Below are 137,836 nucleotides of genomic sequence, written 5' to 3'. Positions count from 1 at the left end.
TTTGATATTTTAACTTGTCTTCGAATCATTGCCACGGCAAATTGACAATAGTAATGCGTCAATACTTATATCAGTTTCCCCAACCCTACTTTGCAGAAACCTTAATCAACGAAACAGTGAGTGAGTGAGTGAGTGAGTGAGCGACTTTAGCTAAACGCCGCTTTGAACAGTATTTCAGTTACATCATGATGTATCACCTTCATGTTTGTTTGTTTGTTTGTTGTTTAACGCCGCACTCTGCAACAGGCGAGACTTTCTTCAAATAGTAGATGGGTACAATGTGTGAAGCCCATTTCCGTGATATTGCTGGAATATTGCTAAAAGCGGCGTAAAACCATACTCACTCACTCACTCACTCACTCAAATAGTAGAAAAATTAAAATCTGTAAAGAACAAATAACTGTAGTTTTCGGTAAACGTGTTTATCAAAGACATGTGCAAGACCGACGACACAAGCCTAACACTGCATCCCTGCAATACATTCAGGGGGCGGTCGGGTAGCCTTGTGGTTAAAGCGTTCGCTCGTCACGCCGAAGACACGGGTTCGATTCCCGACATAGATACAATGTGTGAAGCCCATTTCTAGTGTACCTGGCCGCGATATTTCTGTAATATCTCTAAAAACGGCGTAAAACCATACTCACTCACACAATACATTCAGATAACGTCTTGATATTAAATATTTTTCTTCTTGTTGTGCCCTATTTTTTAATAATAATCTGTAAACCAAAGTATGAATAATATCTGGCCTAACAGATACGTCTCAATACAACCCAGTCATTCCTCTCTCTATCTGGTCCACAACCGTTATTCAGCGCCACCACAAAGGCTCGAGACCGGATTAAGAACGCAGTACTCAACAGGGCTGCACTCAACAGTATTCAGTACCGTATATCATCCAATAGTCTCAGTTATCTTTCACCCATATTCATGACCCGACATTTATGACAGACCGTCCCTTATTCAAGATCCCATGCATTTGCACTAGCTCATTTCTCAGTAGCAATGTCAAACCGTAAGAGTTTGAATAAGGTCTCAAGTTGAGGCTGCCCTTTTAGGACTGGCTTTATCACGGCTTCCGATCGAGGATTTACGGTAACTACAAGTGCAGAGTCAAAGTCTAAATAAGTTTGATGGTGAAACGACCTGAATTACAATGGATTTAACACACATCTCAATGAAGTTCAACGCCTACTCATTCGGATGTACAAACTATTCAGAATGTGCTGACAATTATGGCACTGGTGTTTTACGAAGCATATATCAGTGTTACTCTACAGGCTGCATGACGCATAGCCCACCCCCAACGCTAGCAGCGTGCACCACTTATCACAGGGACATCTACAGTCCAAGGTGCTACGCTCACAGCCTGCAAACAGTTGACAAATGTTAACACAGTTATGCTGAAACGTGCTGAGTCATGCTGCAGATTATTCAGTTCGGTACGACCGCCTCTGTGGTGTGGATAGAGCAATGCCCGGAGAGTGGAAGGTCGGTGGCTCGATCATATCCAAAGACTTCAAAATATGGTACATGTTATTACCCTGGTTGGTGATCGGCATGAAGGGGATAAAACAAGGACTGGTCGGCTCGAAGTTAGTATACAATGTCGTGAGTGGAGTTTCCATGTTAAACTGCGGCATGGTATCTCAGTGGGCTAGCAATATGAAACCGGCATTAGTCCGGAAGAGCACACACACACACTCACACTCGCAGGCACGCGCGCGCATGCATGCACGTGGCTATATCAGGCAAATATATTGAAAACGACGTAAACCCCATTTCCCCTCACTTTGGTAGGTACTGGCAGACACTGAATGTCCCCAAGAACAGTGATCTCCCTTGTAGTCACATCGCCCCTATCCCATAATGCCTCTGTTCAACAGCTTTATGGCGACAGTCATGGCCGAACATGCTTGCCTTGAATCCGCTCTCATTTTCTATATAATTTAATTTTAGAGGTTTCAGCTTCATTCATTATCGTCCAAAGATAACGGTTAGCTCTATGGCAAGAAAGGGAATTTCAAAAATGTGTTAAGAACTTAATTGAATTCAGTTGTTCGAATGATGCAAGCGTATCGACGTACGACTTATAAATGATTATTTAGTGAATAACCTAGGTACGAGGAATTACAAAATAATTATCTCTTCCAAGTTAATTTGCCTTTGCGAAAAACATTCAACTTTAATTCATGAGGGAGAGATAATCTTTCATTCCGAGTTGCAAATACGTTATTGCGTTTAGTATTGCCCATAACATTTGTTTCTGATAAAAATATAGAAAAAAATGTGAGTCTCCTGAGTGCCGTTGTACAAAGTGATCGTAGCTCCTACACCTTAACACAGACTTACGACAACCGTAGCGCTGAAGTTGTTTTGTACAACGACCCTCCGGGTCGGTATTCACAGAGCTTTTTAGAATCTTTGTGAATACCCCCCCAGGTCTAAAGTGGAGATAAGAGCTCAGTCGGTCTATTGTTGGAGCGACGTAAAATAAACTCGATTGTGGCGTCATCTTCAAATATTTGCGACAATACGTTCACATGACGTCACGTTGCTATGGGAGTCCTCGCATCCAATGAAAACAATGGAAATAGTTACAATGCTCAGTGAGAATTACATTTCACCAATATCCTCGCCCTGGCGGGTAATAATACGTCGTCATAATGCATTGTTACCACAAGCGTAGCAGTATGACGTAATATTGCTTAAATTGACCAATGAACTTTGAGGATCATCAAATTGAAAAAATATTTATACTGGATCTTTTCAACTCGCATCAATCAAAATAAAAAACACTTTAGAGAGAGCCCACATGGACAGGGTACAGTCAAAGGGAGATAACTATGTGTGGACAAATCGCTTGGACACGCCCCCGATCCCAATCCACGCGAACTTGCTGACTATAATTAGCTTGTAGTATAAGACGCGAATCGGGCAGTTGCGATGAGTTGTCTCCCTTGAAAACGCGATAACCGATAACACGAACACATAGACAAAAACAGTGTGTAAATAGCGACGTCCTAAATCATCAGTGACTGCAACTACTTTCGTTCTGCCATCTTGGATGTTCGCAGCCAGTTACTTCTGGTTTCTAAAATCTTTTTCAAAAGGCAGATACATGAGGTTGATGACAACGTAGTTAGCTCACCTGGAAGATGGCGCTTTTTATAAGAAGAGCTACCTGTTTACAAGCAGGCCGGGCTTGTGCAGGATGTGTTCGTTTCAGATACACCACGGAAGCAGGCAAAGCAAAGGACGATTTCAAGTCTGCAAAACCATTCAATGACATCCCTTTTAAGAAAGGATACCCAGTTATAAACAATATGCTCGAATTTGCTGGAAAAGTTGGGAAGATGCATGAATTGATATGGTCTCGTCATCAACAGCATGGACCGATATTCCGAGAAAAGTTGGGTGTTTTGGACAGTGTAATGATTACCGATGTGGAGGCTATAGGCGATTTCCTGCGCCAAGAGGGGAAGTATCCAAAGCGGACCGAGGTACCTGTCTGGACTCAGTACAGAAAACAGGCTGGGGAGGCTGAGGGAATATTTATGGCGTACGTTTGGATATGTTATGACATCGAATGTTTTACACTACGACTTCTTTATTTTACATACGGGGCGGTCGGGTAGCCTAGTGGTTAAGGCGTTCGCTCGTGACTCTGAAGACCCGGGTTCGATTCTCAACATGGGTACGATGTGTGAAGCCCGTTTCTGGTGTCCCCCGCCGAGATATTGCTGGAATATTGCTCAAAGCGGCGTAAAACCAAACTCACTCACTCACTATTATACATACACAACGGTTCAGGGCTATTTCTTGCCCCTTCCTCGGTTGAAACTACGGTTAGTATTAAAAAGTTGGGTTCATTCTAACAGTGGGGTGTCTTTTTTAGAAACTGTATATTATCTCAAATATGGGTGGTTCGATCCCCGGCCGCACCATGGCAAAAACGTTAAAGACCCGTGAAGATTCCGGGGTAGAACAGGTCTTCAGTAACCCATGCATGCCGTAAAAGGCGACTATGCTTGTCGTGAAAGGCGACTAACGGGATCAGGTGGTCAGGCTTGCTGACTTGGTTGATGCATTTCATCGATCCCAAAAGCGTGGATCGATGCTCATGATGTCAGTCACTGGATTGTCTGGTCCAGACTCGATTATTTACAGACCGCCGTCATATAGCGGTAATATTGCTGAGTGCGGCGTTAAACAACAAACCAACAAAAACGTTAAAAGATGGTACTTGTTACTCTGTTAATTTCATAAATGTCAAATGTACATGGTAGATGTATCACGGGTGCTCGGTTAACGCTAAATACTAGAATTCAAATTATATGGGAGCATCAATCAATGACATTCTATACATTTTGTTTTGTTTGTCTCTTGTTTAACGCTGCACTCAGCAATATTTCATCTACATGACGACGGTCTGTAAATATTCGAGTCCGGACCCGACAATCCAGTGACTGACACCATGAGCATCGATCCACGCAAACAGGATACGATGATGTTCATCAACCAAGTCAGCGAGTTTGACCACCCGGTCCCGTTAGTCGCCTCTTACGACAAGCATAGAGCTGCCCACGGCTAGCATGGGTTGTTGAAGATAGATTCTAACACGGATCTTCACATGTCAATTCTATTCATAAGATACTAAATGAATTACCCTGATGGAAAGTGTCTTTCAGATATGGCGTATCATAAAATCAATTTTGATATTTTGTGTGAAGACTATGAAATATTCCAGGAACGCAATTCCAAATGAAATACATGAAAATTCCATTTTTCCAATATTAAAGTGTTCTTCTTCTACTATTTACCCTTGCTCCAATGCAGTACTGAAAGAAAAGTCCATTGATGTATAGTAATTCTATCCTTTAGGATATCTCGATAGGCGGACTTTACAAGGACGCAAGTTTTTTTTTTTTTATGGGGACAACTTGTTCTTATTATTTATATAATCTAGAAGTCATGTTTGAAACTATTAATTTGATTCGTGCTTTATAGACGTGTGCATGTCTTGTAACTTTGTTGTGACTAGGGATAACGAGGACTGGCAGCGCATGCGCAGTGTCGTAGACAAGCCGTTGATGAAGATCAAGACCGTTGAAAGTTACGCTGACATTGTCAACACTGTTACCACCGAGTTTCTTGACAGATTGGCGAGTGTCAGGGGCCCTGATGGGGTTGTGGAAAACATCGACGTGGAGCTCTTCAACTGGTCACTTGAAAGTATATATATCGGCATTACTTCGTTGCTTTTTTAGGTGAGGTGAAATGGGGCTTTTAAAACGTCGCGTCCAAGATTATTGCACTTACACAGCGACGTACATGTACGTGTATGCGTGGCTGCTTGTACTAGTCCAGACTGATGCCGATTTATAGTGCTAGCTCACTGAGATACCATGCCGCACTTTAACATGAATACCCCACAGTATACTGACTCCGAGCCGACCAGTCCTTGTTTTAGTCCCTTTATGCCGAGCGCCAGACAGGGTAACAACAAGTACCATCTTTTAACGTCTTTTGGTATGACGCGGCCGGGGATCGAACCCCGGACCTTCCGCTCTCCGGACGGACGCTCTACCACTAGATTCCGGAGGCGGTCCGTTGCTTTATACGAGATATTAAGATACATTCTCTAGTACCCTTTAAGAGCTGGTGTGGGTTGGCGTTTGTATTACAAGGGTCATTTTATACTGATGTAGTAGATGATGCTCTTTAGCAGTGTCTATTGTGTCTATTACTAAAATGTTAAATTTTTAGTTGCTAAGAATATTATGATAAGTGTAAACTATATAAATTAAAGTTTTTAGGTAGATCAATAAATTATTATTATTATTATTATTATTATTTCGACCCTATTAGCAAAATAATTCAAAATCAAAATTGTTCCAAGTCAGTTTCAATTTGGTTGTCAGTACGACTATCCACTTTATAATTCAGCGGTCTGTACCGTGCTATACAACAAACGGATGGGGTGCCTATCTGACAAGCGCTCTGGTGAAAGCGAAGAATTTGTGAAAGCTATCCGAGTGATGTTGGAGACGACGGTTGATATAGGAGTGTTCCCCCCAACACTGGCCAAGATCCTCCGGCCTTTCCGGTACAGGGCTTTCACCCAATCTACGGATACGCTGTTTCGTGTAGGTAGGTAAAAGGTGTAGTGAGTGAGTGATGGAGGTTTGAAGACGATATGAACAGTATTTCAGTCAGCCCTGAGTGTTTGATGTAGGCAGAAAGACCAACGTGGTTCACGTTTAAGAAGTTTTCGACTTCCGCGAAATCCGCGGTTATGGTGCCCACAACCAAGAATTGGGATCAAGGCCCATCTGGAATTCGAACCTACTGTCGTAGGATCCTCGCACGCCGAAGGGATGCAACTCTGAACAGCGAATTGCCTAGAACGTTCGTACTGTCTTGCACCTCAGTTATATACTACAAGTAATAGTTAAGTGCATGTATTAATGACGTTCTACATATTTGTTTTTTTCTCTTTTGGATTTATTGTTACTTTTATAATTATCACCTTCAGTTACATTTTTTGGGGACAAGCTTTTTAAATGTTCCATATTATACATATTTATATTCATATTTACCCACCTGCCCCCCGTCCACGAAATTGGGAACACCGGAAGTGGACGATAAACCCCCAATTGATGATGATATAACTATACGGAATCACTCATACATATACTTATAAAAAAAACGCATATTCGATATTGTTGGTAATATTTGGCAAAGTGTTCTCAAACAATCAAATTAAATCGTTCAGGATATTTAGGCATGAGCTAATCGTCGTTGTAGAGGTTCGAATTTCATGCGTGTCATGGTTCCCCGACGGCGTGGTCCTTTGCTCATAATATCAATCACTGGATTATCTCGTCTTGACTCGACTATTTACAGGCACCCGTCATATAGCATATATTGCGGCGTTAAAAAACAAACAAGCAAAACAAACGAGGGTATTGAATATGTTCCAGCCCGACAGTGTGTGGACGAAGCTATGGTTGAACTGAAGTCAAAGACCGTGGACGAGGAGGAGGTTGGCTTCCTGGAGTACCTGCTTCTGAAGGACACAATTTCCACTAAAGAAATCTACGCCAACGTCACGGAGTTAATGACTGCGGCAGTCGACACGGTCAGTTATCTCATTAGTTGTAGCTGATCCAAGAAACCAGAATTTTGCTGGTGTCTTGGATTTTCCTTATCTCGGAATATCGTTCACTGACGATACGAAAATAGTTTTCCAACACCACAATTAAATAAGAGCTGACCCGGTATGTGGAAAACAAAAGATCAAACCTCCCAGTATGGAATTTGAAAAGCTGTACATGTGTTCACTTTTCACATCTGAACCTGACCCGTGAACATACGGGTTAGAACAGGTCTCCAGCAACCCATGCTTGCTGTAAGGGGCTACTATGCTTTTCGTAAGATGGGGACTAACGGGATCGGGTGGTCAGGCTCGTTGACTTGGTTGATGCATGTCATCGTATCCCAATTGCGTGGATCGATGCTCATGAAGTCAATCACTGGATTGTCTGGTCCAGACTCGATTATTTACAGACCACCGTCTTATTGCTGAAATATTGCTGAGTGCGGCGTTAAACAACAAACAAACAAATATTATACCTGGTACCAAATTAATAACCAGATTAATTTGTTCCAATCATTGAATAATTTGTTTTGGAGTTATTATGTAACGTATGTTGGGTCCTTAACTTAACAATTGCGTGAATCGATGCTCATGACCGATCACTGGATTGTTTGGTCTAGACTCGATTATTTACAGTTAAACAACAAACAAACAAATCAGTCATCTGATTTATCATTTACAGACGTCAAACACCATGCAGTTCCTTCTATATGAGGTCGCCAAGAACCCGGATGTTCAAAAGAAGCTGAGGGAGGAGCTAGAGCTGTCGGTGCCCCCCGGGGAAATCGCCACCCCCAAACATCTCAGATCTATGCCCTACCTGAAGGCGGTCATTAAGGAAACTCTCAGGTAAGACACACCTGTGGTATAAGGCTGTTGGACGCAATGAAAGTTAATGAGGTCTTTCGTTCTGGTCGGCAGTGACCCATGAAGATTCCGAGGTAGAATAGGTCTTCAGCAACCCATGCTTGCCATAAAAGGCGACTATGCTTGTCGTAAGAGGCGACTAACGGGATCGGATGGTCAGGCTCGCTGACTTGGTTGATGTATGTCATCGATCCCAGTTGCGTGGATCGATGCTCATGACATCAGTCACTGGATTGTCTGGTCCAGACTCGATTATCTACTGACCGCCGTCATATAGCTGGAATATTGCTGAGTGCGGCGTAAAACAACAAACAAACAAACCAACTGGTCGGCAGTACATCAACCATAACAGACATATTCAGGCCCGTGCGGATTCCGGGTTGACTAGGTTCCCCACCTGTGCTGGCCGTAAGAGGCGAGTTAATGGATCAAGTAGCCAAACTCGGTGACTTGGTTGATTGCGTGTCATCGTACCCAGGCGGCGTGGATTGTTGCTCATAATATCAATCACTGGATTGTCTTGTCCAGACGCGAGTATTTACATGCAGCCGTCATATAGCTGGAACACTGCTGAGTACGCCGAACAAAGTACAAACAAACGAACAAATAATGCTTGTTTTTAAGTCGATCAATAATTATTGTGTTTTGTTCGTTTGATATCCGGTTATCATGACAAGTCTTAGCAATAATATGTTAATGCCCGGATTTAAACTGAGGGGATATAAGGACGAGTGTGCTCTGTTTCAACTGCCTTCTGAGAAAAAAATATTTCATAAAGTTTCTAATGTAAAACCATTTTTGTATTGCAATCTAAACAATAATAACGACTCTTCAACAAACAAACCATTGGCTGAGCATCGAAACCGATCATGGGAGCACGTCACAATAGCCCCGTCTCCAAAGGCTCACAAGTCAACAATTAGTTTGTCGTACAGACCCTGAAACAAATATATTAAGTACAGCCCATGCAAGTCTATAATGTTTAGCAAGTCTAGATTACTGCAGTATCTGAAAATGAAGAAAGTCTCCGTGCTCCTTTTTATTATATTTCATAGCTATATAAAACTGCTTTTATCTGTTAAATATGTTCTTTTCAGAGACTAGGTGTTAGTCCAGGCAACTAAGTGAACATTCCCATTTATACTGAAGTACACAGCACATATACCAGGTTTCACGGGATATGTTTCTGCAAGATATTTCTCCCATTAATTTTAGTGTGTGTTATCTTTTTTCCAGATTGTACCCAGTCGGGAGTTATGTAGGTCGAATCAACCAGCAAGATATCGTTATAATGGGATATCATGTGCCAAAAGGGGTATGTACTGTGGAGACAAGTCCAATATGTGTAAGACAGGCAAGAATAGGTCCATGAGTTAAAATACGCAGTTATGTGAATGAGTGAGTTTGAATTTACGCCGCTTATAGCAATACCTCAGCAATATCACAGCGGGGGCACCAGAAATGGGTCTCAGACATTGTACACATGTAGGAAATCGAACCAGGGCTTTCGGTGTGATGAGTGAACGCTTTAAACATTAGGCTACCCAACCCCTAACACACGCGGGCAGTATCACAATCATTGATGTAGAGCCAGACTTTTCAACATTATTAGGTGTGTGCGTGCGCTACGATTTTGTATGGAGATTAGATATTTTGTAACAATTAAAGCTACAAATCCAGATATTTTTTTGTATTTAAAACTAGCAGCCAATTTTTTTTGTTTTCACTACTCTGAAGCATTATTATTGTCTTCAAGAATTTTCGGGGACAATATATCTTTTTCGATAAAATCCCCAAAAGAGAATTGGCCTTCAGCAACCAATGCTTGTCGTCAGAGGCGACTAATGGGATCGGGTGGTCAGTCTGACTGACTTGATGCATGTCATCTTATCCCAATTGCATAGATCAGTGCTCATGATTGTCTGGTCCAGACTCAATTATTAACAGACCGCTGTCATATAGCTGGAATACTGCTGAGTGCGGCGTTAAACACCAACCAAACAAACAAATGAATTGAATTGTAAAAACCCTCTTCCATTTTTCAGAAAAATGTCGTTGTGTCGTTGCATGCGGTTGGGCGGCTGCCGTCACTGTATGACGAGCCAGGTACCTTCCGACCTGAACGCTGGTTGAGAGAGACGAGAAAAGCCCGTGAAAAACCAGTTGCATTTTCACATATTCCATTTGGCTTTGGGAAAAGGATGTGTGTCGGTGAGTTTAATGGGGATTCATGGGTAAAGCAAATTTCAAGAGGCCACTAACGGGATCGGGTGGTCAGACTCGCTGACTTGGTTAATGCATGTCATCGTATCCAAATGGCGTGGATCGATGCTCATGATATTAATAACTGGATTGTCTGGTCCAGACTCGATTATTTACAGACCGCCGTCATATAGCTGGAATATTGCTGAGTGCGGGGTTAAACACCAAACAAACAAACCAAATCATTCAAATATTTCAAAAATCAATGCGCTTGTCTGAACACAGTTGATATTAATTAATTCAAACTAGCAGTTGGGACATTATTCTGAATTTCGTATTTCTATTGAATTACCCATTTTTATCTTAAAGAGGGAACATTAATGAAAATTTATAAAATGTCAAGGACTTGCAATTGACGTAACGGGATCCATGTGTGACGTCATGAATATAAATGATGTACGGCTCATTCCCACTTGCCCAACTTGCTGAAGGGGTTATCTCCCGTAGAGCTCCAGATAAGCCTTTGGTGTTGTGAGTATTTTACTCATGCATTTTAAAATCATTGGGTATCAGTAATTCTATCTAGGTATTCAAATTTCTGTTACCCACTGGTTTTTACACATGTGGGTATTTAAGTTAAATATTTAAAAACACTTCTTCTAGTCCATGCAAACTGTTGTCGTGTGGGTTCGAGAGCTTTATAGGACTCAAAAATACCACGATACTTCCACAAGAGAGTGTATGGCAAATGATCGTGATGTAACTGTCATCGTGGAGTTTGGCAAGGTTGACGGAATGTACGTTTATAATTTCAAAATAAGTTTGATTTGCTAATCGAATACGCAGGGTTACTTCACAATATTTTGTTGATACGCACAAGTTTTATTTTTGTAGCGTATCTGTAATGTTCATTGCTTATTTGATACGCTTGAATTTTTTCTCACTGCGCATTTCTGCATTTCTGATGCGTATTTTACGCAGATACGCAGCTTATCTGGAGCTCTGCTCCCGTGACATATTTTGTACCTCTGAACAGCAGGAGTTGCGCAAGTGGGAAGACCCCTGATGTACAATATTGTTCTCAGTTGAGATTCACTTAAATAAATAGTATACACATATGTAAATAGCGGGAATTATCGTTCAGCCCTTAAAAGTATTAAAGGATAATGGTAGACTTGCATTGTGTGCCATTATGTAAGATAGTCATAGAAAGGCCCTACCTGACCTACCTAACACATATTAACATTGCTATTTAGGTCGACGTGTAGCTGAACTCGAAATTCAACTCTTGGTGGCACAGGTAAGAACTCTTCAGTACGATTTCTTATTTTCAAATCACACATTTCTTTTTTTTTGTTAATAATGCCTCCAAAATATTAGCCAAAGAGGAGAATGATTTTGGATTATTTGTTTGTTTGTTTGTTGTTTAACGTTGCCCCGAGCAGTATTCCAGCTATATAACATCTGAAGTACATTGTTATTCACCAAGAAATCGTTTACATGCATGCAAGTATACCAGTTCAATAGCTATGGACTCGCCCCATATCTCTGAGCCATATTAAAGTACAGGACATATTTTAACATCAATTCAAATATCTGAAAGAATGTGTTATTAGAAAGATCATTTTTTAATGTTGTAAAATTCCTGCATTACCAGTATGCAGATTCCAGGATAGCTTGCTTGAAAATGCCAATTTACACCTGTCAGAGGGGTACACAAAGTACGTGATCTAGACTACCAGTCGGACTTTCATTTTGTGGAAGCCTCGGTGGCTGAGTGGGTTAGACAGCTGACCTTGTGTGCGGGCTAGTTAATAGGTGCCTAGCTCTGACAGCCTGGGTTAGAATCCGGGATGGGACTCAACCCGCCCAAAACACTAGAATCTGTCCTTTACTAAGAAAGTGTTATCCCAAATATGACATTTGTTGAAGTGAACTGCTACCAAATTGGGATCAACTATTTTGAGAGGGATCTACACTACTTCAAATCTGTTTTCTATTTTGTCAGATGTTACAGAGATTTGACCTGAAGCCAAGTGGTCAGCCACCCCCGGACATTGTCCAGTTTGTGATCACCAGACCAAAGGATCCAGTCAGGGTCAAATTTGAGGATCGGCGATCTCTGTAGAGTTGGTTTAGTGGAATAAGCTGATGAATGAGAGATGGAATATCAGGCACGAATTGAAATGATTGCTCAGCTATAATGACAAAAATGCCTCAGTTACTTACAAAAGCAGCACATATAGATGGTGAATTCCAAAACCGACGTGGTAGGTTTCTGAGGCAGCATGCCATTGATCGTCTGGAACCAGTGGCAGATAAAGTTTATTCAGTTTCATGATTCACTGTTTTATAGTACCTACACACTTTGTTGATGTCACTTGCAAACTCAGGGTACATATGTACAGGAGAGAGTTGCACAAACTATAATGCTGTTTGCTGATAATGCTGATAAAAAAACTGTATGACAAAAAAGGAAAATACAATACAATGGAGTGTCCAAGGGACTGTTGAACTCTCTAGGTCATATATTTAATTACAGGGTCCACAAATATGCTGGTCCACCAGACAAATACAACTAGAGATTCGAACATGCGCTCGTAACTTGATGACGTCGTAAATTGGACGATGTTATTTTTGAGAGGGAAGTGTCTAGTGAATTGATCCCTGAAGATGTAGCTGGGCAACGTAGATAAAGGCAATGGCCGATCGCATTCAAATGTGGGAGAGATACGACAATCAGTACTGGGTAAAAAGTTACAGAAATTGACTTGAAATTTGTGAGAATATCAGGGAAATACAAATATAGCCTTTATCATTTTTATTATTATTATTGTTGTTTTTATTGTTATTATATGGATCGCTTGGCGCAGCACACATTGACACGTTCTACTCTCCTAGTGAGTGAGTAAGGTTTTACGCCGCTTTTAGCAATATTGCAGCAATATCACGGCGGGGGACACCAGAAATGGGCTTCACACATTGTATCCATGTCGGGAATCGAACCCGGGTCTTCGGCGTGACGAGCGAACGCTTTAACCACTAGGCTACCCGACCGCCCCTCTACTGTCTATACTTCGTGGACTTGTATTTCCACCATGAAGCTACACATACATCCCCCCTTGGAAGTGATGGCAATGCATCAACTAATGATTGCACTTCAAGAGAGCTGTAGTGAGGACAGGCCTGTTGGGTGTGTTTGTTGTGCACAATATCGCACACGGTGGCCTCGAAACCAGTGATTGATGTTATGAGCAGCAGTCCACGCTGCCGATGTACATTTACTCAAGCTATCAAACAAGTCTCCGAGTCTAACAACCCGTACGGCTGTAATTGGTTAGTGTGGACCAATTCTAACCAGTAATGGATGGAAAAAGTCATTGAGTGACGCCGTTTTTTCAGTGGCTCTGAAGTCATAATATCCCCACAGTATATATACATCATGTGTTGGTTGTATCGAGAAGTATGTGTACTGGTCAGTCAACGGAAATTTGTTGTTGTTGTAAATTTACATAAATACAAGTATAAGAGTGCATTTAGACTGGTCATTTATTATGGGTGGGTGGTGAATTGGTCTTAGGACTGTATCACGTGTGACTAGCACCCAACCCCCTCAAGGTTTCCGGTTTTGAGTTTATATTAAGAAAGTCCAATGTTCATGATGTTTTCTTTTCTTTAGAGCGGCGGTCGGGTAGCCTAGTGGTTAAAGCGTTCGCTCGTCACGCCGAAGACCCGGGTTCGATTCCCGACATAGGTACAATGTGTGAAGCCCATCTCTGGTGTCCCCCGCCGTGATATTGCTTGAATATTGATAAAAGCGTCGTAAAACCAAACTCACTCACTCTTTTCTTTAGAAAAAGTGAGAGAGTTTTTTTTCTCAATGTGTTAACAGCTTTCTTGTCAGGAGCTTACACACTCGCGGCTTGTTCTGTCGTAGGACCATCTGGTTTGAGAGTATTTCGCCCATGCGCACAAAATAGTGGGGTATCGTAGCAGACGAGGGACTCTTCTTTCTTCGCTTGCAAAGACACAGAAAGTCGATAGTAAGGTGTGTTTAACATTTTTTCTCGGTCAGTTAGTGTTTTGACATCGAACTGGATAAAACTTACCTAAACCATATGTTTTATATGAAAGATGAAGTACAGAAGATGTTTTTTTTGGTGAAATTTAAAGCATCACCTGGGGGATAAAAGTCTGGGGATGAGGGTGTTACATCTCATACAAATCCGAGGGAAAGTGTTTTATCAAATATACATTTGCGATTTAAGATGGTTTAAAAAGATGAATATCTGCGTACACATTTTCGTAAACGAAAACCAGTCGAAGACATGGGGCACGAGTTGCATGCACGGGTCGAGAGTTAACTTGTTTACATAATAGAAAATTTGACTCAATCGGCGCCTTGTCAATTTCGCACGTGCAATACGACCTTCTCGTGACAACACGTACTGGTTGGTTGGTTTGTTGTTTAACGCCGCACTCAGCGATATTCCATCTATAAGACGGCGGTCTGTAAATAATCGAGTCTGGACCAGGCAATCCAGTGATTAATATCATGAGCATCGTTCCACACAATTGGGATCGATGACATGCTTTAACCAAGTCAGCGAGCCTGACCACCCGATCCCGTTAGTCGCCTCTTATGACAAGCATAGACGCCTTTTATAGCAAACCTGGGTTGCTGAAGACCTCGGATCTAACTGGTATTGAGTTTTTGCTTTCAATGGGTTGCTTATGTGTCCGTGTTTGAATCGTTCTGATAATTTAGAAAATAACAACATACGGTATCATATACTGTCAGTAATAATTTATAATTCTCCAAAGTATAACTTTAAAATATTTTCCAACAGTTCATTAGGCCCCAGCGGCCAAAGTTGTAGCGAGTTTACAATCATTAGTGACAAGTCATTCAATGTGAAAGGGTTCGAACACCAGGAGCGGAACACATTTTTAGAAAGTTAATCAGAAGATAACATCCCCGATTATGATATTTTAATCCCCCTAAAGAACAAAAGTATGACGTCATAGGAGGTTTCAGACCATTTTTTTCATTAACAAAGACATAAACATATGTTTTCAGATCTTCATGTGTTATCGATAAATTGATGTCCGGACATTTCATTGAAACCGACGACGTCATCCAGAGGTTTCAAATGCCAACAATATAGAACTAATTCGTTTAAAGCGACCTACCTTTTATCCCAAATGATATATACAGTAATGCAAGACTTGTGTTCATGAAAGCACAAAATCCGATCGGTGATGGGGATTCCGGTCACGTTTTGCATTGCCTTGGCTATATAATGTGTTATGTCAGTGTATTCGTATACATGCCCTATTATCATCTGGGGCCGATATTCCCCGACACAGGCTGTCATCAGTATGGCTCTCTCATGCATGACACAGATACTGAAGTGTTTGTGATGGATGGACAGTTTGTTTCCTAACCAACCGATGGAAATAACTTTTACCAAGCAGCATACAACGACCTGGCCTGCCGCCATTTTGTTGTGAATTTTTGGTAGATATTTCTCATGAATATGGAAAGGGTTTTCTCGCTTTTATTTCGATGCTGACCAAGGCAGCTGGTGGGGAGGAGGTGAGCCGAATGATACACTCCCCTATACCTTGACGTGAATACAGGAGACGGGTGTTCAAGGTAAGTGGTTTGACTAGGGAACATCTACAGTATATCACTGTAGATGCATTAGTCAGCACTCGTCCCTTTCTGTACCCAGTGGGTAGAAGACCAATAAAAAGTATAAAATATATATTTTATCAATAATACATTTCTATATTTTTTTCTTCCTAATGCTTATGTAACGGCGTGGAGTCTTCACACAGATGACACCCTTGTCAGCTTGCTGAAGAGGGTTTCACCTCTTTGGTCACATGAACGAGGCGTCCGACCTCGGATCAGAAGGTCCCTGTGGTTCGAATCACATCACTTGACTCTGACAGTTTATGGCCGCTACACTTATTTCACAGGAATATAGCCAGTTCGACATTCCTACTGTTATCTAGACGGGGTTTATTTTACTAAACTAAATGCAGATATTCTGCAGTTCGTTGTTGGTTTGTTGTTTAACGCCGCACTCAGCAATATTCCAGCTACAAGGCGGCGGTCAATCCAGTGATTGAAATGAGCATTATTTTGTTCAAAATATAACTTTCGCAAATCCTGCCCAGGGATAAGGATATTTCGCTCTGTTTGACATTACTAGCTTTTGCCGAAATTTTGCGATATCCGAAGATTACCGTATATCAAAGGAGGCAAAATACAAAATCCATAATTTAAATCAATTACCTCAACAAGGAGTGTACAAGACATTTCGTGTTTGCCGACCGATATTTTAATCTGAAATAGGTTACATATGTAAAATGTCAATTTCATATTGTTTGGGAGCAGTGACACTCCAACTCAATATCCCAAGTTTACATGCATTGCTAATTACATTCATGTCGTTCATTTATATACATGTAAGGGATAGGAACCGAAAAGTGCTGCCAGCATCATCGTTATTGCACAGGTGCATGCTAATTATTATTTTTTGTAGGTCGCGTCACTTTGTCATTTTTATACACGTAAGCGATGGGAACAGATAACTGCTGTCATCAATGATATTGCACAGGTGCATGCCAGTCATTTGTAGTCGGTGTCACTTTGTCAGCTACTAACACGCCTATCTCGCGCCGACCTCTGACGTGGGTACGTTTCGACACACAACCGTTTCAAAGGTAAGTGTCCAGAAGAGTGCTGATGCTAAAGTGAGTGAGTGAGTATGGTTTAACGTCGCTTTTAGCAATATTCCAGCAACATCACGGCGGAAGACAACAGAAATGGACTTCACACATTGTACCCATGTGGGGAATCGAACCCAGGTCTTCTGCGTGACGAGCGAACGCTGTAACAACTAAGCTACTCCAGCGCTCCTGCGCACGCACGCACACGTCGCTATACAGTCCAGTGATTGACATGAGCATCGATCTACGCAATTGGGATACCAAGGCATGCATCAACCAAGACAGCTAGCCTGACCACCCGATCCCGTTAGCCGCCTTTTACGGCAAACATGGGCTGATGAAGACCTATTCTAACCCAGATCCTCACGGGTTACCTAAATAAGAAATACCGAAGATCTTGACGGTATAATATGTATTTATTGTTACTGGTTTTAAACCAGATCTGCACGATTTTGCGTCTATACAGATTTAATTATAAATGGATTTATAAAACGAAAATGGAGTACTATGGAATTGCGGATTGACAGTGAAGCGGGTACCGAATAATACCTTATACTCAGTAACAAAAGTTTAGCAACACCATATTTAAATGCACAAAATAAGAAAACTCAAAAGAGAAATGTCTTTTTTTTATTATCTTGACCATTGTGTTATTCAATGTGACATTCATGAATGTTCGACGCATTTGTGACAGCAATAGGAGAGATTAGGAAAAGTCACCCAAAGGACATGGGGGTTTGTTGACCATTTTCACACATGACTGTTACTATCCCTCAGTAGCGAGTGTGACGCCCACCGACCTGTTGTACCGCCACACAACGTTTACGCATTCCTCTAATGAGCTTCCTGATCTCACCAAGAGTGATGGTTGCCCATGCTTGTTGGAGGGCAAGGCCAAGGTCACGAATGTTGTTGACGTTAGGATGGTTCCTTCTGAAACGTCTCCCAAGGATATCCCAGGCGTGTTCAATGGGAGCAAGATCTGGAGATCTAGCCGGCTAATCGAGGACATCAATGTTGTGTTGTTGCAGCAGATTCTGAGTCAGTCGAGCTGTGTGGGGGCGCGCATTGTCTTGTTGGAAGGTGTGTCCAGGGTGAGCTCTCATGAACGGTAGAACCACTGGCGTTATCACCTGAGCGCAGTACCGTTGGGCAGTCAGAGTGTTGTTCAGCACAATGAGGTCTGTTTTCCCACCCCAGTGTATTCCTCCCCAAACCGTAACACTTCCTCCACCATATCGATCATGTTGAATGACGTTATTAGGGTCAAATCTCTCTCTACGTCGTCGCAATACGCGGGCTCTTCCATCCGTAAACCGAAGGCAGAAGCGGGATTCATCTGTCCATTGTGCATGGCGCCATCTTTGATGGATCCGTGTCCAGGCGACTCGGTCTTGGATGTGACGTGGCGTTAAGGGGATGCGTCGAAGTGGACGTCGAGCCCGCAAACCTGCTGAATGTAGGCGATTACGGATAAGCTGTGCATGTAAACGTGTTCCAGTTGCGCGATGAAGTGCTTGAGCAAGTTCTGGTGCACTGTTTAGTCAATTACGCCGTGATGACGTCACTATGTAGCAATCTTCCCTTGCTGTGGTTTTACGGGGTCTACCGCTGCGAGCTCGATCTTTCACGGTCCCAGTCTGTGCAACACGTGTCTGTAGACGGGAAATGGTGCTGTAAAGCACATAAAAGTGTCGCCCAACTTGTCTCAAGCTCATCCCTACCCTTAAAATGCCAATGGCTTCATGTCGGGCATTTTCAGGCATTCCTCTTCGTCGACCCATGATTTAAATCGTGTAGAGTCCAGTGTTTTCCTTTCAACAATGAGGTGCCAATAACGTTTCATCGAGGTTTTATAGCGATTCATGAGACCAGATTCACGGGAGTCCCGATGTGAATAAAATCACGTGAAATGCACGTGTAAATGAAGATGTCACTAAAAATCAGCGTAACTTGGTGTGTTGGTGCGATATGTTCTCTTCGTGAAGTCAGTGCATTAGTCCGTTTCTGATATTTTCTCATTTTCAAATAATGCTCAAGATTTGGGTGTTGCTAAACTTTTGTTACTGAGTATATATCTACCGAGTAATCCTATACAAATTATTTTTATTCCACTGGAGCGATCGTTTTTGCTCCACATGTCGCATCTTTGTGCATGTAAACGATGATTGCAAATGATAACTGCTATTCGCTATATACAAGTGATTATGTATGTATTGAAATATTTTCACTACATTACATATGATATGATTAAAATGATACATATGCTTTGCATAAATTGCCTGCACATACCGTGTGTCATTACGGACCTGTCACTGCGTTTGATGGCTACTTCAATTTATCATGAGTGTATGAAACTGTTAAATTGCCTTACAGTTAATGTTTAAACATAAAGTATCAACTGTAAACCTATTTCATCTGTACTACAATATACCCGTGAAGATTCCGGGTTAGAATAGGTCTTCAGCAACCCATGCTTGCCGTAAAAGGCGACTAACGGGATCGGGTGGTCAGGCTCGTTGACTTGGTTGATACATGTCATCGATCCCAATTGCGTGGATCGATGGTCATGATATAAGTCACTTGATTGTCTGGTCCAGACTCGATTATTTACAGACCGCCGTCATATAGCTGGAATATTGCTGAGTGCGGCGTTAAACATCAAACCAACCAATCAACCAACTGTACTACAATAAGTCACCAAGTATTAAATAACAAATAACATCTGGAGTGAGTAAATACGGTTTTACACCGCTTTTAGCAATATTCCAGCAATATCACACATTGTAACCATGTCGGGAATCGAACCCGGCTCTTCGGCGTGACGAGACAACGCTTTAACCACTAGGCTACCCGACCGCCCAATAACATCTGGAACCTGCTTATCTCTAGCTGTGGATCTCTCTCTCTCTCTCTCTCTCTCTCTCTCTCTCTCTCTCTCTCTCTCTCTCTCTCTCTCTCTGGGTCACTATAAGATTAAACACATGCAATGAAACCTATCTTTTTATGTCAATCTTAGAAAACATGTTATTATTTAGATTTTAGTAACTATTTAGATTTTGTCATCAGTATTATCTAGATCTTATTGAGGATGAATATCACTTCCTGTTCATATGCCGGAAATATGATAATCTAAGAAGTATCCATTTATGTAGACTCTCAAATATATCTTCAGTTATCATCAATGTTATACGTCATTTGTACATGTATCAGGATATAGTTATTCTCTCTCGCTTCTCGCCAATGTGCTGATGGATCAATAATGCTATGATCAACCACCTGAATCGAGCGATACACACAACTGTCCGTGTTTGTGAACATAGTGCACTCGCGTTACCTCGCTATAACGCAGTAAAGCTTCCACCCACTTAAATCTTCTGGAGCAACAGTCATTCTCCAACCTCAAATAATGTTTGACTGATACTACTGGTTTACACATCCATGTAATGTTTGTGAATGTAAACCTCGGTATAATAAACAACATACGGGAATTAGCTGTGTCGGTGTTGCCTCGAGTTGCGCAATCCAGGACTACACCCAGACAGCCATAACCTTGTCAATACTTTGTTGTGCCCTGGTCATACTAACTCGCTATACCGCCAATGGTTGACAGGAAGTTTTCATACTAAATATTGCATTACTTATGGTATAATGATAATTTACCAGTACTGTTTCCAGTATTATTATGTCAGAGATGTTAATGCACTTTAATATAGCGCAGGTACAGTTTGTGTAAAATATATGCAGCTACATCCAGTTAATCCAGTCCGTGCGTCTGTGGGAAGTCGGGGGAGTAGGTATTGTTACGGATTAACAGGGTATCCATTGGTACGGTCATATCATGGTGAAACAATGCCACTGTACTATCATTGTTAAAATGGCAGCCTGACTGTAAACTGTAATGGTAAACAGTGTGATCATCTAGGATGATACAGTTTTCCCCTGATTAACTATATGTATAGTATCATCCTAGTCTGTCTCTCAGTCCCTGAATCATATTCTTTTCCCTTCCGCCCAACCCTTACTGTAATGCTACAACTCGTAATGAAGCAAGTCTACATTTTCCACAGGTTCTGAATGTTCCATCTCACTAGGTCTTTCTTTTCAATTTAAATGGAGTCGTTTAAATTGTTTCTATCAAAATTGTGTATTTCAAAAGAATTAAGCGCTAGTCTAAGTATCATCCATATTTGCAGGGCTATATTGTGGTGGTTGTGTTTAATTATATTGTTTGATTGCGATGATCTACTGAAGCAAACCTAAAATCCTATGTCATGTCGCGTGGTCGGCCCAGCTGCTGCAGTATGTCACAACTTACCTGAAACCCTAAACTCATGTTTGCGCTTTTTTGTGATAGTGTATGTAGTGAGAGACGAAGCGATGCCGCAAATCACTGCACGGAGTTTAGAAACAACCGAAAACTCTTGTTTGCGCTTTATTGTGATAGTCTATGTATTGAGAACGAAGCGATGGCGCAAATCGCTGCATGGAGTTCATAACCGATCAATTAACGGCTTTCTTTAGATGTGTACGTCAGTGACTATTTATAGTCAAAGTAGTTGCCAGAGTGAGGCTCATGTGCTATTTATAGACGGGCTTGCACAACCGATAGAAACTTTCAACTGGTATATAAGGCTAGACATTTTCCATATTCAATTAACATTTACGTTTCCCGACTCGAAACGGGCTAGAACTCAACAAGATGGTGAAAAAGTCTGAAAAACACGGGGTTCGGTCAGGAAATACCCTGCGAGCTTCAAATACCCGCTTCAGTCGCAAATACCACACTGAAAGCTGTATAGTAAGGGAGAGCACTAACCTTAGCAGACGACAGCCAAATGACGAAGCAGACGACTCTCATCTTGACGCAGATGGAGTATTCTACTCTCTCAACAAAAAGGGAAGGTGGGCTTTGCCAAAACTGATCAAGGAGAATATAGATCATGACGAGCACGACGTTAGGGTGTCCATGTATCAAAGACACAAGCTCAAGCGCCAGTCAAACTGCGTGGAGTTTTCATGCAGTGAGGGACTAGTGAAATCGGTCGTATCGACTTCGGGTTACTTCAACGACAGAAGTGTACTTCCAAAAAATAAAGCAAAGGAAGGAAGGAGGAGAAGAAGGAAGGGACAAACAAAGACAGGTCAGTCTAATGAGGGGGCAGGGGATGAAGGCCAGTCTGACCCTGACCCCGATATAAGATATGACGTGTTCTATCCCTCACCCGCGACCAGCTCCCTCTCTCACAACCCTAAATACATGTGGTTACTCAATGATGGTGAGTTTAAGTCAACAGGGAAGGGTCGCAAAAAGAGGGAAAGAAGACACCCTTTTGTGAACTGTTACGAACCAAGCCTGGACTCAGAAGAGTACGATTCATTTGATGACCAACAGAGCGAAAATGAATCAGATTCTAAATGTGATGTTCCTGGGGAGGTTCAAACACCAGAGGTGATGTTGATTGATGTGTTAGAAGCAGCAGAACGAGCTAGGGGGTTGTGTACCGAGCAGACAAAAAGACGAAGAGTGAAGGCAAAGAAGAAGCCAAGCAGGTCTGAGGAAGACTGGGTCCTGGTGCCAGGTAGAGAGGACGAAAGTGACGAGGCATACTCCACCAGCGATGATGATAGCAACACCTCCGGGACTACGTTCACTAGGCTCCCTCCAACACCGAAGATGGAATCTGTGCGAATTATCCTTCAGTGTGACATAATACATCCACACCAACTGCAGGAGACATTTCAACATAGGTACATGGAAGCGCAGTGTAAGCCTCGTAAGTTCATCATAGACACAACAGAGGAGGTGTCTAATGCTGTTAGGAAATCCAAGCAAGCAAACATGGGGTTTCTAGGAGGACTGGATTTTTCGTCTTGTCTGGTATTTGTACGTGATGCAAGTTACGACACGGGACTAGATGTTTATGGAGTGCAGTTCAACATCAGCTGCAGTGTTGACACAGTTCGTCTTGAAACTTTGTTTGATCTGATGCCTACCACGGTACCTGAGGTAATCCAAGCAGCCGCCATGTTTGCTTCCACCCTGCCAGCCGAAAGCTTCCAGAAGAAGGAGATGGGTGAAATGGCGTCAGCTCATCAAAAGGTCATGATGTTACAACTGGTGACCTCTGTCAACAAGTGGAAGACACACAGCCTCCACCTTGACGACGTGAGCGCTGATAAAGGAGACGACTTTGTTCATGTTTCTGAAAATGAAGCACTCGCTGCCGCGCCAATGACAACAAGCCAGGACAACGAACGGAAACAACTACAATATTGTAACATCTGTTTCGATGAAATCAACCCTGAGCTGTTCGGCAGTACAACGTCAAGCTGTGTCCTGCAGTGTGGACACTGGTTCTGTGACGAATGTTGGAAGGAACATATTATGGAAAGAATTCACTCTGGTGCTTTAAAGGTAAAGTGTCCCGAGTACAAGTGTGACTCTGTCACTGACACAGCGATGCTTCTGTCTCTCGTCAGCATCAAGCACGTCCAGCTGCTGCAGAAACAGAGGGCGAATTTGGATGTAGAGAGTAGTCCAAATCTAAAATGGTGCCCGAATCCAAGATGTGGCCGGGTATTGAAGAGACGAAATGACGGAAAGGATTCGGTCACAGTTAGTTGTGAGTGTGGCAAGGTCGTCTGCTTCTCTTGCCTCAGAGACGCTCATTGGCCAGCTTCATGTGAGCAGACGATACATTATGCACAGAAATTAAAGAAACATGGCGATGACGTGCTAACAGATGTGCCGCCAATTGGAGTGCGGGGGAAAAAGTGCCCCAAATGTTTCCGCCACATCGTCAAGAATGGAGGATGTAAGTGCATGGTATGTCTTTGTGGATACACGTTCTGCTGGATCTGTTGTTCAGCATGGGAAAATGACCATTATTCCATGAAATGTCAAAGTGTCGGAACATTCAGAAAGACGATCAAACATGTCGATACTTCCAGTCGAGGTCAACAGAGCAGTTTGTACAAAATGGCGGTTGTCAACAGAAAACATCGACAAACACGAAGCGTGCGAGCTCTCAAGTCCACAACCGACTCGCTGAACAACCAGCTGCAGACTCTTCTGCTGAAGGGGGTTGATATCGGAGCATCGCATATCCAAAACGATTGCACGCCTGTGACTGCCAAGCACGTGCACGACTTCCTCGTGCAGATGATGCAGCTCAAGCTTGAGTTAAACCACATGATCGAGTACACGGCAGTGCTTTTAGACGCCCGAATGCTCAACAGGGGAACACGAAAGCTGACTCATATTTGTCACAGACTAGACTCGATCGCCACGTCTCTGGACGCAGACCTAGCCAGCAAGGGGAGACAAGAGCTGTTGAGGGTACTTAGTAGCCTTGGTTATCTCCGCTCCCTGGCTAGGCGGGGAGTTACCGCCCTTGTCAAACACCTCGCTTTGGTTGAACAGAGCGAAGAAGTTGACAATGAGTAAAGACTGTGGCACGTGACAGTGTTTCGCTAAACGTATTTGGTTTTGAGAGTGTGTTCAAACGTTTCCAAGCGTAATCTTTGAGCGAATGACATCATGAATATGTGTTTCTTGATATAAATGTATTTAAAATTTGTGTTTGTTTGTTTACACCATAGTAGAGTGGCAATGGGGAATCAAAGTGGCTGAAAGCGTCACCTCGCCATGCTGAAGACACAGGTTCGATTCCCCACATAGGTACAACGTGCGAAGCCCATTTTTGGTCTTCGGCGCCGTGATATTGAAGGAATATTTACTCAAACCACTAACCGCCTCCGTGGTCTAGTGGTAGAGCGTCTGCCCGGAGAGCCGAAGGTCAGGGGTTCGATCACCGGCCGCGTCATACCAAAAGACGTTAAAAGATGGTACTTGTTGTAACCCTGTCTGGTGCTCGGCATTAAGGGTCTCGAACAAGGACTGGTCGGCTCGGAGTCAGTATACTGTGTCTGAGTGGGATATTCTTGTTAAACTGCGACATGGTATCTCAGTGAGCTAGCACTATTAATCGGCATCAGTCCGGACTAGTACAAGCAGCCACACAAACACACACACGTACATGCACGTCGCTATATAAGTGCAATAATCTTCGACGCGACGTTAAACCCAATTTCACCTGACTACTCAAACCACTGTACACTACTCATAAAACACTTATATCTCACAATGCATCCGCTTATGTATAACTATGTTCCTGTCTAGAGACACAAGTTTGCCCGCTCACAACTCTATACTTTAACAAGCGGCATAAAGCAACATTCACTCATTCACGAAATTGAAAGATTCACTTTAAACGACAGTGAGTGAGACAACTGGTGAAATATCTGACGCATTCTCTGATGCCGGTCGATAATTTTGGAAATGTCTTGTATATACATAAATCAGTGAGCCACGTCAGGGTCAAGTGGATGAGGGTGTCTTTAAATCACGTGTAGCAAGAGTGTAGCCATGTTTTTGAGCTGGGGAACGATCAATGAGCGCGGGTGACCCAGTCGCCCAAGGCTGCACGACTGCCTGTGGAGAGTTACGTCCATAATAAGGCGTCCCAGGAACTTAAAAGCGTTGGTTCGAATCCCAGCTTTGCCCTGCTTATATTTCTAGGTTTGTCAGCACCATACGGTTGTTCCTGGGTTTCCCCGAAGAGGTAAACGTCGGAGACGTGCATCACTTCCGGTTTCCCCCACATCAAGCTGACACGCCCTAATATAACTGGAATATACTATTCAAAGCGTAATGCCATGCTTGCCGTAAATGGCGACTAAGCCTGTCGTAGGAGGTGACTAACGGGATAGGGTGGTCAGGTTCGCTGACTTGGTTGAAGCATGTCATCGATCCCAAATGCGTGGATCGATGCTCATGATATCAATCACTGGATTGTCTGGTCCAGACACGATTATTTACAGACAGCTGGAATAGAGCTGGAATATTGCTGAGTGCGGCATAAAACAACAAAGCAACCAACAAAATCGTAATGGTACAACCATTTCAGTAAATATTTCATTTGAGGATCTGTCTGAAGCGATCGGATTGTTGTCGTTATCGCGTGAGGTGAACGAATCCACTTGACCTATCAAACAAACCTTTCTCTGATTCAATGTAATTGCAGTTTACTTTAAATGCACATATTTATCATAAGAGTACACTATTATATGCTCCTGTGCAGATATGGGTTAGAATTCAGCAGCCCATATTGGTCGTAAGAGGCGACTAACGGGATCGGGTGGTCAGGCACGCTGAACTGGTTGATGTATGTCATCATATCCCAATAACGTAGATCAATGCTCATGATGTCAATCATTGGATTGTCTTGTCGCCGTCATACAGCTGGAATATTGCTGAATGCGGCGTTAAACAACAAACAACATTTTAATGTCGAAAAATAAGGTTGGAAGAAGAAATAAGAGGCTTCTGAAAATGATACCTTCTTGAGAAATACCTGCTGAGAAGAGAAGGTAAACCAAAAGCAGCTGGCGTATGTGAGAAAAGTTACCTTCTCAAAGATTTTATCACATCTACTTGTCATATCTAGCTTTTGGAACTACTGTTCCTTGAAGGTACTTCTCATATATTGAATGGCATGAAGCGCTGTTTGAGTTTTGTACTCGAATCTGCTGATACAGGTTGACACAACGCCGTCAGATTAATAGTTTGCACTGACAGTTCAAGGGAGATAACAGCTCTCGCCTTGATTTGTCGATCAGGCCGCGAGGAGCTGCACGTTTGCTGATAAGGCGTTAAGCAATAATCAGGTAATGATTACGTCACAGCTAGGCCAGTACGTATCAGATATATGTGAGAAGGATGTCCAAGTGACGCAGGCCATGAGCGCTTACTACTTTGACAAAGCTAACGAGTGCGTGACTTAACAATTTTCCAGTTATATCACGGTGGGTCATTGTAACGTGGGAGGATGCAGACGTTGACCACTTTGTTGAAACCCGATTTGCTGCTGACAAACCTAGAAACAGAATTTGGGTGAACTGGGATTCGAACCCACTATCATAGGTTTCTGTCGTTCCCAAGGGAAGCAACTCTGCACAGCGAATTGCGGCACCTTAGACATCTGGGCAACTCGTTAAATTACATAGCAATGAGACCGCCTCCGTGGTCTAGTGGTAGAGCGTCTGCCCGGAGAGCCGAAGGTCCTGAGTTCGATCACCGGCCGCGTCATACCAAAAGACGTTAAAAGATGGTACTTGTTGTTACCCTATCTGGCGCTCGGCATTAGGGGGCTAAAACAAGGACTGGTCGGCTTGGAGTCAGTATACTGTGTCTGAGTGGGGTACTCATGTTAAACTGCGGCATGGTATCTCAGTGGGCTAGCACTATAAATCGGCATCAGTCCGGACTAGTACAAGCAGCCACACTCACACACGTACATGCCCGTCGCTATATAAGTGCAATAATCTTGGACGCGACGTTAAACCCAATTTCACCTCACCTCACATAGCAATGAAGACAATATTACAAAACTGGTATTTCTAATTAGGTCAATGATTATAATTCGATAATAACCAACTTTAGTCCCTTGATTGTGTATTTAATAGAAAATAATTTAATTTATTGTAATTAAACAGGTGACATAATGATGATTTGCGGGCTATAAACCAACTAGAGAACAGCAGCTGGTGTGGTTGAATTGTGTGACTTACTTTTCCTGACTTTAAATTAAGCCTAAACATGCTCCAGTTTAATGGAAATACTATTTGTATGAAAACTTGTTTGATAGGCATTTCTTTTAAGTTAAAGGGTGACAAAGTAGACACAATTTATGGATAACAACTTTTTTATATTTTATTGTTTATTCATTTTCCATTCATTTTTTATGACTCCATCTCCAAGCAGCTAATTCTATAGCCCGTGTTTTAAAACTGTATACATGGTATTGTTATGCTCAAATTTGTTTCATTAATTGTTTTTAAATAATATTTGCATAAATGACTCAGTTGTGAATATATTAACTGATATATATATATATTGATATATTGATTTATCGTCACAACTCTATTTTGTATACAGCAACGTATATATGATATAAGTAAGAGAGAATGAGAGCAAGCAATATCTTTATCAATTTTAACTTTACCTTCTACAAAACATAAAGATTCATACATGTTTCGTCCCCCCAGGACTCATCAGTGCAGCTTGGATTTTCATTTAATAAGAAAAAACGCAGACATGTTGTTGTTTTTTTCAATGTATTTTTCTTTTCCAATGTTTTTTTTTTTTTAATATTCAAGAGCAGGAACTGTCACACTCACTACACATGGTACAATAACTGTACATATGAAAAGTTAGTCAAAAGGCAAAATAGAATTATTAAGGTTTACTAATGCACAACAAACTCTTGTAACGTTGTCAATAGTTGTCACCCCTTTTCCATCATTTACCAACGAGAAGTTGATAGGTATTGTGTGAGACAAGATGTTGTACGTTTGCCTTAACAGTCCAATCACACGTTCAACGTGAATTCTCAGGTGAGTGAGTCCTTGTGATTCTTCAAGCTCTATAACTGGTAGCTGTGATTTCCCCTTTGTGAAGGCAGGTACCTTGACAGTTGCAGCCATTAATCCTACACTGTCTCTGACATCAAATCCCCTGTCTCCAAGCACATCATCTCCTGGTAAGAGCTTCTCTAGAAAACCACAGTTCTCTGTGAGATGTTTGTCACTGACACATCCACCCCAGGCTCTTGACAAGAACAAAACTGTTCCTTGGGGGGCAATACCAATAAGAAATTTGACTGTGTTGTGGTGCTTGTAAGTTGACCAGGTTAGTGCTCTTGCCTCAAGGTTTGATGGAATTTCAAATAAATATTTCGAAACAGTCAATAGTTATACCCCTCCTCGAAAATTTTGCTAAATGCAGACCTGAAATGGTGAACTTTAGGCTATTCTGAGCACAAACAAAGTGCCTGGTTGAAATCTTTAAGTGTCTGTTTTTATGTGTGTATTTTGTAAAACTCATAGCCATATTCTTCATCCAGTCATTATTTATATATGACAAAATTATATTTTGTGTGTGAACATGTATTGACTGAACAATAACATGTAACCATCCTTTAAGATGAAAGTGTCATCAAAGTTTTAAACTCATCACATCAATTTCAGCCTGAACAATGCAAATTCAGCCTAACGATACTTCAATATCAGCCTGAACAATACATCAAATTCAGCCTAACGATACTTCAATTTCAGCCTGAACAACATCAAATTCAGCCTGAACAATACATTCCCTACATCAACCTATCTCACATGCTTCGGAAGTTAGCTGCAGTATCAACATAGTCAAAGTCAGCCACATCAGGACCATTGAAGGAAACCCTCAAGAGTTCATTTTAGTCTCCCTTCCCTAAGCCTATTTCGTGACTTTGTTTTAACGAGATTCTGGCGACTGAAGCCTCGTTCACGTGATGCAGAATTGAGCAGAACCACCATGAAGTATTCCATAAGAATAGCAAAGTCAGGGAATTCATCTTTATACTCTGTCAGTAGTTCCTTGGCAAACTCTGGAAGAGACTTCTGACTACCTCGACAGTGCAACTTTTTTAATGAATAAGTCATTCCTTGCACAGATAGGGGTGAACACCTGAGGATCAACACCCCCTGGCTGAGAAAGCCTCTCACAAATGTCTTGTAGGTCCTCATGTCCATACTGACCAACTTCAGCCTGAGGAACAGCTACGATCTTCTTGGGATTCAGCATATTGTTCCGTTTTCTCAGAACAGCCATGCCTGAAAAGAAAAATATTAAATGAGAAGTTGACATTTTACATTTAATGTCTGAGAATGATCAAATTAACCATCACTAATATAATGATCAATGTAACCACAATTGCCATATTTTGGAAATCACCTTTCAAGATTAGCCAAAAGCTTGTTTATGAAGAGATTCTTTGCAGTCTCAGTGTTGTGCTCTGCTTGACCTGTTTTCCTTATAGGGATCCCCATCCAGGTTATTTTGTTTTCTTGATCTGTGGGGTTTTGTTGCAGGTCATTGTAGCTAGTCAGGAGGGTGTTGTCTGTTATAAAAACCTCAAGTGTCGGTCTTGTCAGATGTAACATGCTCTCCATCTATTTAAAATGACAACATTTACTTTTGTAAAATGAAATATTTTGATCATCATTATCATGGAATATGAAAATTGACATTTACTTTACATATGTCAGGATGAATTCAAGTACATTATCTACATATTAGGTCAGTTGTACTGTGAATACATAGGTATTTTGAATTTATAATATATAGAGTCAAGTACCTTGTCAAAATCAAGAGAATGGTGCTGGAAAGTCTTTGACAGCTTTGTGAAGAGGGGGAGTACACCATCAAAAATGCAGGTATATGCCACGAAAGTGTAAGTCTCCACCTTTGATGATATTCTCCTGGCCACTGGATTGTGTGCAGCAGCATCAGCACCAAGACAAGCCACCAAGGCAGGCCAGCATTTACTGAGAGCCAGAATAGCCTCATGAAGGGACAGCCATCTCACACTGTGAGGCTCCTTCAGGGCAACAGTCACATCAATGAGGACCTGTTGAAGCTCCCTCTGTTTGTTGTACCTGTGAAATATGAACAGACATTGTAATCCATTTCCTTATTTTAACAGTTATTTCATTTTTATATATGGACACTTACTTAAAGCAATCATATATGAAATAATAACTGGTGGTTTCTTTACCATTACCATGGAAATGAATTAAGTTTAACAGCATTTACATATTGAAATATAAATTTAGTAAAAAAAATTAAACTTCAATTAAACTCTGAAAAAAAGATTATCAAATGGAGGCTTTTGTCAAGATCACTGATGTTCTGGGAAAATAAGGACAAGTTAAAACAGTCATAGATAAACATAATACTTTTACATGTTTAAATGTTCATGGCTGCTTTAATTGGCAATTCAGATGTGAAAAATTCCTGTTGTCCAAAAATACAAATATAATCTTCTTCAGTTTAGACAGTAAGATGAACAGCATTAATATGTTCAACAAATAATTACTTTCACTGGTGCAAACAATAATGAAAACCTCTAGTGATCATAAAGCATTTTGCATAATTTATTCATGATGTATAAAAAGAAACAAGGAACATAATTATACATCATGAATAAATTATGCAAAGTGCTTCATGGACACCTGTGATGAAATATAACCAGAATAAACAACAACAAAAATTCAAAAACGATCTGGACAACGTTTAAACGTGATCTACCTCATGGGTGAGTTGTTGAAATAATTGAATATGTGATTGACTGTTTCCTCGTAATGTTTGACAGCATCAACTGCATGTGCACTCTGTGACACAGCAAGAGCTAATCTATGCACACACCAGTGAACATGTAGAAGCAATGTGCATTCCCTTGATAACTGTACACCTGCAATTTAGGATGTATATATGAACCAATATTGTACAAAGCCTAAAGATCTTTTAGAGATTTACTCCATAATGTTCAGAAATGAAACTGACATAAGATTTTTGACATTAAATTAATGAAATGACAATGACAATTAATTGGACAAATACATTTCTACACTCAGATGATAGTCCCAGGTTATTTATATCAAACTGGAAAGAGTATGCTTTGAAATGACTATTATTCTAATGTATCAGCTCCATCAGGGGGTATGAACATGAAGGTGAACATGTATTTTCTACTACATTTTTTGTGTATACTAATTTACATAGACATACTTACCAAAACCATTGAGACGACCGGTCATCACTGCAGCAGCATCACTCCCCAAACCTGCAACCTTTGAGGGGGGATTCTTTTCTCCTGGAGGTAGTTGAGAATGGCACTGGTTACGGTGTCTGGCTTTCCATCAATAACATCAACATTTTTGCCCAAGTAGATTTTCACACACCCCTCCACAATAACTGTGATAAGAATCATCTGTTTCTTGAATACTGCAGCACCATCACTCCCCAAACCTGCAACCTTTGAGGGGGGATTCTTTTCTCCTGGAGGTAGTTGAGAATGGCACTGGTTATGGTGTCAGCCTTTCCATCAATAACATCAACATTTTTGCCCAAGTAGATTTTCACACACCCCTCCACAATAACTGTGATAAGAATCATCTGTTTCTTGAATACTGCAGCAGCATCACTCCCCAAACCTGCAACCTTTGAGGGGGGATTCTTTTCTCCTGGAGGTAGTTGAGAATGGCACTGGTTATGGTGTCTGCCTTTCCATCAATAACATCAACATTTTTGCCCAAGTAGATTTTCACACACCCCTCCACAATAACTGTGATATGAATCATCTGTTTCTTGAATACTGCAGCACCATCACTCCCCAAACCTGCAACCTTTGAGGGGGGATTCTTTTCTCCTGGAGGTAGTTGAGAATGGCACGGGTTATGGTGTCAGCCTTTCCATCAATAACATCAACATTTTTGCCCAAGTAGATTTTCACACACCCCTCCACAATAACTGTGATAAGAATCATCTGTTTCTTGAATACTGCCACATCAACACTTTCATCTGTTGTGACGCTGATGAATGTGGCCTCACTGATATGTTGGTCTACTGTCTTATCAACCATCTGAGATAGCGAAAGAAGCATCTCTTCAAACTGTTGATTAAAATTATGATTTAAATATAGTGACCCCAAAGACTGTGACATTTTAAATAATTAATGTCATGATCATCATGGTAAATGTTATTGTTATTATTATTATTACTACCAGTACTATTATTATTCATGAAATCTAGATTTTTTTGTTGTAAATATTCAATTTAGTATAACTTGGTATAGTATATAGATCTACATAGATTAAGCCTAAGTGTAAAACAATTTTAATGTGATTTACAACTGAAGCTCATGAGGTACTCAACATGCACAATGTACATTGGTTCTCATTATCAGCTGATTATCAATCTCATTAAAATCATATCCTAGTTTTCGCTACCGCTAAACAAAGATCTGAGGACATCCCATGACGGGTCACGTCAGAATGACCTTTCGCGAATTTTGACCGACCAATGAAATGAATCAACATTGGACAATCAGATGGCAGCTTTCTCGAGCTTTACGACACTAGTTTCAAACTGGCGACTACGCTTCGAAACATATTTTGACGTATTCTCGATTAAAAAGTACAAAACTGATAAGAGGAACATGCTGGAATAGCTTATAGATGGCCAAGATTGTAAGGATTTAATAATAAAACCCGTAACTGTCGTTCGGAATACCCCGTGTTAAATATATTGTGGTTGCATGATTAGAAAACACATTTCGAATGTCACTTTCATGATCTGGTCAGGGACGCTCTGATTGGTTGGATGAAAGGTCGTTCTGATGTGACCCGTAATGGGATGTCCTCATATCTTTGTTTAGCGATAGCGAGAACTAAGATCTGATTTTAATGAGATTGAGCTGATTATGGAAATGTAAAAAAATTAAGATTAGAAAATTAAAATATATCTACAGAACTAAGCTAATAAGAGCCAGTCTAAATTAATATGTGATTTCTAAGAATCTTACCTGTTCATGATGTTTATATAGACCTTTGAGATCGCCCCGTTCAACAGCTGCAGGTTTATCAGTTTGCTAAACTTGGTCAACGCCAAATTTTTTATGAAGATAAATTTGACAGTCCTCAGTTGAGGTACGAGTCCATCTTGTGCAACTTCATTTGTTTTTTGGATTCACTTAACAAGCAGTGCTGCCGAACGTGTTGTTGTCACCGCGCCCTTGTGACAGCTTTTTTCCTGGTGCCGTATCAAACTCGATCGTTGGAAATCGTTGCATCCAGATACAAAAGCATTTTTACGCTTTACCGAACGACAAACTCCACAAAACATCTTGGAATCTTCATAGATTAGCCATTTAAACATTGGCTCTTCAAGCCAACCTTCTCGAAACTATCTTTTCTTTTGACAAGGTTTCGGCGATGCCATTTTGACCTTAGTCCTTGACATTGACAACAAACTGTTAACAAGGTCTGCGATTGGCTTACGTTTCTAGTTCCGTTTTGGTAAGCAATCAGCAATGCCGTTACGGACACGATATGGAAGAGAAACGTCATCGGATACTTCAGTTTCCCGCGGGTGCACCGAATTGGCTGGCACCGGAACCAAGCGAATATTGGATACACAATATCACATTGGTTTTGGGAGCCAGAGAAACTCGAAACAAAACAACAATAAGTGATTCGTAAAGTAAACGTTTTTCAAAATGAAAAATGCGTAAGGGGACGCGTACAGGTTTGTTTTCCTTTTTTCAGTGCCTTTTTTATATATGGGACGCCGTAAACGCAAACACTGGTTACTGGATACATAGTTGTAAACCGTCTCCAAGATATAATAAGTTGGTAACCCTGTCAAGAAATTAACAAGTTCATTATTGTTCTATCATTCTATCAACCTATCATTCTATCAACCTGTCAAGAAATTAACAAGTTCATTATTGTTCTATCAATCTATCAATTTGTACTGTGACAACTGTTGTCGCAGATCAACATTCTCAACAGTTAAACGCTCCAATTCTTCCTCCATGGAAACAATCTCGGTACCAGTTAGCCAAGTTTAAGATTTGATGTTATTGTTCTCATCCACCATGTCCACTTCTTGATCAACACTGATGTCCTCAGTCTTATCAAGTGCAGCAATATGGTGAAGAGCAACAAGTGTGTTAGCTGCTTCCAGTTTCTTGCGGTTTTCTTGACAGACAACAGTTCTGTTCGAAACACTCTCTGGTCCAGACTTGAGCAAATAAAACTGATATCAAATCAATATTCACAAGGGCCCATTTCTATCACAAACTGTCCCCCTCCTTTTCCATTCTACAAACTTCAATATCTAGATACTCAAAACCACTTGTAATATTTATTTATATGTATAACAATATCTATAAATTTGCCTACTTCATATTTCCTAAATCTATGTCAATGAGAGACAATGATAGGACATCTGTATTATTTCCCAGATGTAAACAAAAACGACAAAAGCTAATGGTCGTGCATTTAATTCAACTAAGAAATAATTACGAAGACGAGAGAATAAATAACATGTTAAGTGAATAATAAATCTATTTAAATATTATTGCATTATTTGTCAATATAATGGATCCCCCACTGATCAAAAACCGAACAAAAGTGATAATCTCTCTTTGTCAGTTCAGTTTATCATATTCTTTTACTTTTATATATATTTTTTAGAATCAACTACAAGTGTATTATCGATTTACCTGTGATAAAATGACGGGAAAATATCCTAGTATACTTGCACTTGTGTTCACTCAAGTCAGCCCGACCAATGTTTTGTCAAGCCAAACTCTTCGACGCTCTGATGACAATTGGCGGGGGGGATCTGGTTTCCGCTGAGTTTTAAATGTCTTGACGCAAATTGCCACGTGATTTTCCGGAACCGAATGAAAAGTGACGGTATGAAGGTATGAGCCAGTACTAAATGCTACACCACGTTGTTTTTGTCGTAAAGTTGGTTCATGAGACCAAAATGCTGGTCCAGTGTCATCGGAAATGCCCCGAAAGGTAATCGTGACTGACATTTTGGCAGCGATGTTATTGTCGGTCCTTTCGAGAGTTATCTCCCTTACTTCATGGGTGCGCAAGCTCCTCACAGCGATATTCCGTTCGCGGAGCTCTCTATACTTCCGATAGTGTAACGAAGGTGTCACGCACTGGGGAGGAGCTTGATGGGTGCGTTGTTAACTCTCGCTGTCTGTTTCACTTTCAGGCTACAAGTATACCAACAAGCTCCTCCACAGCATCACAAACTGTCTATCCTACCTAGGTAACTAACATTACTCTTCACAGCGATATCCCGTTCCCCGGGCCATCTTGCATGTGCTGTGCGTCCTTTCTTCTTGAGTACGACCGATGGAGGTGTTGGTTTGTTGTTAACGCCGCATTCAGCAATATTCCAGCTATATGACGGCGGTCTGTAAATAATCGAGTCTGGACCAGACAATCCAATGATTGATATCATGTGCATCGATCTACGCAATTGGGATCGATGATCGTGCTTCAACCAAGTCAGCGAGCCTGACCATCCGATCCCGTTATATAATATAGTCACCTTTTACGACAAGTTTAGTCGCCTTTTACGGCAAACATGGGTTGCTGAAGACCTTTTCTACCCCGGATCTTTACGGGTCACCGATTGTGGGGCATTAGAGGAAGTAAGGTAAGGGTTCATGGCAACTGGAATTCCAAATTTATTTAGAATGATGGAGAGAATTAAAAAAAAAAGATCCCGTTTTAATTAGAATCTTGGCAATGATTCTAATTAAAACGGGGTATTTTTTTTTAATTCTCTCGATCATTCTAAATAAATTTGGAATTCCAGTTGCCACGGACCCTTTACCTATTAAAAGTACTAATGTCAAATACACGTGCTTGATGATAGTAAATATTAGAAAATATATGATATAAGATATTCTAGTTCACGTTGAAGACATGTGGAGGCTCGTGGGCTTATCGTGATTAAAGGTGATCACGATTTGGTCAGCCTTTGTCTCTTTGACCTATAACTTACAATCTCAAATCAGCATTTATAAAAGAGAAGTCTTGGAAATCGTGTTTGCAGTGCCAGGTGGGTCGTGATTTAAACATACGGAGGCCATAATGTCCCACGATTCCGAGCTTTGGATTGTCAGCAATATACACGTGCTCACATGTTTCCCCTACCTATCCCTCTTGACATACTGTTGAAACCTCATTTGCTTTATACATAACATCTGGATGCTCAGATACCTTATGAATGTTATTTTGTTGATGTTCTTCATAGTCTTATCGATATTGTTGCAAGCATACAACCAAAAAACCCATTTTCTTTGGAGATTTAGTGTGAGTGGTTTTACGCCGCTCAGCAATATTCCAACAATATCACGGGCTGGGACACCAGAAATGGGCTTCACACATTGTACCCATGCCGGGAATCGAACCCGGATCTTCGGGGTGACGAGCGAACGCTTTAACTAGGCTACCCGACCACCCCTTTGGAGATTTAAGGTTTACTAGTAGTGTATATCGCCGAAGAAGAACCTTATCGTCTTTCTAAAATAAAGTCTTTGAAATTAGAATTTAAGCATTTTAATTCCGCAGTTTCTATATAACACTATGTCTGTATATTGACATGTTTAGTTACTTGTAGCTCGTTCAGAAGGGACTAATTCGAGCAGATGGACGAAGAAGTTGGCCTCGCTCATGACGTCGTCAGACACCCAAGCAGCAGCCTTATCAATGACTACATAGCCGGTGCTATGGGAGGTAAGATCTCAGCTCATGTGCCAAGTGTTGATGATACCTCTCCACACATTGATGTGCAGAGTTATGCCCCTTAGTCGTGGTAGGAGCCGATGATAATAGTTACGAATCACAATTCGCCCGACTATGATCATTGGTCTGTTAGTCTCTCCGCGCCCCAGAACGAATATATTGATTGTGGCCTAGCTGATTTTCATAATCCTCACTACCGTGAAGATCCGAGTTAGACGTGATGGAGATAATAGGTGACAGGGTGTATAAAATAGCCACAATATAATCGGGATGCCTTTATCATCCATATTCGGAACTAGTCGTTTTAGTTCATTTTCGAGATACAGATGTTGGTCTGAATGTTTCGGTCACTGGACGCTGACAAGTAAGTTCACCTGACACGACCTCGTGGTAAAGTCTGAGATTAACATTCAATATCAGATGATAATGTTTGTTTGTTGTTTACTCAGGACCCGTGAAGATCCGGGGTAGAATAGGTCTCAGGTCACGGGATCGGCTGCTCAAACTCGCTGACTTGGTTGATGCATGTCATCTATCCCAACTGCGTTGATCGATGCTCATAATGTCAATCATTGGGTTGTGTGGTCCAGACTCGATTATTTAGAGACCGCCGTCATATAGCTGGAATATTGCAGAGTGCGGCGTTAAAGAACAAACAAACAAACAAAACTCTAGCCATGTGACGGCGGTCTGTAAAATATAGAGCCTGGACCAGACAATCAAGTGATTGACGTCATGATCATCGATCAATGCAATTGGGATACGATGTCATGTATCAACGAAGCCAGCGAGCCTGACCAACCGATCCTGTTCGTTGCCTCTAACGACAAGCATAGTCGCCTCTTACGGGTTGTTGAAGGCAGACCAGAGGCTGGCAGCGTGAACAACATGATACCACACTGTCAGTCACTTTCCAACTGATCGATCCTAGGTTGAGTCCGTTCTCCCTACAAGTAGGGAATAATGGTTTTATTTGCCTGTTAGCTGTTATGTTTCAACGGTTATACAGCTTACTCTCTCACTTCCTCACTGGGGAACCAGGAGAGCTCGAGTATATGTATACTTACCTCTTTCAGGTATGGTGGGGTTGGTGGTAGGGCACCCTTTCGACACAACTAAGGTAAGTGCGCTACTACGGCAGTACATGCAGTTAGGGTGCAGTAACTTACCTGAATAGACGCTAGCCCTAATAGTGATAATAACATATTAGAACACACACATACACGCACGCACGCACGCACGCACATAAGAAAACCCTGAAATTCCGCGAGCCATTTTGATACCTGAACATCAGATAAAGTGAATGGGCATTTCAGGCTTGGGATCATTTCAAACCTGGCCAATACTATATCGGCCCAACCAACATTTCGTAAGGATCTAGACCGCCTCCGTGGTCTAGTTGTAGAGCGTCCCCCCGGAGAGCGGAAGGTCCGGGGTTCGATACCCAACCGCGTCATACCAAAAGACGTTTAAAGATGGTATTTGTTGTTACCCTGTCTGGCGCTCGGCATTCAGGGGCTAAAACAAGGACTGGTCGGCTCGGAGTCAGTATACTGTGTCTGAGTCGGGTATTCATGTTAAACTGCGACATGGTATCTCAATGAGCTAGCACTATAAATCGGCATCAGTCCGGACTAAAGAAGAACCAGAACTGGGGACAGTCTATTTAAAGAGTGAGTGAATGAGTTGGGTTTAACGCCGCTTTAAACATTATTCCAGTTACATCACGGTGTGTCAGCTTAATGTGGGAGGAAAGCCAGAAGTGATGCAGGTGTCAGACGTTGACCACTTCGACGAAACCCACGAGCACGGGTATGGTGCTGACAAACCTAGAAACATAATCGGGGAGAACCGGGATTCGAACCAACAATCAAAGGTTTCTGGCGCGCCCAGTGGACGCAACTCTGCACAGCGAAACAAGGCGCTTAAGACGACTGGGCCACCCTATTTCAAAAGGATAAACATATGAGGATGGCAGGTGAGATATTTTTTTTAAAAAAGTATTATCGTTCGCAGGTACAGTTGCAGACGCAGACTACCAGAACCAAGTATCGCGGCACAATGGACGCTCTGAAGCATATACAGTCACAGGGACTAGTAAGTGTACGACTTTTACCACTGGTAATGCCTGACACAAGGACCCGGCAAATCCCTAGGCATTGCCCCCTGAAATGTTAAGAATGAACTCACTCGCGTCATGTTCTTATGATCTTTGTTAGAGATGAATATTTTTTGGCTTCTGCATGAAGACATACAGTTGTTTTCATTGAAACGGGAAGCCGAGCAATCATACTACTCAAACATAGTTTATATTACTTTAGTCACTCTGGCATGCCTGACGCTGCGTGACAGATTAACTATAGTAATATGAGTGAGGGAGTATGGTTTTACGCTGCTTTTAGCAATATTCCAGCAATATCACGGCGGGGGAAATGGGCTTCACACATTGTACCCATGTCAGGAATCGAACCCGGGTCTTCGGCGTGACGAGCGAACGCTTTAACCACAAGGCTACCCGACCGCCCCTATAGTAATATGAACGAATTTTTAAACATGACCAGGAAACAGCATTATTTTTGCCAGTATTTAATGGAAGAAATAATATTTTCAGAACATAACAAATGGTCGGGCCTTAAGTAATCTTATTCATTCAAGGAATGGTGCGTTGTTTATTTCTATTTTTATATTTAAAAAAGGTGTTTTAATGCTTTCCATTTCAACAAAAGATAAATGACTTAATACTCGTTTGCTTGCTTTTTAACGCCACAATCAGCAATATTCCAGCGAACTTAAAGCTACTGGTAAAGGAATGAGTCAAGACAATCGAGTGATTGATATTATGAGCATCCTCATAGGCCGTCGGGACAATCAAGCCTGACCACCCGATCATCCGATCTATTAAGCTTCTGTTTGTTTGTTTTTTATAACGTCGCACTCAGAAATATTCCAATTATATGACGGCGATCTGCAAATAATCGAGTCTGGCCCAGACAACCCAGTGATTGAAATCATGAGCATTGGTCTACGCAATTGGTATACGATGACATGCATCAACCAAGTCAGCGAGCCTGACCACCCAATCCCGTAAAGTGCCTTGTACCACAAGCATGGGTTACTCAAGGCCAATTCTAACTTTTCAATGAACAGATGAAATGAATACATCCATTTGCTCAATGAGACGTAGGTTAGTTGTAGTGTGTGAAGGGTCATCAAATTAGCAATATTACAGTTCCGGAAAACGTAGGTTATTCATATACGGTTTTGTCAATTGATCTTCTAGGCGAGAGGCTTCTTCCGAGGGATGTCATGGCCTCTTCTGTCTTATGGTGTTATCAATTCGGTATTCTTTGGAGTCTACGGAAACACCTTGCAGTTCATGCAACGTATGCGCAATGAACTTGATCGAGCGTCGTATGCCGATATATACGTTGCAGGGTGTGTCGGCGGGGCCGCCCAGTTGGTTATTGCCTGTCCCGTTGACCTCTGTAAGGTCATTTTACAGTCACAGATACCCCACGAGACCACTGCTGGGAACAAAGGTACCACTTGACCTTTAGTTGTTTGAGAATTTTGGTTGGATTGAAATAACATACCGTATTCGACGTCTAATAAGCGCCCACGGCGATATTTACTAATATATTGGCTCGTGAACAATCCCAATTTGCACCCTTTCCGATTGATCAATGTACACAATACTTATTTATTCGCCTATACTACGCACTCGTGTGTTATATTCACCCTTAATTATGGGCAATTAAATTCTGGAAAAATATATCTCTCGTATATAAACATTTCAGGCTGTCAGCATAAACCACGAAATTTATCTTTCAACTCTGATTTTTTTCGACAAAATAATATTCTAATGAGAGCCCCCTATTTCTAATTTTGAGAGCGCCCTAGGCGCTTATTACGTCGAATACGGTAACAATGTTTGGTCCAACACATGTTTTTAGACACTGTATTAGCTTATGGATAAGGGTGAAGAAAACACCTATCTTTAAACTTCAGTGTTGACAGGCACTTCGCTTACTCGGATAACGTTCAGGCACCAAACCTAATATTCAGCAATGTTTGGAATATACGAAAACGTGAATGAGTGAGTATGATGGTACACCTCTTTCAGTTGTATTCGAGCCATTAAGCTGACGACAAGAATAGTCTTCACAAATTTCATCCTTGTAAAGAATCAAACCAGTCTCATTAAAATCAGATCTTAGTGCTCGCTACGGCCACACAAAGATATGAGGACATCCCATTACAGGTCATGTCAGAACAACCTTTTATCCGACCAGTCAGAGCTTCGCTTACGAGATCGCAAAAGTGAAAGTCCCAATCTGCTTTCTGATCATGCAACCTTGAAATGGTGAACACGGGTCATTCCGAAGGACAGTTACGGCTGTACGATAAAGAGAGAAACTTTCCACGACCTCTGGGAATTACTGCCATGTATTACCATATCGGTCATTCCAGAATTTTCTTTTGAACCGTTTTTAAATTTTGAATCGAGGACTTTGTCAAGGTAGAATGGAAGCTTTCATTTTTTAATGCAATGCCGTAAAGCTCTAAAAATCTGCCTTCTGATTGTTTAATGTAGACTTCCTTCTTTGGTAGTTCAAAGTTCAAAGTTCAGACGTGACCTGTAATGAGATGTTTTCAGATCTGTATGTCGCGGTAGCAACTCTTAAGATCTGATTTTAAGGAGATTTGAAGACAAATAGTTTTTCGGCGATAACTTTTCGCATATATACGTAAGTTGCTTAAGGGTTCATTCTCTTCACAGAAGGTGTTTCTCAAGGCAACATGTTTCAAAAGCCTCCTCATTTGTCCCCCGGCATATAATGCAGGTGATATGGTCATCATCTGGTCTGTCTGTCTGTCCGCCGTCCGTATTTCGTTTCCGGAGCATTACTTGAAAATCGGACCCGTGAAGATCCGGGGTAGAATAGGTCTTCAGCAACCGATGCTTGCCGTAAAAGGCGACTAACGGGATCGGGTGGTCATGCTCGCTGACTTGGTTGGTGCATGTCATCGTATTCCAATTGCTTGGGTCGATGCTCATGATGTCAATCACTGGATTGTCTGGTCCAGACTCTATTATTTACAGACCGCCTTCATTTAGCTGGAATATTGCTGAGTGCGGCGTTAATCAACAAACAAAAAAAACTTGAAAACCGTGAAAGATTTTTCATCCAAACTTGGTACATGTAGTAACGGGGCGATCGGGTAGCCTAGTGGTTAAAGCGTTTGCTCGTCACGCCGAAGACCCGGGTTCGATTCCCGACATGGGTACAATGTGTGAAGCCCATTTCTGGTGTCCCCCGCCGTGATATTGCTGGAATATTGCTAAAAGCGGCGTAAAACCATACTCACTCACTCGCTCACATGTAGTAACAAGGAACTGAAGTGGTGCCTTTTTGTTATTGTGGGGGCCGGTGGGATTTGACATCTTCTGATGACTCTTGTTTCTTCTGATTTTTCTGTCATATGACGCTTATGTGTACAGTTTTTACAACAGTGGTTTCCAAGATACGTCATATTTTTATTAACCACGTATGCATTCTATTTGTATAAGGTCCAGCCAGAGTCGCCTCCCCCTACTTCAAAGGACCCTTGGAAGCTGTAATGGCGACCGTTCGCCAGAATGGTGTGTCTGGGTGTTATCGAGGTTTGACCGTCATGGCCTTCAGAGACGTCCCCAGCTACGGCATCTACTGTGCCATCTACGAATACCTCACCCACGTCATGCACGATCGTGGTCTTACGGACGATCAGGGTATATTTGCCAGTCTCATAGCTGGAGGTACTTCCGGAACAGTCACGTGGTTCTCAGTGATGCCGTTTGATGTCATCAAGAGCCGGTTGCAGGCGGATTTATCCGGAAGATATAACAGCATGGTAGATTGTTTGAAAAAAACAGTAAAGTCAGAGGGTCTCATGGCCTTGTATAAAGGTACTTTTGTAACATGTGCGAGAGCATTCCCTGTTAATGCGGCAACGTTTTTAACATATTCACAAACATTAAAATATCTAAGTTGAAAGTGTACATCGTGTCTTGTCATGCATCACTGTGGCCCATTGAAATAGTTACAGGGCGGAAGTAAATCAGGTTTTACGCTGCTTTGAAGATTATTTTAGTTAGCTCACGGCATGTGGGCTTAATGTTGGATGAAACCGAAGTGATGAAGACGATTACCACTTCGGTGAAACCAACGACGGGTTGGATGCTGACAAACCATGGATCGCAATCCGTGCTGATCTGGAATTCGAACCCACGATAATTGGATTCTGGACACGATCCACAAAGTGTTCTAAGGTCACCGAATGCACTGTGGATCCTGGCATGCCTACGGGACGTAACTCTACGCGTTCATTATAACACCTTATCGACTGAACTCACATGAGACTTATGGTATCCAAGCATTGCTCACATTACCGCCGAGAGATTTGCTTGTCTTGATTACCTGCAGGCCATCGTATTATTATCATGGTACCATCGATTGTGTGAAACACCATTTTCTTAATTAATCGGGGCGGTCGGGTAGCCCAGTGGTAAAAGCGTTCGCTCGTCACGCCGAAGACCCGGGTTCGATTCCCGACATGGGTACAATGTGTGAAGCCCATTTCTAGTGTCCCCCGTTGTTATATTGCTGGAATATTGCTAAAAGCGGCGTACATCCATACTCACTCACTTAATTAATCATAGACATTATTCTAGCCACGTCTTTGCATTGAGGGAGCAGGGGTGGCCAAGTCGTTTAAAGCGCCACCGCAATTCTCTGTGCCGAGTTGCGTTCCCTGGGGAGGCCAGGAACCTAGGATCCTGGGTTCGAAGCCCTGTTCGCCCCGACTATGTACCATACCCGTGTTCGTTGTAAACGCCTAAGACCTGCATCACCTCGGGATTTCCTCCCACCTCAAGTTGACACGCGGTAAAGTAACTGGAATATTGTTAAAACGGCGTTAAACCTCACTCACTCTTTACATTGAAATGTGCCGACACATTCAGCACACACAAAAAAGTTTATTACATATTGCAAGATGTGCATTTTCAGTTTCGGTTGCTGTCCTTCATATCACTTTATATTCGGACATAAATGAAAACAAGCCAATGACAACCAAAGATTCATTTTAGTGAGAACATTCACATGTGTGCCACATCTGGTCTGTTGGGGTATTGGAACCATGGCAACTGGACCATTCCCAGGTAACCTCGGGGTTGTCCCAACCCAACTTAGAGATTTGGTTGCCACTGTTTTCCAGATCAAAATGTACTTCATAGCCGTGAGTGTTACCGTGGCCGCTTCCCGGGGCTCCCTTCTGAGCACACCATTCCAGATTGGGGGCAACATCGGGGCAGTCGTTGGTGATCATAAACACGTGGCTCTGTCCTGCATGAGCACCAGTCCCGGCGCCAGGGATCGAACCGCCTATGTCAAATAATAGAATGTCAGCCTGGAGTATTTATAATCATAACCCAAAGGGAAACATGCTTCTTATCTATCATATTATGACTCGCGATATTGCCCAACTCATATTGCCCAACCACAAAGCGTTCCTAGTGCTACAGGTATGTAACCATTCAGTTCAAACAAACGTACGTCTCTCCTGGCGCTGGGAACTTTGTGGACCTCATCCTCGATAATCCAGTGCATTATATATTCACTATATCATGATAAATACCCTGGACCCATTCGCCACCATAGCTACGTTTTGAGTCATACAAAATTGCGGGCGCTAGGACAGCCGTCCAATCAAAAAACACTTATCAGCGAAAGAAATTCTGTGCGAAGTTGATAAAGAGACATGGATGTGGTGCCATGACACCGAAATGTATCTATTGAAGTGAATGGGTTCAGAGTATTTTACACAACAGAATGAAGATATCATACTCTGGATTATTGAGGACGTGTGGCCCGGGGGATTAAATTAAGCTATAAATGGATACCACATAAGTAGACTAAAATACAATAAGACATGAATATGAATCGGTTTTCATGTAATATTTTCTGCCGAGCATTTGCAGTTTTTGTACGTTTCGTTCCTAAAAGAGATGTACAGCTTTTTGAATTGGAAATTTTCCCATGTCTGACTTCACAATGGTTATGAATGTGGTGAGGAGACTGTTAAACATGTAAATCCCATCTTGTTAACTATTTTGGATTCATTTTCAGTTTTCAGAAAACCAATGCTCACAGTTACTTGTGACATGCGTATAATAAATGATACAGACGTAATAAAGTCATAGATGTCAGGACGTGCACCCCTATCACACACGTCCTGGGTCCAGTTCCACGAAGCGATCGTAGCGCTACGACAGTCGTTAGTCTATGTTAAAGTGTGCGAGCTACCTTAGCGCTACGGTCGCTTTGTGGAAAGACCCTCTGGACCCCATACTCAGTTGACTCACCAGTTGTCGTCAGCTTCACACACTTGCCGCAGCTGTCTCCACACCATGTACTTCCGGAATTACTGAACAGCTTCTGATTGGCTGCGGCAACATACTGGTTGTTGTTCCATGTGAAAGGTGTGTCATTTTGTCCACACCCACACGCCCCCTTGTGGCCGTCGTTGTAACGAGTAGTGGATGCGCAGTGCTTGCCGTTATACGTCCTAATGCCATTGTGCAGCTGACACTTCTGGTTTGCCCAGGCCGAAGCTGTTCAAAATGTAAGAAGTGTCTATAGTGCATTCGTAAGACATTCTAAGGCACAGGTTGCCCAGTCGCCAAAGGCGCTGCACATTCGTCACCACTCGCCCCTTTCCGTAACCTGCAAGAAGACTCGTCCCCCTATCCATGAATGTTATGTGCGAAAATCCGACAAACCAATCAGAATGCGCGTATGATTTCAAGTTCTTCGTCAAAGAATCCCACAGAAATAAGTTCTGTTTTTACATATGTCTTGCATCGAAAAATATACCCAAGACACAGTCAATCATACTGTATAATTCCGCATGTCCTGATGTGCTATAAATTGCATCTGAACTATAAATAATATATGGGGAAATATATGTGAACCTTTGCGCAACAAGTTGACAATTGTTTTAGGTATGCCCGTTTGCGCTAAGACGGAACCCGGTTGCAAAAAAGGCCACGAGAGGGGCACGAGTCGCTATTCGGCTTGTCCCGGAATAACACGAGTTGGTCAGTGCAGAGTGGCGTCCCTTTGACTCGCCAGAAATCTATGATTGTGGAGTCGAATACCGGTTCGCCCCTATTATGTTTCTAGGCATGTCTGTTGTGGGTTTCACCAAAGTATCACTTCCGGCATTCCTTCCACATTAAGCTAGCACTCCGTGATATAACTCGAATAACGTTAAAAGCGGCGTTATACCCAACATACTCTCGCTCACTTTAAGAGATTCTGTTAAAACGAAGTGTCTCCGTTTTTCACAGATCAAATATTCAGTCCATGTGAACATAAAAATATAAAATTATGAAAGAATGACTGGGTGAACGCCGTCTCAGTACACCAGACACACCAGGGCGACCTGAAACAAACGGGTATGTTTCTATCAGCACACACTGTTATTGCCCGACCGACATTAGTTAGCCGTTTGGGGTCGGCCATTTTATATTTTTGGGGCGGTATTGTTTTAGATCAGATTTATTTTTCGGAAAGTGCTTCAAGACGCATGTTGTTTCTCTCAAAGGAGAAGCCAAGAAACATCATATGTTCAACCCGGTACAGACTTGGGTCCCTTATGCCTATAAGAATGATTGTAGATTGAATGCCAGATTCGCCCTGATTATGAATCAAGTTATCAGCCTAATAGCCGTGCTCGTGGGTTTCATCAAAGTGGAAGACGTATCAGTCCTGCATCATTTCGGGCTTTCTCCCCACATCAAACTGACATGCCGTGATATAACCATCTTCCCGAGGCAAGAGAGTTAAGACAATAAAAAGTCCAGTTTCCACCCTTGCCGAACTCGGCTTGAATCCCTGGGCACGATCGTAGCATTACCTGTGTCCCTTCTATGCCTCTCATATGGACCAATCAGATGCCACCTCTCGTATCCCTTGCATTTGCTGCAAACAACATGGCGGCGCCCAGTCAAGACGATCTGATCGATGATCAATATCTATTTTGTGATAAAACGGGTCTTACATCGCAAAGTGCATCAAATCACGTGAGCACCTTCATTAAAAACATGAAAAGATTTGGAAAATATCTGTTAACAACGGGTTGGCGGTGCACATGCTTTACAAATCCTGCAATCGACCGAAATCTGCATGACAGTTTACGAACCAGATTTCGATTTCGTTGCGCGATTGTGATTGGACTATGCAATGACTCGTTAATCCAGCCAAAATGTAACTCCATAATATCAGTTCGGCAAGGGTGGAAACTGGACTTTTAAAGTCAGTTGACTCTCTTGCCTCGAGAAGATGTGATATAACTGGAATACTGTTCAAGAACCCATATGGTGAGGTTTTGGGATGATGTGATTTGCCTCACGTTCATGGTTCCGTTAAAGAAGTGCACGGCCCTTCTTGTTTGAATGGTAGATGATACACTATTTTGACGCAGTTTTGTGGTATATGACAAACTTTGGCTTAAGAGGAGTAAACGGGTATAGGGTAGCCCGGTGCTTTAACCTTTAGTCCGTCATACCAAAGACCCCAGTTTGATTCTGCACATAAAGTATTGGAAGCCAGTTTCTGGTGTCCCGTTGCCAAGAGTCGGCCCTAAGGCATATGGTACTTGGGGCTTATTATTTGATTTTGTGTTTAACGCCGCACTGAGAAATAGTCCAGCTATATGCCGACGGAGTGATCGAGTCTGAACCAGGCAATCCAGTGATTGACTTTATGAGGGTCGATCTACGCAATTATGTTGTAACCTATTGTGACACCCATCACATCCTAGGAAACAGTGATCAGACTCGCTGACTTGGATGATGCATGTCGTCGTGTCCCAATTGCGTGGTTCGATGCTCATGATGTCAATCACTGGATTGTCTGGTCCAGACTCGATTATGTACAGACCGCCGTCATATAGCTGGAATATTGCTGACTGCGGCATTAAACAACAAACAAACAAGCAAACAAACCTTAGAAACACACATGGAACATCCTATTAACAATATGACCGCCTCCGTGGTCTAGTGGTAGAGCGTCCGCCCGGAGAGCGGAAGGTTCGGGGTTCGATCCCCGGCCGCGTCATACCAAAAGACGTAAAAAGATGGTACTTGTTGTTACCCTGTCTGGCGCTCGGCATTAAGGGGCTAAAACAAGGACTGGTCGGCTCGGAGTCAGTATACTGTGTCTGAGTGGGGTATTCATGTTAAACTGCGGCATGGTATCTCAGTGGGCTAGCACTATAAATCGGCATCAGTCCGGACTAGTACAAGCAGCCACACAAACACACACACGTACCTGCACGTCGCTATATAAGTGCAATAATCTTGGACGCGACGTTAAACCCAATTTCACCTCACCTCACCTATTAACAATATAGTAAACAACCGCTCGTGAGAGTTGAAGCCACTTACCGGCGAACAACAAGAGAATACTAACTGCTGTCTTCATGATGGCTCGAATGATTGTCCCTTGTTCAAAATCACTACTTATGTGACCGAAAAGTTCTTATCTCTCATGCATGATCCGTGATTTAATAAATATGCCAAGCGTCTATGGCCTTGGCACCAATGGGCATTCCAAAAATAGATGCTATATTTGGATACTGGATCCCTGATAGGAACATTATCGATAGTCAGTGTTTAACCGAATTCCTGCTGTAGAGTCTATTTAGTTAATAAGCAGTTGGGCGGGAACATATAAACTGCCGTGCAAAAGAAAGAATGCATTTGACGAACAAATTACAAACGTTAACAAAACGTTACTAGCCTGAAAACAATCGCCGAAACACTGCAAAATTAGGCCCAAAACAGTAATGTTTTGACACCTGTACCAAATACACCTTGTAACGAAATAACCAGTCTTCTCGAGGCAAGTGAGTTAACTGATTATAATAGTCCAGTTTCCACCTTGCCGAACTTGGCTGGAATTCGGAGTTTCTATTTTGGAGAATACATAGCCCAATCAAAATCGCGTTACGAAATCGACATCCTGTTCCAAAAGAACATGGCGACTGCCGTCCAGATTTCGGTCGATTACAGGTTTTGCAAGGCATGTGTACCGTCAACGTCATAGGTTTCTGGCGTGCCCAAGGAACGCAACTCTGCACAGCGAATAGCGGCGCCTCAGACCCGTGCCCCCAGACACTTAGTATAGCGCATCTTCATACAGCTGCTGGATGGGTGTTGCACCTGCCTGCACACTTTGTCTCAGGCTGCTGAGGAGACGTAGCACCTCTTCTGACTCGGTTGATGGTTGTGTTCTAATGCCGTTATGATTAAATCGCCAACAGTGAAGCACCGACCTTTTGCTCAGTGAATGCACACACTTTCAGTATGTTGCGTTCTGACGTCGTACGTTGAGCCGGTATGGGTAAGCTCCATGGAACACTTGCAGACCGCCTGTCTTGGAGTAAGATACTCTGCTCGCTGAATATTTGCCATGATGTGATACTGTGACTTGCCGACATCTGGTTTCATACTTTTCAATGTGATGGGATAAAAATAAAGGCATTGATATACATTGACACATTTTTCTTAGTTTAATGTTTTAATTGCATTGATCTGTAAAAAATAAACAAACTTTATACAGTCATATGTATTTAATTTAACATATCTACTCGGATTAAGATCTGGCTTGTTTGAACAACATTTATGGTTTTAAACTTCAATTTAATTTATCTTCAAAATATCTAATTGATGTGATTGGTTATATAGTACCTTGTTGTTAGTGTTGATACATTAATCAGCATTTAATTCCTCTACTTAGTTTTATTTATCATGAATCTGCAACGAACACTGTCCTGAGGCTTATCGCTTATAAAAAATAAGTCAAACAATAATGGTTCAGTATTTACATAAAAAGAAGAAAGAGGTTAGCTGTGTATTTGACCATTTTGTTGTTTTAATCTGTACAATTGGGCAGAGGTAGTATATTTAAGTCTTATCTTAGGTACAGTTATTATAAACGGATTAAAACAAACACACACATGTACACGGGTACATGTGTATACGGTATGAAACAATACCTTTCTTCACATGACAGTTAAATATATCTGTTTAAAATATGCACGTATATAATTAAAATTCATCAAATCTGCAGTTGGAAGAACATAAATACATGACATTTTGTATGGATAGCAACTTGTCACGAACTTTCAGTGAGTGAGTGAGTGACTTGAGTTTAACAGTATTCAAGTTATATCACGGCGTGTCAGCTTAATGTGGGAGGAAAGCCCGAAGTGATGCAGGTCTCAGACGTTTACCACTTCGGTGAAACCCACGAGCACGGGTATGGTGCTGACAAACCCCAAAACCGGGATTCGAATCCACGATCATAGGTTTCTGGCGTGCCCAAGGGACGCAACTCTGTCCAGCGAATCGCGGCGCGTTATACGACTGGGCCACCCGTGCCCCTCACAACCTTTCAAAGCTATTTCTTGTTCCTTCATCAGGTGAATGCTGATTACGTTTGTTGTTTGTTGTTTAACGCCGCACTCAGCAATATTCCAGCTATATACAAATAAGAAAAACGTACCACTTTATGGACAACAACTTCTGGTTTATTACATATACCGACGTTTCTTGTAGGTTCTTACACCGTTATCAACTTCTAGAATGTCAATCAAACCGTTAGTGAATGTACAAAGATAACACTACTATACTGGACCGCAAAAGAAACGTCACCAGAAGTAACATTGCATGAAAAGTAGTCATTAAAATATCTGAGTAATTTTTGTCAAAGTTTCTCAAATTTAACATTACCTTGTCAGGAAAAATGAAATTTGATGATAAATAAACAAAGTAGATGACAATAAAAACGATCGCCCAAACGCATCATTGAAATGCACATTGAAATGCACATGCGTTCCCCCATTTCTTGCCCTATAAAAATCCACCCAGATCGAATAACGTTCATTCTTTTTTGAATGGCAACCACATGCCAAGCTGGAAAAAAAACGCCAGGCAGGTAGCCAATGCATTTCAAGTCCACGTAAGGACCATATAAAGGCTCCAGCAACGCTACCAGACCACCAACACCACAGATGACCGACCACGTAGTGGAAGATCAAGGGTCACCAACCGACGTCAGGATCGTCAGATTGTGCGGCAGCATTTCTAAGATCGCTTTGTTACTGCTGCGGACACACCACATTAGTGCGGACACCGTGTGTCGACGATTGACGAGCAGACACCTCCACTGTCACAGGCTACACCGAGGACCCATTCTGACACCACGTCATCGCCGGAACCGTCTTCAGTGGGCAAAACAGTACCAGCATTGACGCCACCAGCAGTGGAGTAGAGTCCTCTTCTCAGACGAGAACCGTTACTGTACCTCAACAGCAGATGGCAGAGCGAGAGAGAGTCTGGCGACGCCGTGGGAAACGTTATTCGGATGCATGCTTGTGTTGTTGAGAGAGACTGAGAGACTCGGAGGGGGGTCCGAGCATCAAGGTATGGGGTGGAATTGGTCTTGCACAGAGTGTCGGCCCTGTGGTCTTCCAGAACACCGGTCCAGGGAGAGGCAATGGTGTCACAGCAGCTCAGTACATTGATCAAGTCTTGAGACCACACGCCATACCTCATTTGGCACGTCGCCGCAAACACGAGTTTCAGCATGATAACGCCCGTGCCCACACTGCGAGAGCAACAAGAGACTTCCTCCAGCAGAATGTCGTCAGAACCATGCAGTGGCTTGCCCTCAGTCAGTGGATTTAAATCCAATTGAGCACCTGTTGGATGAGTTTCAAAGAAGGCTGAATGACGTCCGACCCAAGGCCGACAACTGCGTCAGGCGTTCCTCAGAGTGTGGGCTCAAGTGCCTATGGCCTTTATCAACCACCTCATCCCTTCCATGTATCGACGTTGCACGGCAGTCATCAATGCACATGGCGGACACATGAGATGCTGACTTGTGATGCCATTTTCTCAGAGACTAGTGTTGTGTTTCACTTTAAGAACAGTTGACCCTTTAATTTCAACCTTGATGATCAGTTTTGCAAAGTTTCATCTTTTTTATATGTCTCAAAGTATGTTTACAGTGTTTTGACGAATAAGGTTTCTCATATATCTATCCATGGTGACGTTTCTTTGCGGTTCAGTATATAATGACGCAGCAAATGAGATAGGATTAATGTAAATGAATATATTAATTTTGCTCAGCTGTAATTTGCATATTAATAATGGCCGTTGTGGTACTGATTCGGAAATTGGTGACTTGACATTCATTAAGACGGCGCTTTGACATAGTACCAAGGTCAGATTCCGCCCTCTTCTGCTTGTATGGTCCTTGTAGTCACGTGGCAACTCACCTGCCGATTCTCATGATGCACGTGAACCTTGTGACTACCGTTATGTATGGGGTGTAACCAAACTGGATTTTTGGGGGACAACTGACTTTCTGATGATACTTTGGACATGTTCAGCTCCTTTTTGTAGAATTGATAATTTCAAATATTGATAAAGCAATCTCAGTATTTACTGACAGTGTCTGTAATGCTAAGCAGTATAAAAATCTTGAAATCATTTATCAAAAAAATCCAAGCAGGTCTGGTTTGAATATTTTTTTAGCGAAACAAATAGTCTCTTATCTGTTCACAGGACCGATGATGATCCAGTTTCGTTTCAGAGATATGTGGAGGTTAGAAATAAGTATACACCACTGTTGAGAGATAAGAAATGCACTTTTAGCTCATGTGACACTTTGTCAGATAAGATATACCTGGAAATTAATTAAGCATCCCCTGTTTTTTCGACAACGTATGCCTAACAACATTGTTTCACTCGAGGTGTTATTTCATCTACAAGAGTGAAATGGACATCTTTTTTGCATGAGACACAGTTACTGAACGGCGATAGTAAACCGCTCGAACTTTGCACATTGCCCATGTGTAGCATGCCTTCTACATTAACACATCCGGGTTACTGGTATGTACCAATAAACCTCACAACCACATGGTGCATTGATCGGGTACAAAGAGTGAGTGAGTGAGTTATAATTTAACGTCGCATCGGCATTATTTCAGCCATATAGCGAGGTACAAAGAGTGAGTGAAATTGGTTTTACGCCGCTGATAGAAATAGACTTCACACACTGTATCCGTGTGTGGAATCGAACCCTGGTCGTCGGAGTGACAAGCGAACGCTTTAACCACTAGGCTTCCCGACCGCCACTCGTGTTCAAAGAAACAAATCTTCTGTACATGACAGAAGACCCGTGAAGATCTGGGTTATAATAGATCTCCAGCAACATATGCTTGCCGTAAAAGGCGACTATACTTGTAATAAAACTAACGGGATCGGGTTGTTAGACTCGATGACTTGGTTGATACCTGTCATCATATCCAAATTGCGAGGATCGATAATGTCAATCACTGGATTGTCTGGTCCAGACTTGATTATTTACTGACCGCCGTCATATAGCTGGAATATTACTGAGTGCGGCGTTAAACAACAAACAAACAAATAAACAGAACTAGTTCCAGGATGGGAACGCACGTCCTCACAGAGCTCGCTTTGCAATCGACAGTCTGAGGGAGCAAGGTGTCACAACATTGGTTTGGCCTGCGAAATCTCCAGACATGTCACAAATTGGACACCTTTGGGATGTTCTAGGCCGAAGGGTTCGCAACCGACCTCAGCGTCCCCAGAATTTGCAAGAGCAATGGCCCGGCCTTACGAGACGAATGGCGAAATATACCACAGGTTACAATCCGGCGTTTGATATGTAGTATGCCCAAAAGATGCCATGCCTACATTGATACTAATGGTGCAGGGACCAGATATTCACTTAGCGAACACCTGGTATCACCACTATTTGACAGTAATTCATAAACACATGCTCACATATTGTCGGAATCGTACAATCGACTCTACATTTGGCATTTGAAATTTCTTATGGATATCGAAACGGTTTTGTTGCTTTTATCTACTATAAAGATTCCACAACGTTATTTCTTTACATATCATTTCTGAATAAATTCGAGTGTTCCCTAAAATAGCATTCCTAGTATATCATGGAAAAATAAATGTCATTTGGAAGATTACGTTTTCCCTTAAAGAATACACAGAAAATGATGGCATGTTCAATATTTTAATTCCGTCAATAATACCGTTTCGACAGAAGCGTAAATGAGTCAAAAAGAGAACCACAATAACTGATCTGGACATTTGTATGATCAGGTATAAACGATCATTGCTGTCTGAGGTTTATATCAAGTCACATCAAGAGATGATTAGACTGTTTTTGTAATTGTTTTCCCACGGTCATTCTATAGCTCATACGGCCTTTGGTCTGCAGAAAGGAATATCAGATTGTAATCATTACCAATTAACTGGTTAATTTTAAGAATGGGGGGTATTTTTCTAGAAGTAAAAATGGTATTATGAAGAGAAATGTCTCGAGTGGATGTCATTCTATTAATATTTGGGTATAACGTTTAATTAAACATTATCCTGGGATGAGTACAATCCCTGTATCTGGAAATCGTCCATATTAGCTCCCCAGCCCGAGTCCGGGGCATCCGTAAGGAGATGACGTTCGGGAGGTTAGAAGGTCAGAGGAATTCCCAACATTATGGAATCTCGATGTGTCCACCAGTAGACTTTGAGACGAAGGTGGAGAGTCAAATGAACACGAAAGTCCAAGGTCCGATTTCAAAGGGAGTTGAACCAGAGGCTAAACTTCCGTCTTCCTCTTTAGTTCATGTCTCAAATAGATATCAGGTTTAAATCCACCATTTGCGCCAGGTCCGTGTTGATCAGCATGAGCGATTTGGTAAAACGATCCTCCCGGAGGACACATATATCCACTGCATATCAAACAATGTACTGTACCTGCACTGGCAACCTTTCCAGTTTGGATGAAGCAGGAAACGAGATAGGTTCTAGTCAGGTAAGGTAGATCATGTTCTGATGTAGTTGGGATCTGTCTTCATCGGCCGCTAGGAAATTGTCAAAGTACCCATGAAGACAAACCAGCTGCAGATGGGAAACAGAATTATGGGAACCGTTATCCTTGTGAACCCTGAAATGGATGATCATACTCATATCCGTGGAGTTCTTCTTCGGGACTAAGAATACCGGAGAGTGGGTGAGTGGGTTTAACGCCGCTTTTAACAGTATTCCAGTCATATCGCGGCGTGTCAGCTTAATGTGGGAGGAAAGCCCGAAGTGATGCAGGCCTCAGACGTTTACCACTTCGGTGAAACCCACGAGCATGGGTATGGTGCTGACACACCTAGAAACATAATCGGGGCGAATCAGGATTCGAACCCACAATCATAGGTTTCTGGCATGCCCAAGGGACGCAACTCTGCACAGTGATTCGTGGCGCCTTAGACGACTGGGCCACCCGTGCCCCCTAGGAAACAGTGAATGTTCATCAGTCAGTGACCATGTGGAACAAACCTGTAATGACCTTGACCTGCAAGAAACTACAAGAACACACACACCCCCCCCCCAAAAAAAAAAAGAAAAAAAAGTTGGGATACAAGGAGTGGATGAGTCCTGGAGAGCAACTTGTATCCTTGGGAAGTGACATCTAGACTCCAGTGGTTGGACGTAATTTGCTTCCTTTTGTATGGCGTATGACAACGATGCACTCTCATTTTACCCAGAGTCGACATTACGTTGAAATGTGGTAGATGTAGATCGAGGTCCGTAGACCAAAAAAAAGGTAATTAGGATATGTGACTGTAAGAGGAGTGCGGATAGAGTCGGCTGCTGTCCCCTGAACCTCTTCGACTGGATCCGCGTCGTTTGTAGTCTGTCTGAGGAAAATGATTCAGGAGGGTGCTGCGAATGGTCATTTCTGAGAGAAGCCCATTTCTGGTGTCCCCCGCCGTGATATTGCTGGAATATTGCTAAAAGCGGCGTAAAATCAAACTCACTCACTCATTTCTGAGAGAGACTGAAATGATTCCTTCTCTCCCTTCTCTTTCTTCCTGGTAGGTTGTGTCCTGCGAGTGTTCTCTTGGACGCATAGGAGGGACCGATGATCCACGAGCCTTGGCTGTAAATTGTAAAGTTGATTCCTGGGACTGTTCAGCCGTATCCTGCTTGACGTCTTCAATAATCTTCATAAGTTTGTCATTAGATATCTTGGGAGCCATTATGGGCTGGGTCATCATCATCTTCTTAGCTTAAGTGGAAACTGCTTTGGATCTGATCTGCGCTGAGAGTTGTTGTCGCATCCAAAGAAGCTGTGACGAAATCCAGACAGGCTATGGTGTCCAGTAAACTGTTGATAGGTCCGACCTGATCTCTGAGGAGAGTATTTCCGGGACAATGTCGTAAGAGGCTTGCAATGGAAGGATGGCTTGATGTATTCCAGCAACAAACCAATTGATATCTATATCCTTCTATATCCTTGGAATATCTGTTGGCCGTTAAAAAATCCTTGAGTTGACTAGCAGGTAAGGTAAGTTTCATATTCGGATTCTTAACCAACTTGAGGAAGTAGTCGTTTAGAACTTGAGAATCTGAGAATGAAGTTATGGGTTATGGGTATAACATCCTCTTAACTGTTGGGAGGGGAAGTCTATCGTCATGTCTTAGCTTTTGAAGAGTATCCTAGGCCTGGTTGATGACTTTGCATGTATAACTCAGCCATGGAAGCGTCTGGTGGACGTCTTAAGAAGCAACAGGGGCGTGGCAACCTGCATATTCCGGCGGAAGAAGTTTTTTTGCGGAAGAAGTTATTCCGTTTGGGGTTGAAGCGTAGGCATGAAGTGATAAATAGACTCAATCATATCCACGAAGGACAGTGAAGATCCGTATTCCTGCGAGGGTGAAGCACCCGATTGATAATATCCATCCACAAAAGCAGATTCTGAGTTCTTGGGATGTGAGAGATGCCTAGGCGGGAGGTATGGTGGTGTGGTGTATCCGTGAGTGTGTGGTGTATCCGTGAGTGTGTGGTGCAATCCGAATAGGACATGAAGACCATGCCGTTGACGTGGAGATGCCTGGCTGATCCCTAACAGGCGGCAAATCCGTGTATGCGCAGTACGGTGGTCGGGAGAGTGAGTGAGTGAGTTGGGTTTAACGCCGCTTTTAACAGTATTCCAGTTATATCACGGCGTGTCAGCTTAATGTGGGAGGAAAGCCCGAAGTGATGCAGGTCTCAGACGTTTAACACGGGCACGGGTATGGTGCTGAAAAACCTAGAAACATAATCGGGGCGAACCGGGATTCGAACCTACAATCATAGGTTTCTGGCGTGCCCAAGGGACGCAACTCTGCACAGCGAATCGCGGGGCCATAGACGACTGGGCCACACGTGCCCCCTTCTTGGAGAGGGTGGTGCACAGCTCGCAACACTCGAAATAGTGTGACTACATAACCAAGTGATAGTGAATGGAGCACTAGTGGGTGTTGAGTCTAACACACACAGGTAAGAATGATTTTCACGCCTTTGCGCACAGAAGAGCTGTATGCTTTTAGTGCTATTACGGGAACAACATATTGTATATATATTTTGTAGTTGACAGTGAAGAGGACTTCTGTTGCAAATCTGAAAATGGTGTGATTGCAGCCAAAAAACAGGATTTGTGGCAATGATGTAATCGAGGTAGAACATTCCTAAGAAGTATACATTTTACAAAAAGTATACCCTGTTGCTATAAACAATGACGAAGTACCTTTCTCTTAATCTCATGCTAAAGTCTGGACCTGAAAACCCCTAATTATCATTATGAGCATCGTGACTACTCGATTTATAAGGTCGCCTTTTAGGTCGCATGTGTTCCTTTAGACCAATGTTAACCTGGAATTCCCATGAGAACGATGATTGGTGCTAGTACGAGATGATGATGTATTTTTTCACTCCTTCAGCATTGACCCTGACTGAACATATCATCGAAGTTATAAATACTCACTTGTAATATATTCTTGTATTGTCTTTCATCTTGGTGAGCAATGTGGTAGCAATATGATGAATCGATCATATCAATCACATTGTAATATACTACTGACAACACAAAAAAGGGAAATAATGATTTGAATGTTACTATCGTTGAGGTGTATGTGTACAATGCCGTGGCTTTGCATCTGAATGAAATGAGCTTCACATGAAGCATGAAAAGCGCGTGGTGCACGTGCACACAGAAGCCCAAATCACTAATGCATTTGGGCTAAGCACACCCTTACAAATGCCCCCCGAGACAGTATCTCAAAGAATTGTGGGTACGACAGAGGTGGAGTGAGTCAGTGAGTATGGTTTTACGCCGCTTTTGGCAATATTCCAGCAATATCACGGCGGGGGACACCAGAAATGGGCTTCACACATTGTACCCATGTCGGGAATCGAACCCGGGTCTTCGGTAACTAATCTACCCGACCGCCCCCGACAGAGGTGGAGAAGTCAATATCCCAAGTTGCCCAAATGTTTGACAAATCACAAAGTGTACTGCCCCGACTGTGGGACAAGTACCGCCAAACGGGTGGGGTTGCAATAAGACCTGGGCGTGGCAGGCCTAAAACGATGACACCGAGACAGGGTCGTCTTATTACATTAATTGCACAACACAATAGATTCAAATTTGCTAATGTTATCAAAAGAGAATTCTGTACAAATAATAGGAAGGCGAATTTCAACATCTACCGTTGAAAACCGGCTCTTTGCAGCCCGCCTGAAAGCAAGCCGCCCTGTGCACAGCTAACCAACCATAAGCGGCAAAGATTTGAGAGGGCTAGGCGTTACATCATGTTTACAGACAAATCAAGGTTTTGCCTCCGATTCACAGATGGTAGAAAACATTGTTGGCGACGCAGCGGCGAGCGGTATGGCAGGGCAACAATTTTTGACCATGACGGGTATGGGAGTGGTAGGGTCTTGGTGTGGGGCTGTAATATATGTTGGTGAACTTTTGCGTCCGATCGTTGTTCCATCCGCTGGAATTATCGGCAAAAACTTTGAACTGCAAGATGACAATGCCAGACCACATCGTGCCAAGGTCGTCACCCATTATCTCCGATGGGAAGGCATACGGCAAGTCCCCAATGGAGCATCGGAAGGATATTTGTTCTTGGGCGGACAGTATACGCCAGAGACCAAGCACCTACAAACGTAGCCAAGATTAGGGTAGCTCTTACGGCGGTATGGCGGGCAATATTAAGGGCAATCATACGCAAGTTCATCAACTGTAATCTTCCAAGGTGAGGTGTATGTATCACCCAACATGGTGAACACACCAGATATTGATCTACACGCCCGCACTTAATTTTACAGACATTTAACGTCATTACACCTTCGCTATCATATAACAGCATGTAAAGGGAATCCTTTGCCCATGCACTTTATTCCAATGAAATCGTTATTTTAGTAACACAAATGTTATCAATGGCTATTAGATACGTTCTCAAAATGCGTATCAGTCTGCTTACACCAAACGCTCAAGAGAACCATAGGTAGATATCAATTTTTGTGCATGATTTGCGATTTTACTTTGGAAACAGCGATACAAGGCGAGTGTCTGACCTTGTGTATAGAACCGCGCATTTCTGAGACTCGTAACAGTAATTGATCTAGAAATATTCAAGCAGCGACACAAGGTCCTGTAGTTTGGACCAGACACATAAGAGAAACATCTGCTGTTTCCCAGGCTATAAATGAACATGGGAGAGCCAGGGTGGGATTGACTCTGATCTTTGAGCTGCAGATTATGTATGACGATTTCAGAGCACGTTTCTACATTCAAACATTACATAAGAATGTGGTCCTGACAAACAGTTTGTCTGTTCACACGTCTGGCAACACATAAGGAATCAGGGACTGTTCCAAGCATCCAAACCCTCAAACAGCTGGAATATTGCATTGCCCACTGCATCCATAGCTTACCCATTTCTTCATTTATCAAAGTAAAAAAGATCATATTGCTTTCATGTAGATAACATGGATGTTGCGGTTAAGTAAGATTTAACATCCCTTCAAAGTTATTGAAACTGTATAGCAAGACATGTATACGTCCAAGCCAGCGAGTCCTTTTAACCGGTTCATGCCGAGTGCCAGGCCCGGTAAAAAGTTCCTTTTCCCTGTAGATGGCCTAGCAACCAGAAGTGAGATGAAATGCAGTGTAACGCGTTCAAGGTTATTGTGCTCATATTACGACCTGCATGTATGCTGCGAGTGATTGTGAAATTAATGCCTATGGAAAAGTGCAAGCCCACAAGGATACCATGCAGCAGCTTAACATGAATACCCCCCACTGAGACTCTGTCCAGGACTCAGAGACGACCAGTCCTTGTTTTAGCCCCTTAATGCCGAGCACCAGGAAGAGTAACAAGTACCATCTTTTTATGCTGTGTGCTATGATGCAGCCAGGAACCAACCACAGACATTCTGCACTTCAGGCAGATGCTCTACCACAAGACCACGGAGGTGGTCAATGTTGCTATATGTTGATGAATAAACATCCCCAAAAGCTTGCAGTTATCTCTTCCAAGGTGTTTGTAAGTATTGTTTTGTGCTTACAAGTACTGCAGCATTAAGAACTTTCCCATGTAGGGAACGCAAAATTCTTTATAGCTGAACACAAGTTTGTAACAAAGAAAGTCCTTTTCAGAGTTGTTTCCAGATTAGATCTGGGTCGACAACTATGAACCATTTTTTCTTTAAAATTTGCCATGCAAGCCATGAGCTCTCCTGGGGTCCCCTCAATGGTCGTGATAGGCTTGGGACTTATTGAGGCGAGTTTAACAACTAAGCTTTGGACAAGATTACAGTTATATCACAGCTCAAACAAAAATCCATTCCAGGTTCTAGATTGTCTTGTTTTACAGAATATATCCTTCAAAGTTTCTCCAAAAAGAACATTCCACCATTTTATGATGATCCTGGTCTCTAATTCAGTTGCATATTTCATTGCTGTCTCCCAAAGAAAACAAACAACAGGAGTCTGGATGTGGTAAAGAGGTAAGACTTTTATTGGGCAGTATCTAATCAGTAGACATGAAGGTAGCGCGCGAAAGAGACTACATGTCAAGCTGGGGTGATATGTCACTGGTCAGCGGTCAGCAGTCCTTCCAATCACTACACTGACCACTCGACCAGTCTTAGCACAGGGTGCTAAATTTTGATTTCTGTTTCATGGTGTAATATCAAAATCTACAGATCAAGGTTGAAACTCGTGTTTTGATTACCGTAAACACCTTGCAGTGAGTAGATTAATGTATAAATCTGTATAAAGATTAGTAATATACTTGTTAATGACATGGCCCAGCTTATATGCAACAATGCATCTTTAAAATATATGGCTTGTGGCAATGTGTTATACAAAGTGTATCTATAAAGAAAATATTTTAAATCACATTTTATGAGAGTTATGCTTGGAAGATCACGAAGGAGCAAACAAAGACATGAATTATATTTGATAAATCTTATGAATACATCAAGAAGCTATGTCCAGATAGATGCACTGAACCTGTATTCGAGGTTACTCTGCAGGGTTATGATAAATACACGCATACCAGATATAAGCACTTCTCAGTCCCAACGTGAGAAATCAGTCATTTAGCACAGTATGCCAACCAAACATTAAATAATATCTATGTAACTAGATACAGCTCATGTTTAAAATATTACATCAACATCCCCACAAAGTGATGGGCTGGCAGACAGGAGGCCAAGTCCGCCAATAAAATCATCTGTCCAACAAGAAACCAGAAACTTGAAAATACTCTTACAGCAAACCGTACATATGGTGATGATGGACTTATTATACACATACTCACCCCCATCCCCACCCTCCCTGCCCCTCCCCCCGCTGGCATGGCAGTGTTATGTACGTACACTCACAAAATACTTGCTAGATCTAGGTCTATGTTGGTATTAATACCATACACAGCGGAACCGTCATGACACGGCTGCTTCACAGAACGCCAAACAAAGCCTCTACACCATCTCAACCTGTATATTGCCTCAGTAGTCATGCTCACAAAAATATCAGATGGGTATGCATAGCATTCAAGGTGATGTGTAAAAATTTCAGCTTTTTGTAAAAATATAAGCCATGTATCATCCAGGAAGCATTGTCAAATATGCAGCATAGACCAAGGCATGGGGACTACTTTGTGAAGTAGATAAGTTTATGTCCCATGATTACTGGCTACGTACTGGCGACCACGCTCACTTGCTCCGGTAGGAGACTACAGTTCGGGGCCTACAGCAGTGACCAGGAGCATGCAGAACAGAAGAGGGTCGGTCGGTCGGTTGGACGATGGCGTTAGTCGCAACTACAGTATAATTGATACTGATCACACAGAGACACTCCTCACATACAAATTAGGGTGGGCTAAACTGCACACCACTGCCTGGCTATGCTGCACACTCAGAGTAGTGTCCCCTGGTTGGCCTTGACCAACGTGTCTAGAGGTCGCTCTCTCCGTACAGGGCTGTGGAGAAGGACATGTAGTCGAGGGCGCCAGGCACGGCATCACGGCCGGTGTAGGGGGCCATACGCTGAATACAGTATTCAGCTTGATCAGGGGGGAGCTCCTGGCGCAGGATCTGAGCAGTGATGTACGGCTGGAAGACAAAAAACAGTTGTTAGCTTCAGGTACTCTTCATATTTATGGTTTACAGATTTATAATAACCAATTGGGTGAAAATAAAAATATAGACAAATTTCTGTAAATCAATATTTAACTACTACGGAAGAGAATTTATGGATGTCAACTTCTTTATCATGTGGAATGCAATGTCTCGGAGTATATACTTACTCCATCAGGTAAATAGACTACAACTATTACTAACATTATAACAAAGTTGTTTGGGCAGGTCGGTTTAATGTGGAGAAAAGAATGCTTTTCTGTTTAAGGTGAGGTGAAATTGGGTTTAACGTCGTATCCAAGATTATTGCACTTATATAGCGACGTGTGTGTGTGTGTGTGTGTGTGTGTGTGGTGTGTGCTTGACCGGACTGATGCCGATTTATAGTGCTAGCTCACTGAGATACCATGCCGCAGTTTAACATGAATACCCAACTCAGACACAGTATACGGACTCCGAGCCGACCAGTCCTTGGTTTAACCCTGAATGCCGAGCGCCAGACAGGGTAACAACAAGTACCATCTTTTAGCGTCTTTTGGTATGACTCGGCCGGGGATCGAACCCCCGGACCTACTGCTCTCCGGGCGGACGCTCTACCACTAGACCACGGAGGCGGTCCTTTTCTGTTTAAAGTATGGTTACTGTTTTTATTTCAGTCAGAGAAGGCTTTGCTCTCTTCATAAATTGTTTGCAGAGGCTGGATCGATCATTATCAAATAGTGAACAGATACCTTGTTGTCTAACCGGATCTTGATCAGACCAACCAATGACTGACATGCACTCAGCCAAGTCACAGAACCTGACCAGAAGATCCATTTTAGTGGACACATATTGACTAGCATGAAGTAACCAGAGGCCCTCAAGCCACACAGGGTTTGTCCGTGTGACTGGTGGCACTGAGTGGACTCACCTTGTCTCCTGCAAGGATCTTGAAGGACTGCATGACCTGCTCTGCAGTATCTGTGTCCGCTGTCTCACGAGTCATAAAGTCTAGGAAGGCATCAAAGGTGACGAATTTCGTTCCATTTGGATCAACAATTGACATTATCCTCTGGAAGTCAGCCTCGCCCTGGAATTACATAGACCATGTTTTAGGATACAAGAATGTCTTCAGGACTGATATATTCCTTACACAGCAGCAATATCCATGAATCATTCAAGCTGCATGAAATGCAAATAAATCAAGGGCTATATTTTACCAATTATTCCAAAGTTTCTATCTTTTAATATATTTTTTTATCCATCAGAATCAAGGGTTCAAATTTACCAAAAAAGTCAAGACATCCTTGTCATCACCCTGATGTCAAAACTGAAGGTTAAGGGGACCCTAGATTCAAATACAATGGTACCAAACCTCAAGGACCCTGGGATCCCTTATTTTCGACTTGCGGAATAACTCATGATTTCATCATGGAATTTTCTGTAATTCCTCTAGAATTTGCAGTTCAGGCTGAACTTGCTGTGAGGACATGCATCCTACCTGTCTATCATCTCTGATGTTGTATCCAAGACTGACAAGGCAAGCCTTGAATTCCTTAGCCTCCAGGCGGCGGTTACGACTCTTGTCGAAGTGGTTAAAGGAGGCACGGAACTCGTTCATCTGTTCTGCGCTGATGCCCTTAGAATCGCGGGTTAAGATCTAAAATGAAAAGAAATCAATATCTTAAATTTAGTCTTATGCCCTTATCTAGTCACAAGTCCATAAATTTCATAATGTGTACATTCAAAAACCCAAATCTTCATTTCTTATCATCTAAGATGCTCTCTGGGTCAGGAATAACCATTACTCAATACATAAAATCAATATTAGATTTAAAACTGCCTTGAACTTCACAACCAGTAAAATGCATCATTGATTTACTTCACGGTGACATGCCAAAATTGCATAGTAGAGTTTCAGTACAATGTCATTAACCTGAACCAGCACAATGCAGTGAATCAAATGGGTTCAACACCAAGTTGAACAGTATTTCAAGTGTATCACAGTGTGTCACCTAAGTGTCGTAGGAAAGTGAGTGAGTGAGTGAGTGAGTTGGGTTTATCGCCGCTTTTAACAGTATTCAAGTTATATCGCGGACTGTCAGCTTAATGTGGGAGGAAGGCCCGAAGTGATGCAGGTCTCAGACATTTACCACTTCGGTGAAACCCACAAGCACGGGTATGGTTCTGACAAGCCTAGAAACATAATCGGGGCGAACCGGGATTCGAACCCACAATCATAGGTTTCTCGCGTGCCCAAGGGACGCAACTCTGCACAGCGAATCGCGGTGCCTTAGACAACTGGGCCACCCGTGCCCCCCTCGTAAGAAAGATTCAGTGACCAGGTCAAAGGCCCATGTACACAAGAATGATGATAACAGCGAAAGGATCACACCAGGAACAAATCAGGGAATCAAAACGATAATCAGCACATATTTGCATGAGTAACAGACACAACACTGCACTATAGACAACTAGGTCAGACAGAGAGATTATCATACGAGCATCTGTCATACTGATATTACTTGAACAGTCTTTCAGTTATATCATAGTGTGTGTCTGGAATTAATACTGTAGAGATGAAGGTTCAGGACATATATTACTTTCGTGAAAGATTTGAACCCGTAATTGTTTGATTCTGGCAAGCCTAATCACTGCACATCAAATTGCAGCACTTTAGACGACTGGACCACCTGTGTCTCGTGGTGTGCTATAGCTCACCTGGTTCTCCACCTCGTTGCTGTTTCTTGCGATGGCTGTGAGAAGCTGTTCCCATCCTACCCGCAGAGTCTGAAAACAAATATCCAGCATTTGACAAGGCAGAGTTACAGCAGAGTCGTATATCTAACACATAAACTTGCATCTGTCACGGCAAGGAAACAATTGCCTACAAATATCGATTGGTTTGTATGGAATCGAACTTTTGGTCTTTGCATAATAGGACAACACACTATCCATTGGACTAGCCTAGAAGTGACAGAAACTGCAAATGTTTTTCGCTTTTGACTTATGCCAGTCAGCAATATTCCAGCAACATAATGCCCGCATGTATATCATGAAGTCTTGGACATATGCCCCACCTCATCAGAATATGATGTCACAAATTCAAAAGTCACCGAGCTTGACCACACCCAATCCATTCTTGTTGCCTCTTACAAGCATAGGTTACTGGAAACCAACTTTACCTGGAATCCCCAGGGGCACTAACAGTTGTTAAAGAATCATTAGTTGCTGGTATTTATGACATGAACAGGTATCCTGAAGCAACAACTCACCTCCATAGAGTACTGTGTGTATCGGTTCTCGAAAATCATGGCCTCTTGCACTTCCTGCAACATGAACCATACAACATGAACCATACAAACACAAGATTGTTACAACTGAGAAACACATTCCCTATTCTGTCCACATAAATGAATGAAGGCTTATTCACATAATCAACATCAGCCTTACAAATACATTATATATTTATAAACATTTCACTACTCAGTATCTAATTTTACCATTGTAGTGAGTGAGTGAGGTTTTACGCTGCTTTTAGCAATATTCCAGCAACATCACGGTGGGGAACACCAGAAATGGGCTTCACATATTGTACCCTTGTCGGGAATCAATCCGGGTTTTCGGCGTGACGAGCAAACGCTTTAACCACTAGGCTACCCGACCGCCCCTTTACCATTATAAGCAACAGATATAACATCTCAATGTTGGCTAAACTAATCAGCCAATTTCACCAGCATATAAAAATTAACACTCTGTGTCAAACATACTTTAGGTCTACACATATAAGCCAGTGGCAGTACACACCATATTGATTCTCTCCAGATCATCCATGTTAGTCTTGTAGGCCTGGACAGCGTTGTCAAACTGCCTCAGCTTCTTCAGTTGGTCCTCAAGGGACATCTTGGACTGAAGACCAATAGAGGCCACGGCATCCAGGTTGGTCTCGATCCACTGGCCCACCACATTGGCCTTCTGGCCGAACTCCCGACGCAGGCGCTCGTTACGTTGCTGCCTTGCCATCTCGTTCTGGAGGGTGGAGTCACGCTCGGGCACAAGGTGCTGGACTTCTGACCATTTGTTGGCGATGTCCTACAAACAAACCCTCAACAGTCAGAATGTCCCCTTGATAGTCAATGTTTGTCCTCATCTTAACATACTGCTACTGAGCAGATGACTACAGTATAATAACGTTCTGTCACAACTATCACTGACTTAGCGCTAAGGAGACTCATATTCAACTTTTGAAATGTTGTTCACCCCTTCATTCCTAATAAGGTAATAAATGTGAGATGTCAGAATTCAAAGAAGGGACCAATGTTCATCTGCTTCCTGTTAAAGACAGCAGCAAAAAATGTTCTCAATCCTACAACTGACTGGAGGAAATGTTAAGTTGAACAACCCTTTTGAAACTGAAACAATGAAACAATGGTACAATGAGGATGATGTCACAACGATTATGTTGACAATGATGGATGGTGATTAACAGTCAAGAGCTATGGCTTTCATTATGCACTGTAAGATGCATGCAATGTAACTATCAACTGCTTACTCCAAGTACTCAAGGATATTTCATACATTTTATCATACATATAACACTTAAACAGAACACAAAACAGCATGATTAAGTAATATAACAGAAATATCCATGCCCGGGACCACATATTTTTTCACGTTAGATTAAAACAAACAAAAAAAACACTCCAAACATTATTTTAACTTTGATGACGAATATATTGGCAATTTTTAATCAAGTTCATTTTAGAAAATCAGACAATGTTTATCATTTTAATAAAATTCAAATTACCATAAGTTAATTATCAGCTTGAGTAAACAGGTTGAGATTAATATTATTAGTCATTATAGAGATATATGACACCTAGAAGTACTTGGGATTCCTCACAGTGTCCGAAATAACTACCTGCCCGCCTGCCCGTGGCTGGTAACTTTCCTGTCGGGCTTTTCCTTCACCTGCCAGGCTATCTGGCAGGTAATTTTAAGAAAACTTATGTATTTAGTTTTATCGTAAGTCCTTGGCAATATTTCAATTAAATCAAGACATGATTTGTCTCTTAGTTTCTGCAATTTTTCAATCTTTATAATGCCTGAATGCGGGAAGGTTAATTTGAAGATGAGCAGGCAACACTTATGGGTCACCTGCCCAACTGTCTTGTTGGGTCTTAAAATTACTTCGAACACTGATTCCTCTACAAATAAGCTTATACTCAGACATATACTGAACTGTTATTTTCATAACCTTAAAGCACAAGAACTCAAAAAGCTATTGCTTTTTTTAGGAAAATTTAAGTGCACAAGGCAAAAGATATATTCAGTGAACAAAAGAGATGAAAATAAAAGACATGAAATTTGCTTTCAGACCATGCCTGTAACCAGATTTGACTTGACGAGTGACAGCTGATCATGCATGTGTTGCATGCGACATGAACCCTCCCCTTCGAGGGGACTGCCAAAAATATAGTCTTAGTATTTAGAGTGACTACATCTACACATAGTTATAGAGTACAGAGAGCTACAATTCCTGTCAACTACAATCAGAGCAGGCTGTCGTTCCACAAAGTGACCTTAGTTCTATGACTGTCATAAGTCAATTTTAAATATAGGAGCAACGATCATCCATTGGATAGCAACCCGCTTTGTTCAACTGGGCCTCCGGCCTGTTCCTAAAAGGGATCTTAGCGCTAAGAAGATCACAACTCCCCTACTTCAACATAGACTTAAAATACTCGTAGTGCTAAGATCGTTTTGTGGAACCTAGGTCTGCAGATAACAGAGTTCTGCACTCTGGCATTGCTAAATATTTGTCATTAAATCTAATAATATTTACAAGCATTGATGATACTATCGCTCATGCACTATACATTTAACATGCGGACAGAAAGATCAGATTACAACAAGTTTCTTTATTTGTTTGTTTGTCACTGAACTTAGTTGCAGTGATGTATTGACAACAGGAAATATTCATGAGGGATTAACCACAGTAGCTCTTGCATACACTGACAATTAGTTCCCATGACCTGAAGCTGTTAGTAAGTTGGTTAGCAAGTACATTGTTGTTATTGCCTGCCAGGAGAAATGTGACGTGTTAATAGGTGGTGACAGTGTGACGTGAAAGTTAAACAAAGTTATTTCCATTATGACACCATTTTCCGTGACACTGTGGCGCCAGTATTTCTCCTGTGATTCTCGAGTCTCACATATGGGTTGTTTATTTTGCAGAACAGTGAAACTATCTAAACAACAAAACACTAAACAATGTACATCTGTGTGACTGACTGCAAGCACCATGTTCCTGATAACGTAAGGTGGTGATTCCCCAACATTAGGTCTCAATGTCTACCATGTCACCTTCAGGAATTTGGTAGGACATGTTCTAGAAAACATTGGGAACAGTTACCAAAGTAACAATATGGATGAATACCCCCCAACAAATCAGTTTGAGACACTTACTATTTCAATATGGATTCCATATCTCATAAGTGATATCACCAGACATTGCTGACCTTCCTTCATACAGCTTTACAATTAAGACACCATGTCACGTTAAGAAACCCCAATAAAACCATTTGCTCACATATCAAAAGTGTTGAATTAAGTTTGCTGTAAATTCTCATAACATTTTGATACATTCCTGCCCAAATACACCTTCACCACATGCTAAAAGTTTATGTTCAATCAACATTTCATAAAAAACAAAACATTTTGTGATAAAAACAGCTACCCATGCCAGTTTCATTCACTTAAATATTTATGTTGCTATGCAACAGGGTTCAGTCATATCCCTTTGATCTACATTCCCTCCACACAGATGCACATAAAAGAATAACACGATAACAACAAAAAGCAAATGTAAGGTGACAGCGAAGTACAGCGACACCCTGTGTAGCTCTCCTTCGCCGTGGGAATTAAGTGTTAGCACCTTGCATGAAACATCGACATTACAAACAGTTGAATACAGAGGTTGAGTGGAGAAGCGATCACTCGCTGGCTCTCTCGTACCCAAGCCAGTGAGGGCTGCATATACTAACCTCCTACTCCCAGTCCAAGGCAAAAACAAATGTAAAGAAAGGGGACAAATGCTTTAAAATGGGTGCATCAACCTAGATGGTATGGGTTAGACATTGGCAATCATTCATTAACAAACCATACGGGTACTTGATGAGGTTAGGCAACGAGGAACAAGCATGACACGGATGAAAACACAACACACACCTTTACACATCTAATCTAACCTTTATAGTAATAGTTAACTGGGTTACAGTAATAGCTAGCTGCCTTATAGTAATAGCTAACTGATTTACAGTAATAGCTAACTGGTTTACAGTAATAGCTAACTGATTTACAGTAATAGCTAACTGGGTTACAGTAATAGCTAGCTGCCTTATAGTAATAGCTAACTGGTTTACAGTAATAGCTAACTGATTTACAGTAATAGCTAACTGGTTTACAGTCATAGCTAACTGGTTTACAGTAATAGCTAACTGATTTACAGTAATAGCTAACTGGTTTACAGTCATAGCTAACTGGTTTACAGTAATAGCTAACTGGTTTACAGTAATAGCTAACTGGTTTACAGTCATAGCTAACTGGTTTACAGTCATAGCTAACTGGTTTACAGTCATAGCTAGCTGCTTTGTTACAGCGATAGAAATTGGCACTAGTCCTATAGTCCTTACCAAACTGCCCAATAGTTAAGGTATCATGAGGACTTTGCCATTTTTCAGTGTTTTGCTATATGTTATCATTATAAGGAGTAGTGGACTAAAAATGTTAGTTTCTATCGCTGTATAGTAAGAGCTAGCTGCTACCATAACTTTCAGAGACAGTGGGAGTAATGACTCTTAAGTTAAAATCGTGAGAAAACATGAATATGCATTATCTTCAGAAATCAGACAAGATGGGACTCCACAAACATTTTACATTGAATAAATATCAGTGCATTTCCAAACACATATTAGTTTCATATACATAGTAGGTGCAACATTTATAATCATGTATAATAGGGATGACCTGTCTAAAGTTTAACTTTGGGAAACGTTATACAGTGATAATGGAGGGTTTGTGATATTAGCATGGTCCAGTATATTCATTACTATATCTGTAATTGTCAAGGTGCCTAGCATACCTCCATCGGACTTTCATCCTGCAAATTCAGTAGTTTGTGCAATAACATGGTGAAAAAAACTTGCAAAATATTTTAGGCACAGCACACTGCATGTCTAAAACGTAAATGGTAAATTGCGTGTGCATTCTGAGAAGCTCTCCGGAATTTAAGCTGAAGCTGAATGTAGTGGATATCATGTGGACTTTCACTAAACGAGTGATTAAGAGAAAACTTTATAAGAAAGCTGGCCCCTAGCTAAGGCCTGCTGTACTGGACACATTGGACTGGCTTTCACCTCATCTGACATAAAACTTGATGATGGACCTGATAGGATACATGCTTACAGAAAGAGAACAACTTTATGTTTACAGTCGGAATTAAAAAAATTACAATAATAAATATGCAACACTATTCCAGGGATGAAAACTGGTTAAAGGTGTCAGGGTTGGTTGAATTTTAATTTGTCGCGTGTCCTTACACGTTATCACAATTCAGGATGGGAATTGTTTCAGGTTAAGTTGTGTATCTGATAAAACCACATCAACCATCAAAATTTGGAGCAAGAATAAAAGATCATGAAGAGTAAAAATTTAATGTTGCAAAACTTTTCGACTTGAAAATAACCTCTTATTCACAAGAAACATAAAATGCTAAGTTCCACGACCAGTGCTTGTTGCAGCCACGACTATGTAAACTACAGCATGTATAGAGGGGAGGAAGTCCATGTACCTGAGCGTGCAGTGTAGAGTAGGGGTTGTCTGGGGGGGTCAGGTTGTACTGCTGGGCCAGGCGGTTCACTTCCTGCACCAGGGAGATGATCGTCTGGAACTCCTTGTCTGCCTCACCCAGAGTGGCCTTGAACTGCTCATGGGCGTCAATCAGACCCTGAAAACCGCCAAACTCACATTGAAGTCCACAGAACCATTCTACTGATAAGACTACCTGAGTTTAAAAGAATATTTGGGACCTTTATCAGTTGCACTATGATGCCATGTTAAAGATATATTACTCAACATTTGCTATGGATCACAATAGTCATCTTGAGTCAAAGGTGTGGTCCTTAGTAAATGTTGAGAAGTATATATTGCAAATGGATAACAACTTCCTTATTTACTGTCATCTATAAATTGTCTCTACTTTGTCATCTGTCAACTCCTATGTAATGCCTATCAAACAATTCAGTATATATTGCTTTCATATTCAAAGTTACATTTAGATATTTAGGTTATAAATTAATAATTGGTTTATTTTGGAAATATATCAGTTCAATATGCTCGACAACCACAGTGACTTTCTTCAGTATCAACACTAACAGTTAAATGTTTGCCAACAGTCCATATTGTTTACAATTTCAGACAGGAATTTGAAATTAAAATGAGTTATCTTTTGTTGTGAATGGCGTTCTTGCACTTGCCTGCACTTCTTCTGTTGTGTGCACAATGAACATATCCATCAGATCTTCCTTAGCTCCATCCATCCAGTTGTTGAATGGCTGCAAGGGGAAGGAAAGGACAAATTGTCAAAGTCGTCAGTTCTCACACATTCTACAACAAATCATTCAATTCATTTCATCCCTGTTTCCGATCACCTTTTATGATCAGTCACAACATTAGTGCTAATCAGTATCAGTGCTTCAGATTGACAGGTGGTGGGGTCACTGACCCAGGAACACACAAATGACCCTCAATGTTATAACATGGATCCCCTGGTCCCATGTATCTGTAGCCTGACCAATGTGGCTTAGGGTTACAAACAACCCATAAATATTGAAGTCAACCTGAAGCTGTAAAATTTAATGAAAAACCCTTACTGCAGCTCTCTTGGCAAACTCCAGATGAAGCTGGTCAATCTTCTCCAGAATCCTCTCAGCCTCCTACAAGACACACATACAGGTCACAACTATGACAGGTCTAACAGAAAAGCATTACTATTTCCTAACCTAGATTTTGTTAATTAAGATGAAACATGTCAATTTCATGGATGCAATTTACAGATCTTACTCTTAAAGAAATATCATTCTGACAATAATCATTACTTTCATTCATGATTGTGTACTACAACACTGATGTATCTCAAGCATATGTTAGTCCAACAGTCACTTTAGAGAATCAATCACTACCCTAAACCCCCAGTTCACAGCTGCCAACTTCCCCATTTACAATTAATACTTTGTTACGATCTGCTCATCTTGACACCAAAGCCCAACAATTTCCGAAACGATAATTTTATCACTTGGTTTCTATTTCGGCTTCAGCAACCTCCAATAATATGACACTATAATTCAATACTGTAATAAGATTCAAACCAGTTGTCTTTATTGGTGTCGAAAATTGTGCCCTTGTGACTTATTTTTGTATATTGGCGTATTATTTGAACGAATTAAAAAAGAAATCATATTTACATACTTAAGCTGCAAATTCATACAAATACAAAAAGTTTGCAGCTATGCCAGTATTGTAAATTGTCATTTGGGATATACATGGCAAACTACAGCCAACATGTCCATCTACAATTACAGTGTGAGTCAGAAATGGAAATGGTTTGGACACTAACTGTATCATAAACAGGGGAGACAACTTACATCCAGTCCTTCCCTCCTCTTCTGCGTCAACAGACCAAGACGGTCCCACTGATCACAGATATGCTGAAGAAAAAACACAGGGTCATATTTTGATTACTAATCATAGTTTGATAAAGCTTTGACAATATTTTCAGAAGAATTTACATCATACTTATGTTTACATACTTAGAAACAAAAGGTGGATAGGAAGATATGTGTAAGAAGACAGTAGTGGTTGTCTACCTGACATCTTGAATTGACTGATGCCACATCATGGTACTCCAGAGCACTGAAACATACATAATGTCACTGTCAGCCATACATTCAGGAAACAGCCTCATGAAGTAGCTCATCTTAACAAGTTCCATGTAACTTAATGAAAAACACTAAGTGAGTTGGGTTTATCTTAACAGTGTTCAAGTTCTATCAAAGCATGTCAGCTTAATGTGGGAGGCAAGCCCTAAGTGATGCAGGTCTCAGACGTTTACTACATTGGTGAAACCCACGAGCACCAGTATGGTGCTGCTCGACCTAGAAACATGACTCGGGTGAACTAGGATTCGAACATAGGTTCCTGGCAAGGAGCAAGGAATTATCTGAAATTGTCCTTGCGGTTTTGATGGTAAGGAGTGCACTCACTTCAACTCCTGTGCAATGGCTGCAATCTGCTCCACGCGGTCCTGGTGAGCAGCAAGGTCACTCTCGAAGGCCTCATGCTTCTTCTTCATCGCCTGGAAGTACAACAAAACACAGGTTAACCAGGCAGAGCACTTCACTGCATCCAAACATTTGTAAATGTACCCAAATGATTGACTCAAACTCTGCACTGGATCAGAGAGATACACAACAGAACAGATAGTGGCGGAAACTAGTAATATTTAAAGTGAGGCAGAATATTTGGTGTTCATGTTGGGAATATGGAGGCCAAAAAAGGAACATGATACTGAATACCATAGGCAGCAATGTTTTATTGCTGATGGCTTTTATCTAAATGCTGCTTGAGATGTCGATGAAAAATAGAAATAAAGCACACTGCCATGATAGCTGTGTAAAAGTTAGGAAACAGTGAGTGAGTGAGTTGGGTTTAATGCCGCTTTTAACAGTATTCAAGTTACTTCACGGCGTGTCATCTTAATGTGGGAGAAAGGCTCGTGGTGATGCAGGTCTCAAGACGTTTACCACTTCAGTGAAACCAACGAGCACAGGTATGGTGCTGACAAACCTAGAAACATAATCGGTGCGAACTGGGATTCAAACCATCAATCATAGGTTTCTGGCGTGCCCAAGTGACGAAACTCTGCACAGCGAATCGCGGCGCCTGAGACGTCTGGGCCACCCATGCCCCCTAGGAAACAGTGAATGTTCATCGGTCAGTGACCATGCGGAACAAACCTGTAATGACCTTGACCTACAAGAAACTACTGACCTTGAGTTCGTTCAGTCTGCACTGCTTGAAGTCTCTGCTCTGGAGCATGTCCTCCTTGCCGGTTGACCATTCCTCATGAATTTGACACTTGTGGCGGAATTTCTGCGCCAAATGATCAAGGCGCTCTAATCTGTAAATTGAGAGGACGATGTAACATTGAATCAGCAACCCTCAGAACAAAGTAATGTTAATATTTTCACAATCTCAGCATACCTCCTAGCATTATACACTTACTGTGCCTCGCAATAATTTATTTAAGTCTTACAAAATTTTCAACATTCCTGTTACATTAGTTTCCACACTGGTTGCAGCAATTCATCCAAGAGAGTAACAAAAGACCTTGATTCTGTCCCTAAATTCCCACTGGGGTTTTAAAAGTAAAGTTACCTACCTTTGAAGTTCTGAGAGGAGCCACTCCTCAAATCCTTTCTCTGCAGATTCCAGTCCCTTCCAGGCATTGGCAATATCCTGCAGCAGACAAAACATGCCCCATGATAGTTTCTGTCTGTACAGATAACAATCCTACAAATAACTGACAAGTCTTAAAGGTATCACACAATGTGCAGCGAGCCTGACCACCCGATCCAGTTAGCTGCCTTTTACTGCAAGCATGGGTTGCCAAGTCACAATGTGCATGATATGTAGAGGTGGTTACAGAGAACCTAACAATATTCTTTGGAAAATAGAGCTGTTTTTTTTTTTAAGTACTCTAAAATATGGAAAAAAAGACGGTAACTTATCAAATTAACACTTAACCACGTCCAAAGGTATTTATTATAAGAATGGCAACTTTTGGATAAGTCATGTGTATCTAAAGTATGAATGTAATCAGATATACATACCGAAACCATTTTGCCTTCTGTGGGAATATAGGCTGGTCTGTTGCTCAGTCTCAGCCTTGTCTGTAGAGTGTTAAAGCTGTTTTCCAGCTGAGCTTTATCGTTAAGTTTTGGCGGTTTGTGCAAGCGGCGGTAGTCACGGAACTCATCCAACTTGCGTCTGGTGCCGGGCAGGGTGTTGTCTGTCACACGGTTCTCCAGCCACGGGCGGGTCTTCCTGATCCACTCAAGAAGCTGCAAAAAACAAGGGGAGATCATAAGTTTTATGATGTAGACAGCAACATTACATCCTTACTCTGCTGCGGAAATCAAAACAACTACTTCGATTGAACCTTTCACACCTTTAAAGTTGAAACTGAAGTGTACCAAAGTATTACGATGATGAGTTCATCACCAAGCTGACAACTATTGCCTGTCTCAACCAATGTGTAAAACATTCAAAAATATCAAGATATCAAGTAAATATTGCTCAACTTGTTAATCACATTTCACATAACCTCAAACATAGCTACAAAAGTATGCAAAACAATTTCTTAAAAGTTAGACTTCAACAACTCTTCATTTTCAAGTCTTCCTTGCTGGTGAGTGAGTGAGTGAGTATGGTTTTACGTCGCTTTTAGTAATATCACGGCGCGGGACACCAGAAATGGGCTTCACACATTGTACCCAAGTCTGGAATTGAATCCAGGTCTTCAGGGTGACGAGCGAACGCTTTAACCACTAGGCTACCCGACAGCCCCTTCCATGCTGGCTATGTCTTCTTAACCGGTAAATTGAATTAGCAAAGGATTTTGACATGTAACATTGTGATAGGAATCTTGAATACGTAGTAGGAAACAAAACTAGATGTCTGTAATGCGGAATAGGAAGTCGGTAGACTCACATCACTGGCAAGACGCTCATACTCTTCCATGAGCCTCTCATTCTCCTGGTTCACCTTCAGCACCTTGCAGATACGGTTGGCGGCTGTCTCAGCCTGAAACATGCAGCAACATCGTAAACTATTGAGTCTGGGCCAGTCCAACCAGTGGTTGAGATAATCACACAGTCTTCAAAGTCTGACCACTGGATCCAAACAAATTGCTGCCTACTACAAGAAATAGGACGCTTGGACTAATTCCATCCCAGGTCCCCCACAGGAACTGTTACTATGATTCACTTTAATAAAGTGGTATTTAAAACATCATTTACTGCATTTGGCATGATTTGTTTCATATAATTCTACAATAAAAATTGTGACGAGTTAAAACTATCCAGAACATTAGCATTGCTGTACTGGATGAGTAAGTTTATTGTATTTGAAAATCCAGAGGGTGCTACACAGGACATTGTCTCGCACACGGCCAGAATACACAGTGATTCTCATCACCTGCTGAGCTCCTGAAAAGGCGTGGTAGTAGCAGGAGACGTATGCCATCACAGACCTCTCATCTGGTTTCACGGAGTTCACCATATCTGTATTTGTCAACAAAAAAATAAGGTCAGTCAAGAATGAAATTAAAACATTAACAGTTGCAAAGTAATCAAAGGAAATGAAAAATCTTGATTAAAAGATATTCTGAAATTGGTTGAATCCACACCCCTTTCAGTCCCAGCTATTCTCAAGACAGGGGACTCCAAGTATGGGTCTCAAACATTGTTCCACAAAGCAAAGCAAGCTTTGACGTGAGTAGTCAGTGTTTTAACACCATCACCCATTGTAAAGAGTGTACATTACACCCCTTAGGCCAGGCGTTTTATATTTTTTCGGATTATGGACCTGCCAACTTTAATTTTTGAGAAAACTATTAAAAAAAGTAAAAATCTGATTTCCATTTTTTCCCCCCGCTGATAGCCACGTAGTCAGTTATTTTATTTGTTATCATCACCTTTCAGTCAAAAACATATGAATTTACCATTGTAAACTAGTAAAGAGATACATAATTGATCTTTGTTGATCTCGAAGCCAAACATTGTTACAAGGGGCTTTATTGTCACAAATGGCGGCCTTTTGAGCACAGAATATGTTCATTAAGTATGCCAGACGCATTCTGCATTTAAAAAAATGTATCTGGGTGTTTTCCTTTTTTTTCCCCCTCCTCCAACCCTGGACTTTGGGCTGAAAAATATATCTGTAATCCTAAAAATAAAACAAGCCTGGCCTTAAGATGATATTATTTGACAGCCCTTTGTCAGAAAACATTATCAGGAGACTTTCCTCACCTTCAGGATCCAACATGCGAGGGATGTCTAAGTGCTGTTCAGCAACATCGAAGGCGGTGTTCAGGTTTTGAAGTGGGTTGTCCTGATATGGAAAACATACAAAGATCAGATACACACTCACAACAAGTCTTGTTACCTATATGAACTCATGCTGATATAGCAGCTTACACTGAAAGTATTAGTAAAGCCATTTCTATACAATCTATGATCAAAGCAAATGTTGAATCACTCCTGGAAGCTAAGGGTAGATAACTCCTCTTTGGAAATCTAAAGGGCAATAACTCCACTCGGCACTGCAGCTATTCCTACTAGGACTGTCCATATCTATGTTCCTCCAATTGGCAGATGTCAATCTTTGATTCATCATTATATTAGAAGCATTAAAACACAGCAGCTTATACTAAAGGTGTAGTCTATTTGACCTAATAGGTGCTTGGACATCACAACAAGGACAACTGTCATAGAACTATGACTTAAAATTTACATTCCACAAACTCAAACATTCAAGGTAAATCTTCCATACAAATATTCACAGAATTTTCTACCTGAATATTCACATATTCATTTTTAATAAAAAGGTGAAAGTCTATTTCTAATGGGACGTAGCACGCAACTAAATTCATGCACTACAGTTTGACATGCTCTATCCTCAATGGAAACGGGCAGTTATACAAACTTTAATTCACTTTTCTTGAGCATTGGTTCTATGAAACTATTCTACACTGAATCTACCACTGTTGATAGTCAAGCTAAAGAATAGCCTATGTAAAGGTGAAATGACAATGCTCAAGAAAAGTGATAAAAACATAAGTAGAATCACTGTAAAATAAAGTTTAATACATGCCCACATCATCATGTTGAAGTAAAATCTCACAAACAAATGTGTTTAATGAAATTAATCAACGCAAAACTTTCAAACTTGAAAATTGAGAGATTTGAATGGCTGCATGCTTTGTAAAGCTTGCTTGGCTTGTGACACGCATAGCAGTAGTGAGAGGGAGACACAATGGTGTATCCTCAATATAAAGTGACTGATAAATAAAAATGACATTTCTACCAAATGAAAATGCAAAAATAACAGAAAATGGAACTACATGACTAAAAAATAAACATTCTGTAATTTGCTGAATTAATGGTTCCTAAAAATTCAGATATACTCATAAAATTAATTTTCATTTTCCAGGTCATACATATTTCTTTTTCAATTGGACATACATAGAATATTCTCCACAACTGCAGATGAATGTGTCCAGCTCAAGCATTGTTCTCCCTACACCAGCGACTGACCAACCAATACACTGTGACGGCCACCATGCCCCTCCCATTCTACCACCCACACCCCACAGCACATGTTCAGCTAGCCAGCCTCTGATCTGGGACATAGGAATAGATAGATGAGCCATTCAGAGAAAGGTTCATGCAAATATTCTGTAAAGTTACCAATACTGATATCCTGATCTTCAAATTTCGCCTTTAACTGTTGAAGTCGATGAGAATTTCATCAGCATCCTGAAAGCACCTGCCACAACTGACCAATCTGACCATCACATGACAAGACTACCTTGACCAGACTGCAGACCACAATTCAACACATGGGCAGGTAGAGCTTCATCTCACATTTAGCACCATACGAGTAATATCAAAGACAGACCATTCCATAACAGGAATCAAACTTAATTCTTTGACATATAAGCAAACACTTTAACAACTAAGCTACCAGACAGCTCCTCAAAACACTGTTTCATTTTGATTTCAAAAAGGTCCTGTATCTTAATCAAAGCTTTTACAAAATTCAAAAGCACAATTCATTAGATCTCTCTTATATTTGTATCCCTCACATGGAAATAACAACCAGTATTAGACATAAAGAGAACTCTAAAAAAATTACAACATTCTATATATCACCATTTCAACAGATAGTATGTCTGACTACAGCTTCTGGCATTGCTATCTCGACTTCAGGGACAACTTAATTCTCCCTCAACCAAACATCTTCCAAAACACCATTGAACAGTATCCGAAATAACGAATGTATTTTTAGTCAATCCCATTTCAACTATTCAACACCGCGAATACACATTCAGTTCAAGAGACCTGAGAGCTATCCTGAGAACTTGCTGAAAACAGTGATTGTTCCCCGAACGACTTGCTGAAAACATTGATGTTCCGAGAATGACTTGCTGAAAACAGTGATGTTCCTAGAATGTCTTGCTGAAAACAGTGATGTTCCCAGAATGACTTGCTGAAAACAGTGATGTTCCGAGAATGACCTGCTGAAAACAGTGATGTTCCTAGAATGACTTGCTGAAAACAGTGATGTTCCTAGAATGACTTGCTGAAAACAGTGATGTTCCTAGAATGACTTGCTGAAAACAGTGAATGTTCCTAGAATGACTTGCTGAAAACAGTGATGTTCCTAGAATGACTTGCTGAAAACAGTGATGTTCCTAGAATGACTTGCTGAAAACAGTGAATGTTCCTAGAATGACTTGCTGAAAACAGTGAATGTTCCTAGAATAACTTGCTGAAAACAGTGATGTTCCTAGAATGACTGGCTGAAAAAAGTGATGCTCCTAGAAGAACATCACACTCACACATGAAACATTAAGAACAGGAAAATTTTCCAATTTGCCAACGAAAAAAGTAATTTCGAATGAACAATCTATGTTCGTCAACATGTAACCGGATTCATGAACCCCGAGGAACCACTGTGTCATAATCAGAAGAACAAAAAAACCAAACAACTGATGAAGCAAATTCCATAGACAGTCAGTCATGACAGGTGCTTGCTGGATGCCCTTGACCTCTGACCTAGCCCTATCTGACACCTCGTAACTCACCTTAGATAGTTTGCTGTAGTCAATAAGATCAGGTCGGTGCCTGTGTATGAGTGCACAGAATGCCAAACCATCTTTAAAGCTGAAGAAGAAATTAAAAGTAAGCACATGCGCAGGCTTAACGAAAGAAGGTAACGTGTTAGATGTTACGGCAGCATTCTCGTTGGGCGAGGGCGCCACCTATTACCCGTGATAACTTGTAATAGTCTATGAGTTCAGGGCGATGTCTGTGAATTAGGGCACAGAAGGCTAAACCATCCTTCCAGCTGGAAAAGCAGACAGTCACATTAACAACGTAAACATGGCAACATAGGAAAATTGGCAACTGAAACAGGGAGAGGATATTTTAAACATTTAACTATCAACTTGTCTATCTATGTATCTAATGCTATTCATTACAGAACTCAAGTTACCAGAAGTCTTTCAAACACCTATACTTGAGAATTTACTTTATAATGATTACATATAAATCATTTGGACTCATAACTTTATCTTTTACAGTCCACAAATCATTTCTTACCAGAAATATTTACCAGATATTTTACCATTTACAATATGCGACAGGATGATAGTAAACTTCTCACATAACACAATTCTAGTAATTGATATTTCAACATTTCTCTCCTGGTTACAATTGAAAACATAATGCAAGGTGCACATAGGTCGGTCACAGTTATCTCCCTTGCAACAGGTCTCACCTAAGGTGGAAGTTCTGTACATTGACATTTCTATATGGGGCAGTCTTCCTCTGGCACCAGAGGAGTAAACCTTCTTTTGCTGTCATTTCTGTAAATGCAAGAAAAAACATTTAAGAAAAATCAAGTATGTAAATTCTGAAAAAAGGCACTATTACTGTTTGGTGTAAGATTACTGTTTGACGTAGGATTACATGACTGTTTTCTAATTTACAATGATAATTACTTGAAAATCTAACTAAACTGCTTATTTCACAGATTTGTTAAAACATGATTTATATTTATACTCCCCAGGGAGCTGAGAATGAAAACCGAGTGCACACTGATCCAATGACCGAAGTAATGATGTTAGCACTTTGAGCATGCACTTAGTGGCACACAAAGGCTAGCGTTATACAAGTAAACACATTATTATTATTTTCATTCATATAGTGTCACAAAACTCACCTTCTACTGTAATGTCTTGAATAGCAAATCTTAAAATGATCGTCCAGATCATACCTAACGTCATTTTTACATTTCCATCTACAATTTCTGAAAACAGAAAGAAAAAGTATTTAGAAATAAACAAACGATACACACACTACATTTTAAACTTCTACAACTACAGAATCTGAACAACTACTGTGAAACTAACTGACGCCAAATCATATCTGGCCAATGAGCTAGTTAGACACAATACAGATAGAATGTAGAAGTCTAAAACATAATTATTATATAATAATGGAAGCTTAGCTCAATATAGATAATTGAAATTTGTGGTTTGGGTACATTTTCATTGCCAGGGGTCACATGGTGTCATATATGTATTTGAATAGTTTTATCAATTCATATCTTAGAAAAAAAAGGTCACTCAAACAGATCACTTGCATACATGTCAAGCAACATCAGCTTCTGAATTCACTGGAAATGTTCTTCTGGCAGAAAGTCATGCTTTGAACTACATACCAACATATATACTCAATCTCATTGAGTATAGGGTCTTAGTTCTCACTGCCGCTAAACAAACATCTGAGGCATCCCATGATGGGTCATGTCAGACCGACTGTTCGCAAACTCTGACCGACTAATGGAATTGATGACAAGAAGTCGACATTAGCCAATCAGAAGGCAGCTTTCTTGTGCTTTACGGCACTAATTTCAAATTGGCGACTACGCTTCAAAACATAATTTGACAAATACTCGTTTAAAAAATTGAAACCTGAACAAAAGAACATTCTCAAATGGCTAATAGATGGTCTAGATTGTTTAGATTCAGACCTTAAGCCCGTAACTATCGTTCGGAATACCCCCCTTTTAAAGTTTTCGAGGCTGCATGATGAGAAATCACATTCCGACTGTCACTTTCATGATCTGGTAAGCGACGTTCTGATTGGTCGGATGAAAGGTCGTTCTGACGTGACCCCTAATGAAATGTCCTCAGATCTTTGTTTAGCGGTAGCAAGAACTAAGATCTGATTTTAATGAGATTGCATATATACTTTAAAATACATTGTTCAAGATCAGTATACATATATAAGCAGGGATAGACACGACCACCAGTCTGTTAGTCCAAGACTAGTGAATATCTAGAGAGACCAGTTATAATCTCCCAAAATCTGTAATTTCACATAAAAAACTTGTCTGAAATGAGCTGTGGACTAATTAAGATGACAATTAGTGTCTCCCCCTTTAGAGGAGTTGAAACCTCTTCAATACTTTGAAACTTGCAATGGATGACATAAAATAAAGTCTAAGGTTTACATTGTCTCGCCATATGGTCATCTTATCTTTATCAATAAATTCTTTTCCACCTTCCAGAAACATCACACAGCCATGTTTTGTTGTGAAGTACAAACATTTAATACTAAGGGATTTTATTAGCATCACCCTAAAATAATCAAATTTCATCCCTTAAACAAATACTTTTCATATCTTTCTCCACCTATTTCTGTTAAAACTGTTTCATCTTTTCACTGAACGTTATCACTGCCCCTTCTCAGCAGGAGACTATAAAAAGAGTCCGGTCACCATACCCACTGGCCACTAATACTAGTATTGCTTTGCTGATGTCAATTAATAAATCTTTTCACAACTACATGAAAGACGATTATGTCTGGTTTCAGATTGATTTGAATGTCAAAAGTTTTTCATTTGTAGCTGCCAGTCAAAAACGCTAGCAAAAATCAATAATCATCAAAAATACATAGTTGTGTGGAAAATAGTATGACTCATTTTCAAACCCAGAATTAGAGATCCATATTTCTCCATCTTTCTTTCATCAAACATGTATTCATGAAAATGAACATTTTACTGAAATGGTCTTTCAGGGACAGAATGATTGAATTGGAAGAAACGGAAATTCATCAGCTTTTAAATCTGTTCTTCACACGCACCAACACCCGCAATCTGTGTCAATGTGACCTGGTTAGATCATCAATGGTGCACAATGGACAACAAAGCCTTGTTTAGCATCATCATCTTGTGTGTGCAGACAGGTATAGTGCACATATACCATATGAGTTACGTTCCACATTAGAAGTGTACCGGCCACACATTCAAAGGAGACAAGTCTACTTTTTACTAAATTTAGCCTACTTTCAGTAGGTTACACTTTTCAACTGGCTGCCATAATCTAATCTTTGTATGTGGGCTGGCTGAGAGGTATTGTTGATGTGAAACAGGGTGGAACGCAGGAGTCCGATCTGCCACAGCCTGCACACTGTCAGACAGACCTATTTATGTCACAGGACCAGGTGGAGATTGTGGACCATAGCTATCAACATTTCAAGTACCGTATTCGACGTAATAAGCACCCCACTGTAATAAACGCCCACGGCGATATTTGCTAATATATTGGCTAGTGAACAATCCCAATTAGCACCTCTTCCGATTGATTAATGTACACAAGACTTATTTATTCGCAAATAATACGCACTCGTGCTGTATATGCACACTTAATTATGGGCAATTAAATTTGGGAAATATATATCTGTTGTACATAAACATTTCAGGCTGCCAGCATAAACCACAAAATTTATCTTTCAACTCAACTTTTTTTTCACCAATATAATATTCTAATTTTGAGAGCACCCTGGGCGCTTATTATGTGGAATACGGTATTACCTTGTTAGGCTCACTATACCTTCACAAGGACAAAACACAACATACCTATCGTAATCATCTGCACAGAACCGAAGAACGCACCTGCTAGACTTCTACATTATAGGGAGTATTTGTGTTGGAGCAGTGTATGGTGGACAGTGCTTTCAATATAACCATCCCATGATATGTTTCAAATATTTCACATTTTCCTTGTTTGGTGTTTGAAATTACAGATGGATTGAAGCAATTTGAAATGCACATTTAACCACTGAATTATATCATCTTAGATTTGTGACTACTTATTGTAAATAGGCTGTTTTGAGATAACTTAAACCCTGAAAGCTGACACAACAATTGAGTACTGGTAATTAAACTATCAAGTCTTTACGTCTGCACACACATGTAAAGCAGACTAATGACAACAACCACAAATATACTGATAATTTCACCCCATTCGTGAAAACATATGCCAAAGCTCAAATTTAAAATACAAAACTAATCTTCCACCACTTGAGAAGGGTTACAACATTGGCTCCTCATACACAACTTTAAGCCCAACAGGAATACCAAACAGCAATCCATTTTTCTCCAGAGTGAACAAGGTTACCATTTTTTGTTGTTTGCAGTGGTAAAGTGATACCACATGGCAGTTGTTGTGCTGCTTGCTGAGTGCAGTCGGATTCTGCAGCTTCCAACGCAGTGTCTACCCCCTCATCTTGTACATATAATGGCAACCCACTCTAGTGCTTCAACGGCTGCATATGAGCAACTATTACTTTCTGGTTTTCATTCCAGGTGCAAGGATTAGGTGACAACACTGCCAACAGTCTTGTTTATTTATCATTAACACTGTCTTTGTTGATGCTAGGTTTGGTTTTGGAAAACAACAGTTCCTGAATTAAAGGTACCTACTAGGAGATAACAGGTTCCTACTGATTAAGTTATTCAGTGTTCAAAAATAAACATGCAAGTCAAGGGGCCCTTGTTATTACCCTAATGTTAAAAATGGAAAATGTAGGTCCCCAGATACAAATGCCAAAGGTTTTGGTTTGGTTTGTTGTTTAACGCCGCACTCAGCAATATTCAAGCTATATGACGGCGGTCTGTAAATAATCGAGTCTGGACCAGACAATCCAGTGATTGACATCATGAACATCAATCCACGCAATTGGAATCGATGACATGCATCAACCAAGTCAGCGAGCCTGACTACCCGATCCTGTTAGTCGCCTTTTACAACAAGCATAGTCGCCTTTTACGGCAAGCATGGGTTGCTGAAGACCTATTCTACCCTGGAATCTTCACGGGTCCAAATGCCAAAGGAGAAGATCTCACAGACTCAGATCCCATGTATAATTTCAATTACTGTATTAACAGCACTATTACGCAACACCCATGATTCATTAACCAGGAAATTTACCAACCCAGGTAACTATCCAGATAAACAAGGTTTCATTGCATAATGAGTCCATATAAGGTATGAAGACATTTTCTCTCCTGCATTGTGCTGATACATCAACATTAATATATCTTGTTACGTCCAAATGTAACATCATAATTTGATGATTACGGAAAGAGGAAATGTTTATTTATAAAATTTAAACCTCTTGTACCATGAGAAAGTGCTAGAAATTGATACTGTTATTACAAAACAAAATTGAGTAATATTTCCTCAACTTGTGTGAACTGAGATATGTATGTAATAACTCATTCGTGTAATTAATCAGTGTTCAAAGAGGCCTTATCAAGCTTCAGGGGTCCGAAGATTATAGTACAGTATTGTAGAAGAAACTGTCAACAAAGGGACCCCTTTCATTTCCATCACTTCACCATGCATTTAGCATAACACAAAATCTTGCACTGGTACGAACTGTGAGCCACACATATAGACAACACGATGATTGTTTCCATGACAAGGCAACAGAAGTCGAAAGACAAGGGCTTTGATAGCTTGATACTGCTACAATATGCAGACCTTTATTGATCTGAGTACTTCTTGAATACAGAGGTGTGAACTCTTAGCAGACCGGGGAAGATGGGGGCGGGAGAGGAGGGGGAGGAGGGGAGAAAAGGTCCCAGCAGCCTATCACAGATGAGTCATGGAGTCACGGAGCCATGGAGCCATTGTCCATGTTGTGTCATGGAGCTCTTCCTTTATTACCTCACCCACATTCACAGTGACTGTTCAGGAAGGAAAAAATATAGTGTTGGACCGAAATACACTGACCAGACAGGCCAATTAACAATGAACATTTTGAACAAGTAACATTAAGCTCTCATTCAGCGAAAGATCAGTAAAAACATTCTATCTGCACACAAATTAAAACATATTTGTGCTTGAAGACAGCATTGATTTTCAAACAAGACACAATTGTTCACTTGCAACCGCTAACACTTGTCAAGAAGTCCTGAGGAATGGGTCTTTCTTTGTGAGCAGTTTGCAGACACAACCACTACATGTAGTTTAAAAGGGTTTGGTACACCTACATTCAGACACACTTGGGCTACTTTAACAAGCTAGCAAGACTATTGTTTAATCGTTTCCAGACTGCTTGTGACTAAGAGCTAATGGGATTGAGACGGGACCTCCACACTGTCACACGTATAATACATTCCGGAGGGTTAGACCAGGCGTTCGACAGTAATGCAGATGTAGGTCAAGGCTGTCAACAACAGATCTTCAGTCTCAAGTGGCTCAATGATAACTTATGCAACACAATACAGACAATACACTTGAAGTACTTGCAAATTAAAGTATCATGAATATCCTTGCTGTAAGTGTACATTATGCCATAATGTACAAAATATAATCTCACAGTTACCTTATTCGACATAATAAGCGCCCACGGCGATATTTGCTGATATATTGGCTAATGAACAAGCCCAATTTGCATCACTTCCAATTGATCAATGTACACAAGACTTATTTATTCGGTATAATACGCACAAATGTGTTATATGCACCCTTATTTATGGGCAATTAAAATCTGGAAAATATATCTGTCGTACATAAACATTTCAGGCAGTCAGCATAAACAACGAAATTTATCTTTCAACTATGTTTTTCTTCACAAAAATAATATTCTAATAAGAGCCCCCTATTTCTAATTTTGAGAGCGCCCCGGGCACTTATTACGTCGAATACGGTACTTAACGACAGAGTTAGAAAGTAAATGTTTTAGTCCACTAGTCCTTATGATGATAACATGGAGCAAAACCCTCAATAATGCCCTATTTCTACTAGTCCTTGGGATACCTTAACTATTGGGCAGTTTGGCAAGGACGATAGGACTAGTGCCAATTTCTAAAATGACTTGATTTTCTTTCAATGTAGATACTACTTATACCAAAGTGACAACAAAAACATTGCTCAAAAGAAGATACTGATGCATAGGGTTAGAAACTAACAGGTTCAGCCCACTAGTCCTTAAAATGATAACACCACAAAACCATTAAAAAAGGACCAATATCTACTGATCCTTAGGATACCTTTACTATTGGGCAGTTTGGCAAGGACTATAGGACAAGTGCCAATTTTTAATGCTGGATGCAAGTTCTTATCAACAAATTTGTTTTGTATTTCATCAACCAACTTTCATGACATATTCCCTTGAAATAAAACAAGCATATACGCTGCTTGCACAAATTCATCACTGGCATTCCCACAGCTTCAATTTTGGTGCACGAAAGGTCACGCTAACAATGAGTTGAATGAAAACATCACTATTTCCTGGTTTCCCTGTTTTAAGCCTTCTCGCTTCCGCAGTGTTACTACAATATGTAACTGAAGTCTGTAAACAATACCCCAACTTGACCTGCGTGCGAGTTGCTGCAAGTACAACAGATGCTGGGTTAAGTGGTTTGATCGGAGCTGAGATCCTGTCAGTGTTGTACTTCCCCCATCAGTAACTTATGTAGAGGAGCCTTCATTTAGATCAACTATTTTTACATGTTTTGTTTTCAGATACACAAATCATTGATAGGCTATGGACAGCCGTATATGCCAAAATCTCAAGTCAACTAACACCAACTGGTATTTTGGCATTAATTCTAGTTGGTGTCAGTCTTAGACTTGGGCTTCAAACTTGAGGTTAAAGTTGCAGACTTGAAAAACCTAATTTACTGCACAGAAAGGATAGAGTCACACTTGAAAATAAGATTTCACCAGAATTATCCTTGCAAATCGTCACTAGTTTCAGGCCAACCAAATAACACAGCATTTGCACTACGCCTTTCTGCAATTTTCTTTTTGACAAATCTGGAATATATTTATTCTGAACCTCTACATTATTTAAAACACAGGTCCCCAACGACTACCTCACAAGGACAAAACATGATTAGGAAGGTGCTTTACAACATCGCACCATCTACACTACAAACCTTTTCCTTCCTGCATAATTTCCATTACAAACATAAAGGCTAATGATATTAAATGACTAATGAACATGAGCAAGAGAAGTAAAAATAGACTTCAGTTGAAGTGTGTCATTGTTTGCATATCTGTTACTGTGAAGGGTCACAAGCAGTTAGACTGCTTTCTTCCTAGTTCACACACTCAAAGAAAATGTCAACCACCATTATTCATAAAACAGGGAAGATAACAGAGAATATGCCAAACTATACAACAAACTAATTCCTTCCTGTCATCTACACAATTCCCATAGCCTCTGTCCACTGTACTCAAGAAGTTCGTCTTGCAGCAATTAGTTCCTCACTAAACAAGTGGTTGCCAGTGTCATTGATATTGAGAGTTCGATTATGGGGTCTTTCATTCTTATCCATCTCACAGTAAGCAATATCCTACCTCTATCCCTAAACTTCTCTCTACCTAACCCTACCCTATCCCAGCCCCATTGTACATCTATCCCTGTCTCTATCTCTAACCCTGTCCTACCTCTATCATTAACCTTATCCTTACCTCTATCCTGAACCCTACCCTACATCTATCCTTGCCTTATCAAAGCTGACTGTGAAATGTAATGAGGCTTTTAGCAAGTAAACTGAGGGTGAATTAGAGTGAGTGAGTGAGTTTGGTTTAACACCGCTTTTAACAGTATTCCAGTTATATCACAGCATGTTAGCTTAATGTGGGAGGAAAGCCTGAAGTGATGTAGGTCTCAGACATTTACCACTTAGGTGAAACCCACGAGCACGGGTATGGTGCTGACAAACCTAGAAACATTATCGGGGCGAACCGGGATTCGAACCAACAATCATGCCCAAGGGACGCATCTCTGCATAGGGAATTGCAGCGCCTTAGACGACTGGGCCACCCGTGTCCCCGAGGGTTAATTAGAGGATGCTGACGCACCAAATCTGCCGGAAGAGCTGTTCATGAGTCCAATCCAAGCTATGAAGCCATTGTGGCCGTCTGATCCCCATGTTCACCTTCTTCCTAGCAACTGTTCCCCAGAGCCAGGGTTGTGCGTCCAGTACTCACAAATGTAGAGAATGGATGCAGGAAAACAAAATATACAGCAACCTGAGGGACACACAATTATATCCATTGTACCTACTGCACAACGAGAGCAGTTATGGGTGTCATTTCATCCATCAATTATGCCCACTGCGCACATGTTCATTGATTCATTCCAGGCTCTAAAGTAATAACCTAAACGTACAGTACACTACTCCATTACATTACTTTACAGGACACTCATATTGCCTGCAAGACCCTTAAAAATAATTATTGGGGTCCCCTGGAATCCCACTTTTGGAAGGAAAGGTTAAACCCTCCGAGTTATTGTGGTTGAAGACTATACTGGGACAGGGTTCACTCTAGGACATGGGTCCTTTATTTGAAAATTTTATAATTTTCCAGAGGATCGCTCATACAGTACAATGTTAAAATGTCCCATTGCATTTGAAAATGAGGGCCTTCTTTCAAATTTTATAGGCCCCACCCTAGAATTATCCCTGTTGGGATCAGAGTGACTTGTGTGAACCTGGCCAGTCTTGTTTCAACATACCCAAATGGATCTGACCATTGCACATCGATATAAAACACTGGTTTACCGAGTTCCGACATATTCACATTAGGCTGCATGAATTAGGTGCTATATATGCTAACTACAGCATAAATCAAAATACACTGACTATGTGCAAACATTCATTAGCAGTCTATCCCAGCAACCCTACACTATTGCAAGTACTAAAACTATGCAATCAACTCCTTATCTATGATATATCAAATAAATCCTGGTGATATATATTATTGTCATACCACTGTATTATCTGAAGTACATGTTGACGAACTGATATGTGCTGTCGTACAAACATTGTCATGCAGATAACCATGACATGTGAACATTGCGGTACATTACTCATGTCGTTATCACAACCTGTTCTGATAAATGATACACAGATATAACTGTCTTCGCCTGTCTCTATCAAGACATCCCTAGTAAGTATTGTCCATTTGTTTAAATTTGTGCTATCTATATAAAATTTGGCAAACTAGATTATGAAAGATGACAAGAAATCAGCCCATCAGAGTGAAAATTGTAACCCAGTCAAGCCCTGTCCATACACTAGTGTGAGTTAGAGAAATGACTGGAACCTCATCTGTTTTAACCAGCGGTAAATGACCTTGACCCCTCACAATCTGAAGCACTGAAGGTGAAAGATACAGAGAGCCAAATATTTGAACAGAATCCCCAAAACAACAAAACACCTGGTGCAGTGTTCAAAATTATGGGATCGTGGGCTGCTTTATAACATTAATCTAGGATCTCTCAAATTTGAATTTTGACATTGGGGTTATGACCAGTGCCCCTTGAATTTCAAGTTTAATTTCCAACAATGTGGTTTATTTTGGCTAGGAAGGCACCATGATGATGTATGACAGTGGCGACATGCTTCGTTTCTATCTGGGTGACAGTTGAACCAACTTACCTTCAGCTCCTATTGAGACCAACTTAACACCTTTGCTGGCAATGTAGTCCAAAGCTTTGTTCACATTGGCTATTTTGTGGAATCTCATCTTTCCTCGGTCTGGTTTAGGTAACTGCTCCCCGGAGATTACTTCTAATAATAACATAAGTTTTAAACCATTTCGAAAGTCCTCCTCTATGTTTTCTATATTCGTTCCTGCTTTCCGCAAGTGGGAGTTGCACCATGCTGTGAAAGTCTGAAAAGAAAAAAAAATATTTCAGAATAATTCATCATGTTCATCATCATCATAGACAAACAATATTCATCAATCACATGTCCTTCTATATTCACACAATTCATAATAATTCATTATCATTATGGACAAAGAACAACATTCAATCATAAAACACTTAACTTCAAATAATTAACTTAAACTGACCTAAAGTCCCAACCATGAAACAATTGTAAACTATATAAAGATTAGCCATCTCAATTAGACTCAAATCATCCACAGGAACACATACAAAACACACACTTTACAAACATTTTCTTATCAAAGCTAATAACTTTAGAAGACCTTAACACTGTAAGAAATTGTCAGTCTACAGATAACCATATAAGATCTATTTCCCTTTATGACCTGGTTTCTTCATATTGAAGTATCTGTGTAGAGTTCACGCTGATATTCTACTGGAGCCAACATTATCTGACAAACATTTCCTGAGTTGTAATCCTATTAACATTCCTCCAACAGGACCTGCAGTCTAGTGAGCCTTGTAAGTGCCCCCAGCCTTGGCACAGTGTTCAACCCTGACAGTGCAGTAGCATGAGCATACATGACTTGCACAATCAGTCCATGCTGTATGAAACACATATATGGACCCTGTTCATCCCTGGCAGAATAGCAGAATGTTGCTGTGATTACAATGACTAGCAGAAACTTAACAAGTTTTTATTCTTTGTTTGTCGTTTAATGTCGCACTCTGTTATATTCCACCTATAACCATGATGAGTGAGTGAGTATGGTTTTACGCCGCTTTTAGCAATATTCCAGCAATATCACGGCAGGGGGGGACACCAGAAATGGGCTTCACACATTGTACCCATGTCGGGGATCGAGCCCGGGTCTTCGGCGTGACGAGCGAATGCTTTAACAACAAGGCTACCCGACCGCCCCCTTATAACCATGATGAGTGAGTGAGTGAGGGAGTATAGTTTTACGTTGCTTGTTTTTGCATCTTTACCTCTTCAAGAGTAATCTATCATTTTGTCATACCCAAATTCACTTTTAAGTTTATGAAGTCCTTAAACCGTCCTCTGTTTCATCAAAGCAACTTAGCTGCGAACTGTAAAATGTTCGTACCAGACACTATTTTGTTTTCTAGCAGACGAGTCAATATTTATTACGTGACAGGTCAAAACTGATCATGTGGCAAGTCAATTTTTTAGGTCAGCGTCAGTCACATAATTTCATGGTCTACATTGAAATGTATTGTTTCATCACGTGATACTGATTACCCAATGAAATTGAAAGATTCTTAATAGCGGTATAACAATTTGTAGTGATCATACACAACTTGGGTTAACACTGACTGGACCTATCACGCATTTTTTAATTTATACGGAACCTGTTGCTGACAAAGCGTTGGACCATGACACTACATCAAAACATCATGTATGAGATCATATGTGACTCACAGTTATCAAGAAGGGGATATACACCATATTTCATGTCAATAATAGCCACAACCTTGACATGGTCAATCTGACACAACATGGAATAAGAATTTCTGAAGATCATACATCACCTACAGTTATTGAGAAGGGGACATACGCCAAATTTCATGTCAGTAATGGTCGCAACCTTGACACGATCAATCTGACATCATGGAATCAGTATTTCTGAAGATCATACATGACTTATAGCCTACCATACTAAGAGATAGCATGTGGTATTACATGTCTGCATCATATAGCCAGCCTGGGGCATATTGATGAAAGCTCACATTAAGATGTTCTGTCTCACACATCAATCATGTTGACTAACAAGCTTGCAGTGTCCAGCAGCTGCCATCACTATTTACCTCTACTCATATGTCACTTACCAACCTGCCTACTCAAAAGGTTACAAGAAACTTAGAAGTCACTTGTTGGGAGTGGATGGGCTTAGTGTATTTACAAACAAGCTGGATAGAATCTGTGACATTTCTTTAAGAAAACAGTTTAAAAACCAACCCAAAGACCAGAACTCATATAGCCTAGACCATCATACAGAACTGTGACCTAACACCAAACAGTTTCAGCACTCATATATTAAAGCACAGAAGATACAACTGTCACAGCACTACAACTATATCTGATAAAGATCTGTGTCCTAGAAATAATCATAAAACGTAATAGCTTGATCATGTTGATTAATTTAAGAATGGTAACATCCAGTACAATCCATTAACAAAAACTGTTGTCTACATCGGTATGTAAACCCTCATTTTTAAGGGTTTCAAAATTATGATTAACATGTTTACTTATTTTTACATTTAACAAAATGCTAAATATCATCTAAATATGCCTGAGTATATCTGAAACGTGTCCGGTGCAACAACACATCACATTTGAGGGCAGTTGTAAGGATATTGATGTTAGTATCTGGTGTTTGACACATATGCCAATCAATTGTCTGTCTGTTATAAATATGCAACATCTGTCACCATCTCACATTGATTCTCGTTGATACTTGTCCCAGTTCTCTCCACTGTATGTTTTTAACATCAACACTACCTGTTGTTGCTCAATGAATACATGTTGGTATACGACACCTCAGCTGAGGTCATGCACATCAAGGACCAACATTTTTGGTAGCATAATAACATATATTTACCATGTCTTTATTAACCTAGTTTCCCCATGAAGATTCTGGGTTCAGAGCTCCAGATAAGCTGCGTATCTGCGTGAAATACGCATCAGAAATGCAGAAATACGCAGTAAAATATAATCCAAGCGTATCCAATACGCAACGAACATTACAGATACGCTACAAAAATAAAACTTGTGCGTATCATCAAAATATTGTGAAGTAACCCTGCGTATTTGATTAGCAAATGAGCAACTTATATTGAAATTATAAGTTGGCATTCCGTCAACCTTGCAAAAACTCATCATGATCATTTGCCATCACTCTTTCTTGTGGAAGTATGGTGGTATTTTTGAGTCCTATAAAGCTCTCGAACCCACACGACACCAGTTTGCAGGGACTAGATGAATAGTGTTTTTAGATATTTAACTTAAATACCCACATGTGTAAAAACTAGTGAGTAACAGAAATTTGAATACGCACCTAGAATTACTGATACCCAATGATTTTAAAACTCATGTGTAAAATACCCACAACACCAAAAGCTTATCTGGAGCTCTGGGGTTACAATTGGTCTTCAGCAACCCATCATTGTCACAAGAGGCGACTAAAGGGATCAGTTGGTCAGGCTCACTGACATGGTTGATGCATGTCATCGTATCCCAATTGTGTAGATCGATGCTCATGATGTTAATCACTGGACTGTCTGTTCCAGATTCAATTATTTACAGACCGCCTATAGCTGGAGTATTGCTGAGTGTGGCGTTAAACAAAAAACAAACAAACAAATATTAACCTAGTTCCATTTGTTAATATCAGCAGCAGGGTTAAACACTATGAACTTAATCCAGCTAGTCCACAACCCATTTCTGACCAAGGCCAGGTTAAACTGATTAACAGACTTGTATCCCTGCCTGCTGCACTACCAAACACCCTGCATCTAATCTTTTTAATGTTCCTCAGTGCCTTCAGACAGAAACAAATACATTAGGACTAATGAGTGAGTGAGTTTGATTCTAAGCCACTTTTAATATGTTTAGCAATATTCCAGCAATATCACGGTGGGGGACACCAGAAATGGGCTTCACACATTGTACCAATGTCGGGAATCAAACCCGGATCTTTGGCGTGATGAGCCAACGCTTTAACCACTAGGCTACCTGACCGCCCCTTAGGACTAATGAACTTGAAGCCATGTCAACCTCTTACAACCCTTGCCTCCATCGTCAAACCAGACAGGCAACCAGTGCCATTTGTTTATGATGTTTACACCCAGCATATTTCAGCATGTGCATCATATTCATGTATTCACACAACATTCATTCAACCTTCAACAGTCTTACAAATCCCATTTCTGCTGTCTACTTTCCTATTCCTTACAATGTGCTCTTCAGTGAGTATCTGAATGGTAGCTATACCATTTACTACAAATTTGAGAAAAAGCTTCGAGAAGAAATGAAAGAAAATCAACCCTAAATATAGGCTACTTGTTTCACTAGTTTTTCATCAAGCCACTAAAGATTTATAAACAATATTTACCGACAGCAGGTGCAATGCACTTAATACTCCCTAGGAAACACCTGCATAGAACCTTTGATCAGAGCCTTTGATCATCACCTGTTAATAATCAATACACTTCCCCAATTCATCTTCTGTTTCTCTCCCCTGACCTAATGTTTTAGTTTAATTCAAGCAAGCTAAATAATATCCAAGGTGAACATAACACTAACTCAAAATTCATTTCCTTAACCTAAAGCCACCATTACCTGATAACTATCTCCCTCCTGACTCTTATCCCAGTGATAGAGGTTTAATGTACCATCTTGTTTGTAAGGAGGTGAAAGCTTTCAAGGTGAGCTGGGCCAATGTGACTTGAAGACATTCCTGGTGCAGGCCAGCCCTGTGTACCTCCTCCAGGTAGTCGTGACAGATGCCTGCCTATCTCCCTACCTCACAGCCTATATATAGAGTCCTGCGGCAGGCAGGCAGGCACCCAGTAAAGCAGCAAGCCCCCATAAGTGTAAGGTAGGAAAGTGTTCACACAAACACCAGCGAGCGGGAAGCAAAGACTGCTGAAACAGCTCTTCAAGCCTTGTGTTGGACTACCATCTACATGGAGCATTGCACTCACTTCTGGCGATGCAGAACGGCTCCTTTAGACATGGAATGTGATATTCCATTCCCAAACACAGACTAACACGGAACTACTCTAATTGCTCCCGGGCCACCTCTACATCTGTTCTTGCCTCCTAGAACACGGCTCATCACTAGAGATTTTAGTGATACACCTACTGCCTCACTTGTTACATTTAAAAGCACATACATCTCGGCGTAAGGACGAATAGTTCTCTAACTTTTTAATGTGTCAGAACCCGTGAAGATCCGGGTTAAAATAGGTCTTCTGCAACCCCTGATTGCTGTAAAAGGCATCTATGCTTGTCGTAAGAGGTGACTAATGGGATCGGGTGGTCAGGCTTTCTGACTTGGTTGATGCATGTCATCGTGTCCCAATTGTGTAGAATGATGCTCATGATGTCAATCACTGGATTGTCTGGTCCAGACTCAGTAATTTACAGACGACGATCATAAAGCTGAAATATTGCTGAGTATAGCGTTTAACAACAACCTAACAAAATTATTGATGTGTCAGATAATAATTCAAATAATGTCAAATAATTCAGGTTTCCTTTCCAAAACCAAAACTCAGCACATTTCTGAACAAAAGCCTTAATGAAAAGGTATTGATAATTCAGTCAATAACTTCCTGCTGAGTCTTTATAGGAAACATTTGGACTTTTTCATTGAAACCGTTATGAGCAAGGTAGCTCATAAATAATTTGTATCGTAATAAACATAAGTAGTTGCACAACTTCTGTATTACATGTTCATGAAATGTAAAACAAGACATTCTTCATGGAGCTATTTTAAATGACCTGCAAGGAAAGTGAAAGTGTCTTGTAATCTGTCAGACTGCCTACCTAACATGCCTTAGATAACGCCCAATTCATTAAATTGTGAAGGAGTCAGTCATCAGATGGTCTTCATCTAACAAACATTGAATGAAAAAGTTCTTTTTCCGAAAATTCATCAATTACCCTCATCAACACTCCATTTTCTTCTTCATCGATACAACCAGAATCCAATATATCCCTTTGGCTCAAACAACTCTAATTGCAACAGCCTAATAAAAGTGTGATGGTGTGTAAATGCCATTATTTTCCAGCCATAATTGACACCTTCCTCATCTCCCAGCCCCCTAACAAAGCCAACCTGGCAACAAAACCATGCACTCCACAACACTGAGGCAACATCAACTCCCAACAGACTAGCAGCCAGTCTAAGCAGAGAGAGTCGCAGAGTTTCCAATTCTAATTGCATTGCATTCTGCATGTGTAGAGCCCTTCTTTGACAAACTGTCAAAGGTGCTGGTATCATGGGCTAAGCTGTTCTATCATGGTCAGGAAATCAGCCAGTCCATGCTAAAGGGATTGTGTGGTTGAGGCATTAGGACACTGACAGATGACAGTGTTGAGGCAATAATGCCGACATCCAGGATCAAACAAGGTTAAACTGACTTGCCACATTATCTCCATCGGATAACCATGAGTGAAGCTTACAGGAATAAGAACTACAGAATACCAATGTGGCTATTATTCATGACTTCATACGCCAAATGTTAATTTCTGATAAGCTGAGAGAAACATGAGAAAAAATCACCTACTCATAAGTTTAAACGGTGATGGTTTTGTTTTTGGGTCAAATATCGATCGACTATGGCTAACATTAAGAAATCCCATGAGACGTCAACTGGTATAATAAATGTATGAGATCTATTACACAAGTTACATGATGCATACCACATAGTTTTACTGGTGTATAAGAGTCATTAAGGCACGTCAAAATTCCTTTTGTAGGTCACTGCATACATTGTACTTCTATTTTGGTTTCACACATCATGGCAACAATAATAAAAAAAATAATTTCATTCTATCACTGTGTACAATAGCCATTTGCAATGACCAATTTAACAATTTGCAGCCCAAATGGACTGCATATTATTCAAAAATCAATATTAGATGGGATACCAGCTTCAGCAACTATAAAATTGATGTGGCTATTATACATCTTCACCTAAAAGTTAAGACTTTCATAACCTGCAATGATGTATCATGTATATATGATTGTTATCTTGACTTATGATATATATGTTTATATAGTTTATAGAATATTGTTTTTGCATTGAACTGCACAATGAATATCTTGTATCCATGAAGCTATAGGTACTACCAAATATCAAGATTTGCCAGTCTGTTGATCGTACTGTACATAAGGGCTAGGACGGGTAACTCGGGTATCAGGGTCGGGTGGGTACTGAGTAGGACCCGGACTACCCGGACCCGTGGTTAATCACGTGATATATTGTTTAATGACAAAAATGATCTAGAACTATATGTCACTAATGTTCGCATTTCTTTCTGACTATGCACACATTCCTTCTGATTTTTCATATGGTTGAATAAAGATATAACATAATTAAACTTCAGTGTATGAATGACCAGATTGTGTATTACGTGTATCTAAATACGATTTGCCTGGGCTATGCTAAAAATGTTCCCAATCGGACATTTTAAGACATCTCCTGAGACCTACAGTGGGTACGCGGGTAGGGTCGGGTAATAGGGGGCTGGGTACCCGGGTAGTAAATTTGGACTCATCCCAGCCCTACTGTACATTGTCAGCCTCTGGGGACAGAGTTTTAGTTGATACTATGCTGATACAGGGAACCCTATATGGGGGACCTGGGCCCCCTTGGGAGGGCCATGGGGCTAGGGCACCTACATGGCAAAGACAGGAATAAATATAGTGGTTGCAGACAAACACGGAAATCAATGTGTAAATTGATTGTGATGAGATAGCACACACACATAGGCATCCGTCCAGGCCAACAACACTTCACTGTCAACAGAGTAGTACCACAGCTAGCCCTGTTTGCTACAGGTGTTGACAGAGCTGTTAAGTAACCACCATTACTCCAATTGGAAGGACTAAAGCTACAGCATACCCTTGCTAGGAGACTATGTTTACTCCAATTGGAAGGACTAAAGCTGCATCATACCCTTGCTAGGAGACTATGTTTACTCCAATTGGAAGGACTAAAGCTACAGCATACCCTTGCTAGGAGACTGTTTACTCGAAATGGAAGGACTAAAGCTGCAGCATGCCCTTTCAGAGTAGAATATGCACTACTCCAAATGGCTCCATAATACCTCTGCTTGGAGCAATGGGAGTGAATGAGGAGCAAATGAACACATGGCTTTTAGCAATATCACATGAACACCATGCAAGCCACAAAAGAGGCTCCAAGATTGTACCTACTTAGGGAAGTGAACCACAATGACAGGCAACTGCTCCACTGGGCTACCACACCAAGCCCCCTGCTAGGAAATGTTTACTGCTGGGATTGTCCACTTCATTACCCATTATCGTTCCAAGGGCCTGAAGAATTACTGCACATTGGGCTGGGCAGATTAATAGCATTCAATGTTTACTGCAGTGTTGTGAGAATAACTCAGAATGATAACACCATGACAGTCAGTAAGTAGCAGCACAGCTACCTGAACCTGTGGAAAATCTAGACTTGCTTCATTGAGGTATATGACATTACAGTACGGTGAGTGAGTATGGTTTTACGCCGCTTTTAGCAATATTCCAGCAATATCACAGCGGGGGACACCAGAAATGGGCTTCACACATTGTACTCATGTTGGGAATCGAACCTGGGTCTTTGGCGTGACGAGCAAACGCTTTAACCACCAGGCTACACGACTGCTCCCATTACAGTAAGGGCTAGGTGGACAGGAAAATAATATGGTTTAGGGATGACCATGTTTTGATACAGCAAATAGCTGTGACATGTCTACACTATGGCAGTGTGTGTGAGTAGTACCACACATTGACAACCATGTTTTCGTACTCCAAACGGCTGTGGAATGGCTATGACATGGTAGCAAAACAGCTCTGGTACCATGTTTACTGCTGTATCTAGATGATATTACCTGAACGGATGCCCCCTGGCCTTGCCAAACTGACAGATATGCCTAGAAATGTTCAGCACAAACATCCTCACTCAAAATATCTCACTTGCAAGCAATTGATGATCCCATCTGGATCTTATAATACTTATATATGTATGTATCTGTATGAATGTTTCTGCAGTAAGTTTTTCTAGCTTTTATGATTCTGGCAAAATACATCGTCACCAGTTTTGTAGCTTTGCACTTTGACTTATACCCTACTTAATCATACCAACAAACCATAAAATATAAATGTACTCTCTACTTGATCTATCAGTCCAGTTACTTAGGTTAAAACATGAAATTGGACAACCAGAACACTTTATCTCAAAGTATCAATAAATCGAATTAATCTTAAGAACAGCTTACAAGGAACAAACCACTGAAAACAAACAAATAAGTGAAACTCCTCCATGTCTACTTTTCCTAAGCTATAAGAAAATCCTCTAAAACACATAAATCAAGCACAATGTCCTATATGAATTGGCCAAGCACACTATCTAAGTTAACCAGGCTCTAACAGCTGGATATCAACCCTGCACTTTAGGCTATCAAAAACCACCCTCTGGAACACTGAACTCTTAAACGCTGGCATAGATTGACCCGGGCAGAGGTATTTTGTGCACATTAAACTTTCATCAGCTGATCCTTCAAGCTACGTTGCCATACTGGGATCTTCTACACTTTGCTCAGTCTATAAACAAGTTAGGGAGAGGGATACGGAAAGCGTGTGTGTGTAACATCCTCATCAATATTGCATCGCATGGCTTCTGACACCAATGTTAGCGGGCCATCTGGTCACCGATCTGTTTGAACAATGCTGATGCAATGCCATACCTCACAGACTCTTCCTTAAGAATAGCTAATGAACAAATATCTGCACATTAACTCCACCATATCAAGTCTGCTGTACAAAACAGATCAACCATTCTCTGTGTGATCATTAATTTGGTTTGGATCAATGCTCTCGGGTATGTTTCATGGACCACTTTAACTGGATTGCCATTAAATCGTCAATAATGTATTGACATTACAGATTTGGAAGGTATTCGTTAGAGGAGACACACAAATGGCTTGAAGTACTGATACTGAAGGACAATACTGAGAGAAAAAGTACAGGAAAATTCAAACTTAGAAATATGTATAAATGTCTCTATACCACAAAGAATGCATTAAATCAAAACAGCTGCTTCCAAATCTGCATTGAGAATGAACATTAATCAGTGCATCGTGTACTTCAATGTATGATTGTGTTCCTAAGGGAAAAATAACTTGGCATTCAAAGATCTGAACTGCCAACTTGTAGTGTTCAAGATTCAGGTTCAAAAGTTAACGGACCTTAGAACTACAGGCATATCAATCTATGTATTCTGGGAGAAAGGTGTGGGCCAAGCCATATGGTCATAATGAAGAAACAGAAACTGTACCACATGCACAGGTTTCGGGCCGGGACTCCTTCCAACGCTACATGTCTAATTTTAGTCATAACCAAAAAACAGTCTTTGCACGTGTCTGAAACACCACATCCGGGGTAGTCAATATTAACAAAATCTACAAAATATGATACCAAAAGACTAGTTTGGGCTAACAGATACACACTAGCACATACAGTATAAGACAAGTCCTCAAATCAGCAACTAGATGACAGACAATGTATACAAAGCATGACAAATGATATCTAAACATGGAACCAAACAATACTCAGGGTTTCACTGACTTTCACATCACTTAATTTTCTTGGACACTTGACTGATTGTCATCCAGTATTATATATCTGTTATTAACGTAGAATGCTTTTTCAAAAGCTGACAAAATAAAAAATTCAAAACTGCTGAATTCCGATTAGTCTGTGTGAAAAAACACTTTCCTAAACAAGTACAGAATATTTTTTTTATCCAACTGTGGCTTAAAACTAGTGGTTAAGAGTGAAGACCTACATCATACAGATGAAACACTACTGAGAACAGGATGCACCTGTTACTCCAAGCTGTTTACTACATGACACATCCACATATTTCGCAGAAGTAGGCCCAAGCTGGCTATCAGATGATGCAACATCATACCCTGAATGTCCTAACCTTTGCTCAGGTGAGCTAACCCAAACAGACTTGTAAGTAAAGATATGTGTCTGTTGTAGCAGTGCCTACCAGCACATGCTGATGACATCTCGATGAAACCCTACTCTCTGGTTGCCCACATCTTTGGCTCTGCTACAAGAATCTCGGCTCCTTCCTATCTTGGTTAAGCCGCATCAGCATAAATATGTCCTTGTACTCGGCACCACCTGCACATTGTGCTGAGCTGGCTACTGCTACCACTGACAATAGTCTGAAGCTGTGAATGTCATCAGAGACAACATAAGCGGTGTGTTATCCTGCTTAGGAAACCAGTACTACACACTTACCTGAATAAATCGAAATGAGCTTTTGTGTCTAAATTGCTATCACCTGTATCAGTGCAGCCGTATCACCTTGGATGACACTATAATGGGCTTCTATCATTTATGACTAGATATGTGTTCAATGTGAGAGATAGTGAAGCATACTTACAACTGGAGTACTATACCGCCTCAGAAGCAGTTAGTGCTTGAGTAATGTATTTCAAAATGACATTTATACGAAGAGAATCAAACCACAGACTTCTATATGGCAACTGGGGAAGTCACATACAAGTTTTACCCTACTGATTTAGTGACGTTTTCAACAGTAGCAGGAGAGAGTGTGACTTGAACTACGTGCCCTAGTCTAGTGGCAGTTTGTTGTACTGTAAGCTCAGCTGATTGCCCTATATTAACACTAAGTTCTAATGAAAATTAAACCAAAAAATACATTCTGGCTAGTACAAAGAAATTTGGCACGGATTGGTAGTACAGCACCATCCCTCAAAAGGGACCAGTTGGTTTTCTTGGTTGCACATAAGTGTGAAACTGTAACCAAATCTTTATGGTGATAAGCCACCACTACCCCACTCCACAAACTAAGGTAAAACTCAGATTAATTAGCAAAGATACCAAATAACAAATATACATCCTAATATGTCCTGACTGCAAGAATTGATGTCCTAAATAGGGTCCTTACATCTCAGAGTTGGAATATTTAGTTCTGACTGGCTCTATTTTAAGTGTGTAACATTTATTCAGGGTCATCGACATCACTGACTTGTTGAACGTGATTCACTTTAAACTGAACCAGCTACCAACTACATCCCTGTCAGTCAGCTATTCTTGTCTGGATAAGACAGCAAAAACCCTGAACACACACTACCACCACTCCTAACTTTAACACCTCTGCTAAAACATCACCTACAGGACATACTAACAAACTGGTTTATACCAACAGCAACATCCAACCCAATCTTGTCAGTCTGTCTGCATTCTTGCATTTAATCAAAGCTACGATTGGAGAGGACTAAATAATTGGACAAACTACTAAAAATGTATTAAATGTATAAGCAACAGGCAGAAATATCGATGTGAAAATATAAAAAAAAAGGGGAATAGACATAAATTTAAGAAATGACTGTCATGTTCACATGAAAAATGTCAACAGAGAGCACTGAGCAGAGACTTATGAATGATTGTTAGGATGACGAATGATGATTGTCATTCCATAATCTGAAGATTAGGATTCCTTCCCAGCAGAGCCAAGGCAACAGTAAGATCTAATCCGCAAACAATGGCTTAACTTCCTGAAAGCATGTACAAGATAAAGCTCACCGGACATAACCATTACAGAGATAAGGCAAGTCAGACTGACAGCTACCTAAGCCTAGGACAGAGAATTCAGAGAGTGCAAGGTTACGATTAGCAGACCAGTGAGGTACGAACTGCGACACCTCACGCTCTATATCAAACAGAGAGTGTTGACATGGTCAGCTTACGCACCCCAAACTGTGTTCGGAGTATGTCACACACACGACAACCACGCTTCCTGCACTAGCCAATCTGGACTTGCCTAATTGGCCAAGCAACAACATAAGGCATGAAAATACTCATAAACATTTGATCAAAAAAACATTTGATAGAATTACCCATATCTAATAGTAATAGATCGGATTCTATATCCCCTGACCAACAAAAAAACACATTTGAAGTCATACAAAGCCCTTCTGTCAAAAGTCCATTGAAACTCACATTGGTGCTCCATAAACAGAGAACATATCACAACGGCAATAAACCATTGTTGATTGTTCTATATTTCTTAAATGTGATGATAACGTACACCAAAAGGCTATAAGAATACAATAAATCTCAGATAATAAAATCTAACATTTCCTTGATGTTAGCAACAGATCTCTGACCATCTTACTCTTATCTCTACAAGTGAAGACACGGCAAGAATCCAATCCCTGTCAGCCTTAGGGTCAGTGGATGGTTAACGACACTCTTACACAGTAGCCAATAGTCAGATAACCTAATGTATAAATGAGGCCAATTCAAGTACCCTGTCCAGTGTTGTGATAAATAGATTTTCCTATCACTGCCAGCGTTGTTGGGAGGAACATAGCACAAAGGACAAGATGGAAGGCAAGGTCAGCAGCTGGTCAGTGGGGGGTCATCAGACAATAACACATTTGAGACAACCTAATAAAATGTGGCCTTAAGAAGTGGAAATATTACAGTACAAACTGTGAAACACAAAGAAACATCAACACCTCTGTCAGTGTGTGACATTATAGCAAGGTCATATGACTGCATCTTGAAGGAAAGTGTGGTTTCATGTTAAGTAATTAACAATTGTCCACCTGAAGCAAAGTCCATGAACAACCCTGAATGTAGCAAAGATCTTTCTCTTATACCAGAATGTGTGCAACGTCATTTCACAATAAAGATAAACCTAACCCTTTGGAAGTATTATGAAAAGTGACAATATTTCAGCAAACTGGAATGCTGTTCAAAGCTGCATAAACCAAACTCACTAACTCCAGAAAACAACAAACTGTCTGGTTTCAGATTGGCTAATTTTCTAGGACACTGACTGGTTTTCATCTATAATGTTCTGCAAAATCACTGGCATGCAATAAAACAATGAGCTGCACACATGGTATGAGTGGGGGGATTTGAACCTGTATCTTTGATAAGACATGCTAATGCTTTAACCACTAGGCCACCACACAGCTATATGACACCTAGAGCACAAGAGCTTGCCCTACAAAGTTTGCAACATACTTTTTTCATCACGACTTAGCCCTTGTGAAACTCTTGGCTCTACAAATAGTCATACCTAGCCTTCTAAAATGTCTAAGACAAATACCACACTAACATATTGCACTGACAGCTACCCTTGGGCATATTTGACTACAGGTTATGAGGCAGGTTATGAGGCAGTTCATTGCCATCACTATCTGAATGTCAATAGGTTATGCCCAGCCTATATAAACATGTTGCAGTCTATTATGTTTGTCTTTGTCATTTTGTTTGTTAGGGAAATATGGCAATGATCTTTTACATCACAGATCAAAATCTTTTCATATTCTAATATTTCATTTCATGTCTCAATAATACATGCTAAAACAAGCAGAAAGGGTTGTCTTGCATCATCATCATCATCATCATCATCATCATCATCATCATCACCACTACAATCATGAGGACAGCTGAAACAATGCTAATGTGATGTCAAATCTTAATTCATTTACTATCATAATTAATCATCACCATAATTGATGCCATTATTGACATGAAGCGACACAGAAATGAGGGTATTCCTTAAATAACACCAAGTATGTTTTTCTTTGATACCTTTATCTATAGTGAAACATATCTTTGGGACATTTTGGAGGACAATCGATGTCCAACATATCCTAAGAAAGTGACCTGATCTTAAACCCTGTAACGTATACCGCTACTAGTTTTAATGCAATCTGATTTTCTTTCATATTATATAATCATAATAAACATAACCAAGAGGATTGTAGAGCATTATTTTATCACATCCTTTATCGTAACTTCTTTTATATCATAGAACAAAGGGAATAAGTGAGAGAAAGCTTACAGTCAGTAAACAAACTACTGTTCACTCAAGTATTGAAGTCAGTAGTATGTCCCTAAACAATCTCCCCATTACAAGTAACAATAGGCCTACTAAGTGGTGTCAGCTGTGACTTCACATCCCAAACCCACTGCAGACACAATCTACGTCAACAGTTCCCAGCCCCCTGACCCAGTTTCCCCAAACACCTCACAGAGTCAAGGCAGGGCCAGGCGCTGATTAATAGACATATTTTACCAAGATAAAATTGTAAACAAACTTTTTAGAAGTTTCTGATAGCTAGGTCCTGGTGTGTATCTGCGAGACTGAAGGTGAACATCATGCAGCCAAAGGTGGCCAGTGATTTCAACACATTCCTTTTTATCAAACCAAGATAACCCGTGTAACCAACAACAGACAAATATTCATTCCCAAATGAGACCCAAAATCATCAGAATTTCATTCACGTTGATTCAAAATACCTCAACTGTTCAAAAGGAAAAATGTAGAATGGATATGATTCATAAGTTTATGATACAGTATATTGAGCATGTTGAGACAAGGCTCTAATTATATTATAAATAACGCCATATCATGAACTTGTTTTAAAAAACGCCCACGGCCAAATTCTTCCAATGCTTGAACACACCCCTGCCATGCATACCATAACGCTACTGTAACCCAGTTGTAAACAGTGAGGCTAATTTAACCTACACATACAGGTAATCTATTTACTTGGGTATCATATTGCTTGTACTACAACTACACGTATCAGCTGTCCGCCTGGACCGAGGCCAGTGTGCTCGACACTGGGTGCTACCTGTATTAAGCAGGTGAGAGCGCGACAACAATCATCACACACATCCAGGTATGCAACGAATGTCAGACTTTCAAATTGAGACTGCAGATAGGTGGGTTCAATTGACATACTCCCTGATAAGACTCACCACAGAACGACAACAAAAAGTGACTCATTTTACGATCTGGGGACAAAAGGGTGGGAGATAATGCTTCATACCATGCGACATCGGCAACCATGTGAACCTAAACCTCAGTCAACCATATTGTTGCATAGCTCAAAATTGAATGAACCATTTAACAAAGAGGATGTGATTATTATTATTACCTTAAGAACACTATTACAGGTGTGGCTCTAAAACATTTTAAAGAAATGTTCAATACAAATATTAATTGTGCCTTATGGTTATTTCAGATAATTCAAAATTGTGTTAGTTGGTCGTATGTACATAAATTGCTCTAAACAGGGATTTATTCTGATGCCCATGATGCATCCATTTTTTTGTAACTGATTCCTTTGCAGCAACAAACGGACATATTCAAAGGTAACCTTTCAAAATATCTGTTACCATGGTTACAATGAAACTTTTAAGTATTGAAATCATATGTCTATACAATCCTAATTAGAGATGACAAATGCCATTATAATCATTAGCCGACTGCCATAAACTTTACATCAGTACATTTCAAAGGGAAGGCATTTATATATAAGAAACATATTTGAAAAGTTATGTGATGTGAATAGTTATGGATACCAAATGAATTTCTTTCACAGATGTGTAAACAATTTTTTTTTAAATATAGTAAATCTCATACCTCCAAATGTACCATTATCTGCCATTACATTAAATGAAATTCAAAATACACTGACTGAATGAACAACTAGTTAGAAAGAGATGTTAAACAAATAAACATCAAAGAAAGTGTCCACTGCTTCCAAGCATAACTTATTACGAACTTTTTGGTTTAATATGATGAGTAAGCACACAACACTGTGTGTAGAAACTGGGGGCACCGGTACCAGCAGATATTACTGGATAAAGACCAGATCCTGAGTTACTTCCTCTTGTCTGCTCTGGTATGCCAATTATTCCAGCAATAAAATGAAATCTGACTAACTCTGTAAGCTGTCAAATATCACAGTAATTGTCGCACTATTTCATTATTACCTTGGTCAAAACAATGCAATGACACATGACTCAGAATGTCTCAATAAGCTCGATATATTCTCCCAGTCATGCCTGTTGCCATTTTTGGTCATGGTAGTAATCCTACACAGTGTCAGAGAAGCATTGCCTCACACACCATGCCACATGCTTATGTCTTTCCCTTATCATGATAATCCCCATCATATTTATCTATATTGAGGGATATCAAGTTCATCTATGCTTAATTAACAGCAACATTTCCAGTGTGGTGTTAGCTATACCGTCAAGGTTATATTCAGAAATAGAACTCATTTATAGGTCAACCTTGTTTTTAGCTGAATAGCTAGTTTTGAAAGCGAGCTTTTCACGCATCATCAAATTTGCCCTGGGAACCAGTCTACGTAAATGAACACTAGATGACAAATCATGAGTAATTATGAAAACACGGAAGGTCATTTTTATAGGGTAAATGCATGACATGTCTACTAATGTAAGGTCACAAGTTACATCTTGATAAAATTCTGGTTTCCATGACGACTAGTGGGTTTGAAACAACAAATAATACAGCTTATTGTTGTCACAGCGAACGTGACAATGAAGGTTGGGACAGTGGGTAGGACAGTAGCACCTGTCAAATGATACGGTGCGATATGATTCACTGACGTTCCGAATAAACTGTAGATCCACAGGGCATCCAGTTTAAGTTAGACTGACATATCCTATCTTGCATTTGACAAAAGTCTGTTGTTACTTCCATTCATCCATTTATTCTGTGCATAGTTGTAGAAATGCCCCGCCCCATCCACTACCATATTAGGTGTGTAATCAACACCACTAACCCAATATACACGAGAAACATGGCGGACGCCGGCAAGTGCGCTAACTCTGCCCCTACTTCTGTCGCCCGCTAGAAACCTCTACCTGTATTATAGTATCCAAACGAACACAGAAAGATGAAAGTCATCGCATATCCAACACGGTTCGGCATGACTGGTTTGAATCGCCATACGCGGAGTAACACCTCCTCAACACTGACCTTTTTCTGTTGCTTTTCCCATGCCGGGTCGAGTAAGCCCTCTCTATCCCATTCTTCCTCCTCTTCCATATAACCATCAAAGTATTCTTCATCCGCCATTTTTGTGGCTCCTCTCCTACTCCCGGCTTACAAAGGTGCTGAAAGAATTATATACGGCAATTTTGATGCGCTTTACTTGGGCAGCATGAATCTTTACAGGGCTGTACACCGCCCGCCAGCCGAGTAAGATGGTCACGTGACGATGAGCTCCGGAAGTGAATGCCTTCTTTCGTCAGAGTTCCGTGTCAAAGGTCACAGAAAGGAGGTGTGACCGATCGGCTGCAATTGTCACAATGGAATGTTCACTGAAAGTCAAAACAAAAAAAGATTATATACTTATGACAACCGACCCAGTCCATATTGCCTACGTAAGCTCAAGTTTTGTCGATGATCGTAAAGCCACAACCATAACAGCTCCTGAATAGGTCGGGGTGTTAGACATGCATATATAGCGATCAGCTGCCCCACTTCAATCGGACTGTCAACACGCATTGGTGATATTAAATAACGATTTGCACGAGTCGTGTCTTTTCGAAGCAATGGTAACCTTTTTGTGAAATAGATAAGGAAGTGGTCAATAAAAAATTCAGACGAATTTCGTGCTTGGATTAAAATCATATAAAAATTAGTAGTTTGCTTAATATGCATTAATAGATTAACGCTCGCGTCCGTGTTGTAAATAAAATAAGACGATTGGTGTAACATTATATAGGCGAGACCCAAGGACATTAACAAAGAGCGTGTTATGCGCTTAAGTTATAAAATCCAACGGCATTATGAATACTTCCTAAATGCGGAAATGACCATATTAAGTCAAATTCAAATTTAAAAGCGGCGATTCAGTTAATCATACCTATGAATATATTACATGTAATTCTAACCTATTTTCCTGTTACTCTGATACCAATATGTATGACATCACATATATATGTATATAAGACAGATCAGTTATTTGTATCCGCAGTTGAACTTTTACTTGAGAGTAAGTGAGTTGACTTTTTACCGGGCTTTTAATATTATTAAGGTTTCATAACGGTGTGTGAGCTTATGTGCTGTTAACATGACATAACCTTTTTTATAACACTGCTGGTGCGCGGGATTATTAGTTGTATTGTTACAAGCGACAGTTACGTGGTGTACGTGGACCGAGGGGTAATCAACGCAAGCACCATTAACCATAAAAAAAAGCCGCACATTAGCCAGACGTATTTGTCTCCACACCATTGCAGCAGAAACGGTCTTAATTGGCTTTAAAAAGGATGCACGTTTCGCGAAGAAATTTGGTAAAATTGCCAAGTGAAATTGAATCGGTTTAAAAATATGGAGTTTTAGAAAAATTAAAACTTTTCTTCGACCGGTTTGTCATTGTCAATTAGCTAAACACGATCTATAGATGCCCAGACCTGACGTCTTCTGCTCCCTCGGTAATACTAAAGGACACAACCAAAACGTGCATGTATATAGTTCCTCTTGTAGACCCTAGGGGACATACACTTTTACAAAACGATCACCCCCATTACATTCTCACCTCCTTTTCAGATACAATTAGGAGGCCTGAGAGTCTATTAATGCTCAAGGGTCCCGTCTAGACTATATTTTTTAAACCTTAAATTTAAAACTTTTTTCGGGGACTTATTCTACGATGAAATTAGAAAATACTCGTTTCTGATTGGTCAATCAGAGGTTATCAAATCACAATAACCCCCCTTTAGTTGAAACCGTCGATATGACTGCCGCGTCACTGCAGAAGTTAATATTTATGAAAAAGTATGCAAAGGTGCGGATACTATAATAATCGAAGGATGTGTGGAAATATACATTTTGAGCAAAAAAACACTATAGAAATCTACAAAGAGAAAATATTTCAAGTTTTGGGGAGAGCAGTGAACTTAACATTTGGGGCTTTTCTTTATACGACCTTGAGGTCATACATTTTGAGTCACAATGAGCGATATGCCATAATGAATGACGAGCAGTATAGAACGAAACCTTGCCAGGCTTTGGATTTCCTTAGAGGTACACACTTCATGTTAGCTTACGTAGTTGCTGTGCTTCGTCATGTGGACGTTACCTGTTTCAAGATACTCATTGATATGATGCATGTAATATCGCCTATGATACTCGTATGAAATACATGTACATCACCATCGAATAACCATTTTTCTTTAGCCACCATAAAACTAAGTGTATACTTTCTTTTGAACCAGCAATTTATGTACTAGTAGGAAGAGATTTCATGTAGACTCTCTTACCAGACGAGCTTTAAGAACCCGATGAACTGGTCAATCATGTCCTACGCAACGATGACTAGTCAAAATATTTATGTCAGATAGCAAGTATTTTCTTGTGTTGCTGTATCGGCCAGCGACAACTTCGCGTCCACTCACCTTCTCAGAGCTCTGTCTGTGCCAGTGCTGCCGCCAGTAACCGGGATCCGAATCGAAACTGACCAGTGTCCGTGGGGGCTGCACTATACCTCCATCGCTGGACACTGTTGGGTAACTCGCAGCAGGGGAGAAGTGGGTCGGATTTCACTGTGTAGATGGCCACAGATGACCAGCGTTAATTGGGGTAATGTGTGAATGATGATTGTTATATCGAAACAGGTAATAAACATGTAATGTCGATTAGTGGGCTGTTCGCAGTGGTTGGTGACTTTGAAACTTAATGTTGATGTATGTCTAGGTCATGATGAAATTGACTCTTACAGTCGAATAGCAGGCGCGTCGCGGCATATTACGCCGCTACGCAAACGAATCCGTATTAATTTCCAATAAAAACGAACAGCAACAAAATCCATGCAGCGGGAGCATTTTTTTATGCCAGGGGATGGGTGGGGTGGGGTCTGAGGAACGGGGGCATTACCATGGACCCCCTACTGTACTCATCAAATTTGCGAAAGCTTGTCAAACATTCGAATCGTTACGAACCTGAATAAAGATATTGAACACACCATTGTATATCAAAACGTCGCTATTACAGTAAGATAAAGAAGTTGCTGTCCTTCATTTGTGTCTACTTTGTCATCCGTAAACGTCTATAAACGTCATTAACGAGGTCGCTGTTTCCCTTTGACGTTTTGACTTCGTTTATTGGTCTTTTGCCTGTTGCATCTTAACGACGAGTTGCCTCTGAATCTTATATGGCGTTTGTATTAACTCTCCTTTGTTATATTGTATTTTGTCAGCATTCTGCTTTGATTTGCATCTTGTCGGCCTTGTGTCTCGTGCATGATATTGGCCTTTTGTCTCGTGCATCTTATTGGACATTTGTCTCGTGCATCTTATAGGCCTTGTGTCTCATGCATCTTATTGGCCTTGTGTCTAGAGCATATTATTGGCCTTTTGTCTCGTGGATCTTATTGGACATTTGTCTCGTGCATCTTATTGGCCTTGTGTCTCTTGCATCTTATTGGCCTTGTGTCTAGAGCATCATTTTGGCCTTCTGTCTCTTGCATCTTATTGGCCTTTTGTCTCGTGCATCACATTTGCCTTGTGTCTTGTGCATCTTATTGGTCCTGTGTCTCGTGCATCACATTGGCCTTGTGTCTTGTGCATCACATTGGCCTTGTGTCTCGTGCATCGTATTGGCCTTGCGTCTCGTGCATCTTATTGGCCTTGTGTCTCGTGCATCTTATTGGCCTTGTGCATCCTATTGGCCTTGTGTCTCGTGCATCGTATTGGCCTCGTGTCTTTTGCATCTTATTGGCCTCGTGTCTCGTGCATTTATTGGCCCTTTGTCTCGTGCATCTTATTGGCCTTGTGTCTCGTGCATCTTATTCGACATTTGTCTCGTGCATCTTATTGGCCTCGTGTCTCTTGCATCTTATTGGCCTTGTGTCTAGAGCATCGCATTGGCCTTGTGTCTAGAGCATATTATTGGCCTTGTGTCTCGTACATCTTATTGGCCTTGTGTCTCGTGCATCTTCCTGGCCTTGTGTCTCGTGCATCGTATTGGCCTTGCGTCTCGTGCATCGCATTGGCCTTGTGTCTCGTGCATCATATTAGTCTTATGTCTCGTGCATCTCATTGGCCTTGTGTCTCGTGCATCTTCCTGGCCTTGTGTCTCGTGCATCGTATTGGCCTTGCGTCTCGTGCATCGCATTGGCCTTGTGTCTCGTGCATCATATTAGTCTTGTATCTCGTGCATCGTATTGACCTTGTGTCTCGTGCATCTTATTGGCCTTGTGGCTCGTGCATCGTATTGGCCTTGTGTCTCGTGCACCGTATTGGCCTTGTGTCTCGTGCATCGTATTGACCTTGTGTCTCGTGCATCGTATTGGCCTTGTGTCTCGTGCATCTCATTGGCCTTGTGCCTCATGCCTCTGATAATGACCTGTGTGAAATGCAACATATTTGACTTTTACCCCGTGCATCCAACTGTTTGGTCTTATCGACAAATAGCCATCTATTTGTAACTGTCTGGACGCTGTGAGATACATGTATGTGACATCATGTATATCAATATGCATTCAGTTCACACGGATGAATGCACTGGCTGAGCCAACAGGAAATCAATATACACTATGACGTATTTTTACTGTTATCGAGGAGTCGGTATAATTCACATTATACCAGACACAGTATCATCAGAAAATCAAATCCTTAATAATACTAATCAAATAATTGCGTTTATCCTATTTGGCAACCAGGAAAGATAACACTACCTCGACAAACACTGTCTCCATGTACTATCCCCCGGGCATGTGTACACGCTGTGATGCGTTCCTTAACTCATGTATATGGGAACTATGCATGTTAATATCATATCTATGTGGCGGGATATTTATCGATTGCATGGATGTTAGTTTTACCACACCGAATGCACTTGTACATTTGTATACAGTAGTAGTAGTACTACTAGTAGTAGTAGTAGTAGTAGTAGCAGCAGCAGCAGCAGCAGCAGCAGCAGCAGCAGCAGCAGTAGTAGTAGTAGTAGTAGCACAATGTTTATTAAAGTGTCACACGCACAACATGTACAATATAAAATTGATTACATAAGACAAAAGGTGTATGGAGTGCGTCCAGTCAGACATTGGCTTATATGACACTATATACAATATAAACAAATGCATACATGTAATGTGAGAGATGGGAAATTTAGCTACGAATTCAGAAGACTCACAGGAAACAATAACAAACTCCTCGACCCAACAACGCAAGAAAAAAAGGGGTAGTTAGAGAGAGAGGTAATTTAATAATCATGACGACAACTGTCGTCTCTTAAACATTTTAAAAAGCGTTGCGGCAAGCATTTTTTGTACAACGTTTGAATTCTTAAAGTAAATAGATTTCTCTTCTTCGGATAAAAGAGAAATTTCGGTCGTTTTCTTCAGCTGCACAAAATAAATCAAACCGTAATTCTTCATAAAAACTGCATTACATGCATATTACATTTAAACCTACTCAAGTACTGCATTGTATGACTTCGGGAGCTATCGTGAGTCATGCGTGATGTAATAGCTTGTAACCTCATTAATTGATAATTGTTTAATTTGACGTTTCAGACATACACATCCGCAGAAGAGTGTTGGCAAAGTGAAACACAGACTAAACATCACGCGGTCAAGATACAAATGTACCGGGTATTTGTATGGAATTTGAAAGCAAGTTTTAAATCAGTCCACAACATGTTTCTGTGTTTTTTATATATACCGAGTAACAAGGATGATGATGATGATGATGATGATGAAAAATATAACAAGGCTTATTATATATATTAAGGGTAATTAACAGGTCAATTAGGGTAAATTTGTTTTTGTCTGGGGGAAATGTGTTTAAGGTCAAGTGAGAATGTGTTTAAAGTCTTCGTTTGAAAAAAGTGATTACGTTTTCATAATGTTTCAGTAGAATAACTGGGTTTTTTCGGTATCGTATATATCCACATTGATTGATGTTCGTCTGTGACCCAGGAGTAACAGTAGCTGTCGTCACGTGATGTCCGCCAAGCAGGTGGTCAGCAGACCACGACTATACACCGCCGTCAATTACCCGACCACATGGCGGACAGTGTAACATGACGTAATAACACCTGTATATGACCAGGACCACGCCCCTTCTCTGCTTGCTCGTCTGTATCAGGTGCCTAATGTTAGGATGCTGTCCTAGTTATATATGTAAACTATCACGAAGAAATGCTACCATTACTACGTGAAAGCTCTAAACGAATCGGTCCTGTGTCAAGTGTCATTTGATTGGGTACGCCTGCCTATTTGGAAAGGTAACAGAGCTCGTAGTCTATCAACCAGACCCTGAAACAAATATATCCAAAATAGCCATAGCAAATCTAAAATATATGGCAAGTCTAGATTCCTGCAATATAAAAAAATCTGAATCTGAAATAAAAAAAGAATCTGGGCTCCTTTTTTTTTTTCATAACTATGGTTTAATAGCTGTATCGCCCCACCGCCCCAAAAAGAGGCATTGGTGTCATTGAACTATTTACGTCATCCTAAAAAACAATGGCAGTTATAGCGTCAAATTAAGAGCAGAAAGTATAGCAGCATATGTAATGATACCCTATCTATCTATCTATCTATCTATCTATCTATCTATCTATCTATCTATCTATCTGTCTGTCTGTCTGTCTGTCTGTCGATCTATCTATCTATCTATCTATCTATACGTGCTTAATATGGCCTTCATACACTACCGAATAGATGACAAAAGGTACCGATTACCGCGTTCAGCTACAAAGGGGTACCCGACAGTCGAGTCTATGTAATATATAGAGGTCTTTCCTTCCTGCAGCCTGATACATAACAGAGGCCAGGAGGTATACTAGCTTCTGGAGGTTGATAAACCTGAAAAAAGGTGTTTTTCGTGCAAAGGGTGAGTGAGTTTGTTTTTACGCCGTTTGTAGCAAAATTCCTGTAATATCCCGGATGGGGACACCACAAACTGGTCAGGCTAAAGAAAGAACTTTTCACAATTTCTCTGGCAAAGCAAACGGCGTTAACCCCAACTTACTCACGCACTCACTCATTCGCGCTCTCACCCACTCTCCCACTCACCCATTCACCCACTTACCCACTCTCCCACTCTCCCACTCTCTCACTCACGCTCTACCAAACAAAATTAACTGAAACAGTGTAACATTCCCGATTGTTATCCGATTAGCACATATGGCGGGAGATGATTAGCCGATAACAAGTAATTTGTATAGGTGGCCCCTTCTTAATTTACACTCTCATCTTGGTAGACATCGTTGCATCCAATGATCAAGTGCTGTCGTGGCCATAGTTGAACAACAGACAACAGCAGCGAGCAGAGCTTTCCCAATCTCATTAAAATCAGATCTTAGTTCTCGCTACCGCTATACAAAGATCTGAGGACATGCCATTACGGGTCACGTCAGAACGACCTTTCGCGAATTTTGACCGACCAGTGAAATGACTGACAAGTAATCGACATTGGCCAATCAGAAGGCAACTTTCTCTAGCTTTACGACACTAGAAGAACATTCTGGAATGGCTTATAGATGGCATAGATTGTATGGACATAATCATAAAACCTTTAACTGTCGTTCGGAATACCCCGTTTGTAATATATCGTGGTTGCATGATTAGAAAACACATTCCGACTGTCACTTTCATGATCTGGTAAGCGACGCTGTGATTGGTTGGATGAAAGGTCGTTCTGACGTGACCCTTAATGTGATGTCCTCAGATCTTTGTTTAGCGATAGCGAGAACTAAGATCTGATTTTAATGAGATTGGAGCTTTCCAGAATGGGTTCGTACTGGAACTAGAGTTATCTGCCCTTGTTGTGTACATGACCATGGCAGGCGTGGTACTTAAAAGTCTCAGGATGTGACAGATTCTAAGAGGCTGGCTGTACCTATATTAGAGTTTAGACGTGTCTTGTAGCTGTGGGTAGTCATACACGCTATTAATGTGACGTGTCATTGAACTTGAGCGGTTTCACATGTGTGTGCCCTTCGTCCATTACGTTGAAAGTTTGTTTTTGCTACCCCGCCTTAATTCGGGCTAAAATCGGATGCTGTATGACTGTTATTTTGAAAGTGGATTTCGTTGATAGTTTGAGCTTTTCAATACATTTTACTTCATGCATCTATCTTTTGTGTTTATTAAACTAGAGTGATTTAAAACTATGGTAAAGTTTATTTGGGCCGCCAGTTAATATAACATGGGGCGGTCGGGTAGCCTGGTGGTTAAAGCGTTCGGTCGTCACGCCGAAGACCCGGGTTCGATTCCCGACATGGATACAATGTGTGAAGCCCATTTGTGGTGTCCCCCGCCGTGATATTGCTGGAATATTGCTAAAAGCAGCGTAAAACCATACTCACTCACTCATCACACTTCTTCACCCCGACACTATAGGATAAATGAAACAAAATCACTGCTTACCACATCGTGCCGCATTCATAATCTATATCTGTCGCTTACACCAACAGCACGTGGGTCCTACACCGTATCCATTACACAATGTTAATAGACCCTTGAGTCTACAGGCCACCCATCTACCATTACAATATCACGCTGTACAAGTCAACATGATCCCTGGACCCCTGTGTCTTGTGTAGATTTGTTTAGACGCTTAATCTATGTAAATATGATTTGATCTCTATAATGTAATATCTATAGATATTTGAGATTTTAGTAGGTCATGCGACTTCGTCAGTTTTATAAGGCTTGACGTATAAATGAAAAGGCAGTTTCAATTAAAAGGCACGAATATAGAAAGAGACACGTGATATTTACATGAGTCAAAAGTTCAATGATTCGCTTCAGGTGCTGTCACAGCGTCTCGTTTTGGACGCTGACGAGGACATTTATTTATATGTGGCTATTATATATTGGTTGATTTTTCTACCCTATTTACATACATCTGTAGCTGATGACGTAGTCAAGCTGCAGGCGACAGTGGCATTCGTCACCACTCGCCCCTTTCCGTAACCTGCAAGAAGACTCGTCCCACCTATCGATGAATATTATGTTGGAAAATACGACAAACCAATCAGAATGCGCGCATGATTTCAAGTTCTTCGTCAAAGAATCCCTCAGAAATCATTTTTGACACAGCTAAATGTGTTCAATCATACTGCATAATTCCGCACGTCCCGATGTGCTTTAAGGTGCATCTGAAATATTTTTAATATATGGGGAAATGTGTGAACCATTACGCAACGAGTTGACAATTGTTTTAGGTATCCCCGTTTGCGATAAGACGGAACCCGGCCGGTCGCTAAAATGGCTGGCTTGTCCCGGAATAACACGTGTTGGTCAGGAATGGCGACCGTGCGAGTATCAATAAAGATGTCAGTGGCGCAAGATTCAGCAAAGAAGAAATTCTAGAACAACAGGTGCAGTTTACATAATCGAGTCATTCCTGACAAACCAGTAATTAATATTATTAGCAACGACCGGGATACGATAACATGCAATGAACCAAATCACCGAGCCTGACAACTCGGCACATTTAGTCGCCTTTTACGACCAGCATACGCCGGGGACCAGTTCTAACCTGAACTTGTTGAAGGGGGAATACGGTATAGAATCCTGAAAAGTTAAGTCATCGTGAGGAAGTTCTGGTGCATCTGGTCTGTCTAGAAACTCGACAATCCTAGGAATCGCTCGACATTGGAAACCGTTCGTAAGAATGACTTTACATTGTACCGTATTTCTGCTAATAACAACTACGACTGTCGTTTTCTGTTGAAAATTAATTACAGTTCCGATTGTGAAAAGTAAACATTGTTACAGATCAGACATCATAACACAGCCACGAATAAGGTATTTTTACATATTTAAAACTCGTGAATCATGAATATTCGGAATGTTTCTGTTTAAACCACCTGACACCGGCTGCATGTCACTGGTGTAATTTCCTTTGTAATACCATATTAGCGGTATCTCGTTCCCGGAGATCGGCCGTTACTCGGAACTGGGGTGGTGTTGCGTCGTGAGGATCTAAATAGTAGAATCTGTTCGTTCGTACATTAATTTGTGATGGTATCTGAACCGTAATATTGACATCATACTGAGAAAACAACCCCTTCTTGTTTATCACGTTTCAATGTGGATTCTTACAGCGTTAGCAGGCTGGAGTGACGACTACCAAGTGATGAGACGTATATAAGCATGATATGTAATAGATAATAAGTAGCACACAGATAACTGTCTGAAGCCAGATGTACAGTAAGAATAACAAATAGCACACAGGTAATGAAGCCATAGTTAAGGTATGGATTAAAAGTTTTAAATGTTGTGACAAGTTGATTTGATACTGATACTATAAAAGTGTGTTGCTTGATTAGATCTTCACATACGGACGAGACGCAATACCCTTGATCACTGTTGTGAAGATATTACAGTGAGGTACCACGCAGTTGATATTAGAATGAGGTACCACGCAGTCGATAATACAATGAGGTACCACGCAGTCGATAATACAATGAGGTACCGCGCAGTTGATATTACAATGAGGTACCACACAGTTGATATTACAATGAGGTACCACGCAGTCTATATTACAATGAGGTACCACGCAGTCGATATTACAATGAGGTACCACGCAGTCGATATTACAATGAGGTAACACGCAGTCGATAGGTACCACGATGAGGTGCTAATGTACGGCCGCATGGGCGTCGTGTACAAGATAGGTGCTAATTACGTTTTTTTAAGTAGATTCAAAACGACAAATTAAACGACTAGGGAACCCAGGTTTGGACGCTTTGAAGATGCTGTCAAAAAGACCCCTAAATGGCGTCGGCATGTTCAACTTATCACGTTCGTGTTTGATGTCAAAATATTGTCTATCATATTCACCTAAACACCCCCGAACTTTAAAAAAATTCCAAGATATAAGATACAATGAACGTTTTGTTCATCTGCATCGCCGTTTTGACAGAGCCCCATTGTATTGGCAAAACGAGTATTTCATTTCAATATCACACCATTGGAATGCAATAATTATAAAGCACATGGACACAAATATGTTTGAATCACCGGTTATCGAGTACACTTTAACTTTACAACAGAAGTCAAACTACCCAAAAGTTATTACCAAATAAGGAGTAAATACTGACCCACGTGGGTTTAACGGAAGTCCTGCCACTTTGTCAGCCACTCCTATAAGTTTACGTCACAGGAGCAAGTCCCGGACCCCTACACCCGTTACCCATATTGTCACTAGCCACACAAGGGGGTCACAGTACTGACTTACAATACACCGTGTTACTATCCTACTCCATAGACGTGTGTAACGCACGCCGGCTCTTCCCCACTCTGCACTAGGCGGCGTGAGGTTGATCAGTGTTTATTTCAGGATCTGAAATATTTGTGGCGTGGTTGATTTCTATCTATGAGTGCTATTTATACTGGAGTATAATCTTTATGCCGTCGACTATGAATGCAGACATTGTAAGGATATACAACGCTACTTTCCGGGTTGTAATCTATATATCGATTAGGAGTTAACGTTCAGTGGATTGTTTGCTTCGGAAAATGCCGTGACTTGTTGAAACGCACTGCGGATTAACTTTGTGAAGGGTGACCTGATGAAGTCACACACATTCCAAGATACGAGTCTTTAATATCCGGTAGATTGACCATGATTCTTACTCATTCGTCCCGTTCTCTCTCTCTCTCTCTCTCTCTCTCTCTCTCTCTCTCTCTCTCTCTCTCTCTTTCTCTCTCTCTCTCTCTCTCTCTCTCTCTCTCCCTACAACTGACTTACTCGTGTCACATACTCGTTTCACTTTCTGACTTTTCTTTTGACAAAATCAGTTACCCCCCTCACTCTTTTTATGTCGTACTTACTCCTCTTTATCTCTTAGGCTCCCACCCGCACACCCTCCTTTCTGCCCCCTCCCCACACCCTCACACCCTCGCTCTGCGCCCCCCCCCCCTTCTATGTATACCCCTCTGTTTCTCATTAAACTCTCCAACGTCACCCCCCCCCCCTCCCTCATTTTCCTAGATATCTCTGACACACATATATCTATATCTATATAATGATCTAACCCCTCACTCTCTCATCTCTTTATCTCTCTCATCTCACCATCTCTCTCTCCCCCCTCTCTCCCCCCCCCCCCCCCACCCCTCTCTGATATTGCTGGAGTATTGCTAAAAGCGGCGTAAAGATATACTCACTCACTCACTTTCTCCCCCATCCCCCAATCCCACCTCCACCCTTAGTCCTGCACCATGACCGTGGAATATATTTTTTTTATGAAAAAATAATAATCTAGAAATGCATACAATGCATCCAGCTCAAGCTAGCTCTATTCCATTCTGAAATCAGCATAGGAATTTTTTGTATTTTTAGAGTCAAGAAGGATATTGTGTAATATAAGATTTCAGAGACTAAATGTTAGTGTACCCCACCCTCTCCGTCTCTAGATGTCTTTCTCATACAGCTCCTCTCGCTTTCTCTACCCTATTTTCTAATTAAACTCTCTAGTGGCACCGTAACACGACTCCACCTCCTCATCAGCTACCAGACAGATTATACACCGCTATTTTAAATTATGTTTAAGCTGACGATGTTCATTCCAACAGCGTTGCATGACGCCCAGTTAAAAAAAACCCTAAAGGTAGAAACTCGGTTTACATATGCACACGCTTAATGTGCACCTCCGACACACGAGAACACACATTCCTGACAGAGGCATGTTGGAAACACTATTGTTGTAATCAGGGGCAAATAAATATTTACAAAATAAATAAAAAACATAATTTCAACCCAAACGTCGCAAATTATCTTCCCATGTATTAGGGGGAGCACGGAACGTATGGCTAGACATAGCCTTCAACGGCATCCTGATTTCGTGGTGGCAGTCTTTTCCTTTCTCGTCAGTTGCTCCGAGGTTTGGTAAATGAGGTTGATGGGGGATGCTCGAGATAGAGAAAATCAATGGCAAAATATAGCTCGGAAATATGAACAAATACGCTAATAAAAAAGCAAATTTGAACTTTCTATACACTGGTTGAATAGTCAGTAATTGAAATTATTACTTGGAAACACTCAAACAAACCATGGGATTTAATAATGAATACATATTTCGTTATACTTAGCTCGTGTTAGACTTACATCTAGTCTCTGAAAGGAACTACTTTACAGAAGAATACATTTGCTGAATGACAGTTATAAAATATAAGGCCGAAGCCCAGGGGCGTTCTTCAAATATCATAGACTTGCATGGGCTGTATTGGTTATACATGTATTTGTTACAAGGCCTGTATGACAGACTATGATCTGACTTTATTGATTGGATTATATACTGAATTCATATTTAGTTATACTTAGCTAGTGTATCTGACTTTGTTTATGGGATTTAATATTGAATACACATTTCGTTATACTCAGCTAGTGTATCCGACGTCATTGCTGTGTGACGACCATTCTTGACGACCTGTCAGAGACTGTGTGTATCTCATAGTTGAACAGACGGGTGATTGTCTTAACGCACTTGTGTGTTTGTATATATGTATATACACACTAACCATTAACGGTCAGGCTTGCTGACTTGGTTGATGCATGTCATCGATCTCAATTGCGTGGATCGATGCTCGTGATATTATTAATCACTGGATTGTCTGGTCCAGACTCGATTATTTACAGACCGCCGTCATATAGCTAGAATATTGCTGATTGCGGCGTAAAACAACAAACAAAACAAAACCAGACTAAACTAACCATAAACACTGAACAGCTTTGTAAACCTGTCTGTGTGACCTGCGTAAACAGGGGATGTTTATCATGGAAGGTTTGAGTTGTTATTGTTGACGCAACAGAAGAAAGGGAGACTTGGATATGCCTGTCATGGCGTACAGATTTCAGTCTTAACTGTTCCGTGTCAATGCATAAAATGTGTGCTTTGGAGGGCGTATAGTATTGTCATTGGCAGTCTGAATTTGAGGCTTCATGCACGCCTGAGTGTAACGCTATGAACAAATTCAACTAATGCCAAAAAGAGTCAAAAGAATGTACACAATTTGTGGACATAAAAATATGAATTGATTGTTGAAAACGTCTTCTTTTGATTAAGTCAGTTGTGGCAGCATGGTTTGCGGCATGACCCCCCCCCTCCCTTGCCCATGCCCTTTTAAGAACGAAACGATTTAGCATAGTCCAACTATATTCTGCGCTGAACGGAGCATACTTCTGAATACATTCAAAGACCTGTCTCTGGACCAACAAGGCGTAATTGTGCAACATGATGCCACCCTGCACGTGATAAGGCACAAGCGTCGCTGTAATGTCGTGTCCTGTTTTAACGGTTCAGTTGACGTCCACAATGAAAATGCCGTTTCTGGCTCGTTGAAACGTCTTCATAGCTGCTCGATTTGAATACTAATGGTTGCGCGCTGTCTCGTAGCCCTACTTACACAAGTGGAAACTATGACATAAACATATATATGCCTTCTACTTAGTGTCTTACATCCACCTTTTAAGACTGCATCGAGAATTCTCGTTCCTAATTTATTCTTCACGGTTGCGTTTCCAGCAAGATACAAGCACCATAAACACGTCAGAGTGAATACACGCTAATAATGGAAGTCCTATTACGAAATATGTCAGCACTATTTGAGCTACATTTCAACCGTTGTTCAGTTAGATGACTGTAGGTCAAGGACGGAGCAAAGTCACCATCCACTGTGTCGGGTACGAGATCACACTAAGACAGCCAGGAGATGCATGGTTTCAGTAGGCGGTATGCAAAGGTACTTACCGTGCACAAATACTTTGGAAGTGGTTGGGAGCACAATGGTCAAAGCATTAGCTCGTCACGGCCACGACCAGGGTTCAATTCGCCATTGTATTCCTTACCGTAATGTAACTTGAATAATGATTACATGTATGGGTACAATGGGTGAAACCTATTTTTGGTGTCCCCCGCTTTGATATTGCTGGAATATTGCTAAAAGCGGTGTAAAACCTCACTCAGTCCTTAATGGCAATACAGGGTAATACATTGTCTTACTTCATCTTTAAATCGGTGGCCAGCATGGTCGTTGTCAGACCGACATTATTGAGAACCAGGTGGTAATGATGTGTCGTGGCCTGGTTGCTTGTGTGAATTCGTACCACGACGGCGTTGCATATGATATTCTTGTTATAAATATATTCAAGGCCACTGGTTCTCCATAATCAAGGGATACCAGAAGGAAACAAGCTAGCCCAGTGTCTGCAGCAGAGTGTCAACAGGGTTCATTTCACCTCTGGAGATATATACAGTATTTGTTACGTCTTCATATTGAAGTGGCGATCGGGTAGCCAAGTGGTTTAAGCGTTCGCTCTTCACGCCGAAAACCCGGGTTCGAGTCCCGATATCGGTACTACATGTGAAGCCCATTTCTGGTGTCCTCCGCCGTGATATTGCTGGAATATTGCTAAAAGCGGCGTAAAACCATACTGACTGACTCACACATTCTTCATATTGAAACAAATATTTCGTCTTTTCATTTTTATCAGCAGCCTGGGCGAGTCTACTATGTAAATGAAGGGGTCAGCAACTTGAAATGACATAAATCACTGCTGCTTAATTTTTTTGATGACAATGCAGACAAACAGTGTTGGCAAAAGTGACGACCCCATCCCTCCCCCACCCTTGGATGATAATGAAAAACAATGATGTTATTTTGAATTTTGATGTTCTACCAATGACCTTTTCTATTTAGAATTCTATTAGGATTTTACCATGTTGTATGGTGTTTATTTAGTACGAAACAGAAGATCCGGGTTAGAATAGGTCTTCAGCAACCCATGCTTGCCGTAAAAGGCGACTACGCTTGTCGTAAGAGGCGACAAACCGGATCGGGTGGTCAGGCTCGCTGACTTGGTTGATGCATGTCGTCGTATCCCAATTGCGTGGATCAATGTTCATGATGTCAATCCTTGAATTGTCTGGTCCATACTCGATTATTTTAAAGACCCCCGTCATATAGCTTGAATATTGCTGAGTGCGGCGTTAAACACCAAATAAACAAACAAAACAAAAAAGAAATTCATAAATAAATTGTACATGAAGGTCAAACATTTTTGTTCATTTTATTAATCGTAACAAATGTTATAATTGGGATAACACCTAGTAAAGTGTTATCCCAAATATAACATTTGTGACATCTGACAACTTTCTAAATGACAGTGTATTCATAGTGTATTTCCATTTTGTTGATCCCCAGTCTACCCAAGGTGAAGTAGATGGTTCACAGCATCCAGCCTTCTGTGCTTGTTAAAGCTGGTAAGGTTTACAAGCTGGGCAGGAAATTAGTCTGTTACTCTACAGACACAGGCCACTGCGAGGTACGGAACACAAGCAGTCACCGTCATCATGACTGGGAGTTACTTCATGCTTGTTAGAGTTAAGCATTAGAATCATAATATAACAACAACCAAACTGTTTCAAAATTCCACTCGACTTTGCAATACGCTCTTAGAGGAATGATTTTAAGAGAAATAGTTTAAGAAGAAGACAAAAATCCCACTTTTTCCAATGAAATGAGAAAATATTAATCAGTTCTGGAAGAAAACTGATATTTTGCCTTACGAATATCTTTTATATGTTAAGAACTCTAGATCCTACACAGATGATTGACTGTTTCAGACAATGACGGAGAAACTAACAGAGAAGGCACCAAAAGCATGGAGATATTTAACTATTGATACTGGCAGATGAACATTTTAATATGTATAAAAGGGCTAAAATCAATAGAACTTCGTCAGACTATCAATTTCAGGCCCTTTTATTACCGAAAGAACTTTTCATTGCATTTTTATCTAAACGTGCATTAACGGATGAAATTATTGGAAATTATTAAACGTACACATTTTGATCAAAGTTTCATTGTCAATTGCAACAACAAAATGATGGTATTGTAAAAATCCAACGTCAGATCGTGAGAATCGAGCGAATTATGACCGATCATTGTCACACCCGTAAAGAGACATAATCCCTTCTGCCAGTATTCATTGTCAATTATTCAATGACAGAGAAGTTAAAAGACTGTTACCATTTCAAAGAGAACGCCACTGTGTCGTTATATTTCTTAACATCTTTGAGTTCTTTCAGATCGTTCAATTTATGCAATGATTAATGGCAAATCCATACTACTGGTTATTCGGTTCATCACCGTGCCCGAGAGATGCGGATTCCATGCTATATAGTGAACATGCACCTGCTGCAGCAGCAGCTCTGGTATGGGGCTGAGAGCAACATGTGTAGTGACTGTCGTAAAGACATCTATGTTGGATAATGAATATATGACACAGTGTCTACCATGATCAATGCTGGTACATGCTAATATGTACGTCACAGTGTATGATATTATGTTAGACACATGCTACGATGTATGACACAGTGTCTACTGTGAATATAACACAAGATTGACATATACTATGATGTTTGAAACAATGTCTACTGAGAATATTATACAAGATGGACACTAGCTACAGTGTATGACACAAGCTACGATGTATGACACACTGTCTACTGTGAATATAACACAAGATGGACACGTGCTACGATGAATGACACAATGTCTACTGTGAATATAACACAAGATGGACACATGCTACGATGTATGACACAATGTCTACTGAGAATATAACACAAGATGGACACATGCTACGATGTATGACACAATGTCTACTGAGAATATTATACAAGATGGACACAAGCTACAGTGTATGACACAAGCTACGATGTATGACACAGTGTCTACTATGAACACGATACAAGATGGACACAATCTACAGTGTATGACACAAGCTACGATGTATGACACAATGTCTACTATGAACATGATACAAGATGGACACAGGTTACAGTAAATAACACAATGTGTACTGTGAATATGATACAAGATGGGGGCATGCTACGATGTATGACACAATGTACATGTTAATATGGGGCCACATGATACGAAGCAAAACACAATGCCTACTGTGAATATAACACAAAATAGACACAAGCTACGATGTACAACACAATGTATCTGCTAATATGTTACAAATGGGGACACATGATACGAAGTATGGCAGTTGTCTACAAGAAGGGGGCACATTACGGTGTATGGTACAAAGTAAATGCTATAATGTGTATGGCACATTGCATTGTTATGACAAAGGGCAGGTGTAAGTGATATGGCAGAGGTATCTGCTATGCAAGGATATGTATCTACATGTACGCTGACATGCAGCTATGTAACCACTGCAGCACGTATTACCCTCCAGGGATGTCCCTCAGCAGGTGTTGCTGTACAGGAACGTCCCCGTGAAGATTCGGGTTGAATTGGTCCACAGCAATCCATGCTTGATGTAAGAGGCGACTAAATGGGGAGGCCAAGCTCGCTGACTTGACTGTAGGTCATCGTATCCCAATTGCATGGACCGATGCTCATGATGTGAATCACTGGATTTTCTGGTCCAAACACGATTATTTTCAGACCGCCGTTGGGGGCACGGGTGGCCCAGTCGTCTAAGGCACCAGACTTTGCTTGTACAGAGTTGGGTTCCTTGGGAACGCCAGAAATCTCTGACTGTGGGTTCAAATCCTGGTTCGCCGCGATTATGTTTCTAGGTTTGTCAGCACCATCCCCGTGCCCATTGGTTTCACCAAAGTGGTAAACGTCTAAGACCTCCGTCACTTTCCTCCCACATCAAGCTGACACGCCGTGATATAATTGAAATACTGTTTAAAGCGGCGTTAGACCCACCTCACTTACTACAGACCGCCGTCATATAGCTGGAATATTGCTAAATGCCCCGTTAAACAACAAACAAACAAGTTTCTGAGCAAAAACTCACATTATATAATGTAAGGATGTGTCGGGAAATACACTATTATATAGGTACAAAAGTCATTATGTAAGGACACGCCAAAAAGTACAAATCATTATAAAGGCATATATGTATTATATAGGGGCGCTTGTTATTATATATATATACATTATATATATATACATGCGTTATTATACTTTGGGCACATATGTTACATTGTAAGACACGTTATTAAATAGGGGCACACGTTATTATAAGGGGCACTCGTTACTATGTATTGACACAAGTTATTATATAGGGAAGCACGTTATTACACAGGGGCATTCTTTACCATGCATGGACACAAGTTATGAAATAGGGGCACATATAATTCAATAGGGGCACATGTCATTAAATAGGGGCACATGTAATTAAATAGGGGTTCATGTCATTATGTAGGGCACACGTTACGATATAGGACACACGATATTATGTAGGGAAACATGTCGTCATGTAGGGGCACACGTTATCATTTAGGGGCACACGTTATCATTTAGGGGCACACGTTTTCATTTAGGGGCATATGTTATTTTGTAGGGGAATACGTTATCATATAGGACAGACCCGTGAAGATCCGGGGTAGAATAGGTCTTCAGCAACCCATGCTTGCCGTATAACTATGCTTGTCGTAAAAGGCGCCTCACGGGATCGGGTGGTCATGCTCGCTGACTTGGTTGATGCATGTCATCGATCCCAATTGCGTGGAACGATTTTCATGATGTCAATCACTGGATTGTCTGGTCCAGATTCGATTATTTACAGACCGCTGTCATATAGCTTGAATATTGCTGAGTGCGGCGTAAAACAACAAACCAACAAACCAATCATATCGGACTCTGATATATATATTATATAGGGACACGTATCATTATGTAGGGGCACCGTATTATATAAGGGGACATGCCATACAGGGACACGCTATTATGTGGGGGCACGTGTTATTATGTAGAGGCATGGGTTATTGTGTAGGGACATATGTTATTATCGTAACGCACGTTAATATAGAAAGAACACATGATACTTGTTGAGGCAGGTTTGTTTCTGTACATGGGACTTATCACTCCCGAGAAGACAACATGCTGACACATGCATCTTTCAGCTAACAAGTAATATTTACTTAGGCTGTTTATATGTTTAAAATCCAAACATCAAACAAAATATGTTTTCTGTAGCTCTCCAGTTAATATATCAGCCACAATAAAGTAAATACACAAATATGGTTAATCAAATACAAATCTTCCCACGTGTGTGTATTATATACAGATCCCATACAGCCAACCCCTCTTCACTCCATACCGTCTATCCAGGTGAATATGTATATCCGTATAATGATTTATATTTGAGAGGCCTGGAGCTAACATAAACTAGTCAAGGTCCCCCAAACCGGTTTTCCTAGTGATAGTGGAGGGAGTGACAAACACACACGACCTGACAGATCTGTCTGCAGCCCCCATCTCTTGATGGAGTGTATCACAACTCACACCTGTTCTCCAGGTACCGGTATTCACCACACACGGTACACCGCCGGAGATCACAGCGCAGCTCTACACACACATCGGAACATAGATGTGTTATTGTCGTCTCAACGAAAATATATTGAAACATTAGAAATTGGAAGTGGATGGGCAATTGCTTGTTTATGAACCTAAATATAGTGATCTCTGTGAAGGTTAGTTTATGCGGGTGGTGTTTATTTTCGGGTTGCTTGTGTGTGCTTCTCGTGAGAGGTTTATTAATGGTATCTTGGGATAGGGAGTCCAGTGTCGGTTACGTGAGGATAGATCAAGCTGCATCCTTCCGTGTTGAGAGAGAGATGTCAATACTAAATAGGACATTTGGTAACATCGTGGGTGGCTGCAAGACTGATGTTGAGGCGTTAAACAACAGTCACTCATTCACTATTACGCAACGTTACACAGTAAAGTACGGTTATAACGAACTCAAAGGGACTACTAGTTTTAGTTCGTTATAACCGTAGTTCGTTATAAGCATATATACAGCATAACTACAGCAAATAGTCGGGACCAAAACAGTAAGTTCGTTATGAGCGTGTTCGTTATAACCGTAGTTTACTGTATTAACAAATTAATGACATGGACTGTTGCTGCGGTTACTGACCTCTGCTGAGATCTATACCATTGTACTGGGGTACCAGTGACCAGGATATTGACAAAGGGAGTGTGTGAGAGAGAGCGACTAAGCATATATATCGTACCAGACTATCTTAGAGAATGTTGTTTTCGGCCGCACTCGGCATTGTACCAGCTATCTCAGGGGCGGCCTGTAATGATTAAACAACTAGTGGTCGACAGCATGAGCAACGGCCCATGACGTCTGAACACGATGATCCACACTTAGCCTGGTCCCATATTGTAACCAGTGTCTAACACAGGTCATTCGTGACCAACTCGTGTTTTTCCGGGACAAGCCGAATAGCAGGTTACGGAAAGGGGCGAGTGGTGACGAATGTAACACGGGTCTTTAATATTTACACTGCATTTACTTAAGCGTAGCCTGGTAGTTTAAGTGTTCGCCCGTGATGACGAAGAACCGGGTTTGATTCGCTACATGACTCTACTGTGTGAAACCTGTTGATATCCCAAACTACGGTTTGTGAAGGTGGTTAGCCTTGTCTGTACTTAAATACCTGAAGATGTATCATTAACATATGAAGTATAACACAGATGAGGAGAGGAGAAATGAGACATCAAAATGGTTCATGGTATTTGGGTGACGATAAGGCACCTCTATGTCGCGGGTGTGGGTATCTTGGGGATCAAACATACAAACGTCATGTACTGTTATAATAAAGTACGTACTTCTGTTATATCACGGCGTGTCAGCTTAATGTGGAAGGGAAGCCCCAAGTTATGTAGGTCTCAGACGTTTACGACTTTGGGTAAACCCACGAGCACAACCGAATCACCTACAATCATAGGACTCTACCTTGAGCCAAATGATGGATTAGGGCTTATGACAGTTCGTAACATAACAACCTTGCCTCTCACGATCTCTGAGAGTCGTGACCCTTAGGTCAAGGTCAACGCTATATCTGTCAATCTATTGGGTTTCTAATCAGCTTATTCAGCAATCTGAATGAAGTCTTGTGTGTGGGCAAAGCAGTAATACGTTCTTTATCCTGAATAACTGTTTAAGAATGGCTGTTAGTGTGAGTATTATCTGAAGTACTGAGGTGTCATTATATGTAGCTCATGACCTTCTTATGCCTATGAAGGAGGTACGCGGGTAGCACTGTGGATTGTGTGTGAGCATGTCCGGCTTATGGTCCGAGGTCGATTCTCCACTTAACAACATTGTCAAATCGCAGTGAGTAGGGTAGGGTAGGGTAGGGTAGGGTAGGGGTTTTACGCAGTTTCACCCCAGTGATATCATGTCATTGTATCCCAGTTGCGTAGATCGATGATCATGATTTCAATTGCGTGGACCGATGCCCATGATGTCATTCCCTGGATTGTCTGGCCCAGACCGCCGTCATTGCTAGAAAACTGCTAAGTGAGGCGTTAGAAAATAAATAAATAAATAAATAAATAAATAAATAAATAAATAAATAAATAAATAAATAAATAAATAAATAAATAAATAAATAAATAAATAAATAAATAAATAAATGACCAAGATAAGTCATCAGTGCCAACTTTCGGCAGCATCGTATAAGTCCTGATAGAAACAGTGTACAAAAGACAGTTTTGCGATGTAAGCATTCTTCCCATACCTACAGACCCCTAACTCATTCAATAGTTTCAAACCAGACAAGACCAACCGTACCCACGAGAAACACTAATATTGACATTACTGGCCAACAGCCGCCACAAGTACCTTTAAACTTGTCACGTAAGTCAATAATTGATACATAAAACTATGTGCGTGCCGTGTGGTGAGACATGTCAACACCGTCTGTATGTGCCAGTATGTAGACCAGGTAGGTGTGACGGCGCACCTGTCGCACAGCGTTCCAGGACGCAAATTAGCTTGACAGTGGCCGAACAGGTCAATGTTTGTCTTGGCTGTGACCAGGGATTCTGACCACTTGCCAACTCGTGAACTGATTAGTACCAGTGAAGCCCCACTGATAGGGAATTATACCTGTCACTGTTTGCTTTGATCTAGTGGTCAGTGGAGTGTTAGTGGCAGTCACCATTAGCCGGGATGAGTGTAGCCTTCAAAAGCCGTATCATCGGGACATGTCAAATATTCATGGAGATATGGTTTCAACAAACAATCTGGAAGCTATAACAATGTATTGATATTCTTCTAGAGGGTATACAGTGGTCATCGTAAGACTGTTGAGACTTTCGCTGTTATTGCTGTAACGTTTGTCGCTGTGATGATACAGGGCAGGCCAAACTAGTGTTTAGTGTACATGTTGATGGAGGACAACATTTTGGAGGCCAAGAGGGGATATTTTTATATCGACTTAATTACGGCCGACAGTATGGACACTAGCCATTTTTTTCATCTCCATCTTCAAAAGCAGATTTTAAAAAAGAAATAAAACTATGAGCCTAAATAAATTAAAAAACAAACATAAAAAATCAGCTTTGCAACAGTGTATTTTTGTGGCTGGAAATTTCCTTTTTTTTCAATAGACACATGCAAGCACGATTACTTTTTTTCAAGCATTTTCGGAGACAGTATATTTTTTTGATACAATCCGCTCCAGGTTTATGGAGAAGAAATAGACCCTTGTGTGTATTACCTCCAAATCACATGTTCTTTTATGTGAAGTTTTTAAATGTATGAGATCAAAACATCTGTGATAATAAATAGTTATCATTATCAGTGCGTGCTTTTGGAGGAATGTGGCACTTTTGGGATTATTTATTGATTTAACAACAACAGTAATCGACTTTTATTTATCCTGGAGCGCTGCCTAAAGTGGTTAAAATGTTCATAGAACATGCCTAAGATCCTGGTTCTATCTCCACATTGGTACACTGTGCACTGAAACCCTTTTCTAGTGTTCTACCCCGTGATATTGCTGCACAACCATGCATGATACTGCTGAAAATAATAGAAACAAACACGTATTATATAAAAACACCCCAATATTTTACTTTACGTTTCACTTTAATTTCCTAGGGACCAAATAAGGTATTATTTCCGCGTTAAACTGCACAGAGAGGGAGGAAATATAGAACACTGTCGGCAACCTGGAAGTTACACCTGATACACACAACGTAGGGAAGTATTCCTGAATATGTATCACGCGTGTCTGTCATCAAATACACGACTTAAATGCGTTAATAGAAACTTCGTACCTCACTTGGGAGCACGGGTGGCCCAGTCGTCTAAGGCGTCGCGAGTCGCTGTCCCTTGGGCACGCTATAGAAACTTATGATTGTGGGTTCGAATCCCGGTTCGCCCCGATTATGTTTCTAGGTTTGTCAGCACAATACCCGTGCTCGCGGGTTTCACCGAAGTGGTAAATGTCTGAGAACCTGCATCACTTCGAGCTTTCTTCCCACATTAAGCTGACACGCCGTGATATAACTGGAATACTGTTAAAAGCGGCGTTAAACCCAACTCACTCACTCGTACCTCACTTTAGCGTTACCAGCAACTAAAGGTGACTATGCTTGTCGTAAGTGGCGACGACGGGATTGGGTGGTCAGGCTCGCTGACTTGGCTGACTTGCATGTCATCGTATGCCAATTGCTTGGATCGATGTTCATGATGTCAATCACTGGATTGTCTGATCCATACTCAATTATTTACAGACCGCCGTCATATAGCTGGGGTATTGCTGAGTGCGGCGTTAAACAAACAAACAAACAAACTCATGTTATACAGGTATCATAGTTGTGCTTTGGACCTTAAGTTTGCAGTGGTTCGGCGACTGCTTTCAGCACTGTAATGTTTTGATAACAGTTTTAATCCAATTTTCAAGTGTATACTTTGTTTCGCCCTGCAGTATACATTTATAAAGACGCTGAAACACGCCTTTGAATTAAAGTATTGAAAAAACCCTGATATATTTATATTTAATATTTAATACAGTGAACACGAAAAGGTTCTACATGTCTACCGTCATGCCATCTTGTCATGTGTTTTATGTAATATATAAATGATATGTAAAATATCGTCTTTTTTCACCGTGGGTGTTCTTATGAGAATAATGATGGATTGATTGATAAGTCGTGGGTAAATATAGGAGACGGTTTCACAATCGATATATGTGTGTAACAGCTTACAATAGAAAGTCACAATTATATGAATGGATCACTGAAAATCAGTGATGACATGTTCACCAAAAGGGGCCTACCGGTAGAGTGAGTGAGTATTACTTTACGCCGTCTGATGCAATATTCTAGCAATATCACGGCCCGGACACCAGAAATGGTCTTCACACATTATACTATAATCTTGGGAATCGAACCCGGGCCTTCGGCATGACGAGCGAACGTGTTAACCACTAGGCTACATTGCCTAACCTCTACCAGTAGACATTTGTATAGAATTTTTACACATTTGTAGATCGGCAAATAGTGGAAACTGTTCAACAACCTATACACGTACTCTTGTAGCTCACCTATATAAGACAATGAGGCGTTTGTATATACCTTTGATGCACTGCCCCGTAATGGCTCGTGGTTGCAGTTTCTTCTATGAGTAGAATTGTGAGATTGGGTTCAAGTCACATTCTCTTACAAGAGTTGTACACAATCCTAAGTTGAGTAATTAAAAAAGGTTGCAATTTGTGGCAAATACCATGCAGAAGTATTTGCTCTTATGCGGTAAACATTATAGATTAAGACAATACATAATAGCCAGCTTATGTCTGTTACCGTAAAGGTGCGTTTCTAAGCATACGTGTTTTCCTGCATGCGGCTTATATTAATATAGACAGATTTTGTATCCCATTGATATATTTTAGATTGGTGTCGATATGAAAATGATGTAGCTCTTTTAAAATCGGACGAAATAATGACATGTTTAGGAAGTGTTCCGGGTTCAGATCTCACGGTTGAACTGGGGTTTTCGGAATAGTGCAGTTCCGCTGCCCGTGATAATCCATTTCCGTATTCAGTATAGTGAGTGAGTGAGTATGGTTTTACGCCGCTTTTAGCAATATTCCAGCAATATCACGGCGGGGTACACCAGAAATGGGCTTCACACATTGTTCCCATGTGGGGAATCGAACCCGGGTTATTCAGTATATATAGTAGCACCGGTATGTTGGACTGACATAATATGATATACAGAAAACATAGTTAATGTGTCCGATCATGTTCTGAACAAGTCTTGCGACAGCGAGTGTAGCATTGCTAGGTGTAGGGTACGTGTGTCGGATAGTACGTGACAACAGTAGGGTCAATATTGACTTACTGCGCCTGTGTCTGAAGTTAGGCGTGTCGTCGATCCTTCACGGACGTAACTGATTTTATTCAAATTGATATTTCGTCGCTTATGTGCATGATAGGGTCACGTGACTGAGGGTAGAATGTCAGTTCTTTATCACGTGGTACAGAAGTGGATTCTCTGTATATATGTACTGCGTGTGTCATTGTGTTGTTTCTGAAGTTGTGACAGAACTGAATAGGACATGGAAACACACGTTGATAAAAAGACGTTTTTTGCCTGCTTGCTCTATAATTGCTGTCGCGGCGAATGGCTGCAAGTTTGTTGTTGCGGCGTTAAACAATAGTCACTCATTCAATGTAATTCAACGTTATATTTACAGATATATTACAAAGATTGTTGATGCGGTTATTTCCCCCTGCTGAGATCTATACTATTGTACTGGGATATCAGTGGTCAGAATTTTGAAAAAAGGGAAGTATGTGTGTCTATACACCATGTTTGAAATTCCACTCAGCTTTCAGGAAACACTAACAAAACTGTCCCGGGCTATCGGGCTAGGGTTTACTTCCATCCCTGCACTATAATTTACAATATGCAAACTCATATATTAGTAGTCAGATACACAAACGTATGTTAACGTGCATGCAAGTGCACCCAAGAAAATCTGGTAATAAACGAAATACTTGTACGTCAACACTGAATTAATGATTTAAATAGTCTAGTATGATTGATTCGCGTGGGCCTGGTTTCTTTTACATTCGCCAAAGTACAGGTGAAAGCTTGGTGTTTGCTTCAGTTTTTCTAGATTTCTATATTTCGAACGAGTTTACCAGAATGCAAAATGACGAATCCAGATTGGGGACCTTGCATGTTGACTGCGCCCTGTATTTCAAATCTATTTATAAATAAAAGATCTGTTTGAGCGGGAGCCACTCAGCTACACTGTCATTCAATTCAAATCCAGTGGCGGAACTTTACATTAACCGGTAACTGGTTTTTAAAACATTTTCATTTCAAACAACGAAACTGAAACTTGCATCAACATACAAATCAGGTGATGTGAGCAAGGTGCTGAAACAGACTTTCAAGGTCGACTCACTTGACTACAAACCACCACGGTGAAACGCAGCGATCAGCGCGAGATAGAAATGTATTTTTTGTATAAAATCTAACAAGGCTTAAAGCCGTGTGTGTCGACGGTGTCGTGTGCTAACCTGTCGGTGTATGACTTGAACCTGATGTGTTGACACTGTCGTCGTCCGTCAGTATGGTGTTTGTACAGGCATACTCTCTCCCCCAATATACCAGGCTGCGCTAATACGTCGGATCAGGGGATTAGCGTAATGAAGTACAACATCCTATTTAGTAATGGGCAGGTTTAAACTTGAAACAGGGTTACTTCCCTTTGTGGCGCCATGAATTGAAACTGAGTTTGGCGCGCACACGGTAACACTGGGCCCGTCACGAGGGATAGCTGTTTAAAGTTATAATGTAAACCTCAGAAAGAACAGGAAACTCTTAATCGTGTGGATTTCATGTGTGTACATCTGAAGTAATCTGTCACTGATGTGTTGACATGCACCAGAGACCATAACAAAGATCGATTTATTGGTCTCTGCAAGCACGCACACATTGATTTTACATTGGTACGTAGATAAGCACGTACACATATTGATGTGTTGACATGCACGCATACATTTATGTGTTGACATGCACGCACACATTGATGTGTTGACATGCACGCACACATAGATGTGTTGACAAATGCATGCACACACACACATTGATGTGTTGACAAATGCACGCACACATTGATGTGTTGACACATGCACGCGCACACACTGACGTGTTGAAAAATGCACACACACATTGATGTGTTGACAAATGCACGCACACATTGGTGTGTTGACAAATGTACGCACACATTCAATTGATGTGTTGACAAATGCATGCACACATTGGCACCTGTTGACAAATGTACGCACACATTGATGCGTTGACAAATGCATGCACACATTGATGTGTTGACATGCACGCACACATTGATGTGCTGAAAAATGCACGTACACATTGATGTGTTGACAAATGCACGCATTCATTGATGTGTTGACATGCACGCAATCATTAACGTGTTGACAAATGTACGCACACATTGATGTGTTGACATGCACTCAATCATTGACGTGTTGACAAATGCACGCACACATTGATGTGTTGACATGCACGCACACATTGACGTGTTGACAAATGCACGCACACATTGATGTGTTGACATGCACGCACACATTGATGTGCTGACAAATGCACGCACACATTGATGTGTTGACAAATGCACGCACACATTGATGTGTTGACATGCAC

At 40.9% G+C, this 137,836-nt stretch overlaps 5 protein-coding genes and 1 pseudogene across 6 annotated transcripts; 3 read left to right on the top strand and 3 right to left on the bottom strand.

Annotated features, from left to right (window-relative positions):
- Nucleotides 1-2,981: 2,981 nt before the first annotated feature.
- On the top strand, nt 2,982-13,061 carry LOC139442849 (1,25-dihydroxyvitamin D(3) 24-hydroxylase, mitochondrial-like). Its single transcript, XM_071223749.1, has 9 exons — nt 2,982-3,562; nt 5,045-5,235; nt 5,950-6,153; nt 6,987-7,144; nt 7,845-8,011; nt 9,266-9,344; nt 10,075-10,240; nt 11,488-11,531; nt 12,240-13,061. Exons 1-9 carry the CDS (start codon nt 3,159-3,161, stop codon nt 12,357-12,359), a joined length of 1,533 nt encoding a protein of 510 aa, XP_071079850.1. The 5' UTR covers nt 2,982-3,158; the 3' UTR covers nt 12,360-13,061.
- An 8,588-nt stretch (nt 13,062-21,649) lies between these two features.
- Nucleotides 21,650-24,556, top strand: LOC139442376 (uncharacterized). The gene has a single exon (XM_071223177.1). The coding sequence runs from the start codon at nt 21,678-21,680 to the stop codon at nt 24,423-24,425; it is 2,748 nt and encodes a 915-aa protein (XP_071079278.1). The 5' UTR covers nt 21,650-21,677; the 3' UTR covers nt 24,426-24,556.
- A 5,888-nt stretch (nt 24,557-30,444) lies between these two features.
- Nucleotides 30,445-33,860, bottom strand: LOC139443326 (uncharacterized protein C17orf113-like; annotated as a pseudogene).
- Nucleotides 33,861-35,528: 1,668 nt separating this feature from the next.
- LOC139443325 (solute carrier family 25 member 45-like) lies at nt 35,529-43,237 on the top strand. The gene is made up of 6 exons (XM_071224305.1): nt 35,529-35,714; nt 37,077-37,192; nt 38,278-38,321; nt 39,218-39,298; nt 40,482-40,740; nt 42,774-43,237. Exons 2-6 carry the CDS (start codon nt 37,105-37,107, stop codon nt 43,235-43,237), a joined length of 936 nt encoding a protein of 311 aa, XP_071080406.1. The 5' UTR covers nt 35,529-35,714; nt 37,077-37,104.
- A 1,073-nt stretch (nt 43,238-44,310) lies between these two features.
- Nucleotides 44,311-48,787, bottom strand: LOC139442784 (endoglucanase-like). Its single transcript, XM_071223675.1, has 3 exons — nt 48,696-48,787; nt 45,609-45,857; nt 44,311-44,628 (listed from the first exon to the last, which is right to left on the bottom strand). Exons 1-3 carry the CDS (start codon nt 48,730-48,732, stop codon nt 44,330-44,332), a joined length of 585 nt encoding a protein of 194 aa, XP_071079776.1. The 5' UTR covers nt 48,733-48,787; the 3' UTR covers nt 44,311-44,329.
- A 12,392-nt stretch (nt 48,788-61,179) lies between these two features.
- LOC139442758 (alpha-actinin, sarcomeric-like) lies at nt 61,180-109,582 on the bottom strand. Of its 2 annotated transcripts, none has more exons than XM_071223653.1 (23): nt 109,326-109,582; nt 91,471-91,705; nt 81,940-82,026; nt 81,496-81,583; nt 80,985-81,063; nt 77,961-78,042; nt 77,128-77,213; nt 76,642-76,734; nt 75,762-75,992; nt 75,311-75,387; nt 74,920-75,049; nt 74,133-74,224; nt 73,737-73,782; nt 73,515-73,577; nt 72,744-72,806; nt 72,348-72,425; nt 71,663-71,818; nt 66,619-66,903; nt 66,087-66,140; nt 65,533-65,601; nt 64,313-64,471; nt 63,743-63,901; nt 61,180-62,808 (listed from the first exon to the last, which is right to left on the bottom strand). In XM_071223653.1, exons 1-23 carry the CDS (start codon nt 109,422-109,424, stop codon nt 62,650-62,652), a joined length of 2,670 nt encoding a protein of 889 aa, XP_071079754.1. In that variant the 5' UTR covers nt 109,425-109,582; the 3' UTR covers nt 61,180-62,649. The 2 variants fall into 2 exon arrangements, with proteins under 2 accessions (XP_071079754.1, XP_071079753.1); XM_071223652.1 differs by lacking the exon at nt 80,985-81,063 and adding an exon at nt 80,801-80,879 and having other exon boundaries at nt 109,326-109,581.
- Nucleotides 109,583-137,836: the final 28,254 nt, after the last annotated feature.

The sequence above is a fragment of the Haliotis cracherodii genome, unplaced genomic scaffold (genome assembly GCF_022045235.1).
Source record: "Haliotis cracherodii isolate W230 unplaced genomic scaffold, xgHalCrac1.p SCAF_5, whole genome shotgun sequence".
Taxonomy (NCBI): Eukaryota; Metazoa; Mollusca; class Gastropoda; order Lepetellida; family Haliotidae; genus Haliotis; species Haliotis cracherodii.
The sequence above is the reverse complement of the archived record's forward strand: the minus strand, read 5'-3'. Positions and strand labels throughout refer to the sequence as shown.

Bases quoted from the DNA above. Each gene is read 5' to 3' on its own strand.
- LOC139442849 (XM_071223749.1), top strand. From the start codon at position 3,159: ATGGCGCTTTTTATAAGAAGAGCTACCTGTTTACAAGCAGGCCGGGCT. The intron at 7,145-7,844 runs GTCAGTTATCTC...TATCATTTACAG, and splicing joins TGACTGCGGCAGTCGACACG to ACGTCAAACACCATGCAGTT. The intron at 8,012-9,265 runs GTAAGACACACC...TCTTTTTTCCAG, and splicing joins GTCATTAAGGAAACTCTCAG to ATTGTACCCAGTCGGGAGTT.
- LOC139442758 (XM_071223653.1), bottom strand. From the start codon at position 109,424: ATGGCGGATGAAGAATACTTTGATGGTTATATGGAAGAGGAGGAAGAA. The intron at 77,214-77,960 runs GTGAGGAAAGTC...TGACAAATACAG, and splicing joins TCGCATGTTGGATCCTGAAG to ATATGGTGAACTCCGTGAAA. The intron at 64,472-65,532 runs GTGAGCTATAGC...TTTTCATTTTAG, and splicing joins GCAACGAGGTGGAGAACCAG to ATCTTAACCCGCGATTCTAA.
- LOC139442784 (XM_071223675.1), bottom strand. From the start codon at position 48,732: ATGAAGACAGCAGTTAGTATTCTCTTGTTGTTCGCCG. The intron at 45,858-48,695 runs GTAAGTGGCTTC...CATTTTGAACAG, and splicing joins TATTCTCTTGTTGTTCGCCG to CTTCGGCCTGGGCAAACCAG. The intron at 44,629-45,608 runs GTGAGTCAACTG...TATTTGACATAG, and splicing joins TGTGAAGCTGACGACAACTG to GCGGTTCGATCCCTGGCGCC.
- LOC139442376 (XM_071223177.1), top strand. From the start codon at position 21,678: ATGGTGAAAAAGTCTGAAAAACACGGGGTTCGGTCAGGAAATACCCTG.
- LOC139443325 (XM_071224305.1), top strand. From the start codon at position 37,105: ATGGACGAAGAAGTTGGCCTCGCTCATGACGTCGTCAGACACCCAAGC. The intron at 37,193-38,277 runs GTAAGATCTCAG...TACCTCTTTCAG, and splicing joins CATAGCCGGTGCTATGGGAG to GTATGGTGGGGTTGGTGGTA. The intron at 40,741-42,773 runs GTACCACTTGAC...TATTTGTATAAG, and splicing joins GACCACTGCTGGGAACAAAG to GTCCAGCCAGAGTCGCCTCC.